This window comes from Pinus tabuliformis, chromosome 9 (assembly GCF_031772625.1).
Source record: "Pinus tabuliformis cultivar Carrire ecotype Pingquan chromosome 9, CPIR1, whole genome shotgun sequence".
NCBI classification, from domain to species: domain Eukaryota; kingdom Viridiplantae; phylum Streptophyta; class Pinopsida; order Pinales; family Pinaceae; genus Pinus; species Pinus tabuliformis.
This window is the reverse complement of record NC_142307.1, coordinates 536,015,589-536,159,767: the sequence shown is the minus strand read 5'-3', so window position 1 is coordinate 536,159,767 and position 144,179 is coordinate 536,015,589.

The following is a 144,179-nucleotide window of genomic DNA, read 5'->3' as shown; positions in this document are numbered from 1 at the left end:
CCCAGGAGTTGCAACATTATTGCTACAATACTAGAGCTCACCAATCTTTTTGGCGCCATTGCCGGGGAAGCGTCAGAGTATTTTGTGACTACTGCTTTTCTTCTATTTTCAACTGCAACATTCTGCTAAGTAGTTTATTTCAGCAAAAGTAGAGTAGTTGTTTCATTTCAATTCTGCAATTTCAATGCTGCAATTTCAATTTTTCAAAAGTAGATTAGGCATTTCCTGCTTTCATTTCCATTCTGCAATTTCATTTCAGCAAAAGTAGATTAGGCATTTCCTGCTTTCATTTCCACTCTGCAATTTGATTTCAGCAAGCGTAGATTAGGCATTTCCTACTTTCATTTCCATTCTGCAATTTCATTTCAACGAGTGCAGATTAGGCATTTCCTGCTTTCATTTCAATTCTGTAATTTCCATTTCAGCAAGAGTAGATTAGTCATTTCTTGCTTTCATTTCAATTCTGCAATATCCATTTCAGCAAAAGTAGATTAGTCATTTCCTTGCTTTCACTTCAATTCTGCAATTCCATTTCAGCAAGGGTCATTTCAGTTAGTTGTAGTGTGTTGTTCAATCCATTTTAGTTTTTGCAAGTACAAGCAAAAAAAAAATCACCCAAAAAGAGATTTCCTTTCATGCCTCGTAGGAGTAGAGATAATTCAGAAAAATGTTTTCCCAACACCCCCACTGCTTCACACAGCCAACCTTCTCTCTTCTTCGGTGGCTGCAATCAAGAAACACCCTTAGGTAATAGCCAGACATATTTGAAGAACCTATAGGGGAAGAAGAAGAAGAAACCCATTCCTCTGGAGCCAATGGCTGAAAACAAAAATGTTGGGAGCAGTACCTTGTCTTCCAACTCATCTCTTAGAAGTGAATTTGAGAATCAGCTGGAAGATTTCAAGAGCAAGATGAGGTAGATTCTTGCCATGCATATCAAAAGAAAACAAGAGGAAGCAGAGAGGGCTTTGGCCATTTTTTGTCCTAGGTGCACCAGGAGGCATCCTAGGAATGAATGCCCATGGAAATCTACAGAGGTTTGTTCAATCTGTGAAGAAAATCATTCTATAGACAAGTGCCCTTCCTTGCCTAGACTTAAAGTTGTATACCAAGGGGCCACAAAAGTCACTAAATAGACCTATTACATAGACCAAAGGAGACTGCATGGACCTAGACCATATCAGCGGGGGATGCAAGGGACATCGTAGGCATATTACAACCCCAACCAAGTCACTTCTATACTTTCTTGGGGCCCCTCTGCTCATCCTTCCTAGTACACTCCTCTTCCTTGGTCCTTCACATCTCCATGTCATGCCCAACCAGCTCCTCATTCATTTCAACACTATGTTCAGCCGAAACCTCAGTGGAATGCATCTCAACAGGGGTGGAGGCCCCAATACAACTCTCCTCCCACTCTTTTGCCTCCACCACATGTTCAACCACAACCATTGCCTCCTGCTCCACCAAGGCAACCCCAAATGCCTGCTCAAACAAACCCAAATAACAAACAGGCCCAGCATGTATATAGTGGGGAACCATCATTTCCAAACCCGCACATTGGAGTAGATCAACCCAATTATAACGCTGAGGTACAACACTTCCAAACAACTCCTCTTGAGCTCAATGATATTCACCATAGCTCAAGAAGAGTATTCCAAAAAAGAGATTATATTGATATCATTGAAGGACCACATCCAGCAGAAGAAGATGCCAAAGAGAATATCAAAGAAACATGGGTTGCACTTGATGAAGAGAAGACATCAGAATCAGAGATCGAGAGAGCTCCCTCATGGTTACCATCAAATCCTCCATGTATTCAAGAGAAAAATCAGCAAAAAGAGGAAGATGTGAAGGTCATGGTAGAAGAAGACATGAAGAATGATCCAAATCAGTAAAAGGACCAAGGACATCACAACTATATTCAAATATGGTTCCAAACAGTCCTTAAGTTGCAACAGTACTCTCTTCTTCAACTATGCTTGATCCCTTCAAATTCAAATCATTTGGTCTCTGAAATCTGGATACCTGTCAAAGCATGCATTTCAAGCCTTCACATCATTTTATCTATCATCTCGATGTGCACATGGCTCCATTGGAAGTATTCTTATACTTGAAAATGATTTTGTTTTTCAAGTAGGATAGGGTAGAGAAAGAAAAAGGTGAAAAATAAGAGGAAAAATGTGAAAACCTCCTCGGAGGTGCCTCAGATTGGCTCATTGATTAAAAACCTCCATGAAGCGGTCAATGGGTTGGAAAGAAGAGAAAAGAAAAAGAGAATAAGATTCATGGGTGAAAACCTCCCTTGGAGGCGCCCAGGGTAGGAAATTAGGGTGAAAACCTCCTTGAGGTGCCCTAGTTGTTTTCAAAAAAAAAAAAAGGAGAAAAAGAAAAAGAGAAATGAGTTCCAGTTGTATTGCAAGTTTGCAGGAGAACTTCAGGAAGCAGAAAAAGGTGCCAAGAAAGCTATGAAACCAATAATAGCACCTATCCTACCTTCCCTCACCTTTCTCCATCATTCTTGACATTCTTTCCACCTCACTGTGCTTCTTTTCTTAAAACTGTGTTTTCTACAGGAGGCTCCTGTAGAAATCACAGAGAACTAAAAATGGATTTTAAAAGAAGTTTGAGGAACGGGGAAGCTTTATAAAGGGTTTATAAATCCTCTTGCTATCTTCAAACCTCTCTTCCATCATCTCCAAGCTTGCATCACACCCCAAGCTCATTTTTCTTACTGTCCAAAAACTGTAGGATGCTCTGATACAAAAATACATAGAGCAGAAATTTGTTTTTTTTCCCTAACTTGAAAATTGTGCATCCATTTAAAAAACTGTTTCATGGGGAGTTACATAGGGATGATGGCAACATTCCCCAGCAATTTCAGTCAATTTTAGTGCATGGTTTCCAAGAAATTAGCCTCCATCACCTTCAGCCATTTTTGCTTTTTCTCCACATCCGTGCATCCATTTAAAAACTTGTTTCATGAGGAGATGCATATGGGTGATAGTAACAAGCCCAAGCAATTTCAACAAATTCCAATGCACGGTTTCCAAGAAATTGACCTCCATCACCTTCAGCCATTTTCAGTTTTTCTTGAAATCCATGCATCCATTGACCACAATTTTTCTATGGGAGGTGCATAATGATGATGGAAACATGCTCAGAAAATTTCAGGTCAATCTATTCTACCGTTTTGGAGATATGGACAAAACAAGTCACTATCTCATTAAAATCTAGCATCAGCAGCATGAGGGTGCAAATATGAAGGTTGAAGCAGACTCCTAAAGATCAGATCCAGCCAAGAAGATACCTGCACAAGAAAAATAGCCACACATCAGAAAACAAAAAGCATACATCAGAAGGGATACAGGCATGCAACAACTGAATATGAGCATGCAACAGCAAAAGAACCAAGTAGCACTGCAGCACGCACATTTCGACTTACAGGCAAGTGTCTAAACCCATTCTTCTGTTGTATCTGTATGATCCAAAACTGCATGAACAAATGGGATGGTTGAGATTAAACTAGATCAGTGGCCAGTTAACTGGCCACCCTCGTCCAGTTCAACAGCGCTCAGCTGGAGATCATACAACACATTTGTCTAGTCAACTCATGGGAAATCTAAAAAATAGGTAGTGGCAAATGTTTTGAACTCCAGCACAAATAATGGGAAGTGATTATGGGTAGAAACTGTAAAGTCTCATGATGACACTGCAATAGGGACTAACAATCCAAATAAAATCAACGCACATTTTTTCCAGCTCACCATCAACGGAAATATCTCAAAGAAAACATAAGTATGTCTCCTCGAAACTCCTTCACCACCTTTTCTTCCATTTCATCCTCGTCCACTTAGCTGCAGTAAGCTCTATACCACCACCATAACCTCAAAATCATCATTCGCTATCGTTTTCAGCCATTTTTCTACTATTGACATTCTACAGGAAGCTGTAACAGTTCTGCAAGAGGACTAGTGAGCAGTCTTGCAACAAAAAAAACGGGATTCTCATCCAAATTTGGGCTCGAAGAGGTAGGCTCGGGAAACCCACTCTGCATGTTATATAGCTACAAAAGGTGGTGCGATTGGAAGCGAAGTATTGAGTTGAAAAGAAAAAAGTGAGAACAGAAGCCTACCTGTGTTTTTTGAAATATATACAGTCTCTCCATTTTACTCTCTGCACTGAAATTCAGTCTCTTTCTCCTCCGTGATATTCTCATGTATGAGGAAGTGATGCAACCATAGGAAATTAAGCCTGTGAAATAGTGAATTTGCATTGGGTGGTCTGCTTACTTTGTGAAAAGAAAAAAAACACTATCTGGTATACTCTCTGTTTTTAAAAAAAAAGATATTGTTATCCTCAAACAGCCCGAGAAGTAAATTAAGGTTGAAAACAGAGTTTGAAGGGTAGGAAAATTACAATTTGTTTTTGTTAAAAAGAAAAAACACGAAAAACTCTCTCTGGCTCTAGAAAAAACCTCAGCTATTCCTCTATTTTCGGTTTTGAAAATTTGTTACCTTCCTCACCTGAGAATTTCCAACAGTCACTGAGCATCATGACAGGAGGTTGTATGAGGAAGGAGCCTCTGAATTCCACCAAATTGCATGAACACCGAGAAGTGGTAGCCCTCTTTGCTAGGGCAAATTGGATGCCTTTCTTTGACAAATTTCATGGGTATGATGAGAAAGTTACAGAGTAATTTTTGTTATCTTTAAGACCCCATTCAAAAGCCCATGCTATAGTCAGTTTCAGGGGTCTAACCATAGAACTTACACCAAAATTCATCAGCAGAATTACAGGTCTTCCACTTGGGCTCCCCTAGAGCAAAGAAGAAAAACCACTAGGACAGGTTGCTAAAAAGACCATTTTCCAGCCTGATGAACATCCTGTAGAGGATAAGAATGGGATCAGAAGGAAAAGTATACCTTATCAATGGGGTGAGGTCAACTACCAAATCATGAAATATATCTCCTATGAAGGAAGATACAGTATAGTCTATCGTTATCATTTCAGATTATTGCATGAACTAAGATATGGAATGGACCTACTTGCATCTAGAAAACTCAGTCTTCCATATTTTCTCCTCCAATCTTTGATAGAGTGTGGCACCAAATTGAATGCAGGGGTTCTAGACCAATTGGCCCACCATGGGCTCATTAAGTTGCTAGTAGAGGATGCCCTCCACACACACACATTCCCTATAGTCTGGGAATTTTTTAGGAACATGACTAGAGAAGATGACATAAAAACTCTCATGATGACCTTAGTCCATCTGGCAGTGAAGAGGAGGAGCAGAAAGAGGAACTTGAGAAGGAAATCCATGAGGAAGCACAGAATATTCAATTAGAAGCAGAAAAATAAGAAAAACAGAGAGAAGAGGAGAAACATGACACAACCACAGTTGAACCTAAAGCAAAGAAAAAGACAGAGTCAAAAGTAGAAAAAGGGAAAACCACAGCATAGAAAAAGAAGAGGACAAGAACTAAAACGAAGGAGCCTAAGACAGCTCAGAGAAAGGTTGCCACAGGAAAGGCAAAAACTCATCAAGCAGAGGAGAAAACAGAGTCAGAGACAGCAGACACAAAACTAGCAGAAACAGACAGAACAACAGATAAAGAAGAACAGAAATAGAGGGAAGAGGGGATAGGAAGGTAGGTTTCCATGATAAAGAGGAAGAAATTACATCAGAGGCATGGGGTGTCAGGGAATCTGTCAGAGCCATCAAGGATGAAGAGTTAGAGTAGTTGCTCAGAGGATGAGCAACACATTTAGCAGGGGGTGATGATGAGCCCTAGAAATGGGTAACCATATGGGCTCATTCCGCCTCTTAATTCAACTTAATCCACCATTCTCATTAGTTTATTGCATGTTTTTTATTATATTTATGCTAATAGAGTGAATTGGGTTAGTCATTATGCCAAAAAGTATAATGTGTGCTTTATGCAGATTTTTGGTCAATTTTGAGACAAAATCAAAGGTTTAATGAGCATTTGGCAGCCAAATTTGAGGAAGAACAAGGGAGAGGATTTGTAGGAGGGTGTCCCCTTCATTTATGACCCTTACCTTGAATTATCCATCAGAAAATCAGAGCATTAGCAACCACATGAGTGCATCCAAGGGGCAACCGAGCAAGTAAAGAAGGACTGTTATTTATCTGCAATTTTGGGAAGCTGAGCTCCTTGATTTTAGGAGAGCTGTTGGAGGCTTGAGCTATATAAATAGCAAGGGTTAGGTGCTCCGTTCTTTTGGTTGGATGTTAGACAGTTCTTAGTATATTTTTGCACTTTTGTGCAACATTGTACTCAGCTCATCTTTTTTTGTGACAATTTATGTGTTGTAACCACTATTTTTTGATAAATGAAGATGAAACAATTTTTGAGCCAGCACTGATCTTTTTGAGAGGGCTAAAGCTCTTTAGTTAGGGCCCAACCCAGGCTACCTAGCACCTCCTTTGTGTATTTATATGTTTTTGCTTTCATTCATGAGATAATTTATGTTGCTTAGGTTCATCTTGCTTTGTTAAATTAGGTTGCTTTTGATGATTAGCATAGTTGTTTTTGTATCAGTTGTGCAAGTAGGTTGCTGTAGTGACAAAATAAGATTCAAAAAGGCCACAACAAGCCCTGATCTCCTTTCTCCCTTCTTGGGACTATGATCTGAGGTCAAGGCACTACTACTGCCACCAAAAACACAGTTTTTTCTCTTTCATGCAACTGCTAGTGTGATAACTTGATTTGGAAAAGTTGATAGTAGCTTAGATTCACATGCTTAGATCATTTCCTGTTCATTTACCATAGTTTTCTCGCATGCTTTTCTGTTCATAGGTTACTGATCAATATTTTCTGTTTTTAGGTCAGGAATTAGGTTAAGCTAGACAAAACTCTGTTTTTAGTTCTTTCTTTGGTCAGTTTTGAGAAGTAAGTGTACAACTTTCTTGTAGAACATTCAACTTATCATTCCTCCATAACTCAGCCTGTACTAGTTCATCTCTCAAGAATTCGCCACTCATTTGCCACATTTCGCCAATCTACCCTAATTTCTGCGTTTCTTCACAAAGTTGCTTTCTTTCCCTTTGAACAAATCCAACCATCTCCTTCATTCCTGATCTTCATTGACAAAGTTCTAAAGCCCTAAACACCTTCATCCAGGCTTCATTTCCCCTTTCCCATCATTTTTCCACTTTCAAACCTCCAAAAACCACTTTCAGCTTCCTCCTGTAGATCCTCTTGTAGAACCTCCTGTAGATCCCCTGCAGCCTCCTGTAGAAGTTCCTGTGAGTGAATTTTTGAAGTCTGATCGCAATGGAAGTCTTCAAAAGGATATTAGGAGCTTCTTAGGGCTTCTCCACACCTTCCACACCATCTGTAAAGGCCAACTCCATCTTCCTTTGCCATCAAACCTCTGCACAGTCACAACCAGTCCAATCACAAGCATAATAATTCCACATAAAAATACTCAAAAGTACAAAAGGATGATTTCTTCTCATTTCTCTTCAGAAGTAGCATGAATACATGTAATTTTCCTTTTCAGTAATCAATGGCACCCATTTCAGTAGTTTCCATCTCTTTTCTTGCACAACTAGGGTTTGCTATGGTTTGCTAGGGTTTGTGTTCCATTCTAGTTTTCCTTCTCTTTCTGCAAGTAGAATAGCCCCTATAGAGTTAGTTTCCTTTCATCACAGTTAAAGCTTCTTCTGAGAACTCATAAAAGTTGGCTTAAGCTCCTAGCAAACTTGTGCTAGCTGATCAAGTGACATCCTGCAGTAAGAGCTAGTACTTGTGCATACAACACCATCACTTCCAAGTTTGTTATGAACTACCGGGTTGATAAAAGTAAAGAAGGAAGCCCTAGGAGCTGTAGCATTATTGATGCAATACTGGAGCTCACCACCCAGTGTTATATATGATGCATTGACATGGACATGAAACTACACATCCCATTTTGGGAAGACCAGGATTGGGACGAAGGCCAATTTCTCCTGTAGGACATCTAGGCTCTTCATGCAATCATCATTCCAGTAGGATGTGACATCCTTTTTCAATAGTTTCTCCATCGATGCTGTGATCTGGGCATAGCTTCTGATGAACTTCCTATAATACCCTGTGTGTCCCAAGGTAGCACACAACTGTTTAACACTTTGTGGTGCTTCCAAATTTAGAATTACCACAATCTGCGTAGGGTCTACCATTAGTCCCTATTTGTAGACCACATGTCCCAGTAGGTTCCCAAAGGGAACGAGGAACGTACACTTCCAATGGTTCAGCGCAATCTTGTGTCATCGAAAAGTATCCAGCATCAAGTGTAAACTTTCTACGTGGTGCTTAACTAATCCAAATACAATCTAATCATCCAAATAGGCTTCAAATAATTTGTGGATATATTCTTTGAAGGCGAGAACAACTATGCGCGAAAAGATGACTAGCGTGTTTTTTAACCCAAACGGCATGAGGGTGTATTGAAAGCGGCCCCATTCAGTGGCGAAGGTGGTCTTGCTCCTGTCTTCTGGTGCAATTTTGATCTGGTGGTACCCTGAGAACCCATCGGTGAAAGAATATGCTTTTTGCCCGCCGAAATTTTCTAATACTTCATTTGTGAATGGGGTCGGGAATAGGTCGTGTATGCAGGTGTCATTCAACTTCCTGAGGTCCACACATATTCTTATCTCGCCCTTCTACATTTTCTCCTACACTACCAAAGGGCTTACCCAGTCAGATTCTTCCACTAGCTCAACAATTTTGGCTATGAGCATTTTGTCTAGTTCTATGCAGACCTTTTCATTGTACTTCGGATTCAGGCAGTAAGGCCTCTGCTTAACCGGCTTCATGTCGGGTTTTACGGTGATCTTCATCATCCCTAAATCTCATACGATCCCCTTTAAGTCCATAAAAATTGTTCGGGAATAAGTCTTGGTTCTCGCGGAGTAACTCAATGATCTTATCCACCATGGCATCATCCCAGTAGTCGCCAAGTGTTGCATGCTTCGGTTTGGCCTTCATTCCAATGTTTACCTGCTTTGTTTTTACCAACGCGATGATGTGAGGATCTTCAATCAATGGTTCTTGAACCTTGCGATAGCTTTTAGTTTCTAGAATGTTAATTTTTCGTGGATCTTCATCATCCTCCTCAACGTTTAGCTTGTAACATTTCAGCGCGCAGCTCACCTGGGTAGCCCATTTTGGCTAAAGCACTTCTATTGGCTCCTAGGGTATTCTGAAGATAATTGCTTTTAGTGCTTATAGCGCATCATCAATAGTATCCCACCAACGATCCTCAAACGTGAGGTTAAAAAGAACCCTTCACGCAAGATATCCCATTCGCTCGTGCCATGGCAAAGCTCCATCTTAGTATACCAATTAATGGGTATGATATCTAGGGTATGACAGAATAGGTGCACCCACTCAGGTTGTGGCTCTCCCCCATAGACCTTGGTCCATTTCGCGAGGTGTGCACGTGGATCATCCCATCCGTCATACTTGTCTGTTAGCTGCATCTAAGGCTTTCCAAACCACATGCACATCATCCTTCAACATTTGTGCCAATCCTCAAAACTTATTTGATGTGTAACCCACCATCTTGCTGGTGTAGTGCACAACACCCATTTCAAAGCGTCGAAATGTTGTTGTTCCTGTACTTATTTCTCTAATTCGTTCAAGAAATCATCCACCTAGCTCAACCCATCATACTTAGGTAGATCTCTTACCTCGGTTGCCACGCAGTGTAGTGAACTTATCATCATGTTTCAGTTGAGTGTGGTTACCTCGTGTAACCGGTTCTGCCATCGTTCTATTTCCTTGTCTGAATCTTAGGTGTGGGAGCTTTCACACTGCCACGAGAGTCTACCATTCGCTATTGGATTTACCCAGTCCTGCTCCTGCGCGGTTATCTTGTAGATACAATCTATATCATCATCGCTATTGTAGTTGCACACCAGCTCTATGTAGCGCGATCCTTCTGTAGGGCCTAAAGGTATCACTACGCGCAGTGACTTTTTCTCAAAAATCATCTTGTGCTTCTTAAGATTTATTACTCCATCCATGTTAGTGGCCCAATCTATTCCCAGTAGCGAGGGATAGGGATTGTTGTCATCAACAATCTCTATCACTTCAAAATCTGCTAGCACGCTCGCACCTTCGATATCTATCATTATTCTCTGCAATCTTCCCATAGGTCGGATCTTTTGCTGGTTTTCCATTCGCAAGTGAATAGGAGACCATTGCAGCATAGGCCTGCCCATGCGCTCCCATGCCTGCTTCGGTAGGACATTCGCGTTTGATCCTAGATCCAAGATCACTTGATCCATTTCATATTCCCTGATCTACGTGGTCAATCTCATCTCTCTTCCTGTTCACGTTGTGTGCTTCTCGAGCTTCCGAACTACGCATGGTTCTCCTGGCATGGTTCCAGCACATCTAGTGATGAGTTCTTGAATCATCTTCAAAAATTTGTTGTCGCACAACAACTTCATGCATGTCTCCAAAAATGTAGTTAGCATTAAGGGGTCCATTTTTTGTTCTAGTTTGTCTTTACTTCCTAAAGTGGAGGCATCTGCGAAGCTCTTCTTAGCTTCCATGAATGTCTCCTTAGTGCGCTTTAGATCAAATTCTGGCTCCTTTGTTGGAGCCTTGAAAACCTAGGCACTCTCTTCGAGCTGCTTACCTTTGCCATCTCCTATCGTGATACCACTTCAGAGCATGATATTTACATTCAGGTCTTCCTCGCACAGCTCATACCTCATCATTTGCAAGTTCTGAGTCGGGGGAGGTTGAAGTGCTCCTTTATCATGCAACCTTGCTATCAGCATGGGACAATCCTCCATCTCATGATCAAACTGGGTACAATATAAGCATGATGCTCTCGTTGGATTTGTACAATCATGAGAATAATGCCCTAGCCCTCCACAATTGTAACATATCAGCTAGCCGTGACTTCTTCTTGGTCCCATTCTACCTTAACCTCATCTGCGCCCCTGAAATCCAGTGTGTACCATCCCCGCACTTTGCTCAAGGGCCCATGTTTCAGTCTGAACTCTGTAGGTAGGAGTCCGATCCATCATCAGTTCATAACTTCTACAGGTGCGCTCATCGTGGCCTACTAACCTACATAAATTATAGAACAACTTCTGGGAATTTTTCGTGTACTTCTGTAATAGATGGTAGTTATTTGTAGCATGCTTCCTTCCTATCTGACAAATCACACACCATAATGCAGCCACCGCGCTCAGTCCTGCTTGTGCCTCCGGTCTCAATGGCATTGGTCCTCCTCTCTCCAGGTAGTTCGTGAAGACTAGACAATGGTTCTTGTCATGCCCCTGGCCTTTACACTTTACGCATCATACCTCCTCGCGCACTTCTGGGCAAGCCGTCCTGTCTTGTTTCAAACTCTGCATCTCAAGGCATAAGTTTTTCAACTGCGCATGGATCTGTTGATTTTATGTACCTAGGGGGGATAATATGGGGTACCAAGGGAGGTACCCAAGGTAATAATGTAATAATGGGATGGGCCATAGTAATAAATAAGGTGGTTAACCCAGGTCATGTAAGGGACCACAAGTAGTTAATAATAATGTAATGGGCCCATGGTATTAGTTGATGGTATGATGGAACCATAGTAAGGATGCATGGTATTGTATGTATGAGGCCTATATAGAGGCTAGAGACTCCACATGGAGAGATATGAAGAAGAAGAGAAGTATTATTGTATGAACATGCATATGGCTTGTGGAGTGCTCTCCTTCCTTAAGGAGTGAATGTATGGTGTTGCCCTACCTTAAGGGTTTGATCTATAAAGAATCATTTCATATTATTTCTGGGTTTATTTTCATTATCTTATACTTTTATATCAGATCTATAATATTTTGGCTTAGATCTACAACAATTGGTATCAGAGCTACAACAATTGGTATCAGAGCTACAACAAGTGGACAATGAAAGATTGCAATGGTGGCAAGGGCATCAACGTCGCTATCGTTGGCCCTTGACTTGGGACAAATTCACTAAAGCTCTTATGGACCGCTTTGACCGAAAAGCTAATCTTGTGGATAAGCTCACACAGACAGACATACCTAGCAAAGATTTTATTTTTACAGGAAATAAGGAAACCAAGGAACGTAAAGGGTTATTTTCTGCTGGTATCTCCTTATTGCAGGTTCATGGATTGATTCAGAAGGAGAAAAGCATTGTGTCTATAAATCCGAGTTACAAGCAAAATCTCATAAATGTCAATTTGGCAAAAAAATTGCAAGTCCCAGCAAAACAAATTGCACATACACAGGATGATGATAAGGATGTTCAAATCTATAAGGATTTGAAGCTTTCTATGGATAAGTATGTGTTTCATGGTGATTTTTATGCTTCAGAGATGGATAATATCGATGTTGTTTTGGGATATCCTTGCATGGAATATGTGGGTACTATCAATATTAATGTGCAGAAGAAATTCTTGAAGTTATGGCATAAAAAGAAGAAAATTACATTACAGGATATTTCCATCCATAAACAGGTAGAGTCCACGGAGGGTGACGCACAAGATGTTACAGGGACTGACATATCAGATGATGAGCAGTTGATGGTCGACAATCAAACACAAACAAAGGCTGAAGCAGAAAAGGTTACAGGTGCTGATACATCTGAGGACGATTCAGTAGTTGAAGTCATATTGAAAAAGAAGACACCACAAGAGGCACCACAGCAAGGTGAAGTAAAGAAAAAGCCATCGTGGGTTAAAACTTCAACATATCATCACCCACATCACCCAGCACGACAACCATCATGGAAACCAAGTAGTCACATGATGGATAGAAAGGAGAGAAGATCCACCTACTACACTTCCACACAGAAGAGCTACCGCAGTCAACTTCCATCTCAAGCGAGCGAGGCACCAGCGAGATCAAGGGTTCACCTTTCTCTTGGATGGCTAGATGCACGTGCATGGTATCAGTGGACTACTCTCTTGAGTAGATCTTATTATTTATGTTCTTCCCATGTTTCGGGGACGAAACATGTTTAGGGGGGTGGAATGTTATGTACCTAGGGGGGATAATATGGGGTACCAAGGGAATTACCCAAGGTAATAATGTAATAATGGGATGGGCCATAGTAATAAATAAGGTGGTTAACCCAGGTCATGTAAGGGACCACAAGTAGTTAATAATAATGTAATGGGCCCATGGTATTAGTTGATGGTATGATGGAACCATAGTAAGGATGCATGGTATTGTATGTATGAGGCCTATATAGAGGCTAGAGACTCCACATGGAGAGATATGAAGAAGAAGAGAAATATTATTGTATGAACAGGCATATGGCTTGTGGAGTGCTCTCCTTCCTTAAGGAGTGAATGTATAGTGTTGCCCTACCTTAAGGGTTTGATCTATAAAGAATCATTTCATATTATTTCTGGGTTTATTTGCATTATCTTATACTTTTATATCAGATCTATAATATTTTGGCTTAGATCTACAACAGTTGAACTCCCAAGTTAGGATCTTGTATAGGGGTCTCGTGTCGTCTCATTTTGATCTCCAAGGCCTCAACCTAAGTGGTTAGCTTCTGTTGTGACAACGCATTCCTTAGATGCGGCATCAGTAATGCTACAAACCATGCGTGGTGTTGTCCATCAGTCAAGGTCATATTGGCTTCACGAATTGTACACTTCAGTCTCTGATCCAGCTCCCAGGGGTTCTCGCTTGGAAGCATTGCGATTTCCTTAAACCCAATGATCGACTGTGTCTCTGATTTTGACCTGTTAAATTCCTTGTTTAGCCCAGCTTAGATAATCGTGATCCTGGCATTCGGATTGTCATTGGAATGCTTAATGTAGCAAGTCAGTGCGCGATCCTGCAGAGTGCTGACCACCGTTGATTTCTTCATATTGTAATCCATGACTCCCTGTGCTTCCCATAAAGCCTTTACCACGAACCAAAATTGGTCCGGATCTTCGTTCCCTACTCCTTTCAACAACGAAAAATTTATCCTGCTCGCCATATTGAACTGTGGTGGTGGCGGAGGTGGTGTGGGTGAAGATGAGGTTGAAGATGGTGAAACTGGCAGTGGTGTAGGTGGAAGTGGTATGCATGAAATTTGTTTCTTTATCAAACTAATCACACTTCTTGGTGAAACCTTCATGAGCTCTTCCTCGCTTTCTCGTAGAGGTGAAATCAAGGGGCTAGTTTCTAGTTCTGCGCTACCTTCGTTTTTGTAGATCCTCCCACTTCGTGTAGCCCCAAACATCAATTTATTCACATAACTCACTTTTCACACAGTAGCATTTTAATCCAAGTGTTCAAATATTTAACATACTTACCTAGCAGTCCTTTGAGGAAGCATCATTCCACCTCGCTATAGCTCACTGAAGTATCTACCATGAACTCGATGATAAATCCTCCTATAATTCGATCGAACCAGTATCCACAACACATGAAATCTTATCTTTCGATGCTTCCAGTCTGTGCACCACTTCTGGAGTCCACACAATAGGTTTGTCAAGCCTACACCTTCCTTGACTATCTACTAGCTTCGTGATCCACTCATACAACTCAGAGGGGAAGGAAGCAAAGAATATTTCATGGATTTCTATATATAAGTAGCAATCTAACCACTCTTCCTTTGATAATCGTGGATTTTTGTTTTCTCGTGCCACAAACTCGTGAATCTTTCCTTCCAACCACTCTTCAATTCCTTTCTTTATCAGATTCCAGTGATACGACATCAGACATCTCTATGTAGATCTCGGTCTCAACAACGGAACCATATTTTGGCTTATTGGGGCCTGACCCAGGTTCAGAGTTGAGTTAGCCAAACAAATCCTGGTACTACTGGCCCTTTCGGAAACAGTCTATAGAATGCGGACTAAGGTCTCACCCGAAGTAGTATGGGAGGGTGCTAGAACCAAGTTTCTGCACCCTGGAGATGTCTGAGGAGTTAAACTAGTTCACGGTTTGACCCTATGCGCAAGTTGCTTTGCGCACTTTCCCATAGTACACAACCCGATATACTGCCTTCACACAGCCCTACCCAGGGGCTGAGCGTCATGCTCTGCGTTATTACCCAATATCTTACAAGTATTCTAACGTTAGTTACGTAGCTTTGCCTACTTGAGTGCTTTAACTATACTTAACAATATAAACCATTCATACAGATGCACGTAGTAAATAAATAGTACATTTGCAAATTATATCAGTCATTCATTAACCCAAGAATAGATACACAAAATGATAACACAACTTCTCTTTATTAATTCCTTCCTCGGTCACAGACTCTACTTCACCTTACGCACTCAGTTGTAGGGGTCCGCACACTCAGCTGCGGACTACTATGCCTCTGCGCACTCAGCTGCAAAACCTTCTCCTACTCTACGACTCAAAGACACACTTCTACTTTCGACGCACTCACCTAGACTCTCTTTTCCTTACTTCCCCCCTTTCTCACTTAGAGCCTTGCTCTATTTATACAATCCCATGGTCTACGGACCATGGGTAGGTATATCTAGCTGACATTACATTACAAAACTAGGGTGGCCAACCCTTGACTCTATCATACTTTCGTGCCCTGCGTCCGCAATTCGCGGAGCTTTACAACAATATTGGGTCAAAACTTAGGCTATGAGCCCCAAAACATGTCTTGGGGGGATTCTATGCCTAACAACATCAGCACCACCCATTGGAATGGAAAGAATTGGGATATTAAATACATATTATCCCATGGATAGCTTGATATTATGGCACTTTCCAGAGAAATTTATGTTTCCTCCATGTAACGAACCTCCATGGCCTATCCAAAAATAAGCCCAAAGCCCCTAAAAAAATTTAAATTTCCTTAGACATAGTTAAGGTTCCATGTTCCTTTCCCTTAGTCGGACTGTTATATCACCTTCAGGAAGGAGCTTTATACCATAGACGCATCATCTCATCTTCATCGAATGATTTATATAACATAACTATAGTTGGAAGGGAAGAAGGAGCTATAACATGCAACCATCAAACCTCTAGTGACATGCATGGTAATGAAATCCTCGTCTATTGGATTATATAGAACTTACCTCCTAATGGTTCTACATGCATCTATATCTCATGCCTAATTACCATATGCATGCATAAACTATATAAAAGCTATTAAATCAGTTAACCACATGCATAGTAAGATTCCATCAGTTCCATAATAAGATAACTTCTAAGCAACAGACAGAATGCAATCTAGCCTCATTGAGTATCTGTGCAATAGATAATCTGACCATCATAGACTATTCCATTACTTACATTATACCATAATGATCCGCAAGCATCTACCACTATTTGCCATGTTAACTAGAGGCTTTATATAACATTAAAGGTTCCTTCACTAACATAATGAAGATCACCATTAGATTCATTTGATATCCTACACAATCACAGGCATAATAATAGAATCCTTCACATAAATATAGATAGCATCATACTAACACATAAGGCAAGTTGGGGCAACATATCCAATACTGAATCAAATAAAATAATCACATGAAAGGTAAGAGACTGACATACAAAGCATTCCACGCATGTGAATCCATCTAAAACAATCACCTGGAGGGAGAAGCACCACCACCCAACCATGAATCACCTCTAATTCTCCCCGAGCCAAAGTTCTTGCCAAGGATCAACTGTTCTCAATTGATCAATGCACTGGGTATTTAATACCCTCTTTCATGATTTAGTTTCCATTAGCGGCATGCTACTTTTATGGATTTTTCCATTTTCCTAGGTCTTTTTCAGAAATACTCATCTTTATCTCCCATGAGGCTTTTCCTCATAAAAGCTTTCCTTTATCTCCCACAAAGCTTTTATGTATGATGGATATTTATCTCCCATCCATCTTAATGGATCTCCAATCCATTCAGCTTATATAGAATCACATCTAGAAGCTTTATCATGGAAGATTCATCTCTATCCCATTCCTCAATGGGATTTGACAAGAATCTCCTCTCTCTGGGTTCTCCACCCTCCAAGTGATTTATTTTATTAATTTATTTAATAACACATTTTCTTTTCATATTACATATCACCTAGCTTTCCCTCATCTTAGGTTTAGAATAGACCCTCACCTAGCTTTCCTCAGCTTAGGTTTACAGTCATTTAACACACAAGGGAGGATATCACACCTAGCTTTAACTCAGCTTAGGTTTACGATAATTTAGCACACAAGGGAGGGGTGTTACATACCCCCCCCCCTTAAATTTTACACCATCCTCACTATACCACTGCATCATGTCCTCGTTCATAGGTAAATGGTTTCTGAATCAACAGCGCTCATGGCTCTACCATCTGATGCAATTTTTACAATGTACATCGATCACAAGGAGTGCTCCTCTCCCATATCTACATTGGTCACCAAGAGTGCTCCTCTTCCATACCTACATTGGTCACAAAGAGTGCTCTTCCATAAGCCATATCGGTCTGAAGGTGTGTTATCCTTTCATAGCTACCTGTAATATTGTTTTCAAACCATTTGTGGGAATTTATAGATGCAGAATTTTAACTATGATACATATCATAATATGTTAATTAATATTATTAAAGCAACTATTGCTCATTTTTCACTTTATCTAAAGAATTCATGTTTGCTTCTAGCATTCTTCCAAGCCTTTGTGTTCTTTGTTGAACACTTGCTTCTTGCAGTTTCTTTGCATACAACACATCTGTTAGCATATTTTCCACATCAATATGCCTGCAATGTCATAACATATTAGTTCACATAACAATACATACATACATACATACATACATACATACATACATACATACATACATACATATATATATATATATATATATATATGTTCATCATATATATTCTTCGTAACTGTATGTATGCCAAACTTAACCATGATTACTTATCCTTGAACCACTTCTTGCTTTCCTTCTTCTGTGCAACCACTAATTTAGTTGTCCTGCCAGACATCTACCCAATGTCTTCATGCATACTTGCACACAATGTGTATTATACACACCAATATACATATCATATTTCAAACATGTAACATATGTAGTCATATGGGTACCGTATGTACTATTGTACATAGCACCATCTATGCTACAGCCCATTATACCATTCCCATGGTATCATCTGCATGAAAAAAACTTTATCCACATATTTTCCTACCATGTTAGTATCATATCAATCATTCTTTTATCTTTTTTCTATAAATTAAAATAGCTGTGCTCAGTTGACAAGGAATTTGTATGAGTATGGTTCATTTCTATAATCAGAGAAAGTTTTGTCAAGTGTAAATCATTTTTAGATTTCATGTGGTTGTAACAAAATATCCATAATATAGTATGATTTCATGCATTTTCATATTAAGTAGACTATTAACTCATAGTTTAATAATCGTTGGATCAATACTTCATTCTTAAATCATTTATCTCAGGTGATTTACTATTTCCCTTTTTATGTTTCAACAACTTAACCACTCTGCACTATACTTTACCAACATGATCATTATGTCAATCATGTTCTTTTCTTCTGTAGATTACTCCCCTTTTATAGGCATTGGGGTAGCCACATCTTTAAGGTTGTTTTACAATGATTTCTATATAAATTGCCTAACAAACCAAGACCAATACCGAAATTCATCATGAGTTGCAAGATAATTCCAACAATCCATTAAACTCAAGACTCTTTCATGCCATGGATGCTTGACATCTTTCATCAACCAAATGATAACTACAATATTGTTATAAGGCTATAATATTGTACACCCATGTGTTTACATGGAAAATTCATATGCCTCATTATTATGTGTATATTTTAGCATGATTCTTTCCACAACAAGTTTATCTTGATGACCCCTTAACCAAGCTTATGATAACAATATACCAAACAATCCATGACAATGCATGAGTATATGTATCATACAACAATAAAACAATGATGCAAACATGGACTTCCTCTATTGAAGCCAGCTATAATGTTAATACCATGATGATATATGTCAATTACATCAATGTTTAAAATGCTCACAAGCTTTCTCAGTCAACATTCTCTAGATAACCATCTCTTAATACATAACACATTCAAAAACCATCTACTAACCATATCCTACCAATAGGCCATATTTATTACAGAGGCTCATGGTCAGTACCTAATAGGGTAAGCCCTCTTCCATAACCATCTTTACATTAGATGTTATGATAAAAACATAGTAGCGAACTACAATTTGTGCATAACCTTTGACATGATAGTAATTATTAACCATTATACCTTGTTAATTGCACTGTATCCACAATTTCTTATGCTATAAAACATTCGAGAGTGGATGATTATCATACCATCATCACACCTCTCTCACCACAAGTATAATATCCTATGGCATTGATCTTCACAATCTATCATCTTCCTTTTTCGCCATTTGTTTATTATGGAAGATAGTTAAGTAGGCCTTAATGAGTTAGTTATAAGGATTTTCATATAGCAATAGAAATTAATACCTACTTAGTTAATCCTCCAATCTGACTATAACCCTTTCAAGGTGTGATTAATCTATTGTTTAAAATATGAGAATTTCTCATAGTTTGCATCTCGTTGTTTCTTATCATAATCACCTAATAATTCATGCATGCTAATAATGTTTCACTACTTAATTTTGGTAGTAGATTTATCGTAAAAGAAACCAAGCAATGTCCATGTCTTAAATGCAAGCCACACTTGCCAATATGCTTTACTGCATGCATTATTCTTTAAAAATGGACTAAAAGAATCCACATCCTTGACAAACAATTTTATTAAGTCCACTAACTCTCCTACATATGGATCATATCACTTTTTGTTTCTTTTCGTGGATAAAATTTCATTTCCTAATATGAATTTCTCCATAATTTCCACAACTGTGAATATCATTTGATGAAATCAATGCTCCTATACTTCATATAAGTTCATATAACATGAATAGGTTATAATTACATTCAGGTTATAACACATCCATACATCATTCGTTACTGCCACTTGAAAATCTTATTTCATAATTTAAGCTCTACCATGTCTCAAAGAGCTTGCATTAATTGTATAGGAGAATAGTAAAACAATGAGTTTGTATATTTCTCCAATCTCCCTGACCAACATATCAACCCATTTTATTGCATTAAAACCTTCTACCAATGAATAAACATTGCAATGAATTAGAGCATAAAACCCTAAATGCCAATGTTGCTCTATTAGAGAATGAATGCACTATTTGGTATTAAGAAAAGAATGCAGTGTTTGCACTGCAATGCCTCTAATTTTCACACCAAGGAATAAACTCAGTGTGAACCTAAACACATTCAATGTTATCGCATTAAAATATGTCCTACGCTATATATTAATAGTGCCATCTTTCTATGCTTTGCCATTTACATGAAAAAAAATATCAACACTCTCCCAAGTTTCCATTCTTTAATCTAATGCTCTCAATGCATATGTATGCTCATGGACATCAAGATGTGCACGAGTTTGAATATATTTTTCTATTGCATTCAAGGACCTCGGCACATAGATTTTGTTTGTAATATTATAACATAATATTAAAAGATCGAAAATCTTATCTCACGATACTGATCATTGAACTATAGATACCCAAGTATCTTATATGATCAGTGTAAATTAGAACAACCTTTGAATGCATTGAAACAATCAATTTCATTACAGCATTACGTGACTATCTAGTCACTCTCAAGTAAAACCACAATTTTAATGCATCACAAAATTTACTGAGGGGGATTTTAAGACTAATAAATCAAATTTTATGAGATATTGTATTTCACGTCGACATAATTTAAGGTGGAATTATGAACGGAAATCAAGATAGTTGACTCATGTTTTCGGCTTCTAGAGTTTTGAAAACCCTTTTTCTCATTTCCACTACTCTCTACATCCAAAATGGTTATAGACATCACATTTTTGATGTTAGAGTTCCTTGTAACAAGATTGTGGTATGTATTTGTTCCTGTCATGGAAAACTCATGTTCAGAATTACATACCAAGAAACAGTGCTCCACTCTGATTACAAAGAAACTTATTCAGATTTATTTTATTTTAAACTCTTCCCCTAGTCATGCCAGTGTGAACTAGAAAAGTTACGTAGTTCTACAATGCTAAATTTATCAATGTCTAACCTGATATTTACATGATGTTTTCAACAGTGTCTAGTGATCTTCATATTTTTAAACTAGTAGTCCCATAACATGATTTTATCAAATAATATGCAGATAAAAAATTACCGCCAAATTATTGTCCTCCACGCCCCTCATCTCATGCATTTTGGCGTTTATTACTCCAATCGTTCACTGAGCTCCATCGTTGGAAATGTCCTTATGCCACGCGTCAATCCTCATTTTGTTGGCGTGGATAAATATTTGGAAGTCACCTATTAATGGTTGGAGAAAAACGAAATCTCACAATATATGTTGGAGATGAATATTGTTAAAATTTATGTTGGATTTTTTATATTTGAACAATGACGATACACATTTATAATAATGAATGAACCTCAAAGGAAGGATATTCATGCCATTTTTACCTCCACAGGGTTGATGGCATCATCCTCTGTATTTCATATTTATTGTCAAAGGTAAGCATTCTCTTACTTATGGCCTCACTTAGGCTCGACTCTCATAGCTTGAGGTCGAGATAGCTCGTTCCAAACCGATCTCGCTTATTTATGTGCTACTCTAACACATAGGAGTGTTATCCCACTACTCTCTCTATGGATAAGCATTGTCATTTCCCACTCTTATCCATTCATCACTCCGAGATAAGATATGATGTATGGTCATCTTTATCCGCAGATAATCATCATCCTACCGCCACCAGATAAGCACCCTATCTACTGAAAGAAACAACGTTAAAAGTTTTGCTACGAAAGCAACCCATCGTTTTCTTTTGCTTGAACACAGTGATATTACACATTTAAAAAAAAGAGAAACAACAACCTTAGACTACATTACTATCACACCGTGACATGTTCTTCTTTTACCAGCTTTTTATGGATAGCGTTGCTATATTCACAAGCCAAAAAATCAACTTTTCTTCAATATTTCCTTAGAAAACATATTATTGGCTTGGTGGACAACTAACAAGCCTATGGTAGAGCATAAGAAAACAGAGGAAACCGTAGTGTTGTGACATTTTCACCTTTAATCTAGTGTGTGCAGTTGCTTTACCCATAGAACATAGTCTACAATCATCCAAGCCGAGGTTCATGCCTTCCAATCGCAATCGAAGAAAATGTTGCTTTCTCCAGCAACATAGGAGGAAATAAAGCATCACAATTTATGTAACCAGCAATGAGTCATATGGAAGGATGGGAGGGCGACCATTCTTCCATCGAGAAGCTTCTTATCCATGCTACATACTGAGTTGATATCCCCACTGATCAATGACTCTTCTATTTCTCGATCTAAACATCTATTGTCATCAATATTTCCCTTGTTTAATTAACCAGATTTTAACTAAGAGTCACTAATGCACAGTATCTATAGCTTGAGCGGTGCCTCATCCCCTTCTCGCTTTACTTCTCTCCCCCACGTATTCTCTGATTACAATCGTGAATCAGTCGCTCCCTCCTGAATTCGCAGATGACATTGTTTAATTTTAGAACAGAAGCAACGTTCACTTGATCCTAAGGATCACCCTAAAACATCTTTTTTTATTGTTTTACATTGCTATTCTGAGCTTCCAAATATCGTTGCAGGCACTCATCTGAACAAAATAGCAACTATGGCCAGACACGGGCCCAATAGCAGCTCTGAGTTCATAAGTTAATGTTCATAGAATATATTAATTATGGATTATTAACTCTTACGTTGACTTTTATCATAGCTCCTGCATGTAAAGTCCGTGAATTTCACCTCAAATCCCTTGTGATTCTAACCTTAATGATAACTGATACTCCCTCTTTACCTTTGTTTATTTCTCAATCGAATCTTGTTCATGGTGATCCTTGTCACTGCACCATATTTTGAACATGGTTATTACCTACGACAATTCAAATAAAGCGAAGAAGACCTTATCGCATCTTTTCGTTCAGAGAAAACGGGTGCCAGGGAACAAGGCTTCTTAGAAATTATTGAAGGTTGGCCAAATTGCTCCCTATTATGTTCTTGATGGTGAGATTAGACTCACAATCTACACTACCCTCTCTTTATAAACATAAAGAGCTTAGGTTATCAGCCAATAGATGCTCCTTGCAACCAAGTATATCATTGCGCAGGAATATCCGAAGTATAACACAAATACACTTACATATGCCGAGACTAGTGTTGTAAGATAGATTTGTATTAGGATTTTTATCATAGAAATTATGTTTTTTGATAGCCTATGCCGGCTTCGTGAAGAAGAGACATCTCGACTTATTTCATTTAAAACATATCTCCAAAGTATTATAATATAGAGTCAAATGACATATGTCCAAGGAAGGTTTCATTGAAGATTAGGCATTCTATTCCATTGATCTTGACATGCAATCTGCAATACAAATAACATTCAAAATCATTAACTATGTATATATATTGGTTGATATTGACCAAAGGTCATATCAATTTATGGGTTTCCTATTCGTAATTATATATCAATGTAGATTCATATGACATTCTTCGAACCTCCATGCTTAATTTACTATTCAATTGTTAGTGCTTTTACCGTCCTTATGATGCTTATGATTATCCACTTTTAGACCATATATATACCATCATGCATACATGTACATCCCTAATATATCGATCTATAATTTATATATGGGAGGGTATTGATTTTTATTTTATTTTTAAGGACTTGTAAACTCAATATATTCCCATATTTAAATCTTAACATTACCTTATAGGTTTTTTAAACCCTTTAGCAGTTCCACCTATATATTTATGTTGTCCCTTCCTAACAAATTTGTTTTTATGACAGACATAAATATTTCATGCAACCAGAACTGTGCATATGGCTTTAACATTTTTAATATTTAGATTAAATCTTAAGGAGTCCAGATTTAACACTTATACTAGAACCCCTTTCCAAAGTTTGTGGTAGTGAGGCCAAGTTCAGGCTTAAACTTGTCCATACCCTATGGAGGCATATTGGCCCATAGGCCACAAGGTTTGAACTTGATCACTCTGATACCATTTGTAATGAACCTCCATGGCCTATCTGGAAAATAAGCCCAAATCCCCTAAAAAAATTAAAATTTCCTTAGACATAGTTAAGGTTCCATGTTCCTTTCCCCTAGTCGGACTGCTATATCACCTTCAGGAAGGAGATTTATACCATAGACACATCATCTCATCTTCATCAAATGATTTCTATAACACAACTACAGTTGGAAGGGAAGAAGGAGCTATAACATGCAGCCATCAAACCTCTGGTGACATGCATGGTAACGAAATCCTCATCTATTGGATTATATAGAACTTACCTCCTAATAGTTCTGCATGCATCTATATCTCATGCCTAATTACCATATGCATGCATAAACTATATAAAAAATATTAAATTAATTAACCACATGCATAGTAAGATTCCATCAGTTCCATAATAAGATAACTTCTAAGAAACAAACATAATGCAGTCTAGCCCCATTGAGTATATGTGCAATAGATAATCCAACCATCATATACTATTCCATTACTTACATTATACCATAATTATCCGCAAGCATCTACCTCTATTTTCCATGTTAACTAGAGGCTTTATATAACATTAAAAGTTCCTTCACTAACATAATGAAGATCACCATTAGATTCAATTGATATCCTACTCATTCACAAGCATAAAAATAGAATCCATCACATAAATACAGATAGCATCATACTAACACATAAGCCAAGTTAGGGAAACACGTCCAATATTGAATCAAATAAAATAAGCAGATGAGAGGTAAGATACCGACATACAAAACATTGCACGCATGTGAATCCATCTAAAACAATCACTTGGAGGGAGGAGAACCACCACCCAACCATGAATCACCTATGATTCCCCCCCGACCGAAAGTTCTTGCCAAGGATCAACTGTCCTTAATTGATGAATTCATTGGGTATTAATACCCTCTTTAATGATTTAGTTTCCATTAGCGGCATCCTACTTTTATGGATTTTTCCATTTTCCTAGGTATTTTTCAGAAAAGCTTGTCTTTATCTCTCATGAGGCTTTTCCTCATAAAATCTTGCCTTTATCTCCCGCAAACCTTTTATGTTCGATGGATCTTTATCTCCCATCCATTTGATGGATCTCCAATCCATCCAATCTTATCTAGAATCACATCTAGAAGCTTTATCATGAAAGAGTCATCTATATCCCATTCCTCAATGGGATTTGGAAAGAATCTCTTTTCTCTTGGTGCTCCACCCTCCAAGTGATTTATTTTATTAGTTTATTTAATAATACATTTTATATTCATATTACATATCACCTAGCTTTCCTCAGCTTAGGTTTAGAATATTTTAACCCTCAAAGGAGGGTATCACACCTAGCTTTCCTCAGCTTAGATTTACAGTCATTTAATGCACAAGGGAGGATATCACACCTAGCTTTAACTCATCTTAGTTTTACATATTTTAGCACACAAGGGATGTGTCTTACACTCCACTTGCAACCATCACTTGACACTCTAGTTCTGGATATAGGAAGTAATTCAATTCCTTGGCTATATTACAATGAATAAAATTATGGGTACTACCCAAATCAATCAAAACTATTACCTTTTTCTTCATGATATGTCCTTCTATCGTGATAGTTTGAGGAGTGGTAATTTTGTCCAATGCATTACAAGATATGGTCAGATTCTTTTATTATTTCTCTAGGGCTTGTTCCTAGTGTATATCCTCTTCTTTGGACATTTCTTGTTCCTTTTCTTCCTCCTCTTCACAGTCTATGTAAAATAATTTCTTCTTAGTGCACTTATGACCTTTAGTGTATTTTCTATCACAACTGTAACAAAGCCCTTTTTTTCTCTTTTTTCTTCTAATTTTTGTGGTTTCAACCTTGTAGGTTGTGGAAGGCTAGGGGCAACAACACTTCCATCTTTATAGTTGTGAGTGGTAGGCTTCCTTGTTGCCATAATTTTTCTTTCCATTTTTCTTGCCAACCTGAATGCCGTCTCCAGTGAATCAGGTTCCCAAAGGTGAACCTCATGTTGGATGTTATCCTTTAAAGTCCCTATGAAAACATCAATCCAATGATCTTCTATAATATCTTTTACCCTTATATTCAATTTTTGGAAGTCCTCAATGTGCTCCATCATTCAACCCTTTTGTTTGAGATTTATGAATTGACTAAAAAAGGTGTTTCTTTTTGTATCCTCATGATGTGCTATTATTTCTTTCGTAAAAGTTGATCAAGCGACAATTTGTTTATGAGAGAAAAGCCATCAATACCGTACAAACTGATTTGGTTCCAAATATAAATTTTCAATGTCTACCTTTTGTGTGTTTTTCACATTATGGAGATCGAAATATTGCTCCATTTCTAGTATCCATGTTACGGGTTCCTTGCAATCAAGCTTCCTCATATCGATCTTTGGAACATGGTGGGTCTTCAATCCAACATTAGAGTCTATGAAATCATGATTAACATTTATTTTCTTCTCATCATGATTTTCCCTTACTACCCTTTCGCCATTAGTAAGAATTTCTTGTAACAACTTTGTCAAATCTATCTTCAAATCTTCCATGTTTCCTTTAAGTTTTTATTCTATAACATCCATCTTAGTTTCCATGCCATTCATCTTAGCTTCCATGTCTTTCTTTAAACCATCCATATTAGCTTCCACGCCATCCATCTTAGCTTCCAGGTGTTTCTTTAAACCATCCATCTTAGCTTCTGTTACTTTTTGTGAGAGTGAATTTTCTTGCTCTTGGTCTCGTAATTTTAATTTATCATGTTGTATTTCTTCCTCTTCTTCATGAGTCATGCTGGAGATTTCAGGTTGCTTATTAGGTGTTTCCATTTTCTTTCTTCAGAGCATCAATTAATGATAATTATGCTCACTATTCCCTTTGAATCCCTTTAAAATAATTTTTTAAACCAAACTTATGCAAAACTTTTAAAAAACTACACACTTTTTTTCACTTTGTAGGAGCTCAATATTGAATTTGTTCTATCTTTGCAATTTCATATCACCAAAGTTTGAAATTGTGTCTTGTGGTATCCCTCAAAGTCCTCTTTCAAAGGCCACAAGTATGATCAATATTGGATTCTCCAAGGAAGAGTTATGCCAAATATCCCACAATGGCCTGATTATAGACTAGTAAGTAGATAGAGCTTGTACAAAGTGCCACGTGTCACTGTTTCGACCTTTGGACCTGAAACCAATAAACAGAAAACTATATGTCGTCCTCTTTCTATAAATTTTTACAAAATTTTACTCTGATGCTCAGAGAAAAGTTATGACGACTTTCCCCAAGTCACATGTTTGAGATATAATTCGGGGGCCTGCAAAAAAACCTAACTTCCTTGGATCCTAACTCTGAAACTATAGAGGGAAAAGATCTGAAATTCGGAGCCAAGGTTTATCGTGATTGCAGCTCAAATGGGTTTTAATTTAAGCTTCTAAAACGTCATAGAAAAAACTTTATAGCGAAAATTCAACGATGACCTATTGGAGCAGCGAAACCCTAGAATCCAAAGCTCTAATACCAAATGTTATGAAACCGGCTCACAAAAAGATAGAAAAGATAGATCAACGACTTCAAAATTAGCCTCTTCGAGGGGGGGAACCTCCTTTACATTACAAAAATGAACAATTCTTGGATGATACAAATGACAAGACCTCCTCTCTATATATAGGAGTCTAAGGGGCCCCAATACAATCAGAGCCTACATAACAATAATATTATACGGGCACAACAATAACAATAGTGGGCTTCTATTGGGCACAATAATAACAACATGGGGACTCTATGTGCACAATAATATAATAAGGGGATTGCACTAATAACAATAAAGGTTACTCGGTGGTTTGTAGTTTACCACCACCCTTGGTTTTCCTCTGGCAATCTTTGCATGTTTCTTTACATAAAAAGCAAAGCAGGCTATTGGAATTTTTCTTTTTTTGATCAGGCCTTTCTGTAAAAGACTCTTGATCTCTTCTCTATAGTGAACCATCTGTTCTTGGTTCATCGGAATAGCTTTCAATCTTCTTAATTTACCACTGAAGTCATTTTTCAATGGTAATTCAACTTCATGCTTATGCACATGCCAAAAGGCATTTGGGTCTTCAGAGCAACATTCCAGAAATTTATTTTTTAGATTGGCTATCTCCGTGTCAAACTTTCCTTGTTCAATGTTTTCATCAATTTTTAAAATCTCCTTCTTCTTTTCCATTTTTGATAGTAAGGTTTCTAGCCGTTCAATCCTTCTGATTCTATTGGGTGAGCTGGAATTTATAAAAGGAAAAAACAACTCTTTACCTTTCAGTTCAAGAAAATAACCATATCTCCTTGTTTTCTGATCAAATTTTGCTCCATGCTTTTGGAAATTCTGGAAGAAAGGTGTTCCTAAGTACATTGCGCAATCCATCCCTGTAACAATTGGGCAAACCACATTTATTCCAATAGAATCAGTTAGGAAAATATCAACTAGAACTTCTGAAGTAGTGATGATATCTCCACTGGCTGTTGTAACCTTTGGACAAGTAGTTGGCCTTTTGAGATGAGTATCAACTACTGTATTATTTACAATATTTAATCTTGAACCAGTATCCATAAGGACTTTCCAGTATTCCACTTTGGAACCAATTCTGACTTTTAATTTGATGCAATACATTACATCTCCATTAATCTGATTGCAACCTAATCCTACCCTTTCATCATCATTCTCATCATCAATGTTGGGTTCTTGAATTTGTATACCTGGAAAGGGTTTCTGATGGAATGTCCAATTCTGTGTCTGTGCAGAAGTTGAAGGCTGTTCTGCTTTCATTTTCCTGAGTTGGCAATCTTGGTGACTTTCAATACAAAGCCTTCTATTTTCTTTTACTGTCTTCCTTAGATCTTTTATTGCCTGGTGGATACTGGGCAAAGTCTGGGGAAGATCTTCTCCAAAATCTTCCTGCCTGAATTGCCTGGTCAAGGCTTCTACTGAGAAAAGAGAAGCTGGAGGAACATATCCTTTGTTAGGATTGCTTTGCTTGGCTGTCTTAGAATTTAAGTGATTGATTAACAACTCTTTATACATATCTTTTAATTGTGGGTCTGTTGCTGCCATCATTTGCGTGAAAAGATTTCTAGCCTGTTCATCAGATTCGCCATTCTTCATCATATTCAAGGAATGACACTGGCAGACATCTGGGTCACTGCATTCACAATTATCTTTGAAACATTCTGCACAATGTGGATCATTGCAATATTCTTCTTCCGAGTCAGAAGTATTAGAATCAGAATTAAATTTATTGATGTAATCTGATTCTTCTTCACTTGTTATTTCCTCACAGCTATCAGGAAGATTTAAACAATTTACTTTACCAGATTTATTTCTGTAAAATACTTTCTTCTTACCTTTCTCTGGTTTCTTTTTTTCTTTCCCCAACTCTGGATAGTTTGGAGAAATGTGTCCTTTTTTGTTGCAGTGGTAACATTGAACTTCCTTTTTTCTTGTAAATAGCTGTGTCTGTTTGTAATCTTTCGGCTTCTTTTGGTGGATGATCTTTTTGCCTGAAAAATTCTTTGTTGCGTGCTTCTTTTTCCTGTAAGCACGCACATCTCTCCCCTCTGAATTTTTTGGAGCAGAAAGGTGCCATTGCTTGCACAGTTGCTGGTAACCATGTGGCTTCTTTGGATTCGTGGCTGCTCTGGCTATCTTCATTTGGGAGCAAAGTTCAACAATTATGGCTTTGACTGCCTGCCTAATTACTCCAAATTTGTAGTCACCAATGCTTCCTGGCAATTTGCTGACTATTGTTGTTGACACCCATAATGGTAATGATGAAACAAATATTTCCTTCCATTTGGGTTCAAGAATGAGTTCTGGTGACAAAGTATGCAATCTATGCAGGAACTCATTAAAGTATTCATCAAAATGCTTCATATTATGAAGTTTCATAGCAACAAGAGTAATAGCAGTCAGATCATTATTTATCTGTGGGAAGCCAATAAAGTTAACAGTAATGCCATAAAGTAAACAACCAATCATATTGTTTACTGGAAGTGAGGTAAACAGATCCATGTAAGTACTTCCGTCGGCATTCTTTACCTGTGAATTTTCCCAATTAGTCAGCAATAGAGGATCTTTGATCGTTTCTGCTTTTAGCCAAGAATCTAAAGATCCTTCAAACCCGCCAATGATTCTTCTTGTAGAATTTATGGGTCCAATATCATCAGCCAGATAGGTCTTGTAGCATACTAACATGGAGTGCATGACTGATAATACTTCTGCTTCTGTGCAGTTGTCAATATTCCAAGAATATGTCGAGGAGGCTGACCAATCTTTGTGATACTCGGATTTCATCATATCCCTTCTGTCTGGAGCAGGGGACCAAGTGGAATTCCATGTGGACCTGGAAGTAGTTGCATGAACTGCTTCTTCATTTGGAATATTAAAATGAACTTTATCTTGAGGAGAAAAATTCTGTACAAATTCCTCAAGACTTTCTAGTGAAGGCTCATCATTGTTTATTTCAAGTTTGTTCAATCCTGTCTCTTTGTCTTCTTCTAAGTTTTCATACCATTTCTTTTCTTCTTTGTCTTCTTCATCTTCTGAAGCATTTTTCTTTATCCATTCTGTGAAAGAAGAGCTAGCTGATGGATCTGTTTTTGAAGAAACACAGGGATTTGGCTTTAGATGGCCAAAGAAACTAGGTGCAGCAAAAGGTGCATAAGAATATGAAATCCCTGGTTTTGGAAACTCAATCTCTGCTGGCTGTCTTATGAGACTAGAGACAGAGGATGAAATAGTATAAGGCATTTGAGAGTGAGGTTCACTAAAAAGAGTGGTAGATTTGTATGAATCTGTAGGATGTCTCTTTTTGAGTGAATCAACAGAAATAGAGACATTCGAGACTTGCCTCTTGAGTATGTCAAGGCTAGAATTAACCTTAACAATTTCTCTTCCCTGGATAATTGTTACATCTTGAATTTTCTTTTCTGTGGATAACTTGAGGTTATCCAGGCTTTCAGCTATATGTTTATCATTTTCTGCAAGAGTCTTGACATTCTCATTTAAACATACAGTAGCATAATCCTATTTCTGAAGCATTCTAATCATCATTTCTTTTAGAATATTACTCATGTCCTCAATAGACTTATGCTATGTTCTTAGAAATTTTTCCAAACTGGAAAGAGCAAGGTTCGTCCAGTTTGTAGCTAAGACATATTCTTTGGTTGAATCTTCTGTTTGAACTGGAGACAGTTTATAAATTTTTCCATCCTGTTGTCTGATAACAAAGTTTTCCCATGGTGGAAAATCATTTTTTGTTTGATAGATCTGTCCATCAAAAAGTTCCCATTTGTGTTTTGGAAGGGAACCAGATCTAATCATGTTTATTTGCAGACTGCTGCAAATTTCTTTCACCAATTTTTCTCCTTTTATCCTTATGACCTGCAAATTTTTGGGCAGGTTTGGTTTAGACAGTATTTTCTGTATTTTTGGAGAAAAGTCAGGACTTACTAAAGGAGATGGAATTATGACAGCATTAGATTCCATCTTTCCTTTAATGAAATTATCAACATCAAGAATCCTTTTTTGTTTTTCTTGCTTTTTGAACTATTTTCTTAAGGATTACTCTATTTGATTCGAGGAAGGGTAATACCATTCATAAAAAGAAATCCACTGGTTATTAGATTTCATCCAATTTCTCCATTCCTCATTCTTTTTTTTATTGAAACTTTTCTTTTTGGTTTTGGGAATAAGCTTCAGTTCTTCAACATATCTGTTTTTTTACTTCTGTGTGAAAATGTCCCAATTGAACATTTTCTTCTTCCACATATCATCTGGATCGTACGAACTAATTCCTTTAAAGATCTTCAAGGATGCAATGTTCTCATTATCTGAAGGAATTTCCACACTATTTGGAATTTTATTCATAGGATTTTTCCTGTATGATGGGATTTCAGATCCATCATTAAATCCTAGGCCTTTATGAGTATTCTACTGTACTGACTGTATGATTATCTCTTCATGAATATTGAAGAGACGAGTTTTGGTATAGTCCTCTTCAGATTTACTTTTATCTTGTATAAAAGTAATGATGTTTATCCTATTTCTGTCTTCTTGATTATCTCCATGCGGGGTAGGTGGCTGTGAAGAAAATTGATAGTATGTTTTGGAACAGTGAGGATGGTCACAAACAACAGCTAAAGGGTTGCTAGATGAGGCAACATGATTCATAACCAGATTTTTGATTGATTCTAAAAATGCGGGGTCTACTGAGTAAATGGGAGGCGGAGTATGTACAGAGTTGGAAATGGATATAGATGGTCCACCACGCTCACCTCGTGACTCTGGGAAGATGGTATGAACATTTCCATCTTTAGAAGTAAAAATTATGGAGGAATTTACAAGTGATGGTCTAGTAGGTTTTCTAATAGATTCCCATTTTGTAACCCATTCTACAGGGGGTTTTAAGGCAGCTTTGGGAATCATCTGCAGTGCTATGAGATTCATTCCATAATCATGAGTGATTAATGTCGTGAATTCTGACTGTGAGGAAACAGATTTAACTACTGAAGGAGTAGTTTTTTTGTAAAATTTTACCACAGAGGACCACCAGATGGCAATATTTTTGCTATCATCATCAAAGTCATCATATCCATGTGTCTGCAATCTGAGCATAAGAGAATTGATTGCATTGGGATTTGATAGGGATATGGAAAAGTCAGGGACACATGACCATGATGCAGGGCCATAGGCAAGAGTACCTTGGCAACCACCGATGAGAGCTTTTGGAAAAGCTCTCCATCGTCGATCAAATATACAGGAAAAGAAGGCCACATCTTGTCCTTTCCTGTGTAGAGGTTGAATTCCCACTTGGACATGTCCAAAGTGGGCAAAATTATAACCTGCTTTCCGGGCAATGTCAAATTCAGCTTGGTTGATAATGTTTAAAGAATGAAGGATATTATTGTTAGAGGTAGTTTGCAGGACTTCCTCTTTCACCTTATATCTCCAAAACTGGATAGTGTCCAGTAATCCTAAATTCTTATAAACATTTTTTCGGATCTATCTTTGGAAGAGACCAAGATCCAGAAGGAACAGGTTCAGAAAATAAATTAACAGACTTTTCTTGTATAACAGATGCATGTGTAATAGAATTTTGTCTTTCAATATCTACATCTTCATGTTCCTTTAAAATTTCTTCAAATGATTTATCACCAAATTCATGAAGAGAACTAGTAGAAGGATGAGAATCCATAATAGTGTGAAGAATTTAGTATAGCGGAAGACAATTTACTTATGCAACTTCAGAGTAATAGATATAAATCTTCAGAATGTTGTGTACCAGATTTATCAGTATTGTGATCGTAAACAGAGCAGGTTTCGTGGCTCCTCCTGGAAAGAAGTTCTAATCTCCTAGTCTTCAAACGCCATAGACGCCATCCTCGGCTTTAACAGGCAACAGACATTATCGAGACTCAAGAAAACTCAGATGTTCCCAACAGTATACTCAAATGAAATGCAACTTGGCTCTGATACCATTTTATTACTGATAGAAACTGGTAATTACAAGAACACTCCAAGAGTCATCTGTCATTGCTAGTAGTATAGGGACCTAACATGGGTCCTCAAATTTTGGATTTTTGCATAGATTTCAAAACTGCTAGAATCTCAAAGCCCGTAGCATTTTTTGTCAAAAATGTATTTGTTTCTTCATTGATAGTTGACGAGAAAGGGAGACCACCTAGAAATGTCTTATATAGGGCATGTAAGGGACACATGATAGATCGATTGAAATTAGGAAGCACACACCTCTACTTTCTCCTCGAAGTAATGCAAATGAGATTTTCCTTTGGATTTGATCTCCCAAATTGTGTATCTTTACTTCATGTAATTTGCAAATTGGTGAAATTTTTTTATGTTGTTATCTCTGGATTCAAGCTAAATAACTCAAAATTTGAGGCTTCATAGGTCTTCTTACAACAACAAAAGAAAATGTCTTCTTTCTTTGAGGGAGCACATCTACTAAAGGGTCATCGATGAGGCTAGCCTTGATTCAAATGATTGTGTATCTTAGAGAACTTCTTTTCAACCTCCAATAGCTTCTTGACTAAATTTTCTTAGTGTGACTTGGCCCATGTGCGAGAATTATGCTTCATAGTTTGAGAGTTTCCATGAATTAGGAAATATAAGTTGAACCTTCCCAGGTAGGCAGGTGTCTCCACAAAGAATGATTAAAAGAAGAATAATCATCCTCTTGTAGCTAGGACTAGTTGAAATGAAAGCACTAGGAGTTAGAGATACCCTTAGGACATAGAGGAGAATGGGCCTATGGTTAGAAATACAATCTCTTTTAATGGAATATTTAAAATCACAACTAGAATTCCATAGGCCTTCGAAAATGAGGAATTGATCGAACCTTTTTGAAGCTTCACTATCATTTGTACAATCGTTACTCTGAGTTGGAAGACGCTTGATTGAATCTATGTTAATTAGACTGAGATTAGCGATGATATCCTGAAAGAAAGCACTCTTTGGATTCAGGTGCGGATTTGGACCCATACTTTCCACAATGAGTAGCATAGTTTAGGTCACCATCAAAAATTATGTAAGGATCTTGAAAGATATCAGCTATGACCAATTCCTCTCAAAATGTTATATAATATATAATATTCATATGTTAGGCTAATCTAATCTAGCGTTCAAATCTAAAGATATGTTGAATATCTACACTTTTATAAACTATAACAATCAAAATGTCTAGTTAACATGTCTCAAATTTCTCTTATCTCGTATTAAAAAAAACTATAGATTAATTTAACATCTTAATCTTAATGTTAACTTTACCTTTAACATTAAAATTATAGTGTTATAATAATATTTATTTAATTTTTAAATAATTTTAACCTCCTCGTTTATTATTAAACTTAAAAATTTATTTTCATATCCTCTTAGTTTATCAACTAGATTTATTCATCAAGTTAAAAACCTACGAACAGCATTTTGGGTAACATAGCTCGAAACTTGAAAATAGTTAATACTTATTCTATTTATAGTTTAGATTATGATCTTTCCGCGTTATGGTCCACGCGAAAAGAGATAAAGTGATGATCATAAATTGGATTATAAATTCTTTTCATCGTAAAAGAAAAAATTCATATAAATACAGTTGATAAATGTACATAAATTAAAATTAATATGGGAGTTATAAATTTCAGATAACCCTCAGAATGTAAAAGATCGTCTAAATATAAAGGTATTGAATCAGATCTTACAAGTTGTGCAAATTTGTTATATCTTCCTTATCCGTGATTCGTGTGTGCAAACCTGTTTTTCCTTGGTCATCCGTCATTTATAGTTTTAGTCATAAATATCAATATATCTATTTACATTTTAAATTTTAAATATTTTTTTTTAATATTTGTAAATGCATTTATAAAAATGTGTTATATTCTTTTAGTTAAACATTAGTATAAATTTATTTTAATTCGGGATTTATCTAGCATGAAGAGGGATCCAATATCTTGAGGGCAAATCATTCTTCAAGTTTTACGCTCGAAAGAAAATTTATATCTCGAAAGATTTGATTCTTATCAATGCTTGGTACATAATAGATCTGTATTGATATTTTACGTTAAACAAAAACATTATATCTATATATATATGATTTTTCCTTTTTGTTAAAATTTGCCTTCAGAATTTAATCTATATTCATTTGAAACACTATTAATTTTTAGTTGCATAAAATTTAGATCACACCAAAACATTTTAACTATTATACAGATTTATGTAATTTATATATCAAATATTTGTTGATTTTTACTTAATAAAATTTATTTCACACAAAAGAACTTTAACTATTATATGAATTCAGAAAAACATAAGAAAAACTTATTTTTGTAGTTAAAAAAAAGTCAACTCACACAACATTTTTAACTATGATACCAATTTTAACTATGTTACTAATCCATAAAATATCTACATTGGATTTTTATTTTCATTTTTTTATTTATAATTAGAATATATACACTAGATTTTCAAGTAAAATTTTGTGCAACATTTTACAAGTAATAGGAGTTGACATTCAATAAGTTTTATTTTTTGAAAATAATCTTATGTGACTTTGTACATTATAGGGGAAAATTAATGTTTTTTTTAATGCCTTGCAAGGATAAAGCAAAGTAGAATAAGAAATGCCCTGTTAGTAATTTAGTAAATTTTATAGCTAAGTTTATTGTCCCAGTGTGAAGCTAAGCTAACTTTACACACAAATAATATTATTTAATTACTATATGTTATATATTATATAGTTTTATATTATTGAAGAATACACATACAATAATTTAAAAATGTTGAAGAGAAAAGATACTTTATTTGAAGTTTTTGGCACCCATACTACTTAGTTAACCTTACTTTTTTTATTTTCTTGAATTTTGTCCATGCTTAATTTCTTTTGTGTTCAATAATATTATGGTATATATGTGGTTTTTGTTAAAAATATATTGGCATGTACAATGTCTCTCAGCACCATAATTATATAAAGTTAATTTTTTTAATTAAATTTTGAAAAATTCTTGTCCAAAGGAGTTGGATCCAATGGTGGAAAGTGAGGAGTTTTCAACATTCCGCAAGGTTCAATTTTTGTGAGGGCTTACCTAGAGCCATAGGGGCACCTTGAAGTATAAAAATGTGTTTTACATCATTATTTCATTGATATAACCAAGTTTGTTCAACTTCTATTTGGCACTTCTAAAATTAAATCTACACGTTTAGTTAGTTTTAACTAAAAACATTATTCATCGTTGAAATATGAAGGAGATCTATAATTAATATCTCACTCTCAATCATAAATACAATATTTCAATGTTCATCTCAAATAATCATTTAACATCACCATATCTATCATAGTACAACTACAACAGGAGAATAAGAAGGATTTATGACCAATCAATAGCAAGAGACGAAGAAGGATTTATGACCAATGAATAGACCCACAAACATTGAATATGGTCCTAAGTTGTAAGATTCCAGTGAAGAACATGGGGAGAGGAGAGGAACTATCGATCTCTCAATGCAAGAATTTGCATTCATATTTACCAGTGAGACAATTTTATCAAGGAATGTTATGTTTAAATTTTTTCCCTTAAAGATTGATGTTTTGATAACAAATTAACCCTTCGCCAATAAAGTTTTGATTAAAAAATTACCCTTCAATAAAAAAAATTATGTTAAAAAATTTCACATATTTATCATAAGAAACAACAAAATGACCATAACACACAAATGACTTATTGAATCCTAAATCTCATTATTCTTTTATAATTAATAACGATAACATATTTTATATTTTAAAATCTATTTTTTACATGGAAATTTCTTCATAACAAAATTAATAGTTCAGATAAAATTAATTGTCAAAAATTAAAAGTATTAGATTATTACTTGCGTGAAGAATTTTGGAAGCCTCATTCCCAAATAAACATGACTCTCCACATAACTAGAAAAATTACCATTACAGACAAATTCATAATTTTTATCAAATTCCTAAAAGAGTTTCCACCAAAAAAAAATTGAATGACCATATTTATTGAGTATCCTAAATAGGTAATTACTAGAGAAATATGCAATGGTTGATGCTTTCATGAGTAGATATATTAACAATAACTTCTAAAATTTGATTAAAATATGAAAAATGTATAAGATAAATATCTTATCCGTTAAATGATGTTTTTTATATTCGATTTGGTGACAACACTATAAACATTAAGTTTGCAATCTATTTTCAGTAACCTAATTCCTATAGTGATCTACAATAGTTAATGTGTTCATGGCGAGTAGATATATTTACAATAACTTTCAAAATCTGATTAAAAGTTATCAAATTCCAACCTTGTTGAGGGTTGTAGACAATGTTGTATAGCATGTAAGGACCCCACCCAACTAAAGCAAGCAACACCTTTCAAAAATAAAGTTTTATCTCGTTACAAAGTTATCCAAATAATCATTAGTGAAATTATCAACATAGATATGGTATGAAAATTTTACTTAAACATGGTGGTGATAGGAATAAAATATTATGATAGAACATGTGATAAGTATAAAATATTTCATAAAACATGCATTCCCCATTTCAAAACACAAATATAAATGACTGCTACATTATTAACTTGTAGCAAAAACTAGTTTAGAGAAATCAACCCAAAAAATGTTGGGATAAGGAAAAATTGATTAAATTACATTTTGGATTTCCATGCTACATTATAGGTTTGTATATAATTAGACTTGAAACTAGGAATTATTGTGCCACAAGCTCCAATAAAAACTCAAATCTACCTCAACGAATAATTAGGGAACCTTCGAATTAACAAACTTTGGTGCAATTATACCCTATAATACTATTGTTTTCTTTAAAAATGGTCACAAATATGAAGCTTTATTTTCGTACTAGATTATTATTTTTTTAGGATAAAAGAAAGAAACGACCTCATTGTAAATGCTAAGACACTCCCTAAGAGAATAAAACTTAAATCAAAATACATTTTGCAACAACATAAAGCATGGAAAGAAAGAGATTATTTGAGAACTTGGGGAGCATATTAAGTTTATCTTATCATAGTTGGAATTAGGTCAGGGATATTATTTCGAGTAATTTTCTAGTAAGTTGAGGATGGAATTAGAACATTCAAATGCATATTCACCCATAATTAGGCTCAGGTATACTTTTATTTCTAGGTGGTTCCTTTGACTCTACTGTAGGAGAATGCGCAGCAGAGGAATGTTCATCATCTACATAAAGCACTACTCATCGAGCTCCCAAAATTATAATCTCAACATTTTCAACGAATTTTCTAATTATTGTTTCATCTAGCAAAGCAATAAGCAATGTTGAAAATTATTACCAAATCAACATATGGCAGAAAAACTATTGAAACAAGACATTGTGACCCTAAAACAAAGGCTACAAGAAAATCCCTTCTATAAAATTAAATCGTAGATTTAAAAGTTTATATCAGACGTTTTGAAGAAGACATCGAATATCTACTCGAGCTACTAACTATTAGAATTTCTTGCATTATCCCCATTCTTTTATATATCCACGGAGGGAAATTTGTAGATTTCATATCATCAATATCAACATTTTCATCTCCTTTTTCCCCTATTTTGAGCATTTAACAAAGAAAGATAGTTGAATAACTAGCTCAAAATGATGGGGGGGAAATGCCAAACCCAACCCGAGAGGTGAAAAACAAAATAGGGTTCTATCAAAACCAAGCTTCAATGATAATTCTTGAGTTTCTTTGGAGTTTCTCTTCTGGAGGAAACAAGAGACTAGCGATAAAAACAAGAACACGTCATCGATATGCAGAAAAATGCAGTATGTCGATTACAAAAACCATAAGAACCACTCCCTATGTTAGGGATAACATACACCTAGAGTCTCATTGACTCAATATAACCATTGAGACACATTAGTGAAATTTAACAAGTGATTCTTACCATAAAATGGAGAAAAAAAAATAACCCTTTCTTTAGATGCAACATCCTCCATCTCAATTGGATGTAGTTGTTCAACACTATTTACTTTCATATTATTCTTTCTCATGTTCTTCTTGCAATTATTAACAAATCTATTAAGTTCCCAAACATTTTTGTATCAAAATTATCTATATTACCAACAATCTCATACTCCTATTAACATAGCGCTACATTTATTTTCTTGATAATTTCAAATATGTTATGCAACTTCTCAATGGGAAAACATTGTAGGCTTGCACTCAATTTATGCTTCTCCTCAGAAATCATCTCCCCCTTATGAGAGTCTTTTTCCTTAGTTTGTTTGGAAATAGGGGCTCGAAAAGTTGGATTAGCCTTTGACATTGCATTAGGAACAGGTCGCAGCGATAAAACTAGAAGAGGCTCTGTATTCTTTAAATTCTTCTTTCGAGGTTCACTGAAAGGTAATTTCTTAATATTTTGGTTTGACCCAGGCAATAACCCATCGTTGCCTAACCTAGACAATGTCCTCTTCTTACAATTTCCTCTTCTTCTCTTCATTCCCCCTTTAATATTATTCGATGGTGGTGCTTACAACTTATAGCTCTAAATAAAGATAATACTAATTGATCTTTGACGTTTTTTTTCCTTATTGGCTCCAACATCTTAGCTGCTATCAATGGATGTGAAGTTTAGGTGTAGAGATGACAGTCGTTGATCATTGGTAGCCAACCCTGACGTAACTTCTTTTGCACCATCCTTACACATATGGTTCCCAAAGAAATCGGAGGCGTTGTAACTAGTGTTAACATCACCCCCACGGGCCTTTCTATTTTGTTGTTTCCATCAAAATAGTGATTAGTAGGTGCACCATGGTTTTCATTTCATTTCAAAAAAATTGCACTCGCTACTATTGAATTTGAACTCCTTGACTACGAGGTGGTGGAATTGAAGGCATATTGGTGGATTTCGTTAGCTACATTGGAGAGTTAGAGCGTGGGAAATTTAGAGTAGTAGATCGTGTTGAAGCTAGAGGCCTGGAACCAGAGGCTTAGCCTAAGCATGAGCAGGGTAGCTACCAGAAAATGTTGGTAAATTGATGGCTATGTATGAGGGTATTAATGACAGTTTTGAAAAAATAAACCATCAAAACAATGTTTTGTAAAGTTGTAGACACATCACGAGAAATGGAAATGTAAAACTTTTAAGCATATTTCATGGCCAAAATGCCCTATGATGGGCATTTTCCCTGTCAAATTCCAACCCTGAGCACTATAGTACAAGAGAGATATTGAAAAACAAGGAGAAAATGGGACCTATTCATTATCCAATTGAGGGGGTTATGTACCTTCATGGAGATCAACAAAGGAGGCTACAAAAAGTGACATTATAGTGACCATGTCTATAACACCATCAAGAACCCCCAATTCAACTTAATTGTAGGAGTTTCTTCATACATATTGGATGGAGGGGGATTAGACCAAATGTTCGTTATCAATATTTTTGGAGCTATAGCTCCATTAATGCACGGGCCAGTATAAGTCACCCGTTGGATTTTGGCAAGTACAAAATCCAATGGGTAGCATATACTGTTCCCATGCATTAATGGAACTATATCTCTAAATATATTGGTTTCCCCAAATGTTAAATCCTTCTTATAAGTTCAATGAGTAATCTACTTGATATTCGTACATAAAAAATGACTAAAAATTTGACAAAATGATACCAAAGCTAACGAAAAAAATCATAATTAAGAATCAAAAATCCAAATAAAATAAATAAATAACCATACAAATGTTTTAATGTTTACAAAATAAAATTTAAATTTAGGGAAGAAAATTCATCCCATATTCACTCATACTAAATCGAATCTTAAAGAAAATAACATCAACTAATTTACCATTTAAAAAAAATATATCATTCTTATATGGGAATTTCAACATTTCATGGAATGACCAATGGTAATTTAATGCGTTCGTTAAATTTCATATTTGGATTTAGTAACCATGTAAAAAATGAGAATAATCCATTTATATTTCATAATTATTAAATTAGTAAAAAACAAAAAGCACTTTTTAAATTTCAATTTATCTATTAAATTGACCTTGAATTTAGGAAATCTACATGCTACGCAATCTATCAAATATATGTTTTTACTTCTTTTATATATAATATTATAAAATTCTCAAAAAACAAGATTTCATGAATTTTAATATTAGATAATATATTTAATTTTATTGGCTTATGCTTAATTATAATAATTTAACAATGGTGAAAGTTGATAATGATTAACCATAAATAATTTAGGTTATAGTTAATGGTCATTTTTATGTTAATTATATATTTTGAAATGTTTTAAAAATAGGATGGAGCAATGTCAACTATTTAAATTTTGAATTTTCTCATATTTATTGTATTTTGTTAATATTCGGTATTAAAAATGTTAACTATTTTACTTTGTTTGTACTCATTATATTTTTATAATATTTATAAATATGTAATTGTTATTATGATTAGTGATAGTTAATTATATTTAACCATAATAAAACAATGAAACTATAAGAGATTATTGTCAATGCAACTTAACTAGACTTATAGTTATCTATGTCTATCAGAGTCAACCATAGCCAACCATTGTTAATAATAGTCAACCAAATACAAGAGTTAACTAGAGTCAAACAAACAACTATAGTCGACCATGGTCTTCTACAGATGACTAAAGTCTATTAGTGTTAACCATTATCAACCTCAGTTAAGCAAGGTTAGTTATATTCAAACATAATGAACCAAATTCAAGCATAACAAACCATAAACTTAGTGAAAGAAAATAAATGACACTTAAACATAATCAACCAATGTTTACTAACATCAACTATAGGAAACCATTGTTAGCCAAATTAGTCAATCATAGGGAACCATCCTCAATAAAAGTTTAGCACAAGGAACTGTTTTAAAGAAAATGAACTATAGCCAATCATAAAAGGAGATAGTCTACCATATGTAGCCAAATTTAATCGTAACCCACAATAATCAATTATAATCAACCAAATTCAACCACAATTGACCATTATCAATTAGTGTCAAATGTAATCAACCTTATAGTCAATCATAGTGCACCAATTTCAACTAAAATCAACCATAATTAACCAATTCACCCATTGTCAACCAAATTCAACCATTTATTAGCCATTGACTTAACTTAAATGACACATTCTACTTTACCTTGAGGTTGAAATCATTTTTTCCTTTCAATATTGTGCTACATTGTAACATTTTGAGAGTAATAATTTAAAAGGTTGGCCTAATTATTATGTAACATTGTGACATTTTAAGAACAAGATTGTGAATAACTTCAATTAGATGCAATAACCATCGGGGGGCAGTTCAATCGGTGAGGGCCATGAAAATGAAGTGTTGTGTGTGAGGAGGTTCAAAGCTAAAATCACTCCAATTCTGTTGTAGATTTAACCCAGAAATATATGATAATAGAAATAAACCCAGAAACAATAAGATAGAAATGGATAGAAATGGTTCTCTTTATTATCAAACCCTTAAGGTAGGGCAACACCATACATTCACTCCTTAAGGAAGGAGAGCACTCCACAAGCCATATGCCTGTTCATACAATAATACTTCTCTTCATCTTCATGTGGAGTCTCTAGCCTCTATATAGGCCTCATACATACAATACCATGCATCATTACCATGGTTTCCTCATACCATCAACTAATACCATGGGCCCATTACATTATTATTAACTACTTGTGGTCCCTTACATGACATGGGTTAACCACCTTATTTATTACTATGGCCCATCCCATTATTACATTATTACCTTGGATACCTCCCTTGGTACCCCATATTATCCCCCCTAGGTACATAACATTCCACCCCCTAAGCATGTTTCGTCCCCGAAACATGGGAAGAACATAAATAATAAGATCTACTCAAAAGAGTAGTTCACTGATACCATGCACGTGCATCTAACCATCCAAGAGAAAGGTGAACCCTCGATCTCGTCTATATAGGCCTCATACATACAATACCATGCATCATTACCATGGTTTCCTCATACCATCAACTAATACCATGGGCCCATTACATTATTATTAACTACTTGTGGTCCCTTACATGACATGGGTTAACCACCTTATTTATTACGATGTCCCATCCCATTATTACATTATTACTATGGCCCATCCCATTATTACATTATTACATAGGGGGGATAATATGGGGTACCAAGGGAGGTACCCAAGGTAATAATGTAATAATGGGATGGGCCATAGTAATAAATAAGGTGGTTAACCCATGTCATGTAAGGGACCACAAGTAGTTAATAATAATGTAATGGGCCCATGGTATTAGTTGATGGTATGAGGAAACCATGGTAATGATGCATGATATTGTATGTATGAGGCCTATATAGAGGCTAGAGACTCTACATGAAGATGAAGAGAAGTATTATTGTATGAACATGCATATGGCTTGTGGAGTGCTCTCCTTCCTTAAGGAGTGAATGTATGGTGTTGCCCTACCTTAAGGGTTTGATAATAAAGAGAATCATTTCTACCTATTTCTATCTTGTTATTTCTTGGGTTATGTTCTATTCTCATATATTTTTGGATTAGATCTACAACAAGTGGTATCAGAGCTCTTTCTTGGGCAAACCGTGGAGAATTTTTTTTTTCATTTTTGTAGGGTTTCTGGGGCGGCGAGTTGCAGGTCAGATCTGTATGTTTTGGTGCAAGATTTGTAGAATCTAATTGTAGATCTGTATTCCTTGTGAAAAAATAGCCGATTTCAGAAAAAAAGTCGGTTGAATCAGAGTCCGGATGAAGGAGATATCGCTGATCTAAAAATCAGTGGGGTTGCAGACAATTTTCAGGGCAGCGAGTTTTGCGGCACAGATCTGTAAGATCTAATTGTAGATCTGGAATATTTGGGAAAAAACACATAATTTCAAAAAAAAAATCAGTCGAATCGGAGTCCGGATGAGGGAGATATCGCTGATTTAAAATCAGCTCTTTTTTCAGAAATTTTGGGGTGACGGCGGGAGAGTAGCAGCGCAGATCTAAAATTCTAGTGTCTGAATCAGGATTTCTATCACATGAGCAGATGCAGAATGGTTGTTCCATTTCCAAAAACAGGTTATAATAGATATTCTGAGTAATATTGACGAAACTGTGACAATTTCAAAATTTCGCCAAGTAAGTGAATTTTTCTCAAACCCTCTTCATGGAGAAGCTATACTTTACAGGGAAAGATAATGGTCCTACTATTAGAGAATTCATACAAAGAATAAAGTCCGGATATGGGATATGTTGGAAAACTGTAGTACGGTTTAATTTGAGAGACGAGGCTCTAAAATGGCATTCATCACTTGACTACCAGCAGTTGATCAAACTCTCAGATGCAGAATTTGAAAAATTACTTTTAGACAGATGGTCTCATGCTAGAAAACAAGATAAGGTGAAACATGTGGGTCTATTTCCTACTGGTATATCCTTATTATAGGTTCATGGATTGATTCAGAAGGAGAAAATAATTGTGTCTATAAATCCGAGTTGCAAACAAAATCTCATAAATGTCAACTTGACAAAAAATTTGCAAGTCCCAGCAAAACAAATTGAAAATGCACAGGTTGATGATAAGGATGTTCAAATCTATAAGGATTTGAAGCTTTCTATGGATAAGTATGTGTTTCATGGTGATTTTTATGCTTCAGAGATGGATAATATCGATGTTGTTTTGGGATATCCTTGGATGGAATCTGTGGGTACTATCAATATTAATGTGCAGAAGAAATTCTTGAAGCTATGGTATAAAAAGAAGAAAATTACATTACAGGATATTTCCATCCATAAACAGGTAGAGCACATGGAGGCTGAAGATGTTCAAGGGACTAACATATCAGATGATGAGCCTTTGATGATCGACAATCAAACACAAACATAGGCGGCCGAAGAAAAGGTTATAGGTGATGATACATCAGAGGAGGGCTCAGTGGTTGAAGTCAAATTGACAAAGAAGACACCACAACAAGCACCACAGCAGGGTGAAGTCAAGCAAAAGCCATCGTGGGTTAAAACTTCAACATATCATCACCCACATCACCCAGCGAGACAACCATCAAGATGGAAACCAAGTCGTCACATGACGGATCGCGAGGAGAGAAGATCCACCCACTACACATCAACACAGAAAAGCGGCCACGGTCAACTTCCATCTCAAGCGAGCGAGGCACCAGCGAGATCGAGGGTTCACCTTTCTCTGATACCAATTGTTGTAGCTCTGATACCAATTGTTGTAGATCTGATCCAAAAGATATATGATAACATAAATAAACCCAAGAAAGAACAAGATCAAAATAGATAGAAATGATTCTCTTTATTATCAAACCCTTAAGGTAGGGCAACACCATACATTCACTCCTTAAGGAAGGAGAGCACTCCACAAGCCATATGCCTGTTCATATAATAATACTTCTCTTCATCTTCATGTGGAGTCTCTAGCCTCTATATAGGCCTCATACATACAATACCATGCATCATTACCATGGTTTCCTCATACCATCAACTAATACCATGGGCCCATTACATTATTATTAACTACTTGTGGTCTCTTACATGACATGGGTTAACCACCTTATTTATTACTATGGCCCTTCCCATTATTACATTATTACCTTGGGTACCTCCCTTGGTACCCCATATTATCCCCCCTAGGTACATAACATTCCACCCCCCTAAACATGTTTCGTCCCTGAAACATGGGAAGAACATAAATAATAAGATCTACTCAAAAGAGTAGTCCACTGATACCATGCACGTGCATCTAGCCATCCAAGAGAAAGGTGAACCCTCGATCTCGCTGGTGCCTCGCTCGCTTGAGATGGAAGTTGACCGTGGCAGCTCTTCTGTGTTGATGTGTAGTGGGTGGATCTTCTCTCCTCGCTATCCGTCATGTGACTACTTGGTTTCCATCTTGATGGTTGTCTTGCGGGGTGATGTGGGTGATGATATGTTGAAGTTTTAACCCACGATGGCTTTTTCTTTACTTCACCCTGCTGTGGTGCCTGTTGTGGTGTCTTCTTTTTCAATATGACTTCAACCACTGAGCCGTCCTCGGATGTATCAACACCTGTAGCCTTTTCTGCTTCAGCCTCTGTTTGTGTTTGATTATCTATCATTACTAGCTCATCATCAGACTCTGGAACATCTTCTGCTTCAGCCTGCTTGGACTCTACCTGCTTATTAATGGAAATATCCTGTAATGTAATTTTCTTCTTTTTATACCAAAGCTTCAGGAATTTCCTCTGCACATTAATATTGATAGTACCCACGGATTCCATCCAAGGATACCCAAAACAACATCCATATTATCCATCTCTGAAGCATAAAAATCACCATGCAACACATATTTATCCAAAGAAAGCTTCAAATCCTTATAGATTTGAACATCCTTATTATCATCCTGTGTATGTGCAATTTGTTTTGCTGGGACTTGCAATTTTTTTGCCAAATTGACATTTATGAAATTTTGCTTGCAACTCGGATTTATATACACAATGATTTTCTCTTTCTGAATCAATCCATGAACCTGCAATAAGGAGACACCCGTAGCAATTAAACCCTTATGTGTCTCATTCTCCTTTTTTCTAGCCCGAGACCATTTGTCCAAAAAGACTTTTTCAAATTCTGCATCTGAAAGTTTGATCAACTGCTGGTGGTCAAGTGATGAATGCCATTTTAGAGCCTCGTCTCTCAAATTAAACTGTACTACAGTTTTCCAACATATCCCATATTCGGACTTTATTCTTTGTATGAATTCTCCAATAGTAGGACCATTATCTTTCCCTGTAAAATATAGCTTCTCCATGAAGAGGGTTTGAGAAAAATTCACTTACTTGGCGAAAATTTGAAATTGTCACAGTTTCGTCAATATTGCTCAGAATCTCTATTATAACCTATTTTTGGAAATGGAACAACCATTCTGCATCTGCCCATGTGATAGAAATCCTGATTCAGACACTAGAATTTTAGATCTGCGCTGCTACTCTCCCGCCGTCACCCCAAAATTTCTGAAAAAAAGAGCTGATTTTAAATCAGCGATATCTCCCTCATCCGGACTCCGATTCAACTGATTTTTTTTTTGAAATTAGTTGTTTTTTCACAAAGATTCCAGATCTACAATTAGATCTGGCAGATCTTGCACCAGGACTTCTAGATCTGCGCCGCAAAACTCGCTGCCCTGAAAATTGTCGGCAACCCCACTGATTTTTTAAATCAGCGATATCTCCTTCATCCGGACTCCGATTCAACTAATTTTTTTTTTGAATTTGGGTATTTTTTCACAAGGAATACATATCTGCAATTAGATTCTACAGATCTGGCACCAGAACGTACAGATATGATCTGCAAATTTGCCACCCCAAAAATCCTGCAAAAAATAAAAAAAATTCTCCACGGTTTGCCCAAAAAAGTGCTCTGATACCACTTGTTGTAGATTTAACCCAGAAATATATGATAATAGAAATAAACCCAAAAACAATAAGATAGAAATGGATATAAATGCTTCTTTATTAATCAAACCCTTAAGGTAGGGCAACACCATACATTCACTCCTTAAGGAAGGAGAACACTCCACAAGCCATATGCATGTTCATACAAGAATACTTCTCTTCATATTCATATGTGGAGTCTCTAGCCTTTATATAGGCCTCATACATACAATACCATGCATCATTACCATGGTTTCCTCATACCATCAACTAATACCATGGGCCCCTTACATTATTATTAACTACTTGTGGTCCCTTACATGACATGGGTTAACCACCTTATTTATTACTATGGCCCTTCCCATTATTACATTATTACCTTGGGTACCTCCCTTGGTACCCCATATTACCCCCCTAGGTACATAACAAATTCACCTATGTATTCGGAAGGGGCATATGTAGGCACCTAGGGGTTTAGTTGTAGCACTAGGAATTGACCTTGTGTCACACAAGTAGGAGACCAACCTAGTCATTAATTCCTCTAGTCACAAAAAACAAAAGTGCAATTAGATGCAAAAATGTGAAATAATATTCAAGTCAACTTCTTCAGGTTTCCATGTGGGGAAAAATTGAACTCAATCTCTTCATGTCACATTTTGACATTAGGAGATTCAATTAAAAATTATATCATAATCCAACATAACACTTAAGAAATGTTAAAGTGCAACATAACCTTTGAAGAACATCATAGTGCATAATCACTGTTAAGAAATGAATTAATTTGACATAAGTCAATGAAGATGAATATTGCAATGAGACACACTATTTGAGGAATATTACAAGTTGGCATAAGACTTAAGAAATATTGTAATGTAACCTAACCTTCAATGTATGTCAAAATCTGCAATAACAATTAAGGAACATATTCAACATAGGTCAACCAAGATGAATGTCATAATGCAACATAACCATCGAGAAATGTCGCAATCCAATATAACCCATGATAAAAATCATATATGATATAACCCTTCATTAACATCACAATGCAACATCATTATTAACAAATGTAGTATTTCAACATAAATCAACCAATATGAACACCACAACGCAACATAAAAATATTGTCAATATCTTAACATCATAATGTTAAGTATTAAACTCTACCTCTTAATGTTATGACGTTGTCATCAATCAGGTTGTTTCAATATTACATTTTATGTAGGTTAACCATATCACAGTTTTGCATTGAGTGCCCTAATGTTATAATTTGACATAAAATATAAATCAACCCTTTAATATTAAGATTTGACATAATATTCAAGTTAAAAATAATATGACATGTGACATAATATTGAACTTAACGATGTAGTAAAGACAACAATGGTCAAACATACTTAATCATAATTAAATATTACCAACCATAATCATCCATTGGAAAAGATGGTAAACCATAGTTTCAATGTGACATAAAAAGTTACCAAAATATTTATATTGCAACTTAATATAGTATTAAGATCAACCCCTTAATTTCATAATGTGATATAAGATTGTTGTCATATATAATACTTTTATGTAATTTTTGTTGGAGTCAATATCTTGATATTACAATGAAACATAATTTTGTACTGGGCCTCTTAATATCATAATTTAATAGAAAATACAAGTCAACCTCTTAATGTAACCATGTAACATAACATAACTTGCTCTGATCAGGGTATATATAGGAATTATAAAAATAAAATTCAACCTCACAGAAAGGATCAAACTGAGAAAATTATGATCACTCGCCCATAAAACGTCAATGAAAATTTTTGCCAGCAGTGCACATTTGTCCCACAGTTAAACAATGAAAAAAGGAAAAAATTACATTATTTGCAAGTTATTAGCCTCCTCCTCTTTAATTAATTTAATGAATTTATCTTTCTTAGGATTACATAAACAAGCTCAGTTACGCTTAATCCACTGTTTTCCGCTGCCCTTTAGGCTGGTTAACTTAGTACGATTCTTTCCCACACTAAATTATCTGGTTAGACCTTTTCAGCATTACATAAACAAGCTCAGTTCTTCTTAACCCACTATTTTCTGCTGCTCTTTAGGCCGGTTAACTTGGTACTATTCTTTCCTACACTTGATTAACAGGCTCGACCTTTTCTCCCATATTATATAAACAAGGACTCTTCTGGTTGCCACATTGTCATGTTGTCAATAGCTGTTTTTTTTTTTTATTCCTAGTCTCTGAATAATTGATGTTTGGTTTGATTTCTTGGAGTTATGAGATGAAAGTTTGTATTCCAGATTTAACAAATTATGTGCATTTCCTACATTGAGAGAGTACATGTAACCAGAGATTGGAGCTCTTAAACAATAATACATTGATATTAAATTGATTAAATATGGAGAATCTTCTCTATGAGTAATCATTTGATTTTATATTTTATATTTTATATTTTATATATGCTTAATTTAATTAATAAATTAAATAATTTTTTTAGTTTTTTAAATTTTGCAAAATCTAAAATTTTAAAAAAATTATAAATTTAAATTATTTAATTTACCAATTATATACCCAAAAAAATTTTAATTTATCCATATTTGCTGATTTTCCATACGCTTTCCATAGAATTTTCCCACAGCAATACATTATTACCAATTTGAATTGTTCCCACCGTAATACATTATTACCATCTGGATGATCAAACTGATCATATGATTCTTTGTCATCCTGTGTACCTGCCGTTTTGATCGAGAGCACCTATGTCACTTCATCTAAATCTAAAGCTACCTTACTCAACTTTAGATTGTCGTTTTCACCTCCTTACCATAACTATGTTTTATATATAGTTAGATTTTTGGTGGAATATTACCCTTCTCGTTCAAGTGTAACGACGGCCTCGTAGATATACCAGCTCAGTCATCATCTGTGGCACAACTAGCTGGCCCCTCCGTGGGAATGCGATGAACAAAAATTTATGCGCTTTTATTCAAACGTCAAGTTTGACCAGTTCAAAACGACTAATCATACATCCATAACTTTTTTTAATAGTCACTAGAATGATATTGGGACACTGAGAAATTTTGAAACCCGTAGTTTATAAGAGGGGAGGAGTTGTCTGGAAAGTTATGGAAATTTCGGTCATAAGGGAAAATCCGGGAAGGATTTTTGTAAATCCAAGTTATAGTTGTTAAACTTCAAAATTTTAGGTGTCTTAGAAATTTTTGATGGTGTTGAATCCATTTCCACCGTCAAAATCACGATTCAAACATTACATCTACAAGATTTTTTGAATTTTTTTTACCTAGATTCCAACCACTTTTAACCATCTAATCAATTTCTCCACCTTATTAGACAACTCCGTTTTGAAATATTAGGAATAAATATTATTCCGGATATAATTATTTTATAAATAGTATAAATAGATTAATAACAATTTTTTTAATAGGTACTAGAATGATATTGGGAGAATGAACAATTTTGAAATATTAAGAATAAATATTATTTTGAATATAATTATTTCATAAATATTATAAAATGGATCAATAATAATTTTTTTATTTTCTAAAAGATATTAGAATGATATTTAAATTATTATTTTTTTAATAGGCACTAAAATGATATTGGGAGAATGGGTAATTTTGAAATATTATGAAGAAATATTATTCTAGATATAATTATTTCATAAATATTATAAATTGATCATTAATAATATGAGGTTTATGCATTTGGGAAAATAATTTTTCTACCAAATCATTTTAACTAAAATATTTAACTATAAATTGTACTTAATTTGAGAGCTAAAAAGATTAACATATAGCTTTTTTTTTCCAGTCATAATCACCTATATAAAAGCCTCAATCTAAGTGCCAAGGGATAGCTCAATTGGTGGAGAGGGCTTGTTGCTAAGTACTTTGCTTATTGCAAGGTCACTAGGTGTGCCTTGCCTATTGGGATGTCACTAGATCAAATCTCTTTGATACCTTTGAGGTTAGGCCCGATATATTAAGCCTCCTTTAATGAATTTTTTTCAATTATAACCACCCATATATAAAGCTCAATCTAAAATAAACATGCCTTTCCACTTCATTAATATATATTTATATTTAATATTATCAATTCAAATTTTAAATAAATTTGATTTTTTTAATATATTTTATATAAAGGTATTTATTTTTTACAACATTAAATTATTTCATATCAATTACTTAATTAATCTAAATTTAATTTTTTAAATATTATTATTATTATATGAGATGATTTAATTCAAATTTAAAAACTAATAATTTAATATTATAACAATTTTATGGTAACTGATTGGATACATCTCATTATTTAACTAACAATGAAAAGAAACATATCACTTTCAATAAGGAGAAGTCAAATGAAGGTTCAATCGATCATGTTGAAGTTTTTTGAAAGGTCTAATTTGAGGAATATCACTCTAGATTATGATATTTGTATATGGTGCATAACTTCTCGTGCAACAATAACTGCATCTAAGATGTTTTAATTTTAGAGAACTTGTAACAAACATTACGATTAATCTAATATTATATCTATATATATATAATTTTCACAACATGATTTTACCATACTACCAACTATGGCAGTGCACAGAATTTAAGGTTGACAAGACACGGTTCATTGGTTTGTACATTGGTTTTTATGGAATTTCTCGACTTAAGAAAATCCTGCAGCACACAATACACATTTAAACATGGTGATTTAATGCTTCGGTGCCCGAATCTAGAAGGATCTGATATCTCGGGACACTTGGCATCTCCTGCACAGCACAATCACGACTTGAGGATCCAACGGTCCTTGGCAACAAGGGTTTGTTGAGGTAATCAACTCCCTTGCCCCATGCCGCGAACGAGGTCATTTGGGTTTTCCGCGCCTCTATTTGTTTTCTCTACAACTAAGTAATTTGTTCTCCATGGCGATGAGGGACTTTGTCTATCTAAACCCTACTCACTAGCGAGCTGCAACATATGTTATCCCTCGGGTAACTATGCACAGTTTTTCTCTTCAGGTTTGGTTATTGTTAATATCACTCATTCCTTCTTTTTTAAGTGCACAAGTAAGCGTTCTGACCAAACTGTGTTGAATTGTGCAATTGGTTCCTACTTATGTCTGCTCTTTATCCTCCAATGGAAGTGATCTCGGAAATGTTTATCCTCACTCAGGTAAAGACTATGATACTAGAAAAATTTTGGGATCTATGTCTTTGTCCAAGAGAAAAGAGCGGAGTCTAACACCGGGTTCTTGGCTTGTCAGTGCAAGTGTGCTTTGCGACTCCAGAGCTATATCACAGGTAACAATTTGGTTCAGTTTTATCTACCAATCATTACTGCTGCTTGGTGAGGTTCGTCCTAACATCGTTTTGGTTTTGGTTTCAAGTACCTCCTCTCGCCAAACCTTCTTAGCACTCCAACCTCAAGAGTAATGTACTCATTCTTTTTCTATCTATGTTGCCTTCCAGGTTGGTTTTAATACTGAACCCATGACAGATTTATCATTCCGCAAGTCTTTCAGTTGCCTCACTGTTTCGCATGATATTGTCTGGTTGAGGCCTTTCCTTGGCTTTGTTGGGTGCTTGTGTTCTGGTGGCTCTCATGCCTAGGGCTGGAATGGGTAACCCAATCTTTGTTTTTAGCAGTGGCTTGGAATCCAACTGTGCTTGTAATTTATGAATCCCTCCTAGTATAAGGATTAATGTATTGTCTTTTTAACTAAAATGTAAACAGAGATTAGATACAGTTCCCTATGGGAACAATTCAATACATGGTTGTTCGATTAAATGAGCCGAGGGTTTGTTTTCTTGTTTAATTTAAGATTTCCTGCATAATATATTTTTGCTGGTAATTTCTTCAAAAGTTGAACCTTGTGTCAATGGCAGGGTTGAATGTAATGTTTTCCTTAATTAATGGACGATATCGTGAATTTAGTTTGAACTTCTATGCTTATTATGTTTGACTGTCTCAATTGTATCTGTTCCCTACAAGGTCTGTGCATTTCTTATTTAATTAAGTTATGAGTATGTGGAGGCTACAACAACACGTTCTGTTGGGACTTGTCTGTGTATAGCCAAACCATTGACTCCACAATGATGTTTGGTTAATATTTATGGGAATTACTAGATTTGCTCTTGACCCTAGGGTGAAAGGTTCCTTGACTTTCGACATTGTTTTAATGTATGAAGTATGCATTTTCCCTCATGCATTTGTTTGAGAGATTTCTGGGTTTTTAATTCATGCTTTTCATGCATTATTTGAATTATATTTTGTCTAGATTGCAATTATTGCACACATAGAATAGTAGTGGTTCTTTGTTCAGTTACATGGTTTAATTCATTCTAGTCTAAGACACATAATAGATGACTCTTTATTACCTAACACAGACATAATCTTTATAATACTTCATCTGTTAATAATCATCTAACAACACTAACAACACCATTTTTTCATTAATCATTAAGATATAAAAGTTTAGGTACTTATATGTTCACTGCCTTGTAGCTTATAGTTCCTCTAGGAAGATCTCACCACCGAGCCGTGATATTGACAATTACGTCCAAACTCTCCCCCGAGCTCTTCCTCCTCCAAACAATAGTTATCAGGTCTATCACAGTCTTGTATCTTGGGGCATCAAGACTAACTGTCCAATATCAAGTCACATACCTTTATGAATATACTTAGATTTCCCACTGGTTTATTCCACCCAGCTCAAGGAATTTCTGATGGCAATATTCTTCTCTCTTGACCAATCTGATATTTTCCTCTCCTCCATTCTCCAACCCCCTAGGCCTTCCTCGAATTCCTTTTTTGAGGAGATAGGTGAGTAACCACCTTAACTATCTTAGGAGGTTAACAATTGTTTCTTTTAGTTCTTGTCAAAATAGTTTAACTCTTAATAATCATTACTTGTAAAAATGTTTTGGCCACCCAACCATAATTCTTTAATGTTCTTTATCGAGTATTTGGTGACAAAGTCATAAGATAAAATAAAGTAATAAGTAAAAACAATAACACAAGTTAAATTTCCATGTAACATGGAGTGTTACAGAAATCTTAATTGTTTATGTGAAATATATGAGCTAAGGATGGAAATGATTTTGGAGTGAAGCTTGTATAGGATATTTTAGCATGCAATAAGGTAATAATCATTTGTTCCTTCTTGCATATTTGGGATTAGATAGAGAAAAGTTGCATTGACTGAACATGAGATTTTGGTTTGATCCTTTGATTCCTTTATTTCCTTTAGTAATTCATCTTTTAAGAGGTCATTGAAGCCCAAACAAAATTTTACCGGAAATCCACCTAGTCCTAAGATTTTGGATTTTTTAATACATTTCAAAGCTTCTAAAATCTCAGAGTCTATAACATCCTCTGTCAAAAATGTATTCATTTCTTCATTGATAGTGGAGGAGAAAGGGAGACCACATAGAGAATGTCTTTTATAGGGCACCTAGGGGAGGCATGATAGGGCGATTGAAATTAGCAAGCACATGCCTCTACCTTCTCCTCGAAGGAATGCAAAGGGGCTTTGTCTTTGGATTTAGTCTCCCAAATTGGGTCCTTAACTTCCTACAATTTGCAAATTGGTGAATTTTTTTATATTGTTATCCCTAGATTCAAGCCAAATAGCTCAAATTTTGAGGTGTCATTTCTCTTCTTCCAACAGCAAAAGAAAATGTCATCTTTCTTTGAGGGAGCACATCTCCTAAAGGAAAATCGAATAGACTAACCATGATTCAAATGACTTTGTATCTCAGAGAGCTTCTTTTCCACCTCTAATAGCTCCTTGTCTAAATTTTCTTAGTGTGCCTTAGCCCATGTGGGAGAAATATGCTTGATAGTTTGGAGAGTTTCCTGAATTTGACCATATAAGCTGAATCTTCCCAGTTAGCTAGGTGCCTCCACAAAGAATGAATAAAAGAAGACTAATCCTACTCTCATAGCCTCCACAAAGAATGAATAAAAGAAGACTAATCCTACTCTCATAGCTAGGAGCAGTTGAAATGAAAGAAATAAGAGTTAGAGTTACCCCCAGGTCATAGAAGAGAATGGGCCTATGGTTAGAAATACACTTTGTTTTAATAGAATATTTAAAATCACAATTAGAATTCCATAGGAATTCCAAAATGAGGAATTGGTCGATTCTTTTTTAAGCTTCGGTGTCATTTGTACAATCATTACTCCAAGTTGCAAAAAGCTTGATTGACTCTATGTTAATTAGACTAAAATTAATGATGATACCTTGAAAAAAACACTCTTTGGATTCAGATGCAGATTTGAATCTCATACTTCCCGCAATGAAGTAGTATAGTTTAGGTCACCCAAAATTGTGTAAGGATTTGCAAAGATATCACTTATAACCAATTCCTCTTAAAATATGATGCAATATATAGTATTGATATTTAATTATATGACTATACCAATTTAATGTAAGATTCAAATCTAAAAATGAATTGAATATCTACACCTTTATAAACTATAACAATCACATTAACTAGTTAAAATATAGTCTCTCATCTCACTTAAAAAACGTTTTATATATTAATTTAGCCTTAACCTTATCTAATTGAAATGGTCTCTTATCTCACGTGAAAAAATGTTTTATATGTTTAATTTAATCTTAAAATTAAAATTAAAATTACCTAATTGAAATGGTCTCTTATCTCACGTAAAAAAATGTTTTATATGTTAATTTAATCTTAAAATTAAAATTAACATAGGTCTCAGTCGAGTATTCCTGTCCTTTTATTGTTGTTTAGTCTCAGTCGATGATTCTTGTCTTCAAAACTTTTCGTGGCCCATTGTGGCAGTACCATCTTATAATAATAACAATCATTAGATATTTGGCTAGATATTTGGCTCTCACTATAGTTGAGGAGTGCAGTGGTAACCAGTTTGCAGATTTGAATTTTTGCTCGTGATATTTAATTATTACAACTAACTTATCCAAACATTGTTACTGATAATATAATTATAATATTACTATAAATTTAAAAATCTATAATATTATTTAATTTTAACAAATAATTTTTATCTTCAAATTTTATTTAAAATAGTTTAAGGGGTTCTGCACAGATGGAATGGGGTGTGTTATTAATCACTCTTAGAAGTTAAATTCAGTATTCAATTTCATGTTTTATTGGAATGTTATTTTGAGATATAACTATGATATAATTTTACATTACAAACTTATATATATGAAATTAAAAATATAAATAATATATTGATAAAAAATATATTAATTATATTAATGAATCAATATAAATTCATATTAACTAATTAATTTGAAGCAATTTTTTTGAGTTTTTTTTAAGTATTTAATTTTTTAAAACTAATTAATTTGAAGCAATTTTTTTGAGTTTTTTTTAAGTATTTAATTTTTTAAAAATATTTACATTTATAAAGATTTTTTAAAGTAATTTTTTTTTTATTCTTAATAAATTTAAAAAAAAATATTCAAGTTAATAATAAATATTTTAGTTAAAAATATATAATTATATTTTTTAATTGGGTATAAATGAAATACATTTAATTTTAAGAAATGTATATTTTAAATAGTTTAGAAAAAAAATTTCATAAAAATAAAAAAAATAAATGAATAAAGATATAACTCAACCATAATTTTAAATTATAAAAAAAATCATATTCATATATATATATATATATATAATGTTTTTTTAAACAAAAAAATCTAAATTCATAAATAAATTAGATATCATTTTGGGATTCCACTGCTTTAAGTAAGTCATTTATTTATGACTATTTCCATTCATCTCATGAGAAATTAGTCAATTACAACCACTTTTCATGGAAATGATCATAGATGAATGACGTTAAGTAAGTCATTCATCTATGACCATTTCCATTCATCTTATGAGAAATTAGTCAGTTGAGACTACCTTTCATGGAAATGATCATAGATAAATGACTTACTTAACGCACTTAAATCGGAAAATGATATCTAATATAATGCATTGCGAAAATCTTCCATACGAAATTCATAAATAAATTTTAATAAACCAATCTTAATAACCTAAAAACATAATACATAATTACCAAAAACACAATAATAATAAAAAAGCATTTATAAATATATTAATAAATTTCTAAATTAACCCAAAGCAATAACCAAAATAACTTTATTAAATGTTACAAACAATTTAATAAATTAAAAAAACTAACGCAAAACCATAATCAAAATTGAAATATTAAATCTTGAATGGTTATCACTCCATACAGATCGTTCTAATAAAAAAGCATCCCCATCCTTCTATCAAACGTAAGAACTTCGCCCCCTCGAGAGCATATATCAACTTATTTATTGAAATGCTACAAAATGTCACCATCGCATTGCAAGTAAATATAATATGTTCCTGTATAAGCATCCTACAATGAGCATATTCATGAATACAAATTTCAAATAATTGTGAAATGTTATATCAGTCTTTTGCTTCCACTACCAGAGTGAGGCATGTAAAGAAATGTGAAAAATATTATAAGTTGTCCTCTCTCTTTTTTTTGTAAGAGGTGAAATTCCAAGTGTAATGGATAAGTACTAAGAAGAAAATACCAATAAATCTTTCAACAAAGATTTATTTTAAGTATTGGTTTAATTTGAACAAGTATTTTGTCTTATTTTTTAAATAATATGAATTCAAAATAAATGTGATTTTACAAAATAAAAAGATAACTCTTCAAGAAGAAGGAATATGTATTTTACAATCAAATGAGTTTTTAAAGTTTCAATTGCACAAAATTCTAATAATACCTAAAAAATGAGATGGCCCGGTTGCGGGAGGATAATGCACGATTGACAATGGAGCAAGAGAGAATTCTAAAAAGTCTGTCCGAAAGACAGAACCCTCCGTTAGCCAATCCTAGTGCAGAACAGCAGAGGATGACAGAGGAATAGCACTATCAAGCGGAACCCGAAAATTCGGAAGAAGGAGAGGATCAATCTGGTAATGCATCTGAACAGCAGACCTCGAAACGTCAAAGAGTGGAGTTACAGGGAGAATTCCGGAAAATCAAACCCCCACACTTTGATGGGGAACAAGAGGAAGCGGCGGAAGCATGGCTAATTAACATGAACAAATACTTCCAGCTGTATGAGTATGACCATAACCTGAGGGCACGGTTGGCTATTTTTCAGTTACAAGGAAAGGCAACCCTGTGGTGGGAGGAGGCTAAAATCATTAAAGGGGTAAGCGAACGAACCATAATGTGGGAAAGGTTCCAGAAATATTTTAAAGAAAGATATTTGACAGAGCGCTTCTATGATGAAAAGGGAAAGGAATTCCACGATCTGCGATTAGGATAGCAGACTATGGATGAGTTTATTAATCGTTTTACCTCCCTGCTTCGTTATGTGCCCTACCTTAAGGAAGAAAAAGCCAAGGTGCAAAGATTTGTTAGTAGTTTACCCATGTATATGAGGGAAAGGATTGAATTTGACAATCCTAAAACAATGGATGAAGCTATTCGCAAGGCCAGAATCTGTTATCAGCAGAACAAACAGAAAGGGGACGTTTCCAACAGGAAATGGAATGAGAAAAAGAGTAGTAAAACTGCTGGAAACAGTAAGGGAGGCCGCGGCGGTGGAATTAAAGGAAGCAGTAAAGGGCAGAACGGTAGAACAGCACCAAGAGGCTTGTTCAGATCCAAGACAAGCGGTGAACTCAGAATGAGCGAACCACCTGCCAAGCTGGACGGCGAAGGAGTAACCCGACCCCCAGTGCAGTGCTGGGGTTGTGGCGGACCGCACTACGTCAAGAACTGTCCGCAACGGAAGGGAACTGATCAGATATCCCAGATTCATGAGGCATCAACCGTTGGCGATGTGGGACGAAGTGTGCCAAGGATTAACGCAGCCCTGGACGATCGCCAGGCAGAGTACCAACCCACCATGGTAGAATTTGAAGCTAGCTACAGGGGCTAAAAGGTGAGTAATGGCGAAAATTAATAACTGCCCCATAGTAATAGCAGGACAACCAGTGGTAGCAGATCTGAACATGCTTCCACTTGGATCCTATGACGTCCTAATCGGGATGGATTGGCTAGAAAAGCATTGGGCATTAGTGAACTGCAAAACGAAAATCATACGATACAAGGATGATTCTGGAAAGGAACAAGAGATGCAAGGGATTAAACGACCAGTGCAGGTCCGGCCAATCACTGCATCCCAGCTAGCGAAATGCATCAGGAAAAGATGCCAAATATATGCTATTCAGGTGGGTTATGCAGAAACCAAGGATAAAACGGCCGCGCTGGACCACCTTCCGGTAATAAAAGAATTCGTGGATGTGTTTCCGGAAGAAATCCCTGGGTTACCCCCAAAAAGGGATATTGATTTCACCATTGAATTACTACCAGGGGCTGCCCCAGTTTCGCGGGCACCTTACAGAATGAGTGTACCCGAGCTAACCGAGTTGAAAATGCAATTACAAGAATTGCTAGATAAAAATTATATCCGTCCCAGTGTATCTCCATGGGGAGCTCCGGTGCTATTCGTCAGGAAGAAAGACGGAACCCTCCGAATGTGTATCGATTACCGACAGCTGAACAAGCTCACAATCAAAAACAAATATCCCTTACCTCGGATCGATGAGCTTTTTGATCAAGTCAAGGGGGCGACAATGTTTTCTAAGATTGATCTGCGATCTGGTTACCATCAAATCAGAATTAAGGAAGAGGACATTGCTAAAACAAATTTCAGAACCCAGTATGGACACTACGAATTTGTAGTGCTACCTTTCGGATTGACTAATGCGCCCGCTACTTTCATGTGCTTAATGAACAGTGTGTTCCATCGATTTTTGGACAAGTTTGTACTGATATTCATCGATGATATTTTGATTTATTCTCGTACCAAGGAGGAGCACAAGGAACACCTCCAGTTGGTACTGCAAACTCTTCGAGAGCATCAGCTGTATGCTAAACTCAGCAAGTGCGATTTCTACAAAGAGGAGATCCAGTATTTAGGCCATGTAATCACAAAGGAAGGGATTGCAGTGGACCCTGAGAAAATAAAGACTATAATGGAATGGCCTGTACCTAAAGATGTGGCGGATATCCGATCTTTCATGGGACTGACTGGCTATTATAGAAGATTTGTGGAAGGCTTCTCAAGGGTAGCATATCCTATCACTTCCTTGCAGAAGAAAGGTAGGACATTCAAATGGGATTCGGAATGTAAGCAAAGCTTTAAACGGCTTAAGCATTTGCTCACCTCTGCTCCCATCTTGAGTATAGCTGATCCTGATAAGGATTATGTGGTATGTACCGATGCAAGTCGAGAAGGCGTGGGCGGTGTGTTAATGCAAGAGGGAAAAGTGATCGCCTATGAGTCGAGAAAGTTGAAGGAACATGAGCAGAAGTATTCTGCCTACGACTTAGAACTGGCAGCCGTCATACATGCACTTAAAATGTGGCGGCACTACCTTCTGGGAAGGAAATTTCTGTTGTTAACAGACCATCACAGCTTGACAAACTATTTCAGTCAGCCCACTCTGAATGCAAGACAAGCCCGTTGGGCAGATTTCTTAAGTGGATTTGATTTCGACATCAAACATCTGAAAGGGAAGGAAAACCACGTGGCTGACGCACTGAGTCGAAAGGTGCAATGCTTATATGAAGTTACGCTCAGTAAGTGGAAGAATTCCTTGCAAGAAATGATAAAAACAGCAGCAGACCAAGATGCAGAATATCAGCAAAAGAAACAGCAAATACCGCTTTCCAGCAAGGAAAGTCAGCAGGGGTATGAAGTAGGTGAGGATGGAATGCTGCTCTATAAAAACAGGTTGTTTGTGCCTAACGACAACAGTCTCAAAAATCTAATTTTGGACGAATTTCATACCAGCCATTACGCAGGTCATCCCGGATACCAGAAGATGCTTACTGCGCTTCGCAGGGAATACTATTGGCTTGGAATGAAAAAGCATGTGGCTGAATATTTAGCACGGTGTTTGGAATGTCAGCAGATCAAGGCAGAGCACCTTCATCCAGCAGGGTTATTGCAACCCTTGCCCATTCCAGAATGGAAATGGGAGATCATATCCATGGATTTCATAACTGGACTGCCTAGGACAAGGAAGAACAATGATTCCATTATGGTAGTAGTAGATAAATTGAGTAAGGCAACACACTTTATACCTGTGCAATCTACCTACCGGGCAGTGCAGATTGCACACATTTTTATGCAGAACGTGTTCAAACTGCATGGGCTTCCGAAAACGATAATATCAGACCGAGATGTAAAGTTTACATCCGCCTTTTGGAAAGCCTTGTTTGCAGAACTGGGTACACAGCTGAACTTCAGCACAGCTTACCATCCCCAGACTGATGGCCAAACGGAACGAGTAAATCAGGTTGTGGAGGATATGTTAAGAGCATGTGTAATGCAAAAACCAACACAGTGGGAAGATTATTTGCATTTGGTGGAATTCGCATACAACAATGGATACCACACATCGATACAAATGTCCCCATTTGAAGTCTTGTACGGACGGAAATGTCGTACACCTTCAAGCTGGAGTGGCCCGGAGGACAAACTAAGGTTGGGCCCAGAAATGCTCAAGGAGATGGAAGACATGGTAAAAAGGGTGTGGACTAATTTAAAGGCTGCTCAAGTTCGGCAAAAGAATTTTGCAGATCGGAAACGAAGGTTCAAAGAGTATCAAGTTGGCGACCATGTTTATGTAAGAATACAAGCCAAGAAAAGTACCCTGCAGTGGAGCGGTTGCGCTAAACTTGCACCCCGCTATTTTGGACCTTTTCAGGTCTTAGCAAGAGTTGGGCCAGTAGCCTACCAACTTGGTCTGCCAAGCCACATTAGAATCCATAATGTCTTCCATGTTTCCATGCTTAAAAAATACATTTACGACCCTAAGCATGTGATTAAATGGCAAGACATACGGGTAAGAACTGATTCTAGTTGAACTAGTTGGTATATATTGTTGGAAGTGAGAATTGACTGTTACGGTTGATGATTGCAGGTCGAACCGGAAGGAGAGGTCCTGGTCGAACCGCTGAGCATTCTTGACCGGAGAGAAGTGCAGCTGCGAAAACGAAATATTACCCAAGTTAAAGTGCAGTGGCAGCACTATGGGCCTGATGAGGCTACCTGGGAAGATGAAGAGCTTCTTAAGGAAGCTTATCCGGGGCTGTTTATGAACAGCAGACATCGGGACGATGTCCAATCTCAGGAGGGGGAGATGTGATGACCCCGAGAGAATGTAAATATTTAAATTTCACCATGGTAAAAGACTGAGTTAAAATGACATTGCAAGACTATTTTATTATTTGTTCTTTTTTTTTTTTTTTTTTTAAAAAGAGGATCTTATGAGTATTTCTTTTATTTTACAAATGCATTGAAATGTCTAATAAAGAATACTCATGATTGTGTTGGCAACTCCTGGGAGGGAGTTGGCAAGTCGGTTATTGGAACTGACTGTAACCACCCTCCCTAACTGGAAAGTTCCCAGGGAAAAGGGAGGGGGGTTGGAAAAAATCTGCGCTGTAGTGACAGGCAGAAAAAAAGAAAAAGAAAGAAAGTAATGTAAAGACTAAGTCTGGTGAGGACCAGATAGTCGAGCACACAGTGCAACCTTGCTGAGGATAGAGATCCGGCAAGCGAAAGCTAGGGGGGAGGCTCTGGTCTCGAAAGACGAGTCTCATGGATGGGCGGTTAAATCGATATGCATTAATTTGCAGGTGAAATACTAAGGACTTAAGGCTGGTAGAGACCAGGTAAGTAAAACTGAACTCTAATTTATTTTCTGCAAGCACCTGTAAGTCACTTGTGTTAAACCTTGAAGAATCTGTAAGGCTTATGTGTTATCTGTTATTTGGAAATTACCGCTACTACTGTCTAATAATACAAGAGTGAGTCTGCATATGTCTGCTTATAAGTTGAGAAACCTGCGTCCTGTACTGGACAGAAACCAGGCTTATAAGCCTAGGAATCCTGTATCTTGCTGTTGAGGTAACCGAGCAAGTATAATGGATGCTGGTGGTTCAACATGGTTAGCGGCGTTAACTGTTCTGAACAGCTAACGCGGACAAAAGTCGGTCAAACTAAAAGATTAAAGGGTTACTTATATACATATAAAACAACAGAACAACCGGTTCGGCTTATTGCCAGATTGGCATAATAAACCCTATGAGTAGCAATGTATTCTTAAAATGATTGCATCGTGTAACACCCGCGGTGCGGGTTAACTCTGTAATGAGAAACAATCAAAGAAACAATTTACACAGCGAACAATAACTCATTATATAACATGCAATCTCAAAGGAGAGTCCCGACACTCAAGGTGTTAACACACAGAATCTAAACAATAGATAATCCAAGCCGTGTGACACCACCATCCACGAGGTTGATGGAAATAGGCGGAATAACCAAACATTGAAGCCGGGAAGGCCACGCTTGGGTTCGCGGGTACGAGCTAAATCCTTGACTCGTTCCTTTACAGAGTAAGCATAGGGCCGGGCAACCGAGCCGCTTACCTGCTTGTGGAATAGTCGTAAAATAACCATGATAGAACAGTAAACAGAATTTACAATTATATGCCAAGTTATATACATAAAAAGCCCCATCGCAATTTCAATAACCACAGTGTAATATGAAACAGAACTAGCAGTGCGAGATTATACCGTATACTGAACAGAACTTGTAATACTAAAGTATATAATAAATAAAACAAATATACAGCATCCGGGTCGAAATACCCATACCATCTTTGGTCCAAACAAACTGATAACGAGCATGAAAAAGTATACAGATGTATTACTAATTGACAAAAGCCATACGGCTGTAGCCATTCGTTAAAAAAAACAAAGGGGGGCTGTGCCCTTTATCCACATCCAAAGGGGTCGTGGCCGGAATGCTATTGACAAGCAACAATAAACAGTCAAATTACAAATAACGGAGTCGCGGAGACAGTCTCTGCGCTAGGGTTTGGCGGAACCCGTAACCGGCACAAGGTGGTCACTGAACAAGACGGAGAATAGCCTTCCGTAGCCACCTGCGTCCAACCACAGTAAGATTAAGGTTGGCTATGGCTAGGCGCAGAGGAACCCTCTGCCGACAGTTTAAAACAAAGAAACATAGGTTTGCAACAGAGCCGCACCATAAACTTAGAAGGGGCACACCTGTCGTGAGGCCGGGAGCGCCATAGCCTCAAAGGAGGACCCCTGTAGCCGCATCGAACCAGAGCCGGAAGCTGCTGGATATACAAACCATAACAAGCAATTGTGAGTATCACCTCATAAGAAAACACATGCAATAATTTGGAAGCAAGAGACCAAAGCGAAAAGGGAGCAAAGGAAGCACATCAGAAAAGAGCCGGTGGTCACTCACTGTTTCTTACCTCGACAGTTTCGACAGAATATGTATGCTCAGCAGAGCAGATGCTCGGCGTCAGAATGCTCGCTCGGCGGAGGTATGAGCATTGGCGCAAGAAGAACTTTCCATGGCGCGCAGGCTAGAACCAGTGACGCAGAGAATGAACAGAAGTCGCCGAGCTGCGAGAAATAATGAGAACAGTCGAGAGCGCCGAGCTGCGAAAATAATGAGAATAATCGAGAAAAGTAAACATATACTTCATTACCTTGGGAGGACACCTGGAGGCGTCTCCGCCCTCGGATGCCATCCGGCCATCCTCGCCTTTGAATAAGGCGGCAAGGGTTAGCCGGAGACTTAAATGCAACCCATCTACCTTCACGTGATCAGACCAACAGTTTGAATGCTGTGTACATCCGTTGCTGCGGTGCATGCCGGTGGCCATTCTCGGGTTGCTAAATTGGCAATGCCGAGGAACATACGGAAGCTTGCCATAATGTTAATCAAACATACCAAATATTCAATCAACCATCCTTAGTCCTCGTCGGTCCTAAGGGTGCAAGTCGTGAGAGCTCAATAATACATTAACCATAACAACCGATAGCCAAAGATTGCACTATATACATGTATTCGCATTCCTTACATAATCATGTGCGTAAACTATGTACTAATCCATGTGTAAAATAAGACAGCGGTGTAAATATTCACTGCATAGCCATATGTGCGAATCATATATATATTCATATCCATGCGTAACCATGTCAACGGCAATTACTTCGTATATAATGTTTGTATGATGTTATGTAATAATTTATATCTCCATGTGAAATCAAGTCTGCGGAGGTAAGATGTATTAGACAGGCCATGACGTATATGTTTATGGATATAAAAAAAAAAAAAAATTATTTTAGACATGGGTACGTGACACTCTGGGTTAGGATTTGTTAATAAGATGATAAGATGTGATCCTTCTGGTCGGGTGGGATTTGTTAATAAGATAATAAGATATGATCCCTTTGGTTGGAGTGAATCATGGAAGATGGATCTATCTGATGTGATGCTTAATATGATCCCTTAAAGAAAATATACAGGTTTTTCCCCACTTTATATTATAAAGTTAGAAAACTCATCCTCTAAGTTAGATTTAATTTTAGGTATTCCATCTTTTCCTTCTTATAAAATCATTTTTGAAAATAATTTGGTAATAGGCCCAATTTTTTTTAATTGATCAAATGATATCCATAAGCATATCCATGGAAATTACCTATAAGCATATCCATGAAAATTGCTTGCAACAATTTTTTCATGGTTCTATCTTTTCAACAAGTTCTTTTTTTCCCAAATTAGGTATTGAGAAATCAAAGTATAGCTTTTGACAAATTGTGACTCAACAATGGTTGATCTTTTCGATCTAAATCTTAATTTTTTATTTATAAATATATTTTAATCTTCCAAGCATATTTATAAATATATTTTAATTTTCCACGAATAATGATAATATCATTTGACTACTAACTCATCATTCTCTCATCAGTCTTAAATCAATTCTTTCCAAACGACATCCCACGATAGGTTCATAAAATCAATTCTTTCCCAACGTCATCCCATGATATGTTCATTAAATCAATTCTTTCCAAACGTCATTACATGATATGTTCAGTTGGCTTCCCTGTGCCTGTGTTAGGGGTAGATATCAAAAAAACTTGGAATAATATAAGGAACAACCATAATAGTGAGATGAGATAGGGAGTTTGGAAAATATTTTCTTGTTATGTTTGGTAGGATTTTCTTATTTTTGATTTTATATATTTATTGTTTATCTCGCAGCAAGTGGGAGGGTAGTACAAAATTCTAATCCAAGATCTCCGGTTGGATCTCCGGTTTGATGAAACTTCATTTCACAGTTATGGTCATTTAAACTAATCGAAACAGACTTGAAAAATATTTTATTCCTGAAAAAAGTAAAAATAAATAAAAATGAAATTGATTAAATAATAAGTATTATAATTTCGTATAATTGGTTGCCATGTCTTATAAGTACATATCCCAAAAGAATTTAAAATAAAAATCATAAAAAATAATAATGAAATAATGAAAAAATGAGATGTGAGAATTTGAAAAATATTTTATTGGTAAATAAGTAAAAGTAAATAAAATATGTTACACAAGCAGAGCGAAATGTGTGTGGTGGATCAAAAATAGATGAAGTGATAGGACACACAACGGGAAAGCACAAAAGAATTATTAAGATGTTAAATATGATGAAAAATCTAAATAATATAAAAACATTTTTAAGAGTAGAAAATGAAACTATATATAAAATGAAATAGTTTTTTCTAAAATGCAAAAAAATTAGAAATTTGAAAAAATTAATTAGAAATGAAAATGGATGATCATAGAAATGGGTAAAAGAAGAAGAGATAAGATTTTAAATATGATTGGAAATCTAAATAATATAAGAACATTTTTAAGTGTAGAAAATGAAACTATATATAAAATGAAATAGTTTTTCTAAAATGCAAAAAAAATGTAGAAATTTGAAAAATTAATTGCAAATGAAAATGGACGATCATACAAATGGGTAAAAGAAAAAGAGAGAAAATTTGAAAGTAGAAAAAGGATAAGCATGGAAAATTCTATAATAATAAGGATTAGATTAAAAAAAATGGAAAATGGATTATAGTTTATGATAAATGGAAAAGGAAAAATAATAAATGGTAAATGTAAAAGGTAATTGGTAACATAATAAAAAGGGAGAAAGGATATAATGGATAAATCTAGGAAAGGTAGAACGAAAAATAGAAATATTTGAGGTGACGACTTTAGTTTTTCATTTTCTAAAGTGTTGGATGTAGGTAAGACAAAGGACTATCAGATGAAATGATGAAAACATGTAATTTCTTTCTTTTTAGTAACCCTTTAATGTTTTGAATGAGACCATCTTGGTTGGCCTTGGCTTTATGTAAAGAAGAATTACAACTTATAATTGATTTTAAACTTTTAACCTTTTTGTGTCTTTATGTGTCTTTATGAGGGTTATTAAACACATTAAAAAAAATGTCTTTTGGTTTGATCAAGAAATGATTATTATTATCTAATTCTAATTATTACATAGTGATTATCTAATTCTAATTATTACATAGTGATCCCCTAAAGATAGTTAGAAACCCCGTAATAAACTAGTTTCCTTCTTCATTGGACATGGAATCATCCCAAACCATTATCTTTATAAATACTTATTAGGAAAGCTTGACTAAAGTCATAAAATTGTATACTAGATCTTCCTTCCCTAACATGGAGAGAACTCTAGCTCTCAAGTATACATAGACTTCCAATGGAGCCAGATAGTTAGAGACTCCATAATAAACTAGTTTCCTTCTTCAATGGACATGGAATCATCCCAAACCATTATCTTTATTTCAGCAAATGCTTATTAGGAAAGCTTGACTAAAGTCATAAAATTGTATACTAGATCTTCCTTCCCTAACATGGGGAGAACACTAGCTCTCAAGTATACATAGACTTCCAATGGAGCCAGATAGTTAGAGACCCCATAATAAACTAGTTTCCTTCTTCATTGGACATGGAATCATCCCAAACCATTATTTTTATTTCAGAAAATGCTTATTAGGAAAGCTTGACTAAAGTCATAAAATTGTATACTAGATCTTCCTTCCCTAACATGGAGAGAACACTAGCTCTCAAGTATACATAAACTTCCAATAGAGCCATGTACATAAAAATATTATATACTTTCTCTGAACCATGCTATTGGTTTATTGAAAGTGTTTTGGAAAACACTCCTCCATTGATAAGTTACAATTCTTCCAAGTTAAAGTTGTAAAAATTAATTGATGTTAAAAATCTATAAAAAATTAGAGATTTGGTTTTTATTATTTACCAAAAAACTTGTATTTTTGTAAATGTGGTTTTGTTATTTATACCTAAAATTTCATTACATTATATATTTTAATCCAATCACTTTTGTTAATTTGAGATTTACCTTCTTCATGTGGATTCGTACAAACTGGCTATGGAAATTGAGGAACCCTTTGAAATATTTTCACCACGATAATATTGGATGATATTGAATGAAGACTTCATGTGAATTTAGTGGAGGTTCGTTTAGGATTCATTTTCAACATTTCTTGGAGATTGAACATGTGAGAGATGACAATCCCATCCCAGAGAGCATGTGGTTGATGATATTCCTTGAATTCCAACATTTTGATTTTTAACTTAAAAAATATAATTAATCTAACGTATAAATCTTTATATATATATATGTATATGTTAAATGTATGTTTGTATTTTTGGAATATTATATTAGAAATTATAAGCGTAACACTATTTTCATTGAGTTAAGAGTTTTATCTTACAATACACCATGATAAAGATGTGTAAGTATATTCTTCTTTAACATTGAGTTGACACATATTTTTTTAAAATAAAAAAAAATTAAAAATATTTAAATTAAAAATCAATAATTTCATTAAAAAAAGATCGTAATTTTACGAATATAATAAAAAACAAATATACATATTTAGTTTGTTTAATTAAAAATATAATAAAACATTAATAATTTCACTATTAATATTTATATTAAAGAGAAATAATAAACATATTTCACTTACATTATCAAGGCTGAGCAAAAATACTTTGCTACTTTAACATGCACAATTTTTAATTTTTTTTTTTTTTTAAATAAAATAACAAACTCGACGGAAAAGATCTGTTCACAAGTTTTACTAGAGTTGTTAGTCATTTTATCATGGTTACGATTGATTTTATTGTAAGGTCTTCTATGATTGGTTTAATGTTTATTTAGATGGTAATAATACTCCATAAAATCTTAGGGACCTTTTTATTATTGATATATTTCGCATTACACGTATTTCTTGCTTCGGAAGTCAACTTAACTTTGACTCCTATGTCTAACACATGATATTTACCACACCTTAGTGTAGGTGGGTCTGGGCTTTTGAATGGGTCCGGTTACATTACTACGAAAAGAGCTAACCAGTCATATATTGGGTATTTAATATCCTCAGCAGCAATCAACTTAATGCAATAACACGGGAGCGGGCAAATTCGGCATTAAATAATATTTGCCCGCTCCCATGTTATCGAGCTAAGTTGCGTGCTGCTCTGAAGACATTAAATACCCAATATATAGCTGATTAGCTCCAAACCATTACCACAGTTGGCCACCATCTTGAAAAAAGTTCCTCATCTACAGCTCTCCGTTACTCGACTTCATCGATCGGTAAGCATTGAAACCCTACCTCCTTGGGTACCTCCACCACCGCAAAGTTTTGGCATCTCCCCATGTCTGTCTGTGAGCCTTCTCAGCTGCGAAATGTTGCCGAGGTGTGGTGAACATACTCTTTCTTGTCAAATTTGCTGACTCTTTGTCTATCCTTGATTACGCTATGCCTACCTGACTCCTCCGCTCTGCTACAGAGTTGTTGAAGTCCCTGCTGGGCTCAATTACCAAATGAGGCTGGCTGAAATTCAACTATCCGCTACAGGTAACTCCCTTCCGACACAACTGTTAAACTGATTGCATAATTTTAGTTTTCTTCTAACGATTTGCATTGTTTTTGTCATAGGAGCTGACAAGGGTTTCAAATCTCCTACGCTCCGGAATGACTAGTTTGAGTCGGTGTTCCTCCTTCATTCGATTGGGTCACGAAGCTATGCCACACTACAACTCCGACCAGACACCGGGTAAAGTGGATAGTCTTAGCTTTGAATGAAAGGTTAAGATTTTATTTTGAATTTTCTGACCGTTAGGGTTATTGGATTGCTGGTGCATTACTTCAGTTGAGGGTGCGATGGACTGAATTATGCATCTGGTATCTATGAATCCAGTTTTTATGTATTTCCAGTTTTAAAGCTAATATATGAACGACTCTGTTGTTTTCCATATTTACTGGTGGATATTTACGGTGGAATTATCGGTTCCACAGAAATGTGAGATTTAGATGGCTAATTTTCCGTCCATTGTTGTTTTAACATAAACCCCAGACAATGGGTTTTCGATGAACACCCTTTCCCTAGGGGTTTCAGCCTTTCTGTTCTAATCAACGTAGTTTTCTACAACAGCCTTCTTATTCTACTTTTAGAAGTTTCAATTGTTAGAATTAATTCAGATTATTGTTGTACCTATATTGTGCTCATTCCGTCTTTACTATTCATAGTTATTGCCAGTCTGTTTTCTAAAAATACAGGACTAGTTTACTCTCCTTGTCGTTGCCATTTAATTATTAACTTTTTCTACTAGTCTATGACCTCGAAGTTTTGGGTTCTAAATTACTTCTTAACTGTAAATACCGGATACTAAAATATTCTTTCCTCGAGGATTCTATAGAATAGACAGACTCTTAAAATCTCTATTTGTTTCTACAACAAATAATTACACACTGATTGAACTTAGCATGATTCCGTTTTAGAACCTCTGCTAAATCTACTTTCCGCTTTAGGGTTTGGATAAATCCATAAACCCTTTACTATATGCTGAACATTCTAATAAATAATGCTTTTAATTTCTGAGACAGAAGTAGGTACTTATCTGATATTTTCTGCCAATTTATTATCGTCTTTTGTCCCATCGAACTTATTTTCCCCTTTTAGTCTAGACTTTGAATAATGTTTTCCAAGTGCCTCCCAACCATGAGATTAGTATTTTTTTTTGAAGCTTAGTCTCCGCTCGAGCTACTTTTCACATGCATTAAAATCATAACTAACTACTATTATGCACTGTGGCTATCTGGTCAGACTTAGCCCTACATAGCATGAACAATCCATCCAGCTTTTCAGCATGGATCCCTATTCATTAGTACTTTCGTCTCTTAACCTGAGGTACACATTACTCGCTTGGTCCGTTTCTTTGAGAATAAATCTTTAAAGAGTAGTTAGGAGAGGTGAGAAATATGTAATTGGCATCATTTCAAGACATTCGCTTTCTATTTAGGTTACTCTTCTATTTAGGTTACTCAAAATTTTTAAAAATGTATATATATATAGTTTACTTAATTAATAGTATCTAGTTTGTTTTACTTTGGTAATTTAATATTTACAATTATCGAAGACATCACAATAATAATATATCAACTTTATTGACAAATAATGTATTTAAAAATAATAAAAAATAGTATATAAATTGTATAAATCTTAAGGAAATTTTGATCTATTTTGTAGATTTAAAAACTCAACATATATTGTAAAAAAATTAATGGTCGGTTTCTCTCTATATATATAGAGAATAAAAAATCCCAAGGTGCAAACATTTTATTCAAATTTGCACTTTAAAATAAGTTTCAATCTCAAGAGATTTGATCCCTGCTGATTCTTGCTATATTTATGGTTAAAATGGATCTATGTCAACTCTTGCTATATTTATAGATAAGATGGATCTGTATTGGTGAATATTGTTTTCAATAGATTGAGTTTGCTTCATTAATTATTTAAAAGTGTTAATTTTCTCTTTCTCATTAAGAATATCATGGAATACTTCCATAAATCTAAAAGTGAACTATTTAAATATTTCCTTTTCAACATTTAGATTTCAATCATATTCGAGAAAAAATAATATGCATTGAGAATTATTTCTTAACAAATAAATATTCTAATACAACCTAGGTTGTGATATTTCCAAGCAAAAATGAATAAAACTATTCATGAGAATTTCCTTGTAGAGTTAGGAAAATAATCTACAAACAACATCATCTTCAACCAAATTATAAATATCATAGGATCTATCAAAGTTAACCAAATTGTTTTTCTATCCTCTAAAGTATCTCCAAAAACATAGGTAACATCTCTATGGAAATATTTGGCAAGGGATGATTCCTTTCTTGAATGTTGAACATATTTTTATACACTAATTTCCTTCCTTAGGGACCTTTTCCTTATGCCACAACTTGGAAAAACCTTGATGAGATTGAAAGGGTAGGAAGACTATGATGTCAAGATTGAAGGGGTAGAAGGACTATTATGACATCACAAAAAAATCTTTATTATAGTTTCAATACAAATTTTCGTGCAATTCTATAATATTTTTAATGGAGTCATCAAGAATTTTTTTTTTGAAAATCAAAATCTTTAGACGAAACATGACAACAATTTTTTTTTTATTTTTATTTTGTACTAAAAATTTTTTACTTTGAGAAATTTGATCCTTCTCAACACTTGGTATATCCAAAATCAAAATACATATATTTTCCTTATATATATATATATAACAATAATAGAAGAAAACAATAAAAATAAATGCACAAACAACCAACTTAACTTTAATTTTTTAATCACCAAAAAAATCACATGAATTAAAAAAATTATATATATATATAAATATAAAACTACCTTTTTTAACTAACCAAACAAAATACCTAACTATCAAAAACACAACAATAAAATTGGTCAACAAAATAAAATAAATTTTTTACCTAACTATCAAAAACACAACAATAAAATTGGTCAACAAAATAAAATAAAATTTTTAATATATTAATAGATTTAAAACTAACCAAAAAAAACAATAAACATTTCATTATTGAAGCTTTTGAATAGTTTAATAAATTTAAAACTCTTACTCAAAACAATAATCAAAATCTCCGATGAGGATTATTACTCCAAAGGATCATTTTAAGAAACAAACATTCGCATCTTAAATCAAACCTAAAACTTCACTATTCCAAGGGCACATCAAAATTTTCAGATGTAACCATGATATTTCAAGTAAATCCGATATATTCATTACATAACTATCCATTACATAACCGTTTTATATTAGGAAAATTATGAATATAAATTTTAAATAATTATTAATAAAGGTAATAAAATTAATTATGGTTAAACATAATTAATTATACTCAATTAGGGTTAATCTTTATTTTTGTCTAACATAATCAATATTATAAAATTGATCAACCATAATTAATTATGGAAAAATGAAAAATAAATAATCAACTATAATTAACCAAATTGAGCAATAACCAATAAAACATGGCATAGTTAGAGCATAGTTAAACATATTGAACCATGGTTAACCATAATTGACCATAATCAACCAAAATCAAATATTATCAACTATGTCATTGACCATGCTCAAACATGGTGAACTATGTTTAACTATAGTCAACTATGATCAGTCATCATCAACCTTTGTCAAGGTAGTTAAACATGGTTAACCATTATTAACAAAAGTCAATGATCGTAAAATAAAATTACTCATATTGAAAATAATCAAGTGAATGCACACATGGTCAACCATTCTCAACTATAGTGAAGCATTATGAAACATGGTTAACGATAGTCAAACATGATCGACTGAGGTCTAAAACTAACATAGTAAATCATGACAAATAATGTTCAACTATGATTGAATATACTTATATATCACATATATTTTAATATTATACATAATATTTTTATTAATAAAACTATTGATGATTATGCCAAATATATAGTTTAAACTACATCAACATACTTATTAACTATGAATAAAAAATAACATCTATGAACATATAATAATCATATTTTTTCGAAAGAAAAAAAACTTATATATTGGTTAGGAAGAATATATACATTTTTTCAATTCCAGTAGTTTCCCTACGGGGCCTTTTAGTGTGCATTCCATTCTTCATACTCCATACAATCGATTTCTTGCACATTAATAAATCCTTATATACCTGTAGATCTTGTGGGAACCTCAAAATCTTCATTAGAAAGGGAATTAACCTCCTCGTTTAATTCTCACAAAATGTGGTTGTAGGTAAGCCATTGAAAGGAATAGGTTAACTATTGAATTTCCTAAAGAATCAAATATAAGCAAAATATTTTGGATTGTTTCGTTTCCCTTCCATTGGACCAATCAATGAGAAGCTTTGTTGGGTGTGTGTTATATTCTTTCCATGAATTATATGCACCATGAACAAAGAACATGATGAGGGGGCGCGTTGTGGCTTGGAAGCACCCCTTGGTTGAGAGAAATGTAAGGGAGTGTTAGCCCCCTATGTGGGGGTTGGGAAAACACCTAAGAAAAAGGTTGTTAGTTCTTTTACGTCTATTTTACGGCCTTTTGTTGGGCCCAAGATTTTGTTGAAAATGGTTTTGTGGCACATGGTGATTTGTCCCATGGTTTTGTAGTTTCAGTTATGAAACTACAGTTCAATTGGAGTTCATATTTTACAGGAAGTATATTTTATTGTAATATATTGCATAGAATATAACAAAAAAAGGGCTTGTTGGTTTTCCTAGTTTTGGGTTTCTAGGATAAAATATCTATGTAAATTTGTGTATGTGCCATTGTATCTTTTTTAGTTTTGTTAAGAATCTATTTGTAGAAATTAATTAAAGAATGTTAAAACTTACAACTTGAATCCCAAAGAACATGGACACTGGAAATATTTTTCATCTTGTCAATCTCAAGGAGTAGACAAAACCTTGTAAATTATGCCTTGTTGTTGGATCCTTTGCTAGAAGAAAATATGCAATAAAGAAAATCAGTTTGATTGATGTAGATGACCAATCCAACACCACATCAAGGTAGGTGTCATTATCTAGCTCCATAGAAGAAGCCCCGTGGAATAGCATAGCCAAGCTCTGGAATGCAAGGCATTCGCCATGGAGAAGATTTTTGTTTAGTACATTATTCCTTTACAAGAGAAATAATTTTACACGCACACAACTTGAGGTCCATCACCTTGTCTTCGAACAGAATGTAGTTGCAAGCTCTATGAATATTGTCAATCATAATTCAAGAAAGACCAAAGAATGATTAAATAATTTTATCTAATAGCCATCGTATTTGTGTAAATCAATTTCCGGATTCATATCGCATTTTGTTCTTATTGTAATCAACATTTCGAACCAGCAACAATGGTTCATCATCAGGATGAGAAAGATATATGAAAGACTAGTCTACCACATATTTGAATAAATATATGTTAGAGATAAAGAGTCGACAGTACCCTAGAAAATTGTAAGGCTAACTATAAATTTAATTATTAAATTAAAATTTTAGTAAACATATTCTTCTTTTTTGTAATTTCTAATACATCATCACATTATATTTTTATTTTTTTACTTTACTTTTTATTTTAACTAATTCAATCTAATATGTACTTTATTAACTCTTTTATTAATAATAGATTGTTTAAACATATATCCATTTATCATTTATCATTTAAACATCTATTTAAATTAATATAAATTTATATGATGTTGAACTTTAAAATCCCCTACTAAAATTTTAATTTAATAATTAAATTTATAGTGAACTTTATAATTTTCTAGGTTACTGTCGGCTCTTCATCTCTGGTATCTATTTATTTTAATATGTGGTAGACCAGTCTTTCATATATCTTTCTCATCCTGATGATGAACCATCATTGCTAGTTCGAAACATCGATTACAACAACAACAAATGCAATATGAATCCGGAAATTGATTTACACAATGATAAATATCGCAAAAACTTGAGATCCGAGCCATTTTTTTATAGTTCCAGGAAGTGAGACTGGGGTCCATTAAACTTTGGGACTAAATTTTGACAATTTTTTTTGTACAAACCTCTACCACAAAAGGACAATTTGAAAAGAGACACAATGTTGTCTCCTCCTGCATATTACATAATGGGCATCTATTAGGCCCATGCCAACCATGGGATCTAAGAACCTCCTAGGTGAGTAGTTTACTGTTGAGGGCTAACCAAGTGGAGATATTTGATTTGATGTGGGAAAATGAATTTCCATAGAGACTTCCACCACCAGAGCTTTGGGCCTTCAAAATGTTCCTTGACCCATACCTTATATCTAATCTTAGGACCAGAGTCACATATTCTTGGACTTTTTATCCAAAAAAGTGAGTGAGAAGTCTCCATCTTGAGAATAATGATTTTTTTTGAAAGGAGTTGGGTTTTCTTATCTCACTCTGAAACTAACTTCCATCCAAGCCTAACAACAAACTTGATTTCCATTTCTCCATGCCACTTTATTGTAGGTTATGCATTGAGTTGTTAGATAATAGAAGAATGTTGGTTTCCTCTAGTATCTAAAGTGGAGGAGGAGATAACCTGAAATCATTACCAACCCATACCATAGGTCCCTTCCTATTAGGACCTACGAACCATCACCAATTATCCAGGAAATTCACTACCCAATCAATGTAAAGGATGCCACGAAATCCTTACATACATTTGAACCTATGGAGGATTTGTTTGGAAGTCGAATCTAATCTATGATCAATATACCATTGAGGTATTCGTAGATTGTTACTTTTTCCTAGAGAGTGTCACCTATAAGAATCACTGGAAGTTCTTGCAAAGTAAGGCTTTAGCAAAAAGGAATAGGTTTTTGAGGCTCCACCCCAAGTTCTTTTGGAACCACAAGTGTTAACCATCTTACTAGAGCTATTCTAGGGTTTTTCCTAGCACTTGTACAAAGAAATATGGAACCGAGTTTGCGTATAATATTAAAATTCATTTAGGGACCAAAGATACAGAGAGATACTATACTACAATGATTTCTAAAATTTATTTAAGTAGAATCAGATGAACACCATGAGAAAGGAGATGGTGAGTCCATACAAAACTTTTGTCTTTAACCTTCTTGATGAGCCATAACCAGTGAAAATTCTAGTATTCGTTTAGTTTTAAAATAACTCAATATATTTGAGGCCCTCCTCGAATGTCTTGGTAGGATAAGATGGAAAGGTTTCAGGTGCCAAAGAGCATGCTAGATTAGAAGTTTCGTGGCATATCAAAATATGGATATGGGATTTTATTATCATGAATGTAGAGTTGCATAAGGTATCCAAGATTGATTTAATGGTTGAGCTATTTCTTCTTGTGTCTGATAGACATATAAGAACATCATTTATTAAGAGAAGGTGAGAGACCTATATTGCTTTACGAAAAATAACACCCTTGATGTCATCTATGGACGTATGTGAATCCATGAGTTTGTTGGGAGCATCAACCACTGACGAGAGGGGGTAACCTTATTGAAGCCCTCTAGATGAATTAAAAATATTATGAGACCCTAATTAATAAGGGTTGTGAAAGATGTTGATTAGATACATTCAATTATCCAATTGATAACTGAATGAGTCACATTCCCATCTAAATAAGGAGAAGTTGAATGAAGGTCCAATATACCTTATCAAAGGTTTTTGAAAGGTCTAGTTTGAGGAATATGGCTCTGTATTTTGAAGTTTTTATATGTTTTATAACCTCTTATGTATAATGAACTACATGCAAGATGTTCTGATTAAGGAGAAATTCAAATTGCACTTGTGGAATTTACGGGCTCGACATAGGCTTGAGCTGTTTGGAAATCATTTTTGAGATAATATTGTATAGGAAATCACAACATTCAATAAGGCCATAAATAGAAAATGGTGCACCTTCCTTTGTCCTTGGGATTAGACAAAGAAAATTTTCATTGATTGAGCTCGACAATTTTCTCTAATCATTTGATTCATTTACCACCTTTAGTTGGTCATATTTTAATAGGTAATGGAATCCCAAATAGAATTCTACCATAAATTCATCCAAACGTGGGCTTTCAGCTTTTTACATGGATTTCAAAGTTGCTAGAATCTCGGAGTTCATAACATCCTTTGTAAAAAATGTGTTCATTTCTTCATTGACAGTGGAGGGGAAAAGGGAGTCCACCTAAAGAATGTCTTGTATAGGGTATCTAGGGGCGCTTAATAGAGAAATTGAAAGAGCACCGCCTCCACTTTCTCCTCAAAGAAATGGAATGAGGTTCTGTCTTCAGATTTAATCTCATGAATAGTGTTCCTTTTTTTCTTGAAGGGATGTTGAATAGATTGACCATGAGGCAAATGAACTATGTATCTCAAAAAGATTCTTTTCCACCCCCAATAGCTCCCTTTTCAAATTTTCTTAGTGTGCCATGGATCATTCATGAGAAGTGCGCTTGATGATTTGGAGCTTTTCCATGAATTGTGCCATATAATTCAAATCCTATTGGAAATCCAGGTGCCTCCACCAAGAATGAATAAGAAAACAATAATCCTCCTCTAGTAGCGAGGAGGGGTTGAAATGGAAGCGCTAGCACTAACATAGAGGAAAATGGGCCTATAGTAAAAAATACCCCTCGTTTCAACAAAACATTTAAAACTATAGCCAACATTCCATAGGCTTTTTGTTATGAAAAATTGATCATATCTTTTTTGAGTTGAGATGATGTCTTATCTCACACATAAAGAAAAATAATATGCCAATTTAACATCTTATTTAATCTTAATCTTTAAAATATATTATTATAACAATATATATTTTTAATTAATTAAATTATTTTAATCCCATTTATAATTAGAATTAATTTTTTTTTCCAATCCTCCTAATTTATAACCATATTTATTCATTTCTAATTAAAAACCTACTAACAAATATTTGGTAACATAGATCGAAACTTGAAAATAGTTAATAGTTATTCTATTTATGATCTTAGACTATGATCTTTCGTGTTATAGTAGATGCCAAAAGAAATAAAGTGATCATCATAATTTTTATTTTCCTTGTGAAAGAAAAAATCACTTAGTTGAAAATAATAAATATAAATAAATTTTAGTCGATGCCAAAAGAAATAAAGTGATCATCATAATTTTTATTTTCCTTGTGAAAGAAAAAATCACTGAAAATAATAAATATAAATAATTTAAAATTTAAATTAAGATTATAAAAATTTTAAAAATGCAATTTTGAATGAATGGTGTGGATGATAACAAGAAACTAAATTTCATATATAATATTTAATATAGGTGTTCAGTAGTAATATTATGGTAAATTAATTAATAAATGAAATGACTTTTTTAAAAGATTTAACAATATAATTAATTTCATATATGATTTTGATTTTTTATTATTTAAAATATATTTTTAAATGTAAAAATAAATCTAACAAAAAAATTAAGCATAAAATTTTATAAATTTTTATCCAATCTCATAAATTTTTATCTAATTTTAAGTAAATTAGACAACAAAAATATAAAAATTAAAAAATTAACTTCATTTATTAAACTGCATTTTTAATATTCCTATTATGAAAATAGCTATATAAAACTAAATACATGTGACATGTTCATTTTCATTGAAAAATCAATCCCAAGGACTCACTGGTACAACTCGTTGTACAACATTTTCCCAAGGACAAAACTGTTTCAATTTAACTATATTTGGAAGGATGACCTGAAAACTGAGGTGAATATTGAAGGAGATGCAGACCGTTGGGAAACAATTCATATATCTCTATATAACTAAGGCAATTAAAATTTTCAATAAAAAAGCAATTGATATTTCCAAATTTATTGAGCCATAAATATATTAGGCAGTCTTCATATATATAACCTCAGAATCATTCAATAAAATAATTAATATTTCCAAATCTATTAAGGCATAAATAGGCCAAGCAATATATACCCACATATTATCTGACATATTTCCAAATTTGTTGAGTCATAAATAAGCTACCCCATATTGTCCAACATACACTACCCAAACATATTAATGGCTCGATAGCCTGGTAAATATGCGGTGCCATTCAGCAAGGTCAGGCCTAAGAGAAGGAGGATTGAGGTTTTCCATGAAAGAGAATGGCTACTTCAATGGGTGGTCGTAAGGACGTGTGGATAAATGCAGATGGGTTCGAAGCTGATTACGGGCAGGCGTTGCATAGAAACTGGGGGGCCAATTGGCTATACGCCATTGGTAATATGCAAGGGAAGGTGCTATCCTTCCGAGTGACCATGGATGATGGGCAGATTCCCACCTTCTACAATGTGGTTACCTCCTATATATTTTTTTCTTGTTTATTTTTTTTATATTAAGTTAAATTTAAAAAACATATTTTGTTAATTAATAAATAAAATTTACTAAATTTTTTATTTATAAATAGATTAATAAATATACAAATTAATAATATAAATATAAATATAAAATTGATTTATTTTTTAATTTTTAATTATTAAAAATTTAATAATATTAAAATTTAATATTTAATAATAAAAATAAATTAATATAAATCGATTTTAACCATGTAGTATTTAGGTATATATAAAATATATGTATATTTTAAATATTAATGTATATATAAAATAATTTTTTTTCAATGTTTACTTTATTTTATATTAATTGAAAGACAATTTAAATTAAAAAACAATTTTGTTAATTAATAAACAAATTTTACTAAAATTTTTATTTATAAATAAATTAATAAATATACTCATTAATATTAACCAAGTTAAAATTGTATTATTAAATTAAATTTGGAATTAACCCCATTAAAATATTTTTATCAATATTTTGAATTATTTAATGTTATTCATCAATTAAATGTTGATAAAAAGATATTTGTCATACTCCCAAAAAGAAATATTTTTTTATTAAAAGCATTTATGTCTTATGCATAAACCATTGCTGTTAGTCGTCGTGTCTGTGTACATAATCTCATGCTATTATTTCACATTGCGTGTATTACATTTGATTTATGCAAAATCCAAAACAAATTAAATTGTTTCTATCCACGCGTACAAGGGTCCATCTACCAACGAAGATGGCAACCTTCGGCATTTACTCCGGCCTACGGGCACGTTAGATATACACCGTCGATTGGGTCTGGGGAGACGGGTCATCGATCCGGGATCGTTGACTCCGCCACCTTATTGTTGTTAGATTTGGAATATTGTATTAATGTCTGCACTGCCACTGTACGTGGCATGTGCAGCTCTGCCCAACACTGCTACTGCCTCGGGATCCCTACTCAATCGACGGTTTGGGAGTCGGCTCGGCGATCCAATAGCGGTGAATGGTTCAAGTCTATTCACATCACTTGGTCTCTTCTCAGAAGCTCATTCCTCCGCCATTTGCCTGCTCTGCAGCTTGGTTTCCGTTCTCGCTCATGGGCCCGTGCACTTGGCTCCCAGGTTCCTGCACGCCACCGGATGGTGTCCAGGCCGCTACAGCCTGAACCATGCACCCCAAACTCGGTTACAGGTAAGCCATCATTGTTTCCCTTATGCAGCGACGTTTGGACTTGTTAAAAATGCACATAATTTCTTTGGTTTTACTCGCTTTGTATTAAACAAGAATTTATTGCTCAATTGCTAGTTAATACCCCTCTTTCTGTGTAGGGTCCTCACGTCTCCGCCTTCAAACTTAGCTTCGGATGGGAACTCAGTGCTACAGACATGGATTTAATGCTCCAATGCTCTAGGTATGAGGTTTCTCTAAGGTTGGTTAAAGTATTTTAATTGTTATTCCCTTTTCTCCTAAGGAACTGTTGCGCGAGGGTTCTTAGACTGAAATTGTGTTCAGTTTATGCACATGTTGCTTGGGTTCTCAGGCAGATTGTCTAGTACAAGGGACCAGCCACATCGATGCATCTTTCAAGCTTAACGCATTTTATCTAGCTCAGTTGTCCTTACATTTTTCAGTTTTTTGGGTCCCTTTTTAGGTAGAGGTTGATTCGTGGGGGTTAGTGGAACCAAGCCCTCTGATGGCTTCCCCAATTTTTTTGTTGATGTGTCCACTGTATCATTTCCAGTTTTTAATTTAAGTGGAAGACCTCGGTTTTGTGTGTAACAGTCGGCCTAGTGAAGTATGCTGAGGGCCGAACCCTTACGGCTTCTGGTCAAGTCTATTTCTGCTACTCATGCAATATATATATATATATATATATATATATATATATATATTAAGTCCCACAGACTTATTGTGATGGATTTAGCTGTAATACCGTATGATTCCTTTGAATTTCCTTATTAGTTTGAATGTCATGATCAAGCACTCGGTTTAATGAAGGGTTTGTTCAGATATGATAAATAATGGAAACATCCCCTCCTGGGTCAATGCATCTATGGAAATATGTTTTTCTTTCCTCTATGTAATGTTATATATTATAGCTTTTGCTACAATACCTAAATTCCGTTGAATCACCAGTTCAATGCACAGTGTCATTATTTACGTAGTTACAAGTTCCGCGTTTTTCTTTTAATTGCCTACTGAGGTTTCTTTAATTTAATAACACATAAATTTACTTACTCGCTCTTCCCTGAGTGTTGTTTCTCAATTCACTATGTAGATTATAATTTACAGTTACCCAGTTTTGCGTATATGAATTCCCTCTGTTACCATGAGGAACAATTTGGGCAGAATGCCTCAGTTGAAGTTTTCTTTTCTGTTGTAATATGAATGCTCAATACAGTCATTTGACTGACTTAGTGATGCAGGGGCATCTAACCCCCTCCTTAATCAAAGAAGCATCTAAAGTGAAGCGAGGAGGACGTGGACAACATAGCTGAATGGAGGGAAGAAAAATAGGAAAATCTGCTTTAAAAATAGATTTAAAGCAAATAAATCAGATTTAAAGCGTGCATGCATTATGGAGCTTTCGTTGGAGAAAAAACAGGAGAGGATCGATTCTTCCTATCCAACGCGTCTTATATAAATGTAATGAGATAGAGTGCGTAGGATATAGAAGAATAGAGAGGCATTTGTGAGTGGCCAGGATGTCACTGAGAGTGAGCTTGTTCTAACACTGCAATGCCTTAGACGTAAGCGATTTTGTATATAATAAATTTAATATATTCTGTTGATTTCCTGCTGCGTGTTGAATTACGAATTTCTGTGTGTGATTTGTTGATCGACATTGACCTCTTCGGAATCGATGGCGATCTATACATATATTGTTTAACTATTATTGTTCTTTGAATGTAATTATGAATGGCCATTGATAAATGCGTTGGAAGGGAGAAGCACTCATACAGCCAGGCGCATGTATATTCAGCGCTGCCAAGGCAACCTGGCTCATAAAACAACTGTGAGATGGGGACACAATCAATAGTTGTACTAATTTATAGAGATCTGCTATCGTTGATTGAAATGACATCGGCGCTGAGCGAAGGTGGGAGTTCGACTGTTAGAGAAGTGGCAGAAATCGGATCAGAACTATGGAGGAGTTGATAGTTTTGACTTTCAATTCATAGCAACGTGCGGTTGCCAATCGTATTGGATCGGAGCAGCAGAGACTTGCCTTGCATCGGCGTTGGATGGTGATGCAGATCACAATGTCTATAGAAGCGATTACATATGTTTTGAAGTCCATGTACGTGGATTGGAGCAGAATCCATATGTTTTCCCATGTAAATGCATTACTAGTGACAGCGTGGTTTAAATTTGTGATTTGACATTTGAAATTACAGAAATAGCCAGCGTTATGAAATCCAAGACTACGTTTATATATGTTTCATAAGTTGCAGGTGGGAATAGATTGGATAGCACTGGGAATGGAGTCGATTTAATGAAGACCCATGTTAATAAATTAAAAGGTTTAAAGTTATTTAGAACGCTTCCGTCGGGACTTGTGGGCCATAACCCACAGGCCCAGGCTCGAGATTTTTACATGAAAAGGGATTTTGGTTTACCCCAAGATCTCATTTTCATCAGGTGGTATCAGAGCCAGGTTGAAGATTCTGCGGAAGGAGGTACAGTTCTTGATAAAGTATGAAGAGGTATGGTCTTTATATTTTTGTGCAGGTAGCGGAGGAAGGTGAGAAGATTGCAATAGCCTAGAGCATGGAATGCTCAATAGGTTCCAGAGGAGAGAACCATAAGCTTACCAAAAGACCAAGTCCAGAGGAGAGCTTGGTGAGGTAAGAGGCAGCAGGGAGGACTATTGTTGCAGAGGCAGATTGCAGCTCACAATTTAAGTTGTTACGAAGACCAGAAGCATATGACTAGGAGGTCATAAATTGTGCCTCGGGAGTCTGATGCATGGGCATATAACCCCCCCCCCCCCTAATCAAAGAAGAATCTAAAGTGGAGCGAGGAGGACGTGGATAACATAGTTGAACGGAGGGAAGAAAAATAGGAAAATCTGCTTTAAAAATAGATTTAAAGCGGATAAAGCAGATTTAAAGCGTGCATGCATTATGGAGCTTTCGTTGGAGAAAAACCAGGAGAGGATCGATTCTTCCTATCCAACGCATCTTATATAAATGTAATGAGATAGAGTGCGTAGGATATAGAAGAATAGAGAGGCATTTGTGAGTGGCCAGGATGTAACTGAGAGTGAGCTTGTTCTAAGGCTGCAATGCCTTAGACGTAAGCGATTTTGTATATAATAAATTTAATATATTCTGTTGATTTCCTGCTGCGTGTTGAATTATGAATTTCTGTGTGTGAGTTGTTGATCGACATTGACCTCTTCGGAATCGATGGCGATCTATACATATATTGTTTAACTGTTATTGTTCTTTGAATGTAATTATGAATGGCCATTGATAAATGCGTTGGAAGGGAGAAGCGTTCACACAGCCAGGCGCATGTATATCCAGCGCTGCCAAGGCAACCTGGCTCATAAAACAACTGTGAGATGGGGACGCAATCGATAGTTGTACTGATTTATAGAGATCTGCTATCGTTGATTGAAATCACATCGGCGCTGAGCGAAGGTGGGAGTTCGACTGTTAGAGAAGTGGCAGAAATCAGATCAGAACTGTGGAGGAGTTGATAGTTTTGACATTCAATTCATAGCAACGTGCGGTTGCCGATTGTATTGGACTGGAGCAGCAGAGACTTGCCTTGCATCGGAGTTGGATGGTGATGCAGATCGCGATGTCTATAGAAGCGATTACATATGTTTTGAAGTCCATGTATGTGGATTAAAGCAGAATCCATATGTTTTCCCGTGTAAATGCATTACTAGTGACAGCATGGTTTAAATTTGTGAATTGACATTTGAAATTGCAGAAATAGCCAGCGTTATGAAATCCAAGACTGCGTTTATATATGTTTCATAAGTTGCAGGTGGGAATAGATTGAATAGCGCTGGGAATGGAGTCGATTTAATGAAGACCCACGTTAATAAATTAAAAGGTTTAAAGTTATTTATAACGCTTCCGTCGAGACTTGTGGGCCATAACCCACAGGCCGAGGCTCGAGATTTTTACATGAAAAGGGATTTTGGTTTACCCCAAGATCTCATTTTCATCACTTAGATTCCTGAGGTGATGGTGACAGGTTATTTCTGTTCCACTAAGCATACTTAATTTTGGTTTTTATGACGGTTTTCTTGTTGAAAACTAACAGAAAGTAGTATAGCCACCATGTATATATTTTACCCGACAATTAGGCTATTCCAGTTAATAGTTTTCCTCCTCTTTAATGTATTTCCACGTCTTCCACAATGACTTTTAATCTTGGCACAGTATCCTACGCCTAGGGTTCTGGGTACATTACCCTACACCTAGGTTTCTGAAAACGAAACCCTACACCTAGGGTTCTGGGTATATATACAATATACAAAATAACTTTCTTTCCGCGGTCAGCAATTTAATTTCAACTATAATTTTACAGTAACAATTCTTTCTGGCCTTCCTATTCACTCATGCACCACTCCCTTCTCCCAAGACACTCTGCTCTGTGTCTCACGTGTGGGGAAAGGTTTATGCATTTACATTTGGCTTCCTCCTCTACACACCTGCTCAATTACGCTAACCTTTGCAGTATTTCTTTTCGTTCTTGTTTTTTGTGTTTATTGATTGAACATAGTTCTTGATAAAATCTCACTTAACCCTAACTCATGCCTGGATAAATAACTGCAACATTGCATCCATTTAGTATAGCATGCTTCATCAATGTTTTTAAAAGCTTTGAAAACAGTTCAGCCACTTACCTGAGTCACTGTTGCTTGCTTAAAACACTTGAAGGCCGAGATTACCTCTGTTCATTTGCTTCCAATCTGTCATCTAATTTCAATTTGCCACCCATCCATGAGATTCGTCTTTCAGGACCAAAATATCTCCCCTTGCTCTCTTGCAGGACCACTATCCGCAGCAAGATATTCGCACTTAGTGTCTGGCTATCTGGTCCTCACCAGACTTAACCAATTTTTTTTTTTTTTTTTTTTCTGTCTGTCCCAACAACACAGAACTCTCCCCCTTTTCCACCTTTCTCATCTGGAAGCCTTTCTAGTTAGGAAAACAGTTAGGGTTGGGAATCACAGCAACTGTCTTGCCTCTAACTTCCCCCTTGAGAAGTGGCCAGTTTTTTTTTAAGAAAACATTTCTTAAATTTTTAAAAGAAAATATTATTTAAATTCAAACAGATAATGTTGTTAATACAGTTCATCATTTACCACAGTAAAGTCAAATATTTACATTTATCCCGGGGCATTACATCTCCCCCTCCTGAAATTAGACATCGTCCCGATGTCTTTCGGCCACAAACAGCCCTGGATACGTCTGTTTCATGAGCTCCTCATCTTCCCAGGTAGCCTCATCAGGCCCAAAGTGCTGCCACTGCACTTTAACTTGGGTAATAGCTCGCTTCCGCAGCATTACTTCTCTCCGGTCGAGGATGTTCATTGGTTTGACCAAAATTTATCCTTCCGGTTCGACTTGCACATGCAACATTCTAAGTCAGTTTCCGTTTAAAGGAAATGTTTTTTGGCTGATTAACTGGAGATAATTCTCACCTGTATATCCTGCCATCTAATTACATGTTTAGGATCATAAACATATTTTTTTAACACGGAAACATGGAAGATGTTATGGACCCGTATGTGACTTGGCAGGGCGAGCTGGTAAGCTACTGGTCCAATTCTTCTAAGACCTGAAAGGGTCCACAAAATCAAGGTGCCAATTTAGCACACCCTCTCCATTGTAATGTGCTCTTTTTTCGCTCGAATTCTCACGTATACGTGGTCACCAACTTGATATTCTTTAAATTTCCTTTTCCGGTCAGCAAAGTTCTTTTGCCTATCCTGAGCTGCCTTTAAATTAACTCGCACTTTCTTAACCATTTCTTCCATCTCCTTAAGCATGTCGGGTCCCAACATTAGCCTATCTTCCGGCCTGCCCCAACTTGAGGGTGTGCGGCACTTTCGCCCATACAATACCTCAAATGGGCTCATTTGTAATGATGTATGATAGCCATTATTATATGCAAACTCGACCAAGTGCAGATAATCTTCCCACTTATTCGGTTGCTGCATTACATATGCCCTTAACATATCTTCCAGCACCTGGTTCACCCGCTCTGTTTGTCCATCAGTTTGAGGGTGAAACGCTGTGCTGAAATTCAATTGAGTCCCCAATTCTCCAAACAATGTTTTCCAAAAGACCGAGGTGAATTTCACATCACGGTCTGAAATGATTGTTTTAGGTAATCCATGCAGTCTAAATATGTTCTGCATAAAGATGTGGGCAATCTGCACAGCTCTATAAGTCGATTGCACAAAATGTGTCGATTTACTTAATTTTTCCACCACCACCATGATGGAATCATTATTTTTCCTTGTCTTGGGCAAACCTGTTATAAAGTCCATGGAAATGGTTTCCCACTTCCATTCTGGAATAGGTAGTGGTTGTAACAACCCTGCCGGATGTTGATGTTCCGCCTTAATTTTTTGGCACTCCAAACACTGTGCCAAGTACTCCACCACATCCTTCTTCATGCCTGGCCAGTAATACTCTTTTTTGAGTGCTGTAATCATTTTCTGATATCCTGGGTGTCCCACATAGTGGCTTTTATGAAATTCGTCCAGAATCAAGTTTTTAATGTTGTTCTGGTAGGGTACATATAGCCTATCCTGATAATACAACATTCCAGCGGTATCTAACACATAACCCTGCTATTTTTCCTTGCTGTTGGAGTGTTGTACTTGTTGTTTTATTTGCTGATATTCATTATCTTTCTCTGTTGCTTGTCTAATCATGTCCTTGAAGGGACTTTTCCACTTGCTATAGGAAATCTCATACAGACATTGCAATTTCTGACTTAGAGCATCTGCCACCCGATTCTCCTTCCCCTTCAAATGCTTGATTTCGAAATCAAAACCACCTAGGAAATCCACCCACCGTGCTTGCCGGGCATTTAAGGTGGGTTGGCTAAAATAATTGGTTAGACTGTGGTGGTCTGTCAAAAGTAAAAATTTCCTTCCCAAAAGGTAATGTCGCCACATTTTCAAGGCGTGAATGACGGCTGCCAATTCTAGATCATAAGCAGAATATTTCTGCTCATGCTCTTTCAGTTTCCTGGACTCGTAAGCAATTACTTTCCCTTCCTGCATCAACACGCCTCCTACACCTTCTTTTCTTGTGTCAGTACACACCACATAATCCTTGCTGGGATCAGCTATGCTTAGAATGGGTGCGGTGGTGAGCAGATGCTTAAGCTGCTCAAAACTTTTTTGGCATTCCGGGGTCCACCTAAAAACTCTTCCTTTCTTTTGTAAGGAAGTGATAGGATATGCCACTTTTGAAAATCCTTCTACAAATCGTCTGTAATAACTAGCTAATCCCATGAAGGATCTGATATCTGCTACATCCTTCAGTACGGGCCATTCCATTATGGTCCTTATCTTTTCAGGATCTACCGTGATTCCTTCCTTCGTGATTATATGGCCCAAATACTATATTTCTTCCTTGAAAAAGTCACACTTGCTGAACTTGGCATATAACTGGTGTTCTCGGAGGGTTTGCAACACTAATCTAAGGCGCTCTTTGTGCTCTTCCATAGTGCGGGAATATATCAGTATATCATCAATAAAGATCAGCACGAATCTATCTAAATATTGATGGAGTGGGGTGTGTTATTAATCACTCTTAGAAGTTAAATTCAGTATTCAATTTCATGTTTTATTGGAATGTTATTTTGAGATATAACTATGATATAATTTTACATTACAAACTTATATATATGAAATTAAAAATATAAATAATATATTGATAAAAAATATATTAATTATATTAATGAATCAATATAAATTCATATTAACTAATTAATTTGAAGCAACTTTTTTGAGTTTTTTTTAAGTATTTAAATTTTTAAAAATATTTACATTTATAAAGATTTTTTTAAGTAATTTTTTTTTAATTCTTAATAAATTTAAAAAAATATATTTAAGTTAATAATAAATATTTTAGTTAAAAATATATAATTATATTTTATAATTGGGTATAAATAAAATATATTTAATTTTAAAAAATATATATTTTAAATAGTTTAGAAAAAAATTTCATAAAAATTTCATAAAAATAAATGAATAAAAATATAACTCAACCATAATTTTAAATTATAAAAAAAATCATATTCATATCTATATATATATATATATATAATGTTTTTTTAAACAAAAAAATCTAAATTCATAAATAAATTAGATATTATTTTGGGATTCAAGTGCTTTAAGTAAGTCATTTATTTATGACTATTTCCATTCATCTCATGAGAAATTAGTCAATTACAACCACTTTTCATGGAAATGATCATAGATGAATGACATTAAGTAAGTCATTCATCTATGACCATTTCCATTCATCTTATGAGAAATTAGTCACTTGAGACTACCTTTCATGGAAATGATCATAGATAAATGACTTACTTAACGCACTTAAATCCAAAAATAATATCTAATATAATGCACTGCGAAAACCTTCCATACAAAATTCATAAATTTTTTTTAATAAACCAATTTTAATAACCTAAAAACATAATACATAATTACCAAAAACACAATAATAATAAAAAAAACATTTATAAATATATTAATAAATTTCAAAATTAACCCAAAGCAATAACCAAAATATCTTTATTAAATGTTACAAGCAATTTAATAAATTAAAAAAACTAACGCAAAACCATAATCAAAATTGAAATATTAAATCTTGAATTGTTATCACTCCATACAGATCGTTCTAATAAAAAAGCATCCCCATCCTTCTATCAAACGTAAGAACTTAGCCCCATCGAGAGCATATATCAACTTATTTATTGAAATGCTACAAAATGTCACCATCGCATTGCAAGTAAATATAATATATTCCTGTATAAGCATCCTACAATGAGCATATTCATGAATATAAATTTCAAATAATTGTGAAATGTTATATCAGTTTTTTTCTTCCACTACCGGAGTGAGGCATGTAAAGAAATGTGAAAAATATTATAAGTTGTCCTCTCTTTTTTTTTTGGTAAGAGGTGAAATTCCAAGTGTAATGGATAAGTACTAAGAAGAAAATACCAATAAATCTTTCACCAAAGATTTATTTTAAGTATTGGTTTAATTTGAACAAGTATTTTGTCTTATTTTTTAAATAATATGAATTCAAAATAAATGTGATTTTACAAAATAAAAAAAATAAAATAAAATGATATTATATTATAAAGTTAGAAAACTTATCCTCTAAGTTGGATTTAATTTTAGGTATTCCATCTTTTCCTTCTTATAAAATCATTTTTGATAATAGACCCAATTTTTTTAATTGATCAAATGATATCTATAAGCATATCCATGGAAATTACATATAATCATATGTATGAAAATTACTTGCAACAATTTCTTCATGGTTCTATCTTTTCAACAAGTTCTTTTTTTTCCAAATTAGGTATTGAGAAATCAAAGTATAGCTTTTGACAAATTGTGACTCCACAATGGTTGATCTTTTCAATGTAAATCTTAATTTTTTATTTATAAATATATTTTAATCTTCCAAGCATATTTATAAATATATTTTAATTTTCCACGCATAATGATAATATCATTTGACTACTAACTCATCATTCTCTCATGAGTGTTAAATCAATTCTTTCCAAACGACATCCCACGATAGGTTCATAAAATCAATTCTTTCCCAACGTCATCCCATGATATGTTCATTAAATCAATTCTTTCCAAACGTCATTACATGATATGTTCAGTTGGCTTCCCTGTGCCTGTGTTATGGGTAGATATCAAAAAAACTTTGAATAATATAAGGAACAACCATAATAGTGAGATGAGATAGGGAGTTTGAAAAATATTTTCTTTGTTATGTCGGTAGGATTTTCTTATTTTTTATTTTACATATTTATTGTTTATCTCACAGCAACTGGGAGAGTAGTACAAAATTCTAATCCAAGATCTCCGATTCGATGAAACTTCATTTCACGATTATCGTCATTTAAACTAATCGAAATAGATTTGAAAAATATTTTATTCCTGAAAAAAGTAAAAGTAAATAAAAATGAAATTGATTAAATAATAAGCATTATAATTTCGTATAATTAGTTGCCATGTCTTATAGGTACATATTCCAAAAGAATTTAAAATAAAACTCATAAAAAAATAATAATGAAAAAATGAGATGTGAGAATTTGAAAATTTTATTGGTAAATAAGTAAAAGTAAATAAAATATGTTACACAAGCAGAGCGAAATGTATGTCGTGGATCAAAAATAGATTAAGTGATAGGACATACAAGGGGAAAGCACAAAAGAATTATTAAGATGTTAAATATGATGGAAAATCTAAATAATATAAAAACATTTTTAAGGGTAGAAAATGAAACTATATATAAAATGAAATAGTTTTTTCTAAAATGCAAAAAAATTAGAAATTTGAAAAAATTAATTAGAAATGAAAATGGACGATCATAGAAATGGGTAAAAGAAAAAGAGATAAGATTTTAAATATGATTGGAAATCTAAATAATATAAGAACATTTTTAAGTGTAGAAAATGAAACTATATATAAAATGAAATAGTTTTTCTAAAATGCAAAAAAAAATGTAGAAATTTGAAAAATTAATTGCAAATGAAAATGGACGATCATACAAATGGGTAAAAGAAAAAGAGAGAAAATTTGAAATTAGAAAAAGGATAAGCATGGAAAATTCTTTAATAATAAGGATTAGATTAAAAAAAATGGAAAATGGATTATAGTTTATGGTAAATGGAAAAGGAAAAATAATAAATGGTAAATGTAAAAGGTAATTGGTAACATAATAAAAAGGGAGAAAGGATATAATGGATAAATCTTGGAAAGGTAGAATGAAAAATAGAAATATTTGAGGTGACGACTTTAGTTTTTCATTTTCTAAAGTGTTGGATGTAGGTAAGACAAAGGACTATCAGATGAAATGATGAAAACATGTAATTTCTTTCTTTTTAGTAACCCTTTAATGTTTTGAATGAGACCATCTTGGTTGGCCTTGGCTTTATGTAAAGAAGAATTACAACTTATAATTGATTTTAAACTTTTAACCTTTTTGTGTCTTTATGAGGGTTATTAAACACATTAAAAAAAATGTCTTTTGGTTTGATCAAGAAATGATTATTATTATCTAATTCTAATTATTACATAGTGATCCCCTAAAGATAGTTAGAAACCCCATAATAAACTAGTTTCCTTCTTCAACATGGAATCATCCCAAAACATTATCTTTATAAATACTTATTAGGAAAGCTTGACTAAAGTCATAAAATTGTATACTAGATCTTCCTTCCCTAACATGGAGAGAACACTAGCTCTCAAGTATACATAGACTTCCAATGGAGCCAGATAGTTAGAGACCCCATAATAAACTAGTTTCCTTCTTCATTGCACATGGAATCATCCCAAACCATTATCTTTATTCCAGCAAATGCTTATTAGGAAAGCTTGACTAAAGTCATAAAATTGTATACTAGATTTTCCTTCCCTAACATGGAGAGAACACTAGCTCTCAAGCATACATAGACTTCCAATGGAACCAGATAGATAGAGACCCCATAATAAACTAGCTTCCTTTTTCATTGGACATGGAATCATTCCAAACCATTATCTTTATTTCAGAAAATGCTTATTAGGAAAGCTTGGCTAAAATCATAAAATTGTATACTAGATCTTCCTTCCCTAACATGGAGAGAACACTAGCTCTCAAGTATACATAGACTTCCAATAGAACCATGTACATAAAAATATTATATACTTTCTCTGAACCATGCTATTGGTTTATTGAAAGTGTTTTGGAAAACACTCCTCCATTGATAAGTTACAATTCTTCCAAGTTAAAGTTGTAAAAAATATTTGATGTTAAAAATCTATAAAAAAATTAGAGATTTGTTTTTTATTATTTACCAAAAAAAATTGTATTATTTGTATTTGAGATTTACCTTCTTCTTGTGGAAATTGAGGAACCCTTGAAATATGACCTTTACATTTTTCTGACTTATTACATCAATCACCTGCCTCTGCAGGACTCGAACCTGGGTGGGGGAGTGACAGCCTCCGCCCCTACCGTTACACCATGCACATCATGTGCGATAATATTGGATAATATTGAATGAAGACTTCATGTGAATTTAGTGGAGGTTCGTTTAGGATTCATTTTCAACATTTCTTGGAGATTGAACATTTGAGAGATTACAATCCCATCCCATAGAGCATAGAGCATGTGGTTGATGATATTCCTTGAATTCTAATATTTTGATTTTTAACTTAAAGAATATAATTAATCTAAGGTATAAATTTATATATATATATATTAAATGTATGTTTGTATTTTTGAAAAATTATATTGGAAATTATAAAAGTAACACTATTTTCATTGAGTCAAGAATTTTATTCTACAATACACTATGATAGAGATGTGTAAGTATGTTCCTCTTTAATATTGAGTTGACACATTTTTTTAAAATTAAAAAAAAAATAAAAATATTTAAATAAAAGATCAATAATCTCATTAAAAAAAAGTCGTAATTTTACGAATATAATAAAAAACAAAAATGCATATACATATTTAATTTGTTTAGTTAAAAATATAATAAAAAATTAATAATTTCACTATTTATATTAAAGAAAAATAATAAATATATTTCACTTACATTATCAACTATAAGTAAAATATTTAAATATCCCTAGAAAACAACATAATTTTCACAGGCCCAGCAAAAATACTTTGATACTTTAACATCCACAATTTTTATTTTTATTTTTAAATGAAATAACAAACTCGACAGAAAAGATCTGTTCACAAGTTTTACTAGAGTTGTTAGTCATTTTATCATGGTTACGATTGATTTTATTGTAAGGTCTTCTATTATTGGTTTAATGTTTATTTAGATGGTAATAATTCTCCATAAAATCTTAGGGACCTTTTTATTTACAAGTATTTCGTGCTTCGGAAGTCAACTTAACTTTGACTCTTATGTCTAACACATGATATTTACGGTAGGGCTTAACCAGTCATACATAAGGTATTCAATGTGTCAGGAGATGCACGGGACATAGCTCGCTAACACGCGAATTACCCTTTTTTATTTAGTGACGAGTTTCCGAATTTACGTGTTAACGCGAATTACCCTTTTTTATTTAGTGACGAGTTTCCAAATTTAAGTGTTACATTGAATACCTATATATGGCTGGTTAGGCGCTTCCTGATATTTACCACACCTTACCGTCGGTGGGTCCGGGCTTCTGAATGGATCGGGGTGCATTACCACAGTTGGCCACCATCTTGGAAAAAGTTCCTCATCTACGGCTCTCCGTTACTCGACTTCATCGATCGGTAAGCATTGAAACCCTACCTCCTTGGGTACCTCCACCACCGCAAAGTTTTGGCATCTCCCCATGTCTGTCTGTGAGCCTTCTCAGCTGCGAAATGTTGCCGAGGTGTGGTGAACATACTCTTTCTTGTCAAATTTGCTGACTCTGTGTCTATCCTTGATTATGCTATGCCTACCTGACTCCTCCGCTCTGCTACAGAGTTGTTGAAGTCCCTGCTGGGCTCAATTACCAAATGAGGCTGGCTGAAATTCAACTATCCGCTACAGGTAACTCCCTTCCGACACAACTGTTAAACTGATTGCATAATTTTAGTTTAGCATTGTTTTTGTCATAGGAGCTGACAAGGGTTTCAAATCTCCTACGCTCCGGAATGACTAGTTTGAGTCGGTGTTCCTCCTTCATTCGATTGGGTCACGACACTACAACTCCGACCAGACACCGGGTAAAGTGGATAGTCTTAGCTTTGAATGAAAGGTTAAGATTTTATTTTGAATTTTCGGAGCGTTAGGGTTATTGGCTTGCTGGTGCATTACTTCAGTTGAGGGTGCGATGGACTGAATTATTTCTCGAGCCTCGGCTGAGTTGTTAATTTGTATAATTTTCCGGAGAGGGTTACGCTGTTAAGACTACCCGGTTTTTTTTTCCGTTTAATTTAATGGGTTCGGTATTTATAGTCTGCTCTACTTCGCAGAGACTGTTATTTATGCATCTGGTATCTATGAATCCAGTTTTTATGTATTTCCAGTTTTAAAGCTAATATATGAACGACTCTGTTGTTTTCCATATTTACTGGTGGATATTTACGGTGGAATTATCGGTTCCACAGAAATGTGAGATTTAGATGGCTAATTTTCCGTCCATTGTTGTTTTAACATAAACCCCAGACAATGGGTTTTCGATGAACACCCTTTTCCTAGGGGTTTCATCCTTTCTGTTCTAATCAATCTAGTTTTCTACAACAGCCTTCTTATTCTACTTTTAGAAGTTTCAATTGTTAGAATTAATTCAGATTATTGTTGTACCTATATTGTGCTCATTCCGTCTTTACTATTCATAGTTATTGCCAGTCTTTTTTCTAAAAATACAGGACTGGTTTACTCACCTTCTCGTTGCCATTTAATTATTAACTTTGTCTACTAGTCTATGACCTCGAAGTGTTGGGTTCTAAATTACTTCTTAACTGTAAATACCAGATACTAAAATATTCTTTCCTCGAGGATTCTATAAAATAGACAGACTCTTAAAATCTCCATTTGTTTCTACAACAAATAATTACACACTGATTGAACTTAGCATGTTTCCGTTTTAGAACCTCTGCTAAATCTACTTTCCGCTTTAGGGTTTGGATAAATCCATAAACCCTTTACTATATGCTGAACATTCTAATAAATAATGCTTTTAATTTATGAGACAGAAGTAGGTACTTATCTGATATTTTCTGCCAATTTATTATCGTCTTTTGTCCAATCGAACTTATTTTCCCCTTTTAGTCTAGACTTTGAATAATGTTTTCCAAGTGCCTCCCAACCACTTTGAATAATGTTTTCCAAGTGCCTCCCAACCATGAGATTAGCATTTTTTTTTAAGCTTAGTCTCCGCTCGAGCTACTTTTCACATGCATTAAAACCATAACTAACTACTCTTATGCACTGTGGCTATCTGGTCAGACTTAGCCCTACATAGCATGAACAATCCATCCCACTTTTCAGTATGGATCCCTATTCATTAGTACTTTCGTCTCTTAACCTGAGGTACACATTACTCGCTTGGTCCGTTTCTTTGAGAATAAATCGTAGGTAACTTGACATGTGAGAAATATGTAATTGGCATCCTTTCAAGACATTCTTCCTATTTAGGTTACTCAAAATCTTAGTATCTAGTTTGTTTTACTTTGGTAATTTAATATTTACAATTTTCGGAGACATCACAATAATAATATATCAACTTTATTAACAAATAATGTATTTAAAGGTTAAAAAAAACAGTATATAAATTGTATAAAGCCTAAAGAAATTTTGATCTATTTTGTAGATTTAAAAACTCAACATATATTGTAAAAAAATTAATGGTCGGTTTCACTCTCTATATATAAAGAATAAAAAATGTCAAGGTGCAAACATTTTATTCAAATTTGCACTTTAAAATAAGTTTCAATCTCAAGAGATTTGATCCCTGTCAATTCTTGCTATATTTATGGTTAAGATGGATCTATGTCGACTCTTGCTATATTTATAGATAATATGGATCTATATTGGTGAATACTGTTTTCAATAGATTGAGTTTGCTTCATTAATTATTTAAAAGTGTTAATTTTCTCTTTCTCATTAAAAATATCATGGAATACTTCCATAAATCTAAAAGTGAACTATTTAAATATTTCCTTTTCAACATTTAGATTTCAATCATATTCGAGAAAAAATAATATGCATTGAGAATTATTTCTTAACAAATAAATATTCTAATACAATCTAGGTTGTGATATTTCCAGGTAACAATGAATAAAACTATTCATGAGAATTTCCTTGTAGAGTTAGGACAATAATCTACAAACAACATCATCTTCAACCAAATTATAAATATCATAGGATCTATCAAAGTTAACCAAATTGTTTTTTCTATCCTCTAAAGTATCTCCAAAAACATAGATAACATCTCTATGGAAATATTTGGCAGGGATGATTCCTTTCTTGAATGTTGAACATATTTTTATACACTAATTTTTATACACTAATTTCCTTCCTTAGGGACCTTTTCCTTATGCCACAACTTGGAAAAATCTTGATGAGATTGAAAGGGTAGGAAGACTATGATGTCAAGATTGAAGGGGTAGAAGGACTATTATGACATCACAAAAAAATCTTTATTATAGTTTCGATACAAATTTTCGTGCAATTCTATAATATTTTTAATGGAGTCATCAAGAATTTTCTTTTTGAAAATCGAAATCTTTAGACGGAACATGACAACAATTTTTATTTTTATTTTATTTTATTTTGTACTAAAAAAATTTTACTTTGAGAAATTTGATCTTCTCAACACTTGGTATATCCAAAATCAAAATACATATATTTTCCTTTAAATAAAAATGATTATATATATATATATATAAAACACTAATAGAAGAAAATAATAAAAATAAATGCACAAACAACCAACTTAATTTTAATTTTTTAATCACCAAAAAAATCACATGAATTAAGAAAATTATATCTATATATATATATATATATATTAACCATAATAACCGAAAACAAAATACCTAACTATCAGAAACACAACAATAAAATTTGTCAACAAAATAAAATAAAATTTTTAATATATTAATAGATTTAAAAACTAACCAAAAAAACAATAAACATTTCATTATTGAAGCTTTTGAATAGTTTAATAAATTTAAAACTCTTACTCAAAACAATAATCAAAATCTCCGATGAGGATTATTACTCCAAAGGATCATTTTAAGAAACAAACATTCGCATCCTTGAATCAAACCTAAAACTTCACTATTCCAAGGGCACATCAAAATTTTCAGATGTAACCATGATATTTCAAGTAAATCCGATATATTCATTACATAACTATCCATTACATAACCGTTTTATATTAGGAAAATTATGAATATAAATTTTAAATAATTATTAATAAAGGTAATAAAATTAATTATGGTTAAACATAATTAATTATACTCAATTAGGGTTAATCTTTATTTTTTATTTTTGTCTAACACAATCAATATTATAAAATTGATCAACCATAATTAATTATGGAAAAATGAAAAATAAATAATCAACTATGATTAACCAAATTGAGCAATAATCAATCAAACATGGCATAGTTAGAGCATAGTTAAACATATTGAACCATGGTTAACCATAATTGACCATAATCAACCAAAGTCAAATATTATCAACTATGTCATTGACCATGCTCAAACATGGTGAACTATGTTTAACTATAGTCAACTATGATCAGTGATCATCAACCATTGTCAAGGTAGTTAAACATGGTTAACCATTATTAACAAAAGTCAACGATCGTAAAATAAAATTACTCATATTGAAAATAATCAAGTGAATGCACACATGGTCAACCATTCTCAACTATAGTGAAGCATTATGAAACATGGTTAACGATAATCAAACATGATCCACTGGGGTCTAAAACTAACATAGTAAATCATGACAAATAATGTTCAACTATGATTGAATATACTTATATATCATATATATTTTAATATTATACATAATATTTTTATTAATAAAACTATTGATGATTATGCCAAATATATAGTTTAAACTATATCAACATACTTATTAACTATGAATAAAAAATAACATCTACGAACATATAATAATCATATTTTTTTCGAGAGAAAAAAAAACTTATATATTGGTTAGGAAGAATATATACATTTTTTCAATTCTAGTAGTTTCCCTACGGGGCCTTTTAGTGTGCATTCCATTCTTCATACTCCATAGAATCAATTGTTTGCACATTAATAAATCCTTATATACCTGTAGATCTTGTGGGAACCTCAAAATCTTCCTTAGAAAGGGAATTAACCTCCTCGTTTAATTCTCACAAAATGTGGTTGTAGGTAAGCCATTGAAAGGAAGAGGTTAACTATTGAATTTCCTAAAGAATCAAATATAAGAAAAATATTTTGGATTGTTTCGTTTCCCTTCCATTGGCCCAACCAATGAGAAACTTTGTTGGGTGTGTGTTATATTCTTTCCATGAATTATATGCACCATGAACAAAGAACATGATGAGGGGGTGCGTTGTGGCTTGGAAGCACCCCTTGGTTGAGAGAAATGTAAGGGAGTGTTAGCCCCCTATGTGGGGGTTGGGAAAACACCTAAGAAAAAGGTTGTTAGTTCTTTTACGTCTATTTTTGGGCCTTTTGTTGGGTCCAAGATTTTGTTGAAAATGGTTTTGTGGCACATGGTGATTTGTCCCATGGTTTTGTAGTTTCAGTTATGAAACTACAGTTCAATTGGAGTTCATATTTCACAGGAAGTATATTTTATTGTAATATATTGCATAGAATATAACAAAAAAAGGGCTTGTTGGTTTTCCTAGTTTTGGGTTTCTAGGATAAAATATCTATGTAAATTTGTGTATGTGCCATTGTATCTTTTCTAGTTTTATTAAGAATCTATTTGTAGAAATTAATTAAAGAATGTTAAAATTTACAACTTGAATCCCAAAGAACATGGACACTGGAAATATTTTTCATCTTGTCAATCTCGAGGAGTAGACAAAACCTTGTAAATTATGCCTTGTTGTTGGATCCTTTGCTAGAAGAAAATATGCAATAAAGAAAATCAGTTTGATTGAAGTAGATGACCAATCCAACACCACATCAAGGTAGGTGTCATTATCTAGCTCCATAGAAGAAGCCCCGTGGAATAGCATAGTCAAGCTCTGGAATGCAAGGCATTCGCCATGGAGAAGATTTTTGTTTAGTACATTATTCCTTTACAAGAGAAATAATTTTACAAGCACACAACTTGAGGTCCATCACCTTGTCTTCGAACAAAATGTAGTTGCAAGCTCTATGAATATTGTCAATCATAATTCAAGGAAGACCAAAGAATGATTAAATAATTTTATCTAATAGCCATCGTATTTGTGTAAATCAATTTCCGGATTCATATCGCATTTTGTTCTTATTGTAATCAACATTTCGAACCAGCAACAATGGTTCATCATCAGGATGAGAAAGATATATGAAAGAATAGTCTACCACATATTTGAATAAATATATGTTAGAGATAAAGAGTCGAAAGTACCCTACAAAATTGTAAGGCTAACTATAAATTTAATTATTAAATTAAAATTTTAGTAAACATATTCTTCTTTTTTCTAATTTCTAATATATCATCACATTATATTTTTATTTTTATTTTTTTACTTTACTTTTTATTTTAACTAATTCAATCTAATATGTACTTTATTAACTCTTTTATTAATACTAGATTGTTTAAACATATATCCATTTATCATTTAAACATCTATTTAAATTAATATAAATTTATATGATGTTGAACTTTAAAATCCCCTACTAAAATTTTAATTTAATAATTAAATTTATAGGTAACTTTATAATTTTCTAGGTTACTGTCGGCTCTTCATCTCTGGTATCTATTTATTTTAATATGTGGTAGACCAGTCTTTCATATATCTTTTTCATCCTGATGTTGAACCATCGTTGCTAGTTCGAAACATCGATTACAACAACAACAAATGCGATATGAATCCGGAAATTGATTTACACAATGATAAATATCGCAAAAACTTGAGATCTGAGCCATTGTTTTATAGTTCCAGGAAGTGAGATTGGGGTCCAATAAACTTTGGGACTAAATTTTGACAAATTTTTTTGTACAAACCTCTACCACAAAAGGACAATTTGAAAAGAGACACAATGTTGTCTCCTCCTGCATATTACATAATGGGCATCTATTGGGCCCATGCCAACCATGGCATCTAAGAACCTCCTAGCTGAGTAGTTTATTATTGAGGGCTAACCAAGTGGAGATATTTGATTTGATGTGGGAAAATGAATTTCCATAGAGACTTCCACCACCAGAGCTTTGGGCCTTCAAAATGTTCCTTGACCCATACCTTATATCTAATCTTAGGACCAGAGTCACATATTCTTGGACTTTTTATCCAACAAAGTGAGTGAGAAGTCTCCATCTTGAGAATAATGATTTTTTTTTTAAAGGAGTTGGGTTTTTTTATCTCACTCTGAAACTAACTTCCATCCAAGCCTAACAACAAACTTGATTTCCATTTCTCCATGCCACTTTATTGTAGGTTATGCATTGAGTTGTTAGATAATAGAAGAATGTTGGTTTCCTCTAGTATCTAAAGTGGAGGAGGAGATAACCTGAAATCATTACCAACCCATACCATAGGTCCCTTCCTATTAGGACCTAGGAACCATCACCAATTATCCAGGAAATTCACTACCCAATCACTGTAAAGGATGCGACGAAATCCTTACATGCATTTGAACCTATGGAGGGTTTGTTTGGAAGTCGAATCTAATCTATGATCAATATACCATTGAGGTATTTGTAGATTGTTACTTTTTCCTAGAGAGTGTCACCTATAAGAATCATCTGGAAGTTCTTGCAAAGTAAGGCTTTAGCAAAAAGGAATAGGTTTTTGAGGCTCCACCCCAAGTTCTTTTGGAACCACAAGTGTTAACCATCTTACTAGAGCTATTCTAGGGTTTTTCCTAGCACTTGTACAAAGAAATATGGAACTGAGTTTGCGTATAATATTAAAATTCATTTAAGGACCAAAGATATGGAGAGCTACTATACTATAATGCTTTCTAAAATTTATTTAAGTAGAATCAGATGAACACCATGAGAAAGGAGATGGTGAGTCCATACAAAACTTTTTTCTTTAACCTTCTTGATGAGCCATAACCAGTCAAAATTCTAGTATTCGTTTGGTTTTAAAATAACTCAATATATTTGAGGCCCTCCTCGAATGTCTTGGTAGGATAAGATGGAAAGGTTTCAGGTGCCAAAGAGAAGGCTAGATTATAAGTTTTGTGGCATATCAAAATATGGATATGGGATTTTATTATCATGAATGTAGAGTTGCATAAGGTATCCAAGATTGATTTAATGGTTGAGCTATTTCTTCTTGTGTCTGATAGACATATAAGAACATCGTTTATTAAGAGAAGGTGAGAGACCTACATTGCTTTACGAAAAATAACACCCTTGATGTCATCTATGGACGTATGTCAATCCATGAGTTTGTTGGGAGCATCAACCACTAACGAGAGGGGGTAACCTTATTGAAGCCCTCTAGAAGAATTAAAAATATTATGAGACCCCTATTAATAAGAGTTGTGAAAGATGTTGATTAGATACATTCAATTATCCAATTGATAACTGAATGAGTCACATTCCCATCTAAATAAGGAGAAGTTGAATGAAGGTCCAATATACCTTATCAAAGGTTTTTGAAAGGTCTAGTTTGAGGAATATGGCTCTGTATTTTTAATTTTTTTTATGTTTTATAACCTCTTATGTATCATGAACTACATGCAAGATGTTCTGATTAAGGAGAAATTCAAATTGCACTTGTGGAATTTACGTGCTCGACATAGGCTTGAGCTGTTTCGAATTCATTTTTGAGATAAGATTGCATAGGAAATCACAACATTCAATAAGGCCATAAATAGAAAATGGTGCACCTTCCTTTGTCCTTGGGATTAGACAAAGAAAATTTTCATTGATTGAGCCCGACAATTTTCTCTAATCATTTGATTCATTTACCACCTTTAGTTGTTCATATTTTAATAGGTAATGGAATCCCAAATAGAATTCTACCATAAATTCATCCAAACGTGGGCTTTCAGCGTTTTACATGGATTTCAAAGTTGCTAGAATCTCAGAGTTCATAAAATCCTTTGTCAAAAATGTATTCATTTCTTCATTGACAGTGGAGGGGAAAGGGGAGTCCACCTAAAGAATGTCTTGTATAGGGTATCTAGGGGGCGCTTAATAGAGAAATTGAAAGAGCACCGCCTCCACTTTCTCCTCAAAGAAATGGAATGAGGTTCTGTCTTCAGATTTAATCTCATGAATAGTGTTCCTTTTTTTCTTGAAGGGATGTTGAATAGATTGACCATGAGGAAAATGAACTATGTATCTCAAAAAGCTTCTTTTCCACCCCCAATAGCTCCCTTTTCAAATTTTCTTAGTGTGCCATGGATCATGCATGAGAAATGCGCTTGATGATTTGGAGATTTTCCATGAATTGTGCCATATAATTCAAATCCTATTGGAAATCCAGGTGCCTCCACCAAGAATGAATAAGAAAACAATAATCCTCCTCTAGTAGCGAGGAGGGGTTGAAATGGAAGCACTAGCACTAACATAGAGGAAAATGGGCCTATAGTAAAAAATACCCCTCGTTTCAACAAAACATTTAAAACTATAGCCAACATTCCATAGGCTTTTTGATATGAAAAATTGATCATATCTTTTTTGAGTTGAGATAATGTCTTATCTCACACATAAAGAAAAATAATATGCCAATTTAACATCTTATTTAACCTTAATCTTTAAAATATATTATTATAACCATATATATTTTTAATTAATTAAATTATTTTAATCCCATTTATAATTAGAATTAAATTTTTTTTCCAATCCTCCAAATTTATAACCATATTTATTCATTTCTAATTAAAAACCTATTAACAAATATTTGGTAACATAGATCGAAACTTGAAAATAGTTAATACTTATTCTATTTATGATCTTAGATTATGATCTTTCGTGTTATAGTCGATGCCAAAAGAAATAAAGTGATCATCATAATTTTTATTTTCCTTGTGAAAGAAAAAATCACTTAGTTGAAAATAATAAATATAAATAATTTAAAATTTAAATTAAGATTATAAAAATTTTAAAAATGCAATTTTGAAAGAATGGTGTGGATGATAACAAGAAATTAAATTTCATATATAATATTTAATATAGGTGTTCAGTAGTAGTATATAATATTATGGTAAATTAATTAATAAATGAAATGACTTTTTAAAGAATTTAACAATATAATTAATCTCATATATGATTTTGATTTTTTATTATTTAAAATATATTTTTAAATGTAAAAATAAATCCAACAAAAAAATTAAACATAAAAGTTTATAAATTTATAATTTTTATAAATTTTTATGCAATCTCATAAATTTTTATCCAATTTTAAGTAAATTAGATAACAAAAGAAATAAAAAAAAAAAAATTAACTTCATTTATTAAACTGCATTTTTAATATTTCTATTATGAAAATAGCTATATAAAACTAAATACATGTGACATGTTCATTTTCATTGAAAAATCAATCCCAAGGACTCACTGGTACAACTCGTTGTACAACATTTTCCCAAGGACAAAACTGTATCAATTTAACTATATTTGGAAGGATGACCTAAAAACTGAGGTGAATATTGAAGGAGATGCAGATCGTTGGGAAACAATTCATATATCTCTATATAACTAAGGCAATTAAAATTTTCAATAAAAAAGCAATTGATATTTCCAAATTTATTGAGCCATAAATATATTAGGCAGTCTTCATATATATAACTTCAGAATCATTCAATAAAATAATTAATATTTCCAAATCTATTAAGTCATAAATAGGCCAAGCAATATATACCCACATATTATCTGACATATTTCCAAATTTGTTGAGTCATAAATAAGCCGAGCAATATATACCCCATATTGTCCAACATACACTACCCAAACATATTAATGGCTCGATAGCCTGGTAAATATGCGGTTCCATTCAGCAAGGTCAGGTCCCATGAAAGAGAATGGCTACTTCAATGGGTGGTCGTAAGGGCGTGTGGATAAATGCAGATGGGTTCGAAGCTGATTACGGGCAGGCATTGCATAGAAACTGGGGGGCCAATTGGCTATACGCCATTGGTAATATGCAAGGGAAGGTGCTATCCTTTCGAGTGACCATTGATGATGGGCAGATTCCCACCTTCTACAATGTGGTACCTCCACCACATTTAACCAATAAAATTAATTTACTAAATTTATTATTAATACTATAATTATAATAGTATTATTAGTCCCTGCCGGGGACTATAAGCGATCGATAGATCGCTGACTTAGGGTTGACCGCGGCGAGATCGGGAAATATTTGGGCGTTTTCCTAAGTGAGAATAAGGTTTACGGGGCGGCAACGGTTGGGGGTATTATTACGCGCTTCGCATGGTTCGAGGCGAGTGGCACGTGGCGCGCGTGAGGGTCACGTGGTTGCATGTGGTCTGGTGGTGTGATCGGCGGCCAGGTGTCCATCCTCAAGATGGTGGAAGGCATCGGGTGTGTTTTAGTGTGCTCGCGGCATTTGAGTTGGTATTGTTCGGTGCGATGTTTGGTCTGCGGTAGAGGTCCTACGTGCCCGGGTATTGCTGCTTGCAGTCTGTGCGATTTTTCGTCTGTCGTGGAGTTGCTGCCTACTGGGTGTGCCTTTGGTGAGTTCGGCGATGGCAGTCTGTGGCTTTGGTGAGTTCGGCGATGGCATTCTGGTTTGCCTTCTAGTTAGATACTGAGGGTTTCTGTTACGTGCATGCAAGAGTCCATGGTTAGTTGAACGTTACGGTGGTCTGATCGGCGGCCAGCTGTTCGTGCTCGACATGCTGGAAAGTTCGGCTTGGGTTTTACTGTCTTCGCGGCCTTTGGGTTGGTATTGTTACTTGCTTGTTTAGCTCTGCAGTCTGTGCGATTTTCCGTCTGCGGTGAAGTTCCTGCCTGCTCGGGCATTGTTAGTTGCTTGTTTAGCTCTGCAGTCTGTGCGATTTGTCATCTGCGGTGGGGTTCCTGTCTGCTCGGTGTGACTTTGGTAAGTTATTCTGGTTAAATATTCAGGGTCTCTGTTACCTGCATGCAAGAGTCCATTGCTATTTGGGTTTTGCCCTGTTCGCGGCCTTTGGGTTATTATGATTACTTGGTTGTTTAGGTGCGCCGTCTGTGCGATTTTTGCTTTCTATTTGTTCTATTGTATGCGGTGAAAAAACAATGTGGTTCCTGCCTGTTGTGTTAGCTGCATGCAAGAGTCCATGGTTGTTTGGGCATTATAAGTTAATGGAATTGTGGTTGAATACTATGGTTTTTGTTTCGGCATTATAAGTTAATGGAATTGTGGTTGAATACTGAGGTTTTGTCTTAGTTGCTAATGGCATTTGAATTATTGTTGTCCATTGCTATTTGGGTTTTGCCTGTTGTGTTAGTTGCATGCAAGAGTCCATGGCTGTTTGGGCATTATAAGTTAATGGAATTGTGGTTGAATACTGACGTTTTTGTTTCGGCATTATAAGTTAATGGAATTGTGGTTGAATACCGAGGTTTTGTCTTAGCTGCTAATCGCATTTGAATTATTGTTGTCCATTGCTATTTGGGTTTTGCCCTGTTCGCGGCCTTTGGGTTATTATGATTACTTGGTTGTTTATGTGCGCCGTCTGTGCGATTTTTGCTTTCTATTTGTTCTATTGTGTGCGGTGAAAAAAAAATGCGGTTCCTGCCTGTTGTGTTAGCTGCATGCAAGAGTCCATGGCTGTTTGGGCATTATAAGTTAATGGAATTGTGGTTGAATACTGACGTTTTTGTTTCGGCATTATAAGTTAATGGAATTGTGATTGAATACTGAGGCTTTGTCTTAGCTGCTAATGGCATTTGAATTATTGTTGTCCATTGCTATTTGGGTTTTGCCCTGTTCGCGGCCTTTGGGTTATTGTGATTACTTGGTTGTTTAGGTGCGCCGTCTATGCGATTTTTGCTTTCTATTTGTTCCATTGTGTGCGGTGAAAAAACAATGTGGTTCCTTCCTGTTGTGTTAGCTGCATGCAAGAGTCCATGGCTGTTTGGGCATTATAAGTTAATGGAATTGTGGTTGAATACTGAGGTTTTTGTTTCGGCATTATAAGTTAATGGAATTGTGGTTGAATACTGAGGTTTTGTCTTAGCTGCATGGGCTTTATGCAAATTTCGGTAAATGTCTGCGTGAAGCTATGATTGTTAGTTGTATTGTTTGGAGGTTAAGTTCGGCTACTGCATTATAAGTTAATGGCATTTGAATTATTGTTGTGAATACTCAGTTTTTGTCTTCTGGTTGAATAGTGGGGTTTTGTCTTACGTGGATGCAAGTGTCCATGGTTATTTGAGCATTTTAAGTTAATGGCATTCTAGTTCGAGGCGAATGGCACGTGGCGCGCGTGAGGGGAACGTGGTTGCATGTGGTCTGATGGTGTGATCGGTGGCCACGTGTTCGTCCTCGAGATGTTGGAAGCTATGGGGTGTGTTTTAGTGTGTTCGCGGCATTTGGGTTGGTATTGTTCTGTGCGATGTTTCGTCTGCGGTGGAGGTGCTGCCTGCCCGCGTATTGTTGGTTGCAGTGGCTTTGGTGAGTTCGGCAATGGCATTCTGGTTGAATACTGAGGGTTTGCGTTCTGGTTAGATACTGGGGGTTTCTCTTACATGCATGCAAGAGTCCATGGTTAGTTGAACGTTATAAGTTAATGGCATTCTGATTGAATACTGAGGGTTTGTCTTCGCTGTCGTCGGCATGCGGTATGGTGGTCTGATCCGCGGCCAGCTGTTCCTGCTCGACATGGTGGAAAGGTCGGCTTGGGTTTTAATGTCTTCGCGGCCTTTGAGTTGGTATTGTTACTTGCTTGTTTAGCTCTCCAGTCTGTGCAATTTTTCGTCTGCGGTGAAGTTCCTGGCTGCTCGGGTATTGTTAGTTGCTTGTTTAGCTCTGCAGTCTGTGCGATTTGTCATCTGCGGTGGGGTTCCTGTCTGCTCGGTGTGACTTTGGTAAGTTATTCTGGTTAAATATTCAGGGTTTCTGTTACCTGCATGCAAGAGTCCATTGCTATTTGGGTTTTACCCTATTCGCGGCCTTTGGGTTATTATGATTACTTGGTTGTTTAGCTGCCCAGTCTGTGCGATTTTTCCTTTCTATTTGTTCTATTGTGTGCGATGTCTGCGTGAAGCTATGATTGTTAGTTGTATTGTTTAGAGGTTAACTTCGGCTACTACATTATAAGTTAATGGCATTTGGATTATTATTGTGAATACTCAGGGTTTGTCTTCTGGTTGAATACTGGGGTTTTGTCTTACGTGCATGCAACTGTCCATGGTTATTTGAGCATTTTAAGTTAATGGAATTCTGGTTCAATACTAAGGTTTTGTCCATGGGTTGACGGACGTGATTTTTGCAAACATTTGGCATATTCCCTAAGTCGAACTAAGCTTTACGGGGCGGAAACGGTTGGGGGTCTTACTGCGCGCTTCGCATGGTTCGAGGCGAATGGCACGTGGCACGCGAGGGGCACGTGGTTGCATGCTGTCTGGTGGTCTGATCGGCCGCCAGGTGTCCCTCCTCGAGATGCTGGAATGTTTGCGTTCTATTTTACTGTCTTCGCGACATTCAGGTTGGTATTGTTACTTGCTTCTTTAGCTTTGCAGTCTGTACGATGTTTGGTCTGTGGTAGAGTTGTTGCGCTAAATGTCTGCGTGAAGCTATGATTCTTAGGTGTATTGTTTAGAGGTTAATTTCGGCTGCTGCATTATAAGTTAATGGCATTTGCATTATTATTATGAATACTGAGGGTTTGTCTTCTGGTTGAATACTGGCGTTTTGTCTTACGTGCATGCAACTGTCCATGGTTATTTGAGCATTATAAGTTAATGGCATTCTGGTTGAATAGTGACTGTTTGTCTTGGCTGTGGTCGGCATGTGCTGTGGTGGTCTCGTCGACGGCCAGCTGTTGCTCGTAGACATGCTGGAAAGTTCGGCTTCGGTTTTACTATGTTCGCGGCCTTTGGGTTTTACTGTCTTCGCGGCCTTTGGATTGGTATTGTTAGTTTCTTGTTTAGCTTTGCACTCTGTTCGATTTTTCGTCTGCGGTGGAGTTCCTGCGTGCTCGGGTATTGTTCCTTGGTTGTTTAGCTCTGCAGTCTGTACGATTTTTCGTGTGCACTGGGGTTCCTGCTTGCTGTTTGTGCCTTTCATAAGTTGGGCTTCTCTATGGCAATCTGGTTAAATACTGAGCATTTTTGTTACGTGCGGCTTTCGGTTGTTATTGTTACTTGGTTCTTTAGCTGTGCGGTCTGTGCGATTTTTGTTTTGTATTTGTTATATTGTCTGCGCTGAAAACACAGTGCGGTTCCTGCCTGCTTTGAGGATTGCTGTTACCTGCATGCAGGAGTCCATGGTTATTTCAGCATTATAAGTTAATGGCATTCTGGTTCAATACTGAGGGCTTGTCTTAGCTACATGGGTTTTATGGAAATTTCCGTAAATGTCTGCCTGGGGCTGTGATTCTTAGTTGTATTGTTTACAGGTTAAGTTCGGCTGCTGCATTATAAGTTAATGGCATTTGGATTATTATTGGTGTTTGGTTGTTTAGCTCTGCGGTCTCTGCGATTTTTCCTTTGTATTTGTTGTACTGTCTGCGGTCAAAACACAATGCAGTTCCTGGCTGTTCGGTTAACTCTATCGCAAACGTTTGGTTGCGGTTGTGTTGTTCCAGGTGCAGCTTCTATCGCTCGACTGTGTGCTGTCGCTTTGGTAAGTTGAGCTACTGCATTATAAGTTAATAGCATTCTGGTTAAATACTGAGCGTTTCTGTTACTTGGATGCAAGAGTGCATGGTTATTTCAGCATTATAAGTTAATAGCATTCTGGTTCAATAGTCAGGGTTTGTCTTAGTTGCATGGGCTTTATGGAAATTTGGCTAAATGTCTGCGTGAAACTGTGATTCTTGGTTGTATTGTTTAGAGATTAAGTTCGGCTACTGCAATATAAGTTAATCGCATTCTGGTTAAATACTAAGAGTTTCTGTTACCTGCATGCAACAGTCCATGGTTATTTGAGCATTATAAGTTAGTGCCATTCTGGTTGAGTAGTGAGGGTTTTCTGTGCAGACTTCGTTAACCAATTATGTCATTTGCACATTTTCTCATGGTAGTGGCATAGGCTGCATTGTGCATGCATATGCTCTAGATGAGAAGGAATTCGAACGCTCAACTTCGTTGCAGGTACGGTGTTATTCTACTAATTGCATTTTGTCAATTTTTGTATTGCTTGCTTTTTGTCAATTTGTTAGTATTTTGATTTTTGCGTTGTGTAGGTTTATGGTCCAGTCACTCTAGGTTTATAGTCCACTTACTCCGTCATCCCTGCTGGGAACTATATGTGATTCATAGATCGTTGACTTTGGGTTGACCAATGCGGTTGGTGGCTGCCGTGATAGTATGGGTTTCTGTTAGCTGCATAGGTTTTATGGAAAATTCTGTAAATGTGGGTTTCAGCCACAATGTTGCTTCGTTATCATTTGAACCGGCTGGACCTGGGCGAAGCTATGGTTCTTGGTACACATTGAGTCGCAGTATTTTGTAATTTGAACTGTTTTTGCACATGAACATCTAAATAAATTGCAGATTTTGAACTGTTTGAAATGTTAAAATATTGAAGATTGCAGTCTGTTTTGTAACTGCACGGTTTCCTATCTTAGGCGTGCATTCAGCATTTTTCGCTCGTATAATTTATGTATATGTTTACTTTGGTCCTTAATGTTTGTTCAGGTCTGTAATTCTGTTATCGATGTATGAATATTCGACTCTGATATTACTGCTAGAACGCAAGGTTGCTTCGTTAACAATTTTGTTAAGTTCATTTAGTTAGTGTTAAGTTCATTTGCTTTGTTAACAAGTGCTGAATTCAAGGTTTGCTATATTGGTACTAGATGTTGTTCGTTTGCTGTTGCTTATATATTGGATGAAATGTTTCGTTTGCAAAAATTATAAGCTTTTCTGTGATACTGAGGGTTTCTGTTACCTGCATCGGTTTTATGGAAATTCCCATAAATGTCAGTTTCGAGCACCATGTGACTTCCTTGTCATTTGGGCTGAGATGGCCTAGGTGAAGCTGTTGTTCTTCGTACAGGCTCTGTTGTGCATGAATTTGTCTAGACGAGAAGCAATTTGAATACTCGGCTTTGTTCCAGGTACGGTGTTATTCGACTAATTGTTTTTTGTCAATTTTTGTATTAATTGCTTTTTGTCAATTTGTTAGGGTTTTAATTTTTACATTGTGTACGTTTATGGTTCAGTTACTCTAGATTTATAGTCAAGTTGCTTTGTGATTGTTTTAAAAAGCATAGATATTTAAACTGTATTCAGTCATTGAGATATTTTCTGTCATTCAATTATATTGGAATTCAAATCTGAAACTGTCATTGTTTATTTTGTGTTTACATTAATATTAATATTAATATTATCAATTGTTATAATCATAACAACAATATTATTTGAGATGATGCCAACAAGTACAGGTTGAGTAATGCATGCAAGTAGCTGTGTATAATGATGAATGAAGACATTTTGTGTATTTAAACCCTAGATTAAAATGTCATGTTAGCTAGTTATAACGAGATTGGTTTTCATATGATGTTCAAGTACCTTATTCTGCTCAGACAAGAAAAATTATTTTATTGTGAAAACAAAATTACATTTATTATATATGTTCCTGCATTTCACAGATATGCTTAAGCATAGGAAGTGATAAAAGTATTGCTGGGAACATATGTTGTTTCATAAACAGTTTCAAAAAATGTCAATATGACACCCCTATCATAGTCATTCTAACATATATCGAAGCTTTGAATTTGAAACCAGTTTTGTCTAATGAAGAATCAGGTGCTAGATATGTTCATAAACAGTGGCATAAATGATCCAGATTTAAGCAGGAATGCAACAAATCACAGAGATAACCATATACACAAAGATGCAGCGGAAATAATACTTCATTTCATTAATGGAAAATACTGACATATGCTTACGAACAGAAATGGCAATAAGCTAGCTAGGGCGATGGTAGCTTATCTCTGAGAAGAGATGTGATGGCTACATGCCTCTGAACTATTCTGAACTCTATTATAATGAGGCTCGAAGGCCTATTTATTGTTGAGAAACAATGGAAAACCCTTCACATACCGAAACCTAACCCTAGAAGACGAAACGCCAAATTGTGGGCCCCGTTTGGGTAAATTGGTACATCAATTTCCCGTGGTCGTAACTTTGGCATACGATCTCCGTTTGACGCGTACGATAGCTCGTTAGAAAGATCTATCCGAGTACTACCACTTTGGGAGGCAACATAGGGCTCGGTCGCCCCAGAATTCCAAAAAAACGTCGTTTAGGGCCTCAAAACGGCTCCGGAAGTTCAGGACCCGAAAAACTGCTAAAAATAGTAAACTGTGCTACAATTAAGGAAACTGAAAATGCTGAGAAAGACAATGGTGGGGGTCCAGGTGGACCTGGCAGGTGGCCACCAATATCCACCTGGATCATTCCTCCCCCCTTAGGAAGCAATGGTCCCCATTGCGTTGAGCTCCTCCATGAGATGAGGAAACCTCTGCTGAACTTGTTCCCTGGTGAGCCACTTGCCCTGCTGAAGGAGTTGGCCTGCTTTGACAACTCGATACAGTTGGATATGCTGTTGGCGAGTGTTCTTGATCTGTGTGTCCATGATCCGATCAGTTGCAGCTTGTTCCATGCAATCTGGATTTAATTCTGTGGGTTTGAGCTGTTCTGCAATGTCAGATGTGTCTAGCAATGGTGGAAAGTATGGCCGAAGGCGGTCCACATTGAACACTGGGTGCAGGCCAAGGAATGGGGGAATGCTGAGCTCAAATGCATTGTCTCCCATAGCCTTAGTAATGGTGTAAGGACCATATCGAAGTGGTCTCAATTTCCGATAGGCTCCAGTAAGGCGTTCCTTTTGCAAATGCAACCAGACTTTGTCGCCCACCTGAAACTTGTGTGGCACCCGGTGTTGATCATGTCGCTGCTTGTACTTGGCATTTGATTTCTCAAGAATGTCATGGACCTGCTGGCGAATATGTTGGATGCGCTCAATGAAGCTGGTGGCCTTATCTGTTTCGGACTGGACATGAGCTGAATTCATATGAGTAGCTGCAAGTGGCATGGCCACATCAATGGGGCATAGTGGCTGGAATCCTAAACCCACCTGAAAAGGGCTATGGCCAGTGGAGCTGTGAAGAGCTCGGTTGTAGCTGTGCTGAACATAGGGGAGGCTCTCGTCCCATGTGCGTGGATGCTTTGAGTTATACATGCGCAGAATGTGCACAACCATCCTGTTGACAACCTCTGTCTGGCCATCAGTTTGAGGATGGAAGGCTATGGACTTCGTGAGTTTGGTGTCTAGCATTGACCAGAGACTGGACCAAAATGTGCTGAGAAACCGACTGTCCCGATCTGAGATGATAGACTGTGGGATCCCAAAGTGCACCCACACTCGTTCAAAGAAGAGTTTAGCAGTGGCTTTTGCTGTGATATTCTTCTTGCAGGCCATCATAATGGCCATCTTTGAGAACCTGTCGACGACCATAAAAACACAGTCATCTCCATGCTTAGTGGAAGGAAGGCCTGACATGTAATCCATGGAGATGGATTCCCAAGGTCGACTAGGGGTAGGCAACGGGGTATAGAGGCCTTGGTTCTTAATGGTCGGTTTGGCAATGGCATAGGCAGTACATGATCGGATGTACTTCCCAACATCCTGTCGAAGATTCAGCCAATAGAAATAGTTTTGCAGTACTGCCACTGTTTTCTCGACCCCGAAATGCCCAGTAGCCCGACTGTAGTGTGCTTCCCAAATCATCTTGGCACGCTCGCTTGAAGGAACACAAAGGTGACCGAGGTGGCATAATAGGGCATCCCGGAGGTGAAAATCTGCAACCTGCCGACCCTCCAAGAGTGTCTGGTATGTGTGGCCGAATTCTGGGTCGCTTTTGTAGAGAAGTGGCCAATCAGAAGTCTCGTGCCCGCAAGAGTTGAGCACGGTGGTTAGCGCCATGATCGGTGGTCGACTGAGGCAATCTGCAACATTATTGGTGCTGCCCTTTTTATACTTGATATTCAAGTGAAACTGTTGCAGGTATGTAGATCACTTCTGATGGCGATCATTCTGCAATTTCCCTTGGGTCTGTATGAATTGCAGAGGTCGGTGGTCTGTGTGGATGATCGTTTCCTTCCCCAAAATGTAATGCTTCCATTGTCGGCAGGCCTGTACAATGGAATACATCTCTTTATCATAAGTGGGGTACTTCGAGACTGTGTCTGAAAGTGTTTCACTGTGATATGCCACTGGATGTCCATGTTGAGTAAGGACTGCCCCAATAGCATAGTCAGAGGCATCTGTCTCGACCTCAAATGGTTGTTGTAAATCTGGTAACGCGAGCACTGGTGCCGTGCAGAGGCGATCCTTCAACTCCCTGAATGCCTTCTGTTGAGATTTAGACCAAAAGAATTTTGCTTTCGCCCCGCCCTTGGTGACTTGACTCAAGGGCCAAGAAATATGAGAAAATCCCAACACAAACCTGCGGTAGAAGTTGGCAAGACCTAGAAAGCTGCGGAGCTCTGTTAGAGTGGTTGGAGAGGGCCAATCCTGAATGACTTGGACCTTGGCTGGATCGACATGCACCCCCTATTCATCAATGATGTATCCCAGATACTGGACCTCGGTCATGCCAAAAGTGCATTTCTCCAAATTGGCACATAGCTTGTGTTGCCGCAGTGTTTGGAGAACCTGTCGGATGTGGTGGAGGTGCTCTTCCCAACTCTGGCTGAAGATCAGAATGTCATCCAAGTATACTACTACAAAGGAGTTGGTGAATGGCCGCAAGATGTCATCCATTAGCCTCATAAAGGTTGCAGGAACATTCGCCAATCCGAAAGGCATGACCAACCATTCGAAGAGGCCCTCCTTGGATTTGAAGGCAGTCTTCCACACATCTGAGGGTTCAATTGGTACCTGGTGATATCCTGACTTCAGATCGATCTTGCTGAAATATTTCACCCCCTTTAGTTGGTCTAGGAGGTCATCAATCCGCGGGATCGGGTACCTATTACGGACAGTGATCTTGTTCAGTGCCCGATAGTCAATACAGAGTCTCCACGTCCCATCCTTCTTCTGTACCAACACTATCGGGCTCCCACAGGGTGAAGAACTCGGACGGATGTGACCTTTCTGTAGGAGTTCCTGAATCTGCCTCTTGATTTCATTGTTCTCCAGAACGGAGCGCCGATAAATTGGTCCATTGGGTAGTGGCGCACCTGGGGTCAGATCAATGGAGTGCTTGACTTGACAGTGCAGAGGAACCCCTGCCGGGGAGGTGAAGATGTCTTTGTACTCCTCCACAATCTTGTCCATTTGTAGCTGCCGTGTAGAGGGACCTCGTTTGGAGGCCGCGGCCACTGTCTTCTTCTTCCCTTGAGGGCGTATCATTAGTAAAACAAATTTCCTGGTTTTGGAAATGATCTTACTGCATTGTTTTGCAGTAATCAAAGAGATGGCGGCAGGTGGTGGTACCTCTGGTATCCTGAACAACTTATTTCCCAATGTAATAATAACAGCACGGGGCCTTGATTCATACACAGCATGTCGCTTCCACAAGTATGGTTGTCCTAGTAATACATCACAAACTTCAAGGGGAGCAATGTCACACAATACCTCATCCGTGAAGGGCTTGATGTTGTATGGAAGGCGACACTGCTGGCTCACGCGAAGATCTCGCCCTTGGTAAAGCCACCCAATGGTGTATGGTTGTGGATGTGCTGTGGTCAGTAAGCCCAATCGCTTCACGACCTCTGCCAAAATGAGGTTCTTTTGACTCCTGCTATCAACAATGAACTGTATCGGGGAGCCCTTGACCCACATCTGGGAGTGGAAGAGACGCTCCTCCTCCTCTGGATCTTCGGGTTCATTTTTCTGGATCTTTGCGGTAGCAACAGTGGCGCTGGGATCCGCATCAATGATCTGCTTCCCTTTTTCATACCCCTTATCGGGTTCTGACTCAGAGTCAGAACATGCATCTGATTCTGAAACCTTTAGCTCAGCCACCAGTGACTGTTTGGCCCGACACTCACTTGTGTTGTGAGTGGAGCTCTTATGGAACTCGCACCATTTTCCAGTGTCCTTTCTCGGCTTCGCGGCGTTGCTCTTTGCTTGCAGCTTCAGCTGGTTGTCTTGGGCTGTCCCGCCTTGGCTTTGTCCTTTGTTCTGTGGTTTAGGGGCACCTTTCCCCTGCTTTGGATTCGCAGATCCAAAGTCTCGCTTCTTTTGTTTAAACTTCTGCTCGACTTTGACGGCATACCGGTATGCTGCGCCGAGCGAGGGGATGTTTAGGAACTGTATTTCTTCCTGGATGTACTTGTGCAGGCAGCCACGGTATTTGAGTATCAAATGTTGCTCCGAATCCTTGATACCCAACTTTGTGCGAAGGGTATGGAAAAGATTGGTGAACTCCGACACATCTTGGTCCCTTCCCTGCCGCAGCGTGGTCCACTTTATGTATTCATCCTCATAGCTTCCGACAGGGTAGTACTGCTCCTTGATGGCATCCCGGAACGAATCCCAGGTGGGTGCGGCTGAAAATAGTGAGCTAGTACTTTCATCCTTCTGCTCGCAGTAGGTTTCCCACCAGTCCTTGACGTGGGGGGCTGCTTTGAGAAGAGAAAAAACAATCTTTTCCCGACTCGAAAATTCATGAACAGAAAAATAACCCTCTAGCAGATTTAACCATTTATCTACGGCATCGGCGTCTATCTGACCCTCGAATATGGGGATTTCAAAATTAACTTGTACCTTAAAGGGTGTGGCGTTTCCAGAGGAGCTGCTGGAAGCTGATGCGCCGCTTCTGGGTAGCCACTGAAGGATCTGCGCAAAGATGTCCATCATCGCGTTCCATTGTCGCTCGAGCGCTTCTTCGAGCAAGATTTTGATGGGATCTCCTGCCCCCTCGTCTTTCTTCTCGTCTGCCATGGGAGGCCGTCGGGATTTGCGAGGCTGGTCTTGCAAAGGTTCAACCAGTTCAAGCCCTAACTCCTTATATCCCGACCTTGTTGGGGACATGCAAAGAAAAACAGAGAAAAAGCAGACCGCTCTGATACCACTGATCCAGATTTAAGCAGGAACGCAACAAATTACAGAGATAACCATATACACAAAGATGCAGCGGAAATAATACTTCATTTCATTAATGGAAAATACTGACATATGCTTACGAACAGAAATGGCAATAAGCTAGCTAGGGCGATGGTAGCTTATCTCTGAGAAGAGATGTGATGGCTACATGCCTCTGAACTGTTCTGAACTCTATTACAATGAGGCTCGAAGGCCTATTTATTGTTGAGAAACAATGGAAAACCCTTCACATACCGAAACCTAACCCTAGAAGATGAAACGCCAAATTGGGGCCCCGTTTGGGTAAATTGGTACATCAATTTCCCGGGGTCGTAACTTTGGCATACGATCTCCGTTTGACGCGTACGATAGCTCGTTAGAAAGATCTATCCAAGTACTACCACTTTGGGAGGCAACATAGGGCTCGATCGCCCCAGAATTCCAAAAAAACGTCGTTTAGGGCCTCAAAACGACTCCGGAAGTTCAGGACCCGAAAAACTGCTAAAAATAGTAAACTGTGCTACAATTAAGGAAACTGAAAATGCTGAGAAAGACAATGGTGGGGGTCCAGGTGGACCTGGCAGGTGGCCACCAATATCCACCTAGATCAATAAAAAAATATACATAGATACTGGCATTTAAAAGACATTCCATCAGCTGTCCTTCCACTTTCTGTTTAATCAGCCAAGCTCATGCTACCAACTGTAATCTTGCTTTTGACAGTCCATCAGTTTCCATGTTCCTGTCTTTGTGTAATCTTGCTTTTGACAGTCGATCAGTTTCCATGTTCCTCTCTTTGTAAACATGTTCAAACATAATCTGTTAAATACTCTGTTTAACGAAGTCATAATCTGTTAAATACTCTGTTTAACGAAGTCGAATCTGCTGAAATATAGATTGAAGTTTATAATTATCCAATCAATTTATTGCATTCATCAAATTCACCACAATTTGTGAATCATCAAAGATCTGTAATTTTTGAGCATGTTCTTTCACATGCGACAATTGGCAATAGTCTTGGGACAATTTTCTTAGGCAGATTGTTGCTCTGTTTCCCAAACGTGCCCTTTGAATATATTACATGTTCATCATTTATATGGATCATAGCTGCAGTGTCCCATAATGATGGATCTTGTTATCATGTATCTATAATCACATGATAAGCTAGTTAAAAACAATTGAATTAATTAAATTCATCCATTCATTTTGAAATACATTTTATTTTTTAATATAAAATCGTAAAATCTTTTATAAAGAATTTTCCTCTTTTGCCCACCATTATTGAGAAGCATTATGGAATTATGCTTATGCACTACTCGTATCTGGTTCTCAATGCCTTGTTTGGGTTCCTTGATCCTTGAATTCTGTTTAGATTCATATACTGTCATCGTCATTTTGACATACATCAGAGATTTGAAACCAGTTTTTCCTGATGAAGAATCAGGTCCTGGATATGTTCATAAATAGTGCCATAAAAAATTATACATAGATATTGGCAGTTAAAAGACATTCCATCAGCTGTCCTTCCACTATCTGTTGAATCAGCCAAGCTCATGCTACCAAGTCTAATCTTGCTTTTTCCACTGCATCAGTTTCCATGTTCCTGTGTTTGTGTAATCATGCTTTTGACAGTCCATCAGTTTCCATGTTCGTGTCTTTGTAAACATGCTCAAACATAATCTGTTAAATACTCTGTCTAACGAAGTCGAATCTCCTCAAATATAGCTTGAAGTTTATAATTATCCAATCAATTTGTTGAATTCATCCAATTCACCATAATTTGTGAATCTTCACCACAATTTGTGAATCATCAAAGATCTGTAATTTTTGGCCATCTTCTTTGACATGTGACAATTGGCAATAGTCTTGGGACAATTTGTTTAGGCACATTGTTGTTGTGTTTGCCAAACTTGCCCTTTGAATATATTACATATACATCATTTATATGGATCATACCTGCAGTGTCCCATAATGATGGATCTTGTTGAGAAGCATTATGGAATTATGCTTATGCACTGCTCGTATCTGGTTCTCAATGCCTTGTTTAGGTTCCTTGATCCTTGAATTCTGTTTAGATCCATATAGTATAACCATATCCAAATACCATTAACTTATAATGCAGTGGCTGAACTTAACCTCTAAACAATACAACTAAGAATCATAGCTTCACGCAGACATTTACCAGAGCAACTCTACCGCAGACCAAACATCGCATAGACTGCTTAGCTAAATAAGCAAGTAACAATACCAACCCAAATGCTGCGAAGACAGTAAAACACAAGCTGAACATTGCAGCATCTCGAGGACAGACACCTCGCCGCCGATGAGACCACCAGACCGCATGCAACCACGTGCCCCTCACGTGCGCCACGTGCCATTCGCCTTGAACCATGCAAAGCGCGTAATAAGATCCCCAACCCTTTCTGCTCCGTAAACCTTAGTTTGACTTAAATGAAGACTTCAAAAATTTCAAGTGCATCTCAAGTTGCATTAGGCATGAAGTAATGATACTGATAAAGGAAAATATCATGCACAAATCATTGATTGACCATGTTTGCGCAAATGTAGGCAATATAAATTATAAAATTTTCGTATTGGATGCATATTGGTCTGACCATGATATAATATCTCCTCTCCTTGACCTATGATATGCACATGAAACAGTTTACAAAATTCCAAATTTGGACATTTTTGCAATATCTCATTGCTTTTATCATATCTATTTTACTAAAGCATAGTGCAATATATTTTTGTGGTAAACGAAGTGATAACAACATACATACTATGCATTCCATTCTACATTTGCATATATGGCGTTCTGTATTGATCAATGCAACTTATGCCAGACACAGTCTTTTCAATTAATGAACAGAACTATCCTATTATAAATTTGCAGATATGACCCCATCTATTTATGCATGCAGATTCTACTAGTAAAACCCTTTTCAATTGAACAGAACAACCAAGAAAAAAGAACAACAAGATGCAACATAAACAAACACAGTATATTCTTTTTGGCTTTCCTTTTCCATGAATCATGCATCTTGTCTTCTTGTTCAAGTTTTACTTTCATATGTTCTTTTGACTTGTACTAAATATGTCTTGCTATGCTATAACATAGCATAAAACTTGAAAAAGGAAATGAAACAATTCAAGAAATAGAATGCATAAGCCAATTAGAAAGCGCAAACAAATCACTTGTTTTGCAAAGGTACGTCTATGAGAACTACACAAAAATGGTAATTTGTATTTAGAATATTAATGTCTACTATATATGCATTCTATTTTTATTTTTACATATGTATCGTTCTATGGTTTTAATGTTCTTGTTCAGTTTTTTCTTCTAGTTTGCACTAGATGTATGTTACTATTCTATAACATAGCCTAAATCTTCAGAGACGAAATGAAACAATTGAAGAAATAGAATCCATAACGCAATTAGAAAGGGCAAGCCAACCACTTGTTTTGCAAAGGTATGTCTATGACAACTATACAAATATGCTGATTTGTATTTAGAATAATAATGTTCAGCAAGGTATGCCTACAACAACTATACAAATATGCCAATTTGTATTTAGAATGTTAATGTTCACTATATATCCATTCTATCTTTACATATGTATGGTTCTATGGTTTTAATGTTCCTTGTTAACTGTTTACTTTTATATGCTCTTTGAAATTGAACTCAATATATGTTCCTATTCTATAACATAGCATAAATCCTGGAAAAGCAAAACAAACAACTCAAGAAATAGACGACATAACTCAATTAGGAAAGGCAACCCAACCGCTTGCTTCGAAAAGGTATGTATGGCAACTATACAAACATGCTATTTGCTATTTAAAATATTAATGTTTGCTATATATATCTCCTCCTTTTACATATCTATATTTAAATGTAGATATGTCACATCACGTGACCAAACCCCCGTGAAGCTTCTCAATGCCAAAGCTTTTCCCAAAGAACGATCTCCCTTTTTCAACAAAACTCCAAATGTTTGCATTGGTAGTTTTGTTGAAAAAGGGGCATTGTTCTTTGGGAAACATTTTGGTGTTGACAAGCTTTAGGCAGGTTTGGTGGCCTGTCAATGTCAGCCATGTTCAGTTTTTTCTAGCTTCATCAATATTTTTTTGCAAAGCTGTACAAGACAATTGCAAAAGGCAACCCTGGTAAGCAATTGCAGATAATGGAAGAAATAATAGATGTTGACAATTACAACTTCAGATTACAATGCGTTTTGCCTGACAACATTGAAATTGTATTAAAGAGAAATGGTGTTTTTAGGCTAAATGCATTTTCATATACTATAGCAGATTGTCTATTTGACTTGTTCGAAATGCTTCTACATTTTCGTTATACTTCAAATGAATTGCGAAATGCATTAATAGACCACTTTCTTTTTTGCTTAAAGAACAATCGCGTTCAAGCAATACACTCATATCAATATGAGCTAGCACCTCAGTTCCTATACGAGTTACATCGTGTTAATGACATTGGTACATATCTTCATAAAATGCATTATTCTGCATCTACAAATATAAAGGAGTCTGAACGAGGTTTATGGGGTGATACCTTTTGCATACGTTGGTTAGCTGAATGGCTAGATATATCAATTGCATTAATGTTGCAAACCACTTTTATATCAGTTTCAATCTTCTGCTGCATTGTTGACATTCTGTTTTGCTTGGTCACGCATCAGAAGAAAAACAACTTCAATCAGGCTAGAAACAACCTCAAGTCACCATGAATCTGAAGTTTGATTGCAAATACAATTCTGTAACCAGAAATAGCATTGCATACGATAAAATACGTTTAAGGAGCTTGATCTTATATTGAAATTGTGCCCTTCCCTCCTCACATAAGTCAAATGCAATCTGCAACTATTTGATGCTTCTTTCTGTTTGCAACTATTTCAGGTTTTTTTGCAAATACCTAATCCAAACATCTTTGTTTTATTTATGGCTCAACATATTATTACATGCAAAATTGAGTTCAGATCTTTTAGATTACACTTCCATGTTATTTCAGTCTTGCATAACTTGACTATTGTTTTGACTCAACTAGTTTATTTGCATGAGCAAATGCACTTGATGATACAAAGTGCAATTCGTCACAGAGCATCATGATGATGTTACATGTGTTTATTCTTTCCCAAATATTTCTGTTGGCTTACCTAAGTTGTCAAATTTTTCCATCGCATGGAGCACCGGATCAAATCCTGTTGGATTCAGATATAGATAGAAATGACTTTTTTGTAATTCTTTATCTTCTAAAACAGAACCGCTCACAGTTCACCGTGAAAGTACCTTTATTTTCTGCTTTACTTGCTTTTACATATATGGCTCTAAAACTTTGCTGCGTGTTAGTCTGGATTCTGTGTGCATTCTGTTTTAGTTTAATTGCATTCATTTGGCTCGACAATAAAAAACAAAGATCATGACACATAGTTACTAGTCCCTGCCGGGGACTATAGGCGATCGATAGATTGCCGTCTTTGGGTTGACCGCAGCGATATTTGGAAATATTTGCCGTTTTCCCTAAGTCAAATTAAGGTTTACGGGGCGGAGAATAAGGTTTATTTGGCGTTTTAAAATAACCATGATAAAGAATGTCCAACCAGTAAGTTTACGTCAACCCATTTCATTTTTTATATGATTTGAAATGCACTTCACACACACTGTTGTCTAAAACTTCTAGTCGGTTGTTTGCATTTAATTGCCTACATCCTGAGCATTCTGCAATATTTCCAGCCGATGTTTCTATTAGACCTCATTGAAAAGCACATGCTACAGGCTTTGTGCCAAAGGTTTATGGCTTTGTAGCCTCAGACTTTTGATCTTTCCTTCTGCATTCTCATGTTTAGCTAGTTAGCATGAATCTTAAGTTTGATCACAGATAGAGTTCTGTAACCAGTAATAGCATTGCATATGATAAAGTACGTTTCAACAACTTGATCTTATTTTGAAATTCTGTTGTCTAATTAACAGGGATGCTGTACCGACTTCTGATATGAGCCACGCAACAGCTGCCAATATTAGAATATTACAAAGAGAACAACTCCCTCGGTCTGCTTTCGAAAGTGATCAATTGGTTGAGGTATGTACAATACTCGCTTTCTAATACATTGTTTTTGCAAATCAAAACAGATCTCCTCAACATTGCAAAGCTGCAACAAGCCATCTTAGGCATGTGTTTTAGTCTTATGCAACTTTAGTCAACAAAGCAACCTTCCGTTCTAGGAGTAATATCAAAGTCCAATATCCATAATCCAAATGCGATTAACTTATAATGCAGTAGCCGAACTTAACCTCTAAACAATACAACTAACAATCATAGCTTCACGCAGATATTTACCCAAATTTGCATAAAGCCCATCCAGCTAAGACAAAACCTCAGTATTCAACCACAATTCCATTAACTTATAATGCCCAAACAGCCATGGCCTAGACAAACCCTCCGTATTCAACCAGAATGCCATTAACTTATAACGTTCAACTAACCATGGACTCTTGCATGCACGTAAGAGAAACCCTCAGTATCCAAGCAGAAGGCAAACCAGAATGCCATCGCCGAACTCACCAAAGCCACACCTAGCAGGCAGCAACTCCACGACAGACGAAAAATCGCACAGACTGCAAGCAACAATACCCGGGCAGGCAGGACCTCTACCGCAGACCAAACATCGCACCGAACAATACCAACTCAAATGCCGCGAACACACTAAAACACACCCCATGCCTTCCACCATCTCGAGGACGGACACCTGGCCGCTGATCACACCACCAGACCGCATGCAACCACGTGCCCCTCACGCGCGCTATGTGCCACTTGCCTCGAACCATGCGAAGCACGTAATATGACCCCCAACCGTTGCCGCCCCGTAAACCTTATTCTCACTTAGGAAAAACGCTCAAATATTTCCCGATATCGCCGCGGTCAACCCTAAGTCAGCGATCTAGAATGCCATTAACTTATAATGCTCAAATAGCCATGGACTCTTGAGGGAAACAAAGAGACAATAAACCCAAGTTGAGTAACTCTCCAGGATCTCGACCAGGGACAGTTGTCCGCCCAAAAGACCACCACAGACAAAAAATTGCACAGACTGCAGAGCTAAACAAGCAACTACCAATATTCGAGCAACCAGGAATTGCACCACAGACGAAAAATCACACAGTCTGCAGAGCTAGACAAGCAAGTAACAATACCACCCCAAAGGCCACGAAGATAGTAAAACCCAAGCAGAACTTTCCAGCATCTCGAGCAGGAACAGCTGGCCGCCAATCAGACCACCATAGTCCATGCCAACCACAGTTAAGACAAACCCTCAGTATTCAACCAGAATGCCATTAACTTATAATGCTCAAATAACCATGGACTCTTGCATGCTCGAATAATAAGCTCAATTTTTGATGCATTGTTATCAACACACTTTATTTACTGATCATGTTTTCTTTGTATGGTCAGATTTCTGATGCCAAAGTTAATCTTCTTGAAGTTAGCCCAGGAAAATCTGAATCACTGATTAAAATTTCAGGCAATCCACAGCAAACAAGTGCACCAATTTTGTATGCAGTTCTTGATCTCCCTCCAACATTTTCCAACATTTGCCAACAATTCGTCTACTGTCCCTCTGTTCCTACTTTTTGATTTTGATTTCTTACAACAAAAGCAGATTCCTTGATTCAATTAAATTTCTATTTAAGATAATTAACCATAAATCTGTCTGCAAACACGAACCCCTGCAGTACTAACTATATGCTTTGTTTCAAAATTCAGTCAAATTGCAATATAAACAGTATTGGCAATTTCTCTGAGTTTGAGGACCCAATTCTTTGTCAACAGACTTCTGCCAGATTTGAAAGGTACATAACATTTGCAAAATTTTGTCAATTGCTACTATCATAGTGCTTTTGCTGATCAGTATTTCTCTGCTAATGTCCTTGACATTGTATATCACCTTTGGCAGTGTGACAACCATAAATCTGTCTCTAAACATGAACCGCTGCAGTACTAACTAACTATATGCTTTGTTTCAAAATTCAGTCAAATCGCAATATAAACAGTATTGGCAATTTCTCCGAGTTTGAAGACCCAATTCTTTGTCAACACGCTTCTGCCAAATTTGAAAGGTACATAACATTTGCAAAATTTTGTCAATTGCTACTATCATAGTGCTTTTGCTGATCAGTATTTCTGTGCTAATGTCCTTGACATTGTATATCACCTTTGGCAGTCTGGCTAAACAGTATTGGCAATTTCTTTCAGTTTGAAGACCCAATTCTTTGTCAACAGACTTCTGCCAGATTTGAAAGGTACATAACATTTGCAAAATTTTGTCAATTGCTACTATCATACTGCTTTTGCTGATCAGTATTTCTGTGCTAATGTTCTTGACATTGTATATCACCTTTGGCAGTGTCACAGCAGCTGGTCAGCTTATCACAAAAGCTACAGTCGAAGTTGTAACATCTGAACACACAGTTGAAGTTGTAGGATCTGAACGCACAGTTGCAGCCATTCTAGGAAAGTCTGGAAATGATCTTGTTAAAATTCAGCAGTTAAGCTAGTATAAAGAAGCATAAATTTCTCCAAATTCCATGGGATCCCCTTCAACTGAAATTTTTGAAACATGCAGACTTGGAATGAACTGCTGTAATTGCTGCCAAAATGACATTGTATTGACAGAAGGCAAAATGTTGTAGCACAAATCCTATTTTCTTAAATGATTATCTTGTATGTGAACATTCATTTAGTGGAATGTTGCATTAACTATTAGTTAATAAAAATTGGCATTGGCAGTTTTTATTTTGTCTCTATGGCTCTTGATTCATTATGCTAATGTTTAATGCATTGATTATTACTTAATAAAAATTGCATTGGCAGTTTTTATTTTGTCTCTATGGATCTTGATTCATTATGCTAATGTTTAATTAAATTTCAATATCTCTGGTCCAATATTTTTTCATTATGCCAATGTTTAATGCATTAATTATTAGTTAATAAAAATTGCATTGGCACTATTTATTTTGTCTCTATGGCTCTTGATTCATTATGCTAATGTTTAATTAAATTTCAATATCTCTGATCTAATATAAAAATATTATTATTATTTATTTTTATTTAATTGTAATATCACACTCTATCTTGCATTGTTTAAATAAATAATGCATTTTATGATTTAAATTACCCATATAATATTAAATACCTCTTATTCATTTATATTTAATTATAACTATTAAATTATTTATAGTTTTAACTAAGTATAAATTTCCTATAATATTTTTATTATTCAGTATTCATGATGCAAAGACTACACTTCCAATCACAAAGAAATAAAATTCCTTGAATAAAAAGATTCGCACATTGAAATGAACTGTTATCTATTTCCTATTTAAAACAGTATTAATTGAATATGGCTTTCATAATTCATAACATGTAATATCATTCCTTCCAGTTGTATTACTTTCTTGTTACCAGATATAAACTTTAATAACATAATAACTTTTAAAAAATCAAGCTGTCAAAACATTATTTCTAACTAATAAATAGTTTCCAAGGTATAAAGTTTAATAACATAATAACTTTTAAAAAATCAAGCTGTCAAAACATTATTTCTAACTAATAAAGAGTAATTTGAACTGTCAAAACATTATTTCTAACTAATAAATAGTTTCTAAGTAATAAATAGAATAATTTGAAGTGTCAAAACATTATTTCTGACTAATAAATAGAGTAATTTGAAATGCTATAGTCAATCTCCATTCTTTTATTATTTTCAATTATCCCAAATTTCGTCATTCTATATGACATCATATCTCCTATGCTTATGTTATATCAAATAAATGAATTATATCAAACTATACTTCCTAATTAAGATAATCACAAAATAGGAAAACAACTATGTTTAATGGCATCTGTTTATCTGTAATGTAAGTGCCTTCATTATACTTTGAAAAAATTTCAATAAGAAAACTAACTTGCTTAAATGGAACACAGATATTGCAAAAAGCAACAGTATACAACACCAAAAGATAATGATTTTTTTTCTTGTAGCTCATGATCAATTTACATTTCAACTCGTACAATTTAAATGTTTTTTTAATTTTAATCTTTTCATTTTAGTTTTTAATTTATAAAATAAACTTATCAAAATTGCTTTGCTATTGTACTTAGATAAAATGCAACAAATCACTAATTAGGAATTAGATGCTAGGTTTATTTTCTTTGCTAACTAGTAACTGGACAACTTAATTTTTAAATGCTTAAGTTCCTCCTTGACTTTCGACAATCATAACACTCTCCCCCACAGATTCAATTAACAAATTTATATTCATATAAATGTTTATTTGCTCATTATCATTTTATGGATATTTCCATAATGTCCAAATGTAAAAAAAAAACAAAATTCTATCTTTTATGCAACATGAATTCATTATTATGCATTTAAATATATTTTATACCTCATGCTTACTAATATACATTGCTTACTTTAACACTCTCTAATTCTTCGTATATTGTAATGCATTATTATTACCCTTTATAGTTTTTCCCCGTCAAGGTTTCCATATTTCACTCTCAAATTTTATTACATTTTAATTATTAATCTAAACAATCTCTAAATCATGACACATTGGAAAATTATGTCTAAAACTATTTTTACATTTACCACAATTCTTAACAAACGCAAAGTTCATTATATTTCACTCTTTGCATAAAGCCAAAAAGTCCATACAACAATTTGCTATCCAATTCAGTAAATCTTAATACAAATAACCATGCCTACAACACACTGGTAATGCAAACTAGCTGTAATAATAATGCAAATTAAACACCTATTAAATCTCATCATAATAACTTACCAAACACTTTTGTTAACCGGCAGGGACTAGCGCCACAACAGTGGCTCCTTGTTATAATTGTAATAGTAATATGGATATATATATATATATATATATATATATTATAATAAAAAAATTATATTCAAATTATATATTATTTTAAATAAAAAAATTATGTTAACTGGTTAGTTAAGTTTATTTTTCATAAACTAATTTTTTTAAGTATTATTATTAATAAATTTAAATCTCTTTTTTTTTTTCATAAATTTAAATTTAAAATAAATATATCAATAAAAAGAATATATATTTTATAATAAAGTGTTAATATATTTTATAATATAATATAAATTAAATGTATTTAATAAAATAAAATAAATTAAACTAATAATATAAATATAAAAAAAAAACATTTTAGGAAAATGGATTTACTTTTTAACTTTTAATTATTAAAAATTAAATAATATTAAAATTAAATATTTAATAATAAAAATAAATTGATATAAATTGATCTTAACCATTATATTTGTAGTATTTAGCTATATATATATATATGAATGATTAAAATTTTAAATCAAAATAATAGGATTAAAATCTTAAGGTTGATAGACAAATGTTTTGTCTCAACCGAGCTCACGTTAACCATTATCATCATATTTATATGATGATTTATATTTTAAATATTAATGTATATATAATATATATTTTTTTCTTGCTTATTTTTTTTATATTAAGTTAAATTTAAAAAACATATTTTGTTAATTAATAAATAAAATTTACTAAAATTTTTATTTATAAATGGATTAATAAATATACAAATTAATAGTAAATTCATAATATAAATATAAATATAAAAACAAAAACATTGCAGTTGATTTATTTTTTAATTTTTAATTATTAAAAATTTAATAATATTAAAATTTAATATTTAATAATAAAAATAAATTAATATAAATCGATTTTAACCATGTAGTATTAAGAGCATGTGTTTCCTTGTAAAAGGTCACAGGTTCAAAACCAGAGGGGGGTAGAGTATGTATGCCTTCGTAGACTTAGCAGGGGTAGAGTATGTATGCCTTAGTAGACTTAGCAGTCAAATCGCTGCGCCGAGGTGGGTCCTTTGTCCCACAAACAAGGAGGTCTCATACACCAATTTGGTGTCTGGCTTGGCTGTGACCTTAAAAATGGATATTATTATTATTATTATTATTATTATTTAGGTATATATAAAATATATTTATATTTTAAATGTTAATGTATATATAATTTTTTTTTTCATGTTTACTTTATTTTATATTAATTGGAAAGCAATTTAAATTAAAAAACAATTTTGTTAATTAATAAACAAATTTTACTAAAATTTTTATTTATAAATAAATTAATAAATATACTCATTAATATTAACCAAGTTAAAATTGTATTATTAAATTAAATTTGGAATTAACCACATTAAAATATTTTTATCAATATTTTGAATTATTTAATGTTATTCATCAATCAAATGTTGATAAAAAGATATTTGTCATACTCCCGAAAAGAAATATTTTTTATTAAAAAGCATTTATGTCCTATGCATAAACCATTGTTGTTAGTCGTCGTGTCTGTGTACATAATCTCATGCTATTATTTCACATTGCGTGTATTACATTTGATTTATGCAAAATCCAAAACAAATTAAATTGTTTCTATCCATGCGTACAAGGGTCCATCTACCACTCCGGCCTACGGGCACGTTAGATATACACCGTCGATAGGGTCTAGGGAGACGGGTCATCGATTCGGGATCGTTGACTCCACCACCTTATTGTTGTTAGATTTGGAATATTGTATTAATCTCTGCACTGCCATTGTACGTGGCATGTGCAGCTCTGCCCAACACTGCTACTACCTCGGGATCCCTACTCGATCGACGGTTTGGGAGTCGGCTCGGCAATCCAATAACGGTGGATGGTTCAAGTCTATTCACATCACTTGGTCTCTTCTCAGAAGCTCATTCCTCCGCCATTTGCCTGCTCTGCCGCTTGGTTTCCGTTCTCACTCATGGGCCCGTGCACTTGGCTCCCAGGTTCCTGCACGCCACTGGATGGTGTCCAGGCCGCTACAACCTGAACCATGCACCCCAAACTTGGTTACAGGTAAGCCATCATTGTTTCCCTTATGCAGCGACGTTTGAACCTGTTAAAATCGCCCAGAATTTCTTTGGTTTTACTCGCTTTGTATTAAACAGGAATTTATTGCTCAATTGCTAGTTAATACCCCTCTTTCTGTGCAGGGTCCTCACGTCTCCGCCTTCAAACTTAGCTTCGGATGGGAACTCAGTGCTACAGAGATGGATTTAATGCTCTAATGCTCCAGGTATGAGGTTTCTCTAAGGTTGGTTAAAGTATTTTAATTGTTTTTCCCTTTTATCCTTAGGAACTGTTGCACGAGGGTTCTTAGACTGAAACTATGTTCAGTTTATGCACATGTTGCTTGGGTTCTCAGACAGATTGTCTAGTACAAGGGACCAGCCACATCGATGCATCTTTCAGGCTTAACGCCTCCTAGCTAGCTCAGTTGTCCTTACATTTTTCAATCATTTGGGTCCCTTTTTAGGTAGAGGTTGATTCATGGGGGTTAGTGGAACCAAGTCTTCTGATGGCTTCCCCAATTTTTCTGTTGATGTGTCCACTGTATCATTTACAATTTTTAATTTAAGTAGAAGACCTCGGTTCTGTTTGTAACACTCGGCCTAGTGAAGTATGCTGAGAGCCGAACCCTTACGGCTTCTAGTCAAGTCTGTTTCTGCTACTCATGCAATATATATATATATATATATATATATATATATATATATATATATAAAGTCCCATAGACTTATTGTAATGGATTTAGCTGTAATATTGTATGGTTCCGTTGATTTTCCTTATTAATTTGAATGTCATGATGAAGCACTCGGTTTATTGAATGGTTTGTTCAGATATGATAAATAATGGAAACATCCCCTCCTGGGTCAATGCATCTGTGGAAATATGTTTTGCTTTCCTCTATGTAATGTTATATATTATAGCTTTTGCTACAATACCTCAATTCCGTTGAATCACCAGTTCAATGCACAGTGTCATTATTTACGTAGTTACAAGTTCTGCTTTTTTCTTTTAATTTCCTACTGAGGTTTCTTTAATTTAATAACACATAAATTTACTTACTCGCTCTTCCCTGAGTGTTGTTTCTCAATTCACTATGTAAATCATAATTTACAGTTACCCAGTTTTGCGTATATGAATTCCCTCTATTACCATGCGGAACAATTTGGGCAGTACGCCTCAGTTGAAGTTTTCTTTTCTGTTGTAATATGAATGCTCAATACAGTGATCCGACTGACTTAGTGATGCAGGGGCATCTAACCCCCTCCTTAATCAAAGAAGAATCTAAAGTGAAGCGAGGAGGACGTGGTAGCATAGCTGAACGGAGGGAAGAAAAATAGGAAAATCTGCTTTAAAAATAGATTTAAAGCAGATAAAGCAGATTTAAAGCGTGCATGCATTATGGAGCTTTCGTTGGAGAAAAACCAGGAGAGGATCGATTCTTCCTATCCAGCGCGTCTTATATAAATGTAATGAGATAGAGTGCGTAGGATATAGAAGAATAGAGAGGCATTTGTGAGTGGCCAGGATGTAACTGAGAGTGAGCTTGTTCTAACCCTGCAATGCCTTAGACGTAAGCGATTTTGTATATAATAAATTTAATATATTCTGTTGATTTTCTGCTGCGTGTTGAATTATGAATTTATGTGTGTGAGTTGTTGATCGACATTGACCTCTTCGGAATCAATGGTGCTCTACACATATATTGTTTAACTATTATTGTTCTTTGAATGTAATTATGAATGGCCATTGATAAATGCGTTGGAAGGGAGAAGCGTTCATACAGCCAGGCGCATGTATATCCAGCGCTGCCAAGGCAACCTGGCTCATAAAACAACTGTGAGATGGGGATGCAATCAATAGTTATATTGATTTATAGAGATCTGCTATCGTTGATTGAAATCACATCGGCGCTGAGCGAAGGTGGGAGTTCGACTGTTAGAGAAGTGGAAGAAATCGGATCAAAACTATGGAGGAGTTGATAGTTTTGACTTTCAATTCATAGCAACGTGCGGTTGCTGATTGTATTGGACTGGAGCAGTAGAGACTTCCCTTGCATCGGCGTTGGATGGTGATGCAGATTGCGATGTCTATAGAAGCGGTTACATATGTTTTGAAGTCCATGTACGTGGATTGGAGCAGAATCCATATGTTTTCCCGTGTAAATGCATTACTAGTGACAGCGTGGTTTAAATTTGTGAATTGACATTTGAAATTGCAGAAATAGCCAGCGTTATGAAATCCAAGACTGCGTTTATATATGTTTCATAAGTTGCAGGTGGGAATAGATTGGATAGCGCTGGGAATGGAGTCGATTTAATGAAGACCCACGTTAATAAATTAAAAGGTTTAAAGTTATTTAGAACGCTTCCATCGGGACTTGTGGGCCATAACCCACAGGCCCAGGCTCGAGATTTTTACATGAAAAGGGATTTTGGTTTACCCCAAGATCTCATTTTCATCAGGTGGTATCAGAGCCAGGTTGAAGATTCTGCGGAAGGAGGTACAGTTATTGATAAAGTATGAAGAGGTATGGTCTTTATATTTTTGTGCAGGTAGCAGTGGAGGAAGGTGAGAAGATTGCAATAGCCTAGAGCATGGAATGCTCAATAGGTTCCAGAGGAGAGAACCATAAGCTTAACAAAAGACCAAGTCCATAGGAGAGCTTGGTGAGGTAAGAGGTAGCAGGGAGGATTGTTGTTGCAGAGGCAGATTGCAGCTCACAATTTAAGCTGTTACGAAGACCAGAAGCATATGACTAGGAGGTCATAAATTGTGCCTCGGGAGTCTGATGCAGGGGCATCTAACCCCCCCCTTAATCAAATAAGAATCTAAAGTGGAGCGAGGAGGACATGGACAACATAGCTGAACGGAGGGAAGAAAAATAGGAAAATCTGCTTTAAAAATAGATTTAAAGCGGATAAAGCAGATTTAAAGCGTGCATGCATTATGGAGCTTTCGTTGGAGAAAAACTAGGAGAGGATCGATTCTTCCTATCCAACGCGTCTTATATAAATGTAATGAGATAGAGTGCGTAGGATATAGAAGAATAGAGAGGCATTTGTGAGTGCCCAGGATGTAACTAAGAGTGATCTTGTTCTAAGGCTGCAATGCCTTAGACGTAAGCGATTTTGTATACAATAAATTTAATATATTCTATTGATTTCCTGCTGCGTGTTGAATTATGAATTTCTGTGTGTGAGTTGTTGATCGACATTGACTTCTTTGGAATCGATGGCGATCTATACATATATTGTTTAACTATTATTGTTCTTTGAATGTAATTATGAATGGCCATTGATAAATGCGTTGCAAGGGAGAAGCATTCATACATCCAGGCGCATGTATATCCAGCGCTGCCAAGGCAACCTGGCTCATAAAACAATTGTGAGATGGGGACGCAATCGATAGTTGTACAGATTTATAGAGATCTGCTATCGTTGATTGAAATCACATCGGCGCTGAGCGAAGGTGGGAGTTCAACTGTTAGAGAAGTGGCAGAAATCGGATCTGAACTGTGGAGGGGTTGATAGTTTTGACATTCAATTCATAGCAACGTGCGGTTGCCGATTGTATTGGACCGGAGCAACAGAGACTTGCCTTGCATCGGTGTTGGATGGTGATGCAGATCGCGATGTTTATAGAAGCGATTACATATGTTTTGAAGTCCATGTACGTGGATTGGAGCAGAATCCATATGTTTTCCCGTGTAAATGCATTACTAGTGACAACGTGGTTTAAATTTGTGAATTGACATTTGAAATTGCAGAAATAGCCAGCGTTATGAAATCCAAGACTGCGTTTATATATGTTTCATAAGTTGCAGGTGGGAATAGATTGGATAGCGCTGGGAATGGAGTCGATTTAATGAAGACCCACGTTAATAAATTAAAAGGTTTAAAGTTATTTAGAGCGCTTCCGTCGGGACTTGTGGGCCATAACCCACAGGCCCAGGCTCGAGATTTTTACATGAAAAGGGATTTTGGTTTACCCCAAGATCTCATTTTCATCAGGTGGTATCAGAGCCAGGTTGAAGATTCTGCGGAAGGAGGTACAGTTCTTGATAAAGTATGAAGAGGTATGGTCTTTATATTTTTGTGCAGGTAGCAGCGGAGGAAGGTGAGAAGATTGCAATAGCCTAAAGCATGGAATGATCAATAGGTTCCAGAGGAGAGAACCATAAGCTTACCAAAAGACCAAGTCCATAGGAGAGCTTGGTGAGGTAAGAGGCAGCAGGGAGGATTGTTGTTGCAGAGGCAGATTGCAGCTCACAATTTAAGCTGTTACGAAGACCAGAAGCATATGACTAGGAGGTCATAAATTGTGCCTCGGGAGTCTGATGCAGGGGCATCTAACCCCCACCCTTAATCAAAGAAGAATCTAAAGTGGAGCGAGGAGGATGTGGACAACATAGCTGAACGGAGGGAAGAAAAATAGGAAAATCTGCTTTAAAAATAGATTTAAAGCAGATAAAGCAGATTTAAAGCGTGCATGCATTATGGAGCTTTCGTTGGAGAAAAACCAGGAGAGGATCGATTCTTCCTATCCAACGCGTCTTATGTAAATGTAATGAGATAGAGTGCGTAGGATATAGAAGAATAGAGAGGCATTTGTGAGTGCCCAGGATGTAACTGAGAGTGAGCTTGTTCTAAGGCTGGAATGCCTTAGACGTAAGCGATTTTGTATACAATAAATTTAATATATTCTATTGATTTCCTGCTGCGTGTTGAATTATGAATTTCTGTGTGTGAGTTGTTGATCGACATTGACTTCTTCGGAATCGATGGCGATCTATACATATATTGTTTAACTATTATTGTTCTTTGAATGTAATTATGAGTGGCCATTGATAAATGTGTTGGAAGGGAGAAGTATTCATACAGCCAGGCGCATGTATATCCAGCGCTGCCAAGGCAACCTGGCTCATAAAACAACTGTGAGATGGGGACGCAATCGATAGTTGTACAGATTTATAGAGATCTGCTATCATTGATTGAAATCACATCGGCAATGAGCGAAGGTGGGAGTTCGACTGTTAGAGAAGTGGCAGAAATCAGATCTGAACTGTGGAGGAGCTGATAGTTTTGACATTCAATTCATAGCAACGTGCGATTGCCGATTGTATTGGACCGGAGCAGCAGAGACTTGCCTTGCATCGGCGTTGGATGGTGATGCAGATCGCGATGTTTATAGAAGCGATTACATATGTTTTGAAGTCCATGTACGTGGATTGGAGCAAAATCCATATGTTTTCCCTTGTAAATGCATTACTAGTGACAACGTGGTTTAAATTTGTGAATTGACATTTGAAATTGCAGAAATAGCCAGTGTTATGAAATCCAAGACTGCGTTTATATATGTTTCATAAGTTGCAGGTGGGAATAGATTGGATAGCGCTGGGAATGGAGTCGATTTAATGAAGACCCACGCTAATAAATTAAAAGGTTTAAAGTTATTTAGAACGCTTCCGTTGGGACTTGTGGGCCATAACCCACAGGCCCAGGCTCGAGATTTTTACATGAAAAGAGATGTTGGTTTACCCCAAGATCTCATTTTCATCACTTAGATTCCTGAGGTGATGGTGACAGGTTATATCTGTTCCACTAAGCATACTTAATTTTGGTTTTTATGACGGTTTTCTTGTTGAAAACTAACAGAAAGTAGTATAGCCACCATGTATATATTTTACCCGACAATTAGGCTATTCCAGTTAGCAGTTTTCCTCCTCTTTAATGTATTTCCACTTCTTCCACAACGTCTTTTAATCTTGGCACAATATCCTACGCCTAGGGTTCTGGGTACATTACCCTACACCTAGGTTTCTGAAAATGAAACCCTACACCTAGGGTTCTCGGTATACATACAATATACAAAAAACCTTTCTTTCCGCGGTCAGCAATTTAATACTATAGTTTTACAGTAACAATTCTTTCTGGCCTTCCTATTCACTCATGCACCACTCCCTTCTCCCATGACACTCTGCTCTGTGTCTCACGTGTGGGGAAAGGTTTATGCATTTACATTTGGCTTCCTCCTCTACACACCTACTCAATTACGCTAACCTTTGCAATATTTCTTTTCGTTCTTGTTTTTTGTGTTTATTGATTGAACATAGTTCTTGATAAAATCTCACTTAACCCTAACTCATGCCTGAATAAATAACTGCAACATTGCATCCATTTAGTATAACATGCTTCATCAATGTTTTTAAAAGCTTTGAAAACAGTTTAGCCACTTACCTGAGTCACTGTTGCTTGCTTAAAACACTTGAAGGCCGAGATTACCTCTGTTCATTTGCTTCCAATCTGCCATCTAATTTCAATTTGCCACCCATCCATGAGATTCGTCTTTCGGGACCAGAATCTCCCCCCTTGCTCTCTTGCAGGACCACTGTCCGCAGCAAGATATTCGCACTTAGTGCCTGGCTATCTGGTCCTCACCAGACTTAGCCATCTTTCTTTCTTCTTTTTTTTTTCTTTTTTTTTTATTTTCTGTCTGTCCCAACAACACAGAACTCTCCCCCTTTTCCCCCTTTCTCATCTGGAAGCCTTTCTAGTTAGGAAAACAGTTTGGGTTGGGAATCACAGCAACTGTCTTGCCTCTCACTTCCTCTTTGAGAAGTGGCCAATTTTTTTTAAGAAAACATTTCTTAAATTTTTAAAGGAAAATATTATTTAAATTCAAACAGATAATGTTGTTAATACAGTTCATCATTTACCACAGTAAAGTTAAATATTTACATTTATCTTGTGGCATTACATCTCCCCTTCTTGAAATTAGACATCGTCCCGATGTCTTTCGGCCACAAACAGCCCTAGATACGTCTGTTTCATGAGCTCCTCGTCTTTCGAGGTAGCCTCATCAGGCCCAAAGTGCTGCCACTGCACTTTAACTTGGGTAATAGCTTGCTTCCGCAACATTACTTCTCTCCGGTCGAGGATGTTCAGTGGTTTGACCAAAATTTCTCCTTCCGGTTCAACTTGCACATGCAACATTCTAAGTCAGTTTCCGTTTAAAGGAAATGTTTTTTGGCTGATTAACTGAAGATAATTCTCACCTGTATATCCTGCCATCTAATTATATGTTTAGGATCATAAACATATTTTTTTAACACGAAAAAATGGAAGATGTTATGGACCCGTATGTGACTTGGCAGGGTGAGCTGGTAAGCTACCGGTCCAATTCTTGCTAAGATCTGAAAGGGTCCACAAAATCAGGGTGCCAATTTGGCACACCCGCTCCATTGCAACGTGCTCTTTTTCACTCGAATTCTCACGTATACGTGGTCACCAACTTGATATTCTTTAAATTTCCTTTTCCGGTCAGCAAATTTCTTTTGCCTATCCTGAGCTGCCTTTAAATTAACTCGCACTTTCTTAACCATTTCCTCCATCTCCTTAAGCATGTCGGGTCCCAACATTAGCCTATTTTCCGACCCGCCCCAACTTGAGGGTGTGCGGAACTTTCGCCCATACAATACCTCAAACGAGCTCATTTGTAATGATGTATGATAGCCATTATTATATGCAAACTTGACCAAGTGCAAATAATCTTCCCACTTATTCGGTTGCTGCATTACATATGCCCTTAACATATCTTCTAGCACCTGGTTCACCCGCTCTGTTTGTCCATCAGTTTGAGGGTGAAACGCTGTGCCGAAATTAAATTGAGCCCCCAATTCTCCAAACAATGTTTTCCAAAAGACCGAGGTGAATTTCACATCACGGTCTGAAATGATTGTTTTAGGTAATCCATGCAGTCTAAATATGTTCTGCATAAAGATGTGGGCAATCTGCACAGCTCTATAAGTCGATTGCACAGGTATAAAATGTGTCGATTTACTTAATTTGTCCACCACCACCATGATGGAATCGTTATTTTTCCTTGTCTTGGGCAAACCTGTTATAAAGTCCATGGAAATGGTTTCCCACTTCCATTCTGGAATAGGTAGTGGTTGTAACAACCCTGCCGGATGTTGATGTTCTGCCTTAATTTGTTGGCACTCCAAACACCGTGCCAAGTACTCCACCACATCCTTCTTCATGCCTGGCTAGTAATACTCTTTTTTGAGTGCTGTAATCATTTTCTGATATCCTGGGTGTTCCACAGTGGCTTTTATGAAATTCGTCCAAAATCAAGTTTTTAATGTTGTTCTGGTAGGGTACATATAGCCTATCCTGATAATACAACATTCCAACGATATCTAACACATAACCCTGCTGTTTTTCCTTACTGTTGGAGTGTTGTACTTGCTATTTTATTTGCTGATATTCATTATCTTGCTCTGCTGCTTGTCTAATCATGTCCCCGAAGGGACTTTTCCATTTGCTATAGGAAATCTCATACAGACATTGCAATTTCCGACTTAGAGCATCTACCACCCGATTCTCCTTCCCCTTCAAATGCTTGATTTCGAAATCAAAACCACCTAGGAAATCCACCCACCATGCTTGCCGGGCATTTAAGGTGAGTTGGCTAAAATAATTGGTTAGACTGTGGTGGTCTGTCAAAAGTAAAAATTTCTTTCCCAAAAGGTAATGTCGCCACATTTTCAAGGCGTGAATGACGGCTACCCCTTCCTGCATCAACACGCCTCCTACACCTTCTTTTCTTGCGTCAGTACACACCACATAATCCTTGCTGGGATCAGCTATGCTTAGAATGGGTGCGGTGGTGAGCAGATGCTTAAGCTGCTCAAAACTTTTTTGGCATTCCGGGGTCCACCTAAAAACTCTTCCTTTCTTTTGTAAGGAGGTGATAGGATATGCCACTTTTGAAAATCCTTCTACAAATCGTCTGTAATAACTAGCTAATCCCATGAAGGATCTGATATTTGCTACATCCTTCAGTACGAGCCATTCCATTATGGTCCTTATCTTTTCAGGATCTACCGCGATTCCTTCCTTCGTGATTATATGGCCCAAATACTATATTTCTTCCTTGAAAAAGTCACACTTGCTGAACTTGGCATATAACTGGTGTTCTCGGAGGGTTTGCAGCACTAATCTGAGGTGCTCCTTGTGCTCTTCCATAGTGCGGGAATATATCAGTATATCATCAATAAAGATCAGCACGAATCTATCCAAATATTGATGGAATATGTTGTTCATTAAACACATAAAAGTTGCAGGGGCGTTGGTTAACCCAAAGGGTAGCACCACAAACTCGTAATGCCCATACCTTGTTCTAAAAGCAGTCTTAGCTATGTCTTCCTCCTTAATCCGAATTTGGTGATAACCTGATCGCAAATCGATCTTGGAAAATATTGTTGCTCCCTTCACTTGATCAAAAAGTTCATCGATCCGGGGTAAGGGATACTTGTTTTTGATGGTCAATTTATTCAACTGACGATAATCTATGCACATGCGAAGGGTCCCGTCCTTTTTCTTAACAAACAATACTGGAGCTCCCCACGGAGACACACTGGGGCGAATGTAATTTTTGTCTAGCAGTTCCTGTAACTGCATTTTTAACTCTGTCAACTCAGGTGTACTCATTCTGTAGGGTGCTCGGGATACCGGTGCTGCCCCTGGTACCAACTCAATAGTAAAGTCTATATCTCTCTTAGGTGGCAGTCCGGGAATCTCCTCCGGAAACACATCAACAAATTCTTGTATCACAGGGATGTTGTCCAAAGTGGCTGTTTTATCTTTCGAGTTAGCATAGCCCACTTGGATGGCATACATCTGACACCCCTTTCTGATACATTTCGCTAGTTGTGAGGCAGTTATTGGCCGAATCTGCACTGATCGCTTAATCCCCTGCAGCTCCTGCCTTGTTCCAAGTTCATCTCTGTAATAGATAGTCTTTGTTTTGCAGTTGACTAGGGACCAGTGTTTTTCTAACCAATCCATACCAATAAGGACATCATATGAACCAAGGGGAAGTACATTCAAATCTGCCTTTATTGACTGTCCTGCTATCTTTAAGGGGTAGTTATCGACCTTAGCAAGTACTCTTCGCTTCGCCCCTGTAGCCAACTGTACTAACCATGGGTTCCTAAATTTAACAGTTTGCAATTTACATTGCTCCACAATCTTAGGACTAATATAACTTAATGTGGCTCTAGGATCAATTAAAACAGTGACAGTAAGGTCTGAAATTTTACCTTCGAATTCCACCATGGTCGGCTGGTACTCCGCCTGACGATCCTCCAGAGCAGCATTAATCCTGGGTAGACTACGTCCTACGTCACCGACTGTCGACGCTTCATGGATCTGGGAAACCTGTTCGGTTCCCTTCCGTTGAGGGCAGTTTTTAACATAATGGGGTCCACCGCAGCCCCAACACTGCACGGGAGGCCTCGCTGTCCCTTCACCGTCTAATTTACCAGGGGGTTCACTGGTCCTTGACTCATTGGTTGGCTTTGACTTGAGTGAATTTTTCTGTAAATTCCTACTGTTTTGCCCTTTTGCAAAGCCCCTGTTACCACCAGTTCGACTCCCTTTATTATTTCCAGCCAATCTATTGTTCCTCTTATCAGTCCCTCTTTTACCTGGAACCTCTCCCTTCTGCTTACTTTGCTGGTAACAAATTCTGGCTTTACGTATTACTTCGTCCATTGTCTTCGGATTGTCAAACTCAATCCTTTCCCTCATACTCAAGGGTAAACTACTGACAAATCTCTGTACTTTAGCCTTTTCCTCCCTAATATAAGGTACATAACGAAGTAATGATGTAAAATGGGTGATAAATTCATCCATGGTTTGTTGTCCCAGACGCAAGTCATGGAATTCTCTCGCCTTTTCATCATAGAAACGTTCTGTCAGGTACCTTTCCTTAAAATATTTTTGAAATTTTTCCCAAGTGATATTCTGTTCACTTACTCCTTTCACAATCTTGACTTCCTCCCACCACAGAGTGGCTTTCCCTTGTAACTAGAAAATGGCTAACCGTGCCTTGAGGTTGTGATCGTATTCATATAGCTGGAAATATTTGTTCATATTAATCAGCCATGCCTCAGCTGCCTCCTCTTGCTCCCCATCAAAGTGTGGCGGTTTAATCTTACGGAATTCCCCTTGCAACTCTATCCGCTATCTTTTTTATGTCTGCTGCTCGGAAGCGTTATCAGATCACTCCTCCCGTTCTTCCTCCCTTCCTTCCGACCCCTCTGGTTCCGTGTGGGGATTCTGTTCCTCCGACACCCTTTGCTGCTCAGCACTGGGATTCAGCGGTTGCTGATTTTGTCTGTCGAATAGGCTCTTTAGAATCCTCTCCTGCTCCATGGTTAACCTCGCGTTATCCTCCCGTAATCGAGCCATTTCATTTTTCAACTCTTGTATTGTCTCTAATCAAGCTTAGTATTGCGAGTCTCCTCTCAAAGTTGTACCCATAATTTTGGGTTATTTCCTGGGCTTGTTGCAGGTCCCTGACCTGCTACAAACCCGTGTGGTCTGCTGCCTGGCCTCCTCATGTTGGCTGTCCTCTATTTTTCCTTGGTCTTGGCCTAAGAATCTAGGCAGAGAAGAGAGTTAGCACAACACAGTTTTGTTTTGTTCTTAAGTATAATTAGAAATGCAGAGTTAATATATAATGAATTTACTTCTGTCATTTATTCCCCAGAGGCCACAATTTTGAAAACGTGGCTTTGATACCACTTGTCATACTCCCGAAAAGAAATATTTTTTTATTAAAAGTATTTATGTCCTATGCATAAACCATTGTTGTTAGTCGCCGTGTATGTGTACATAATCTCATGCTATTATTTCGCATTGCGTGTATTACATTTGATTTATGCAAAATCCAAAACAAATTAAATTGTTTCTATCCATGCATACAAGGGTCCATCTACTAACGAAGATGGCAACCTTCGGAATATACTCCGGCCTATGGGCAGGTTAGATATACACCGTCGATTGGGTCTAGGGAGGCGGGTCATCGATCCGGATCATCGACTCCACCACCTTACTATTGTTAGATTTGGAATATTGTATTAATGTCTACACTGCCACTGTATGTGGCATGTGCAGCTCTGCCCAACATTGCTACTGCCTCAGGATCCCTACTCGATCGACGGTTTGGGAGTCAGCTCGACGATCCAACGACGGTGGATGGTTCAAGTCTATTCACATCACTTGGTCTCTTCTCAGAAGCTCATTCCTCCACCATTTGCCTGCTCTGCTGCTTGGTTGTCGCTCTCGTTCATGGGGCTGTGCACTCGGCTCCCAGGTTCCTGCACGCCACCGGATGGTGTCCAAGCTGCTACAACCTAAACCACACACGCCAAACTCAGTTACAGGTAAGCCATCATTGTTTCCCTTATGCAGCGATGTTTGAACTTATTAAAATCGCTCTGAATTTCTTTGGTTTTACTCGCTTTGTATTAAACAATAATTTATTGCTCAGTTGCTAGTTAATACCCCTCTTTCTGTGCAGGGTCCTCACGTCTCCGCCTTCGAACTTAGCTTCGGATGGGAACTCAGTGCTACAGAGATGGATTTAATGCTCCAATGCTCCAGGTATGAGGTTTCTCTAAGGTTGGTTAAAGTATTTTAATTGTTTTTTCCCTTTTCTCCTCAAGAACTATTGCGCAAGGGTTCTTAGACTAAAACTGTATGCACATGTTGCTTGGGTTCTCAGACAGATTGTCTTGTACAGGGGACCAGCCACATTGATGCATCTTCCAGGCTTAACGCCTCCTGGCTAGCTCAGTTTTCCTTATGTTTTTTAGTTATTTGGGTCCCTTTTTAGGTAGAGGTTGATTCAGGGGGTTAGTGGAACCAAGCCCTCTGATGGCTTCCCCGATTTTTCTGTTGATGTGTCCACTGTATCATTTCCAGTTTTTAATTTAAGTGGAAGACCTCGGTTCTGTGTGTAACACTCGGCCTGGTGAAGTATGCCGAAAGCTGAACCCTTACGGCTTCTAGTCAAGTCTGTTTCTGCTACTCATGCAATATA